Consider the following 140,521-nt stretch of genomic DNA (forward strand, 5'->3'; position numbering starts at 1 on the left):
TTTTAATATATGTTTATTTTTCACATAAGCCTCAATAATTATCCTCAAATTCCTTTAATAATACAAAAAAGATAACTTTTATAAATTTTTTTATCATCTATGAAAATAAGTAAATGTTCTATCAAACCATAATTAAATGTTCAATTACAAAATATTATATGTTCATTTATGTTTGTCTTTCATTTATGAACAAATTCATTATACAGTACGGTACGATGTATCTGGTATCTTTTCCTGAGCTTTAGTCTTCATAATTTTCTCTCTCTTTCTTAATATGTACTCTACAATCCTCTAAGCTTCATTCTTCATCTTTTTCTTCTCCTTCTCTATCACTTTCATATTTGGCATCAACTACAAAGTAAATTAAAAATTGGAACAATAAGTAATCGACAACTTTAGTTGCGTCGTCATCGCCTCCACCACAACAGTAAACTAGCATATATAATTCCATATCTTCATCCCACAAAAAAATTAGGAAATATTGGATCAAATTATTCTTATAATTTTTGTGTTAATTTCTTGATATGGCTTGGCTGTTTGATTAAGCTAGTTATTTGCTTGTTGAACTAATTGATCGTAAGTTACGACAATAAATTTTTGATCAAATCAATACACAATAATCTATGCAATTCATAAATATATTTAAAGCATGCAAATGTAGCGATTCTACCAAAAGTTATTTTGTGATCGACAGAGAAGTAGAAATGGCAGAGTGGTCAACAAAGATGTAAGATGGAGATCAAGTTAGGTTGTCCTGTAGTTTGAAGGTGGAAGAAATTAAAAACAATAGTGATGCGGCGTCGTTTGCAAGGGGGTGCGGGGATTTCAGCCTAGACTAAAGTCTAGGTAAAAATTTGTAAGAATTAGGCGTTTAGAATTTGGAAACCAGTTGGGTTTTTTTGTTGGGTTTGACATGGATTTTGGGCAAAATAACAAGCTAGACTTTGGACCAAAAATTTGGGTTTTTCTATGCAGTCGGCTTGGCCACTTAGGTCCTGTTTGGCAAAAGTAGCGGTAGAGGGTAGCTTTTAGCGGTGGAGTAGCGGGTAGCTTTTAAGGTAGCGAGTAGCGCTCGATTAGTAATGGATAAAGGTTAGCAGTCTAAGTAACGGTTAATAGCATGAGTGTTTGGCAAAAGTAGCGGTTGCAATACCAAAATATATCAAAATTCATATAAATATTTTTTAAAAGTAAAAAAAATTCCAAACGCTACTCGCTAATTCTAAACGCTACTATTTTTAATGTTTGAGAAAAGCTACCTAAACGCTACCTCTATCGCTAACCGCTACTAGAACCGCTACCTTTCCAAACACTCTTAATTTTTTTCTAATAGTGTTTTGAGTGGTCAAAACGCTAACCGCTACCTCAAACGCTAGCACCAAACAGGGCCATAAGTTGGGCTTTCTTATCAAATATCAGACTATGTAATGCATTGAATTATACTTCGTATAACACTTAATGTGGGCGTTGTTTAGATGATCACTTAAGACATTGATTTATCTGTAATAATTTACAACCCGTCTTGTATGTAGCTGGTCACATTATATGACCACTTATAAAACAACAAAGTAATCTCTATACACTGAGTAACCCATATAACAATGATCGAGTAACCTCTTAACACTCATTAAGTAACCCCTATTATACTAACAAAGTAATCTCTATGGTGTATGGCTACACGGTGTGGCCAACCACATATTACAATTTGTGAATAATTTAAATAAATGAGGTAAAAGTTAAAGTAATGATTAATCACAATCTATACTAGTTTAACAATAACTAGTATGACTAATTTCAAGCATTTGATTTGGATCAAAAATCCTACTCCTAGATTAATCATGTTTTTTTCAAACATAATCTTAATACCATGGAAACTACCTAATGGTGATTGGTGATTCAAGCTAAGTTGATGGGCTCTAGCTCTTTCCATATAACTATTGATGATATTTTCGAGTTTATATTCAAAATTTGATAGTGTTGTTTGGTTAATTGTTAAAGCGTAGTGAAAATAAAGTCACACATGCGAGTGATGCGACTCATTTTCAATTGTAAAAAATTGGCCATAAACACATAGTGTAGAATGATGAAATCCTAAAGTGCACTCTAGATGTAGCCATAAATCAAATTTATTAATATAAGCTCCTCTTGATGGGTTTTGTAAAATAAATAAATAGATTATATTTCTATTATATGAGTTAATTCTTTAGATGTTTAAAAACTGTATCTCACAGGTTCACTCGCCCCAAGTTTATAGGTTAGGTTCTTTGGGTGCCGAGGATGGTAAGGAAATCCTTACCCTCAAAGTGTCTCTAATCATCTAATAGGCTTTGAATGCAAATTTTACCACCAACACATGAAATTCTTCGGCTCTATCAAACCAGTATACTCATACATTAATTCCAACAAATGCAAAATGCATTATTGATATTTGGTATCAATAGTATTCTTTATTGGTACATCAAACTATAATTTTATACCAACAAGTGTTTTCAGAGTCATTAACGATTCAAGTTATTAGAGGCTGAGAAATTCTCCCAACTTGTCAACTACTCATATATACACTAATATACTTCATTTTTAAGTCATATGAGTATTTTACACCATATATGCAATATACACCGTATTAAGATCAAATTTTATTTACATCATTATTCTCGCCCAATTTGAACAACAACAACACCAAAAAAAAAAAAAATAAAAAAAAAAAAAAAATTTGGCAAGCCAACAAGTTGCAAAGAAGAGGAACAACACCTCTCTCCCTCTGCACCCAAACACCAAACGATCACCCCCGTCTGTTATTACCAAACACCCTTTTTTTTTTTCTTCTCTCTCCTATTTTTATTATTATTTCCTTCCATTTCTTCTTCTTCTTCCTTCATCACATTCTCTCAATTTTCCACTGCGATCGATCTGCAATCTTCAGCAGTAGCAGCAGTATTCATCAATGGCGAGGGCTAGCACTGGCCCCGCTTACCCTGAACGCTTCTACGCTGCCGCTTCTTACGTCGGTTTCGCCGGATCTCCTGATTCCTCCGCCTCTAATGCCGTCGTTTCTAAGTTCAATAATGAAGCCGCTCTTTTGCTTTACGGTCTTTATCAACAGGTCATACGTCCTCCATTTTTGTTGTTCAATTTTGGTTGTGATTGTTTTTGTTATGATTTGGATTTTTGTGGATTTGTTTGTAATTTGATTGATTTGTGAATTGTCTTGGAATTTTGTGTGATTTGATTGGATTGTACAGTAGTTGGATCTGATTTGTGTTTCTGGAATTCTAGCTTTTTAATTTGTGTTTTTAGGTGTTGAGATCAAATGATATGATTGAATTTTACTACGATCTTGATTTTGTTTAGTGATTTAGGTTTGGCATTGGATTGTTCATGCATCTTAGATCGAAAGCCGCTCTTTTCTATATTGAAATGGCAAATTATACTTGTTTGTACTTCCGATTAATGGTGGACTGTGGAGTAGGAGATGGCTGTTTTGTATTGGATTGAGGGCGAAGTGCAAATATCTACATTGTTATCGCAATAGGTGGAGAGGATGGGGTAATGTATTTCCATTTGAGTGAGATTTTCGATGTGATGATTTCATAATGCCGAGTTGAAGAATTGCACCATTAGGGACTGATAGTGATTTTGAGATGCGTTTACAATGTATTATTAGTGTAAACATAAATGTGTTGGCAAAATTGGAGGTTTTTTGGAGAAATGAATTGTTGAAACAAATGGAAGGAAATTTTTGTCAATCTAATACATTAATATAGCTCAATGTTGACTTAGGACTATGTACTAATGTATTAGGTATCATATAATAGTTTCAACCATTAAAATATGTAGAAAGCAGAGATAGGGTAGCTTGTTAATATTTGGCAAGGTCTATGAGAGCTAGTGTGATTGTGTGATGTGCCTTTTAGGTTGATTTATGCATCTTAGTTGGGTTCGGATGTTTTGTCCTAGAGTTTCTTGTTGTTGATTACCTTGGCTTTTGGCGAGGGTTCAATTTTGTTTATAATTGTAATCTGTTTTGGTTACAGGCTACTGTTGGACCATGTAATGTTCCGAAACCAAGTTCTTGGAGTCCTGTTGAGCTAAGCAAATGGAAAAGGTTTGTTGTAGACATGTCTTATACTGTAGCCTTTTGAATTCATGCAGCATTGACAAAATAACATCTTTAATTAAGGAGGTCATAGGTCTATCCAAGCTGGTCCTGTTTTTATCCTTGAATTGCACATGGTTCTGATAACTTAATAATACCTCGTGTTGATGATGACATATGTTTTTGTTACTTGGAAGACCATATAGATGATTAAGATATGTTCATTCGCTTTACTAATGCTCTCTTATGTTGTTCTTTGTTTTACATGCATCCAGTTGGAGTGGTCTTGGTAATATGGCACCTGCAGAAGCCATGCGCCTATTTGTGAAGATATTAGAGGTTTTAACTTGCCTACTTTTCTATGCCGTATGCTGTAGATTTCAATTTATATCAAGAATTCAATGTGATCGTCTGATGCATTACATTGATTTATAGGAAGAGGACCCAGGCTGGTATTCAAGAGCTGAAGTGTCGGATGCAGTTGTTGACGTGCAAATGAATGTGAGTTCCCTTGGCTTGTATCTTTTCAGATTGTCATATGCCTTATCATTTGCATTCCTTGTCCTCTCTCCATCAAAAAGAATTTCCTGTTTGATGAGCAAAGGTCTAAGTTTGTAAAATTTGACAATTAGTACTACGTATTAAATAAAATATGTAGATGTTAAACTTGCAATTATAGTTTATGGAAAAATCTTGTACGAGATAGTCTCTTGCCATGAGACGGAAAATAACACCTGTTTTCTATAAATATTTTCCCCACAATGTGCTAGTCAAAATTCACCCCTATTATACCTTATGCGACTCGAACTCGGGATATCCATGTGTGGCACAACAAGTGTCCGACTCGCATGTTGTGTGAAAGTTTTCCATTATTTTTAAACTAAAATGATGTGTTTAAGTATCCTATCCACGACTGAGGTATGACATGGGTGAGGTGAAATGAAGAGTCCGAGTAACATAGATTATAGCCTATTAGTCATTAGTCACCCATGTCTTACTTACAATACACTTAGGGCCTGTTCTCATACGTTTATTTTCAGTTGACCTCAGCTCAGCTCCTAGTTTCCTTCTCTTATAAAATATTCATTTCATTTCAGTTCAACTCTGAGGTGAGTTCAGTCAATGAGAACAGGCCCTTAGGCCAGTATTACTCATATTTAATGCTTATTTAATTGTTTAATCAAGTATATTTAAGAAAATAATTCTATATACTCCCTCTATCCCCAAATAAAGGTTCCATTTGTCTTTTACACTTGTTTTTTAAGGTCAATAAAACTTAATAACATAGTGTGGGGTTTTGTTGATTATATTTTTATGTAAAAACAAGACAATGGGTTTTAGTTGTTTAAAAAGTAAATAAAAAAAAATAGATAAAGGTGAAATGAGGCTTTTTTTAGGGACAATATTTTGGAGAAAATGAGACTTTTATTTGGTAACTAAGGAAGTAATTTATTTTAACTATAATAGTAGCTCTCTAATGTAACTATATAAGTTACAATTCATAAATGGACTTAGAAGGCTGCAAAAAAAATCAAAATGTGATGCTCAAGCTCTAACAGGAGTATTAATGTATCTCGATCTCCACTGCTCCACATATGTTACTCATCATTGGGTGCTTGTTTCTGACATGAGCTTGTGTCCGACATGGCTGTTTTGTGAAATTCTTCCATAACGTTGGCACAAATTGAAGTGTTGGAGAACTTGAAGTGTCCTACCAAGTACCAATATCGGTGTGCTAAGAGTCTGACATGGTTATTTGAGGTGAAATGAAGATTCCGAGCAACATAGATCTCCACTCGCCCCTGATTGTGTTTATCAGTACTTTATTTCAATTGCAAATACTGCACAAATTAAAGGTTGGAACTTCCATCCGAGTTTCCCGGGGAATGTTAAAGTCATATATATGAATATAAGTACAAACCATTATTATGGTACTGTAGCCATTCATATATTGACAGTTTGATGTGCCCACATGTAATCATGTATATAACCATGAATTAAACTTCCTAATCAACAACTGCTTTCATATACCCTACATTGAAAGCAAGAAACAAAATATCTTCTTCGGAAATTATGTTATAGCTGCCTTCTCACAGTTTTCAGTGCCTTGCATTATCTTTACTTTTGGGTGCTATGCATTTATTATGGTTTGCCCTTGTATATTATGAAAATTTTATGACCCTCTGTGTTATTGTCCAGTATCTGTTTTTATATTCTCAAATGGTTACTTGGTGTGAACATTTTGAGAGCTGAAGAAAGCATCCTGAAACAATTAATGTGGTGGCACTTTTGTTCAGTATTAAGGCTCCATCTGTAATATGATAATTTATTACTGGTATAATTATTCTTCTGAACCCTTCTAATTATTTCTGTTTCCCCTTGGCTTAGCATGACTCAAAGAGTGAGGAAATCATTGAGAATGGCAGTGCTCATCCGGAGATAAAGACAGTTTCCACTGAAAACGGAAAAGTAGTAGAATCTCAGGATAAGGATGTTGTATCTGAAGGTCTTGGATCAATTAGTGTCTACGACCAATGGGTTGCACCTCCTGTTTCTGGCCAACGACCTAAACCCCGATATGAGGTATTGGCTTATGATAGTGGTCTATTTTACATCTGTTATATTGTGCACTCCTCCTTCTATACAAAGGGTTAGATTTATAAGGGTAGGCGAAAATTCTATTTCTCCTGTTCAATCTAGATCTAAAGATTGGATTCTAAATTTGCAGCATGGAGCAGCTGTTTTAGGGGAGAAGATGTATGTCTATGGAGGAAATTACAATGGCCGGTATCTTAGTGATCTTCAGGTAATTTTATTCACATATCTGCATTGGTGTATCCTGGAGCATCCTGCAAATCATTGAATCTCCTCTTTGTCTTCTCTCACTACTGGGTACTATAAGGTTCAAATCCTTCATTTTGTTCGGCCCACTCCCCATGTGTGTTTTGTTAACTTAATCAATATTTTATAGGTTTTAGATATGAGAGCTTGGACCTGGTCCAGAGTGGAGGTCAAGAAAGGAGCTGAAACTACAGAAGTGGAGTCTTGTATCCCATCTATCCCTTGTGCGGGTCATACGTTGGTCAGTATTGGAGCTATGTCCAAAATATGATGTCAATATGCCATGCTGAACATTTAGTGCAGAAGAAAATTGATGTCAGCTGTTGGTTTTTGCAGATAACATGGGAAAACAAGCTTCTCTCAGTTGCTGGGCATACAAAGGATCCTTTTGAGACAATCCAAGGTTCAAATCATATTGAAATGTTTTTGGATTCAGAACATTACCCATAAATTTCTGCTGCTTTGAATGTTTAATTGCAATCTTTTGAAAAACTGTCATTGTGGATTGGCTTTTTGTAGCATTTTAAATCATGGTATTCAAAGTTTGGAATAGAAAGAGGGTCCCTCCCAGAGTTACTTGTTACGTGAGATCAGATTCAATACGATATGCCGCTACCTAAGGCCAAAAATACCATTTATGTGCTATAATTTGCTTTTGTCAACATGTGGTACACAGGGGGGTGGAGTTAGGTAACACTGGACCTCCCCCCTTCCCGTAACAACTAATGGGCTGTGCGTATAGTCATAGATGGTCAAGCACTGTTTACTTTAAACTTTAGAGGAAGGGTTGTGGCGACCACCTTCATTTTCTGTTGTAATGTTACTGCTAGAAACAAAAACACTTTTACTATAATTCTTGTTTGTAATGTGCTTTGGGTATTTTTGGTGTAGGGTAGAGAGAAGATTATTTTAAAGAATGGCTGTGAAACCATCAAAGGAAAGCTGAGAAGCATATATTCAAATGTTAGGCTTGAAAAAAAAAAACTCATCCCATATTTTATGTCTCATTCCTTTCTAATCACTGCGCCAACAAAAATTACTATGGATGCATTCATCCATACAATCTTGCCCTGTTCTTTTTAAAATATCGTAATTAGAAAATGCTTCAGCATCGTGGCCTAAGTATTCTCTTCTTCTCCATGTACCTCGGTGTTATGAATAGAATGCGATGTGATGATTTGAAAATAGATATTTTCCACCATTTCCTTATGTTTGGACTCCAAATTAGTTTTCTGTTACACCCCCCTCCCTGCTGTCAAAATAATACTTTTTCTTTGGGGAACTTTAGAGTGCCTACTTATAGGTTATAGGTAGGGAAGGATTTAGATATGGTGATTTATCTGGAGACTATCAAAAGACTTGTATGATAAGACAGTGGAACAACCATCCAGAACACATTTGAACCCTTTTTCCTCCTGAATTTTGTCTGGATGTCTTAACTCCCTATTTCTTAAGCTGGTGAGGCTTATAGAAAACTGCGGTTTTGTAGAATGTACGAAGCATTCTTTTTAAATCTCCATCAAAACATTCCCAAGTGCTACTTTGGCCTTAGCAGGGCCCTTGCTCTTCCAAGATTAGGGGTGTTGTATTTTGGGAATTTTCTCTGGCAGAGGAGGAAGATATGCACTTGTCTATATGCTCTGATGTATGCGTTTAACTCTCCGATGTGGTTGTGATCGTGGTAACGGTCATGAAATCACTTTTGCGTGCAATGTAGATGATTTGCAGTAGTTGCGTCCTATATTCTCAGTCACGGAATGCTAAAAACCTTTAAATGCGGTCACGGTGCAGCAATGTGGCCAAGATTTTAAACCATGCTCTGATGATGTTTAAATTTTGAGATTGGAGTTTATTTGGAGATGAGGATCAGAATATACTTTGCAGGTGCATGTATATAACCACTGTGTAGGTTTTATGGCTTGAGTAGTTGAGTGGAATGGTTGTAGTAGGACTGACGAAGCTTTTCTTTGGGATGGGCCGATGGGGGCTCGTCTTAGCTTTACTTCAGGTTCAATCTTTAATGAGAATCAGTGGTGTTGGCACTTACTTTTTTTCACTCATTTCCACTGGCCAACCCCATGTCTGCTGATATATGTAATTATTTTCTCCTGACTAACATTTTTGTTAATATTGAGGAAAGTTAAATATTTTCGGCACATTGGTTTTCTTGTAGTAGTTAAGACAAAGGTTGTAAGCTTTTAACACGTACATGGAATTTTCGTAATTTTCTATCTTGGCTTATTTTGTCAAAATAGACGGACCTTTTAAATCTGCTGCCTGAAATAGTAAAGGAATTGATGTATGCCTGATATGTGTTATAAGAGCAATCAACTAAACATTGGTTTTTCTAAATCTTGACTAGAATCTCTGATGAAATAATATCAAGTCTTAAAACTTTGATGCTTTACATATATTGGATAATGCATAATCTTTTCTTTTTAATTTTTTTTTTCCTGACAGTGAAAGTTTTTGATCCACAAACATCTACTTGGTCAATCCTGAAGACATACGGAAATTCACCGGTAATCAAAATAATTCTGTGATTTTATTTGTTGTGAGTCTTATGGCAGTGAGATATCTTGCTGATCGAATTTGGAGTGATGACATCATAATTAGGGGTTTGATTCCAGTATTTTATTTCATGTTCATAGTCTTAACCTTGGGAACCTTTCTAGCCCCTTTTTTCTCGTGAATGCATTTCAATCTACACCTGGTTATTTGGTGGGCTGGGTCTGGGAGGGACATGAGTGGGTCAGGTCATAAGAGTGTTGAGTTGTAAAGGGTCAAAGTGGTTGGGACCAAAACAGGTCGTCAGTAACAGGTCAATTGTGGACGGGCAAATAAATCAGAAAAAAATGAAGAGGAGAGACAAAAATAAGCACATATGAATTAGCTGTTTTTTTCTTTGAAATACATAAAACTTAACTATTTTCCTGTACAAAATTGTTGGGATATTATTGTGGCCCTATATTGACCCTGTCTAATATGGTCCATGCTTATTATAGTCCTATCCATTAAAAGCCCTCTTTACGTGACCCTAACTCTATACCCATGGGCTACCCTGGTTAATCATACCATCTGACTGAATTTTCGGTTACTATGGGGTTTTATGGTAAAACTTTCAATGTGCTATAATTAGAATGAAAATTTATCATATATTAGCCAATATCCATTTTTTTTAAAAAAAAAATGAGTTTCCCTATGCATCTTTCTTCTTTCTTCCGTCCCAAATGATTTGGTACTTTACTTTCCTTTCCTTTCAAATTGTATATTGGCTGTTTAGGATAAAAGCTTTAGAAGTCATTAAAAAGCAATAGTTGTGTATGTGTCTTCTTTATTTTATGGTGACTATATTAGTGCTTGATTTTTTATTTTTTATTTTTTGGATATATATGCAGTTTGTTTAATTCTGGGACCATGCATTTGTTGCAGGTATCTCGTGGGGGCCATTCTGTTACCCTTGTGGGAAACACCTTAGTTATTTTTGGTGGTCAAAATGCAAGCAGAACTCTCTTAAATGATCTTCACCTTCTTGACTTGGAAACCATGACATGGGATGATTTTGATGCAGTGTAAGTGGTTTGCTTGTTTGATTAAAGCAAACTTATTATCATTAGTTGTCAAATGAATAAGATGTGCAAAATGTCAAAGCCACGGATGACATGGATATGTTAAATATTGATAAAATTTGGACTTTCTATGAATTTTCAAAGGCATAATTAAGTTTCTCATCTCTCATTGTACTGCATGTTCCATCTTTATTGCATGCACACACAGCTCTGTAACATGTTAGATAATAATCTAGAAAATTTTCGCAGTTTTACTAGCCTAACACATTGTTAAATTATTATAGGGGTGTGCCTCCATCTCCAAGATCTGATCATGCTGCTGCAGTACATGCAGAACGTTACCTCCTTATTTTTGGTGGTGGCTCTCATGCTGCTTGCTTCAATGATTTGCATGTTCTTGATTTGCAAGCTGTAAGCCTTCACATCTCTGATTTCCCTGTTTTGTGATTTTGCTTTGCTCCATCTATATATCCTCTTTGATCTTGTAGATGGAATGGTCGAGACCCACCCAGCAAGGTGATATACCTACTCCACGTGCTGGACATGCAGGTGTGACTATTGGAGAAAATTGGTTTATTGTTGGAGGAGGTGATAATAAGAGTGGTATGTATTTGGCAACTTATGTTTTCTGAATTTTAAGGGTGCACTCTTTCTTTGGTATTTGCCCGAATGTCTGATGCTGCTCGGATGAACTTTTTACCATTTCCAAAGCTTAAATATATAAATGGAAAGTCTGATCTCCTGGGATTTCTATAAAATTAACAACATTAATCAAGTATGTCTGTGCGCACGTGCATGGAGGAAATTTTGGGTAAAAAGGCTTTTGTCTGTATAAAATATCTCTTTTAAAAATTCTATTTTTCAAACAGTAATTTATTTGGCTTGCTTGGTGTGTCGTGTTAGTGCATGTAATCTTATTTGTCTATGGTAAAAAAAGGCTTGTCTGTATTAAATATATAGCTCTTTCAGAAGATCCTTTTTAAAAACAGTAATTGTACTTGGCTTGCTTTTCTTTCTTCCTTGATCTGCCTTTTTTATTCAACTTGAGAAGTTGAGAATGACTATTTAACATCTTTTGTAGCACTTATAAGTATTTTGTGCTATATTTGACAGGTGCCTCTGAGACTGTTGTTCTCAATATGTCTACACTTGTTTGGTCTGTTGTTACTTCAGTTGAAGGACGTGTTTCCCTTGCTAGTGAGGTAACCTGCTTACTATATGATTGAAATATGTCTCAAATTACACTGTACGATTCTATTTTCACGATTTACATAAGAACCTACTATATCTTGTCTCAATAAAACAGCTCTTATTCACATGCTTCTTTGAGCAGGACAATGTGTCATACATTTTCTTCTTTTTTCAGGGTGTAAGCTTGGTTGTGGGCTCATACAATGGGGAGGATGTTCTGGTTGCTTTTGGAGGTTATAATGGCCGCTACAGCAATGAGGTCAGTATGCTCTTCACCTGTTGAAGTGTTTGTTTTTGACTTAGAATGAATATGTATTTTTCTTTGTACATCTATCTTGATATTCATCATCTTCTGGCAGGTTCATGTTCTCAAGCCTAGCCACAAATCTACATTGCAATCAAAAATGATAGATACAGCTGGACCTGGCAGTGTCTCTGCTGTGCCTAATGCCACAAATGCCACTAGAGATTTGGAATCCGAACTTGATGCAGGGCAGGATGGGAAAGTAAGGGAAATCGTTGTGGACAATATTGATGGAGAGGTATTATAGGAACTTCAACGTTTTAGTAATTTCCTGAGATTATTCTGATGGGGGATGAATAGACTCAAAAAGTGATTATATGCACCAACTCTTTGTGACTACTTGGCTGACTTTTGTACTTTTTCCATAGCTCTATTTGCAAAGTTATTCTATTTATTAACTCTAATATGCTCTTTGCTGCTTCTGCCTTTTTTGCAGAAAACTAAAAACAAGAATGGTGGAGACCGTTCTATAGCAGTGATTACGAAAGAAAAGGAAGAGCTGGAATCTGAAATAAGTAAGGAAAAGTTGCTGAGTCAACAGTTGAAGCAAGAGTTGACAGAAGCTGAAAATCGAAATGGTGACCTTGTAAAGGTCATTGTCTCTCCATTTTTATTATTACCTATATATGTCTTGTGTTGCTCATTTATATCCTCTCTTTTTTATAGGAAGATTGTGTAGGTTGTTCAGTTGTTATTCTTTGACAGAGATTAGCGTAATGGAAAAATGAAGCTGATTTTTATTTTTTTATTTTTTTTATTTAATGTCAAATTATACAAATGAATAGTGATTATGAAAATCTTTGGGATTGCAATTAAGTTTGAAAACCTGAAGTGTAGTAGTTGCTGTTTCTGGATAGCTGCATAAGTTAGTGTAATGTTGATCCTAGTTGTTTTGGTTGATGGATCTTGCCCCCTCTCTCCCCCAAAATGAAAAGAAAGTAAACGTTTTGAAATTTTACTTCCCTTTTTTTTTTTTTTTTTTTTTTTTGGTGTTTAGAGAGCCACAAGGGCGGGTGATGAGAATCAATCCCAAGATCTCTTGGAACCGATAGGGGAGCTCTAACCACGTGAGCTATCCCTCACTCTCTCCCCTTTGTTCCTTTGAGTTGGCTACTCCTCTTTCCTCCCTTTTTTCGTTTTGAACATACACTTTTAACCTTCTCAAGTCTCTACCCCACAAAATTACTTAATTACCTACATGCATAGTTAAACTAGTATATGAATGTGTATGTTTTTTTATCCTGTCCCTTGCACCCACTTGTTTTTACCAGTCTCCTTCCTTTATATGCGTTTAATCAGGCACTGTAACTTAAGTTGATGGAGGGAGTATAAAGTATATAGAAGTCAATTGAAATTTTATAATTTGCATACATCTTTGTTGAATTAACAAAACAAGAAACTGCAGGGTTTGAGATAGTTTAGTGGTTGGCTAGTATTTTCTTTCTACAGTTCTGTTTCCACCAGCTCCAACTTCTTGTATTGGGAGGTTCCAGTTGTATTTTGGGATTTGGCTTTTCCTTTCGATACTACAAGTTAAGTGTGAAAAACCTTAGATCTTTAGCAATCTTCTTGTCCAAATGAAATGAGTAATGGAAAACCTTAGAGATCTTTAGCTATCTTCTTGTCCATATAACAAGAACACTTGCTTTTATTATATACTCCACTATGTGATGTAAAAAATCCTTTGTTATTGGTTCTTGGTATGAGATTATATGTTCATGTCATGGAATACCATTTTTTTTTAGCTGGGTCAATGGGCATTATTAATTCCGAGAGTAGTGTTTTCTTCAGAAGTGGGTTCTTTCTATGTTTTTGGTTTCAGTATTTAATTTTTAAATCTTGAATTGCAGGAGCTCCAATCTGTACGTGGTCAGCTTGCTGCTGAGCAGTCTAGATGTTTTAAGCTTGAGGTACGTAATGCCAGAATTTTTTGGTTTTATTGTACTTTTTCCCCAAAGTTTGATAGCTCTATTGGTCCAAAGTCCAAATAATATGATTATTATGTTGCTTGTATTAATTTCTGTGCAGTTTTATGTAATAAAAAAAAAAAAAAAAAAGGAGGGACAAAATACCTGGAAAAAAAAAAAAACACTTCAGATATTTGATTTTGTTCACTTTCTCTCAAGGATTTAAATAGCTGATCTTCCCTTATATTTTATGAATTAGTTAAACAAGTTAAAGACAATGGGTAGAAAATTACTGCTACTTTAAAATAGGGATAATGGTGGTTAGTTTTAAGTAGTTGCTTCTTGGTGTTTTGCCAGTTTCCCAATCAGAAAAATCAGGTTTTATACCCTGAGATCATGAAATTTGTGAGACCATATAAAATGGTGTATATGATATCGTGAGCCTTATCTGATGTCCTTGATATGCTTTCCCTGGACTTCCCTGACATAATAAAGCTGATTGCTAATTGTAACTTGGATTGGCAGGTTGACGTTGCTGAGTTACGGCAGAAGCTACAAACAATGGAGCAATTGGAAAAAGAATTAGAGCTCCTGCGCAGACAGAAGGCGGCTTCTGAACAAGCAGCCCTAAGTGCAAAGCAGAGACAGGGTTCTGGTGGAGTATGGGGTTGGCTTGCAGGATCCCCCGGTCAAAAAGAGGATGATGCTTGATGATTCAAAGTACAAAATATTGGTAGTTTTTGTTTGTGATTGATTCATTGCTCTGTGAAATTCAGTTTTGCTTTTTTCTTCCGGTTTTTCTAATTTTTTGGTCCGAGGATAATAATTATTACTTATATTTTTTCCTAGTTTAAAATCGAAGGTTCTGGGGTATACAAATTGGAAAACCCTGTATACAAAAGGCGTTAGTCGCATCTGGGTCAGCATGCCTGTAGACTGTAGTAGTAGTAGTGTGTAATGTAATACAGAAGTAAAGACTACCTGAGAACTAAGAGGGTATACAAGCATTTCTTATTTTTTGGTTTAATTACTGGGACGTTTATTGTGTACCACTGTGTAATCTTTCTCTTCTATAAAATGCAAATGCTATGGATTTCCTGACGACACAATATGTGTTGGGCATGAATCAATTGGTCCATCATAATGTTATTATGTAAAATTCACTTTTAACTTTTTTTATTAAGGTTTCTCAGAAAATAACCTCATGTTTAATCTCTATAACTATTACTTCGTACTTAGTATAAAGGAAGTACAAACTATGGTTTCAAAGAAAAAAAAAATAAAGTACTGTATAAACTACTAGGCATGTATTATCATGCCAAAAAAAAATTTACTCCTAAAGTTTATTGATAATTATATTTAACTTCAATTCAACTACCTGCATCAAGAGGGGAACTTTTAATGCATAGCTTAGTGATTAAATTATGCGGTATGAACATGGAGTTGTACCACTAATCATCCACTCGGCCTCGGCCAATATTTGAAGAGCTAACCTTCCTTGACAATTGACGATGATACTGCCCTTTGAAGAGCCAACAGTATTACGAGCTTGGTAATAACCCCAAAACTGGATACTAAAATCATCCAAATTACCTTGTTGTATGCTTGCCATTGTTGCCAATAAATCATTGGCAATCATGTAATTCACGGTCACATCTTTCAGGTCCATAACTACCTTATTAGTACTACTCTTGCTCCCTAATTCCTTTACACTATGTTGATTAACAATTGTAGATGAAGTAACTAATTTACCGCGATATTTGAGTGATAATCCGTCGATGGTTAAGGGTATTGTGGATTCTATGAAGGAGTACATTGAGAGGGTTATGTTTGCATTGGCTCTTGTAAAGTTGTTACCACTTGAAATTCCCATAGATAATGTGATCAGATCAAAAGACTTGACCGTAACCTCAACCTTGTTCAAGTGTTGTTGATCAATTTCATCCTCATGTTTACCAACTTCATCAAGTTTAATAACCGTTACGACACAGACGACGGTTATGACGAGCACAAAGGCAGCAACAATACATACAGCTCCAACATGTTGCGGAACTCATAGGCGTAGGCATTGTAGGAAAAAAAAAAAAAAAAAAAAAAAAAAAAAAACCACTTTTACTGACTAAATTTAACAACCTATTGTGTTTTAGTACTACTAGTATATATATACAATTAGACGATTAAACTACCAAAAATTTTATAAAATGGAAAAAAGGAATTAAATTTCTTTGTTGTAATGATAATGAAACGAGTGCATCATTTAGGAAAATAAGACTTTTACAAAATCTTTTACAATTGTATATTCTTCCCATCAATTATGGTTATTGAACATACTATAATAGTATAATGTGTAATTTGCTTCCAATTTCGATTAAGCAAGATATTTTTGTTATCAAAGACATATTTGCAGGGTATTTTCTATTTATTAAAGAATATTTGCAGGATATCTAATGTATAATTTAAGAGTCATTTTAACAACTTCTCACCACATCAATCCCTCAATTCTCATTCAATCCCTTTTTTTTTTTTTTTTTTTTTGCCCATACAAATAATTTCCACCTGTCATTTTATAAAAAAATAAATAAAAATACCCTCCTAAAAAAACTTCCACTGTTATTTTTCCTAATAACACACACTACCCCAAAAAAACTACCAACGTAGTATTTTATTATATTACCCAATTTCTTTTTAAAAACACCAATATTACAATAATTGCACATGTTTTTCCAAAATTATGTGTACTTTTTTTTTAGTAGTATCGCTACTATAAGTTCCACTATTTAACTATTTAGAAATTCTACCAATTGGTTATTTATATTTTTTAAAATCAGTTAATTGCCTTATTATTAATTCAATAATCATCGAAACAAAAGATACATACATAATGTTTTTTATGTGACAACATGTTTTTTTTTTCCCGACAAGCAGACTAGCACATTTTTTTTTTTGCGACAAACAGACTGGAGTAACCCTCTATAACACAAAACACATAACCCTTATAACATTGGCGGGATAACAACAATAACACTGAACGGGTAACCCCTATAATATTGACAGAGTAACCCCTATAACATTGATAAAGTAACTCCTATAATATCTAGCTACACGGAGTATCCACACATAAAAGAGTCAGTTGCTATAGCACAAACAACTTCACGTATTTAAAATATATTTTTGTTATTGGATTTTTGTAATGTCTTTCTATAAAATATATATCCCGTGCATTTTGCACGGGTACACTCTAGTCTAATATATAATTTAAGAATTTTTCTTTTCAACTTTCACTCACAATACTCCAATTCTTGAATGGAGACATTCTATGCATTCTCTTTTTTAATTTTTTTTTTTTAATAACTACCTCTTTAACTTCCATTTCTCCATTATTTCAAACAAAAAAAAAAAAAAAAAAATCTACAACTACCAATTAATTTTACCTTTTAAATATACATAAATGCTCCAAACTCCCTGAGTTCTCATGCATTTATTTATTTTTTATATTTTTTTTAAATTTAAAATTAAAAATAAATTTAAAAAAAAAAAAACAACAACAACTACTACCCATTCCACAAAAAAAAAACAACAACAATAACTATCATCCCAATATTTTTTTTAATTTCTTTTTTTTTTGTATTTTTTACAAGGGAATATTACTAATATTACACTTTTTTTAAGTACACTAATAACATTTCACTTTCTGTTATTTTTTTTTTAACGTAGTATAATAGATGACATGCAGTACCACGAGTATATAGTTCATTTATCATCAATTCACCATAACACTCAAAATCCCCAACCATTCGATTATATGTATTTTTTTAGGAAATACATACCCTCCAAACAACTTCGACTTCTCTAATAACCAAAACAAAATATATATATATATATATATATATATATATATATATATATATATATATATATATATATATATATATATATATATACACAACACGTTTTTTGCAAAATTGGTCTCATCGAAAAACTGTTTGCAAAAGAACAGAGTAACTCCTACATCACATAACCAAGTTACCCCGGTAACCTCTATAGCTTTGACAAGGTAAACCCCATAATTACTTGCCACATTGCGTGACCACCGACATATAAGAGTAGACCCTGTTCTTTTAAACTTTTGAGCAGGGCAAAGAACATAAGATTTCAGCATAGCAATTAGCAGGGAAAACCAAGTGTCAACAAATTAATAATATTCAGTAGAGCAGAGGTAAGCAGAGTTCAGCAGAGCAGACCAAAACACAAGTCCACAACAGCTCAAAAGAACAGGGTCTAAGTTACAACATTAAATCAACTTCCCGTATTCTAAGTAAACTTTTTCTTATAGTATATATTTAATATCTTTCTAATATAATATATATCCTGTGCAAAATGCCACTCTTTTATATATCTTTATAATATAATATAATATCTTTATAATTTAATACGGAGTATATATCTTTCTAGAGTGTACCCGTGCAAAATGCACGGGATATATATTATATTAGATCTGATACCAATAACAAAGAAAATAGTTGAAAGGAATAACAAAGGATTTTTTACATCACAATATCTTTCTAATATAATATATATCCCGTGCATTTTGCACGGGTACAACACATTGTTAATACGATTATTAATACTCACTAGAGCAAAGCTAAACAGGGTTCAACAGAGTCGACCTGTCCAAAACCGACCATTGCAACTCAAGTATAAGTTATAACATCAAGATCAACTTTCCATATTTTAAATATATTTTTTCTTATATATCCCGTGCATTTTGCACGGGTACACTCTAAAAAGATTTATATTATATTAGATCTGATACCAATAACAAAGGATTTTTTACATCACAATATCTTTCTAATATAATATATATCTCGTGCATTTTGTACAGGTACACTCTAGTTTTTGCATAATAGAAAGGCATGCAAATCCAACTTTACTTTTACTTGATTGCGGGTTACAAATTTGGATTTTGGAAAATTTTCTCTTTAATAAAAAACAGAGAAATTGGAATATTATCAATTTGGCACGACTTATTGTAATTGTATATTTTGATAGAATTGTACCTAAATTACACTGTAAATATATTACAACAATAATCTAACAAGGGTATGTATAAAACCAAAAGAAAAAGTGGAGAGCAAGTGCAAGTGAAGTAACCATGCAAATAAACAAGCCGAAATGTTTAGTGTTTTGAGGGTGTTTTGTTATCACCTTAGTCTTGTGTATCATTGTTGGAATCAAAACGTCTAACAGATTTGATGAAGATTTTGATAAGAACCATGGGTGCAAGGACCTTGATGTATTCGGCAACAAGTATCACGTCGATAAGTCTCATAAACTTGGGGTTACGTCCATGGTAATCTCTACTATGAGTAATCATTTTACAACCGTCGATTTAAACTTAACCTTGTTTATGGACTCCTTAAAAGTGCTTACAAAATCATTATACGTCGATAAATTCTCTCTTGACTACAATGACAAATCGCTTGTTCCATCTACGAAGATTGATAAACATTCTTATGATACATTGTCAGTTGTCACTAGGGAGACAGAGTACTAATGTTAAGGTAGTCATGCAACTCGGCAATGTAACTGCTAATGACGTGACTGCTAAAGATTTAGTGGCAAAGAAACAAAAAAGTTACGATGAAATTAACATCAAAATTTGGGGTGATTACAACTCTAAAGTCTCTAATCATCATAAAAAGTGCAATATTTTTATCAATTGTAAAGGATGGTTAGATGTTAGAATCGTGGCTGAGGCAGATTAGAGAATACAATAAAATGATTTGACAAATATATATAGAGAATATTTTTTTTTGAAAGAAATCAATCGGTGTATTAATTAGCGAATGGACAAAGCGTCCGAGAATACATAGGGTGAAATTTCCATAAGAACATGATTCACCCAAGTTTGTTCTACACCGAAAGGACGAAGCTTAGCTAGATGGTGAGCAGCTACATTGCCACCTATTTTAACATGAGCCCAAAAGCAAGAATTAAAGAAAGAACTTAAATACAAAACATCTTCTAACACATTATCAAGATCAGAAAAGAAAGTCGTAGCCTTCGACAGACGATCAATAAGTACTTGGCAATCGGACTCGATTATCACATCCTTATATCCGTGACTCTTGGCCAAACGAACAGCCATACAGATGGCTTTGCCCTCTGCTATCTCCGGTGGCCACCACGCCTTTGATCTCCGAGTTGCAGCAAAAGCCACACTTCCAGCACTGTCCCGAGCCACCACGCCTAACCCCACCCAACCATCCTCCGAGAGAGAGGCATCCGCATTGATCTTAATGAATCCATCGGGGGGAGCTGTCCAGGAATTCTTGCTGCGAGTTTTAGACTTTGCAAAGCTCACATGCACCTTCTTGCTATACAAACCATACTCCTCACTTAGCCTGATTGCTCGTGCTAAAAGAACAGGGTTGGGGGTAGTTTTATCACTGAAGACTTTCTGATTTCTCTCGCCCCATATACACCAAGCAAGGAAAGCCGCACGTTGCTGCTTCTTGATGCTTCCTCTTTTCCAGCTAGCAAGAAACTCACATGGATCATTCATCACACTCACATCGAACAGCTCCAAGCAGCCACTGTCCTTCCACAACTCTTGAACTCGAACACAGTAGAAAAAAGCATGGGCACTCGATTCCTCTTCCCTCCCACACCCAAGGGCACACAGCATTATCAATAAGATGGCGATGAAAAAGTAGAGCTTTTGTGGGCAGGGAGTTAGTACAGAATCGCCACAAAAAATGCCTAACCTTTGGTGAGACCTCCAAACTCCATATATACCTCCATACTTGATGAAAGTCATCAAAATTACACCCCTTCCCAAGCATATAAGCAGTTTTGGTGGAGTACAAACCGTCCATCAAAAAAGCCCAAGTAAGAACATCCTTTGGACCCCTCAAACTCAACGGAATGGACAAGATACATTTTTGATCTCTCTCATTAAAGTGACTGGCAATCAATTCGGTGTTCCATTCCATATTGTCAAAATTTATAAGCTCACTAACCTGAGAGAGACCTCCATTTTCGCTCGTTGTCACCAAACTTCCATGCTCATCCGCAAGCCAAGCATCATTCCAAATATTAACTTGCGAACCCGTCCCAATTCTCCAAATCAACCCTTCTTTCACCAAAGCTTTAGCACTCCAAATACTTTGCCAAGTGTAACTTCCCCCATAGCCAAGAGCCGCATCAAGGAAGGAGCAATTTGGATAGTATTTCGCCTTCATAACCTTGCTAAGGAGGGAGTCCTCCTTATGCACTAACCGCCAAGCCTGCCTTCCAAGCAATGCATCATTAAAGACCCGAAGGTCTTTAAAGCCCAAGCCACCCAAGCACTTTGAGGTGCAAATCGAGGCCCAACTTCACCAATGAATCTTGCGTTGAGCACCTTGCTGACCCCAAAAAAATCTAGCCATTGCGCTCGCTATTTTATCAATAACCGAGCAAGGGAATTTATAGACCCCCATCAAGTAAGTCGGGATGGCTTGAATGACCGCTTTGAGAAGAGTTTCCTTCCCGGCCCGGGAAAAAAGCTTCTCCTTCCAACCTTGAAGTTTCTTCCAAATTCTATCCAAAAGAGCCCCGAAAATTGCTTTTTTCGATCTCCCAGCAGCGGTGGGAATGCCAAGATACTTGCCATGTCTGTCAACCTGTCGCATTTTCAAAGCACTCATAATTTCATCTTTTTGCTCCTGTCGAACCCCTTTGCTAAAAGAAACCTCCGATTTTTCATAATTAATTTTCTGCCCGGATGCAACTTCGTATTGGTTGAGAATATCAACAATGGTTTCGCATTCTTGTCGGTTGGCTCTAGCAAAAAGGAGACTGTCATATGCAAAAAGAAGATGAGAAACAGTAGGACCCCTGCGACTAGCTCTGGCTCCATGAAGCTCCCCTCTTTGAACCCTATTCTGCAGCATAAAAGAAAGTGCGTCTGCTACCAGAATAAACAGATAAGGGGAGAGAGGGTCCCCTTGATGTAATCCACGAGAAGGAACCACGTCACCACATACTCTTCCATTAATAACAAAAGAGTATCTCACTGTAGACACACATTGCATAACCAAGTTCACCCATCGACCATCAAATCCCATAGTGAGCAACAACTTTCTCAAAAAGCCCCATTCAACTCTATCATACGCCTTACTCATATCAAGTTGAAGAGCAATCGTACCCCGTTTCCCTTTGCTTCTATTCTTCATCGTGTGAAACATTTCCAGAGCTATAAGAGCATTATCAGTAATAAGACGACCCGGGACAAAAGCACTCTGATTCTCCGAAACCACACCAGGCAAAATCAACTTCAATCTCATGACAAGAACTTTAGAGACAAGTTTATATAGCACATTGCAGAGGCTAATTGGTCTAAATTCGGAAGTTACAGTTGGATCATTGACTTTTGGAATTAAGGCAATATTAGTAGTGTTTACATGTTAGTTCTAAAGAGACGGACCCACTAAGAACCCCACTAACAAAACTAGTCACATCATCTCCAATAATGTGCCAAAATTTTAGATAAAAAACGGCATGCATACCGTCGGGGCCCGGAGCTTTGCAGGGATGCATTTGTTGAAGAGCAGAGAAGATTTCATCCTATGTGTGAGGCTTCATCAAGTCCACATTCTAATCCATCGAAACAGAACTTGTAACATGTTTTAGCACATCATACAACTCTTCGTCAGAAGGCTTGTTAGAAGTAAAAATCCCTCTAAAATAATCAGTCACCACACCTTCAATTTGACGCATATCCACCTGCCACTCCCCTTCCGAATTAAAAAGCCCTTTAATTCGATTTTTCTTTTTTCTTTGTGAAGCTTTGTGGTGAAAGTAACTCGTGTTCCTATCACCGTCACGCACTTCAGCTACTCTCGACCTCATGTACCAGTGTGCTTCATATTTGTCATGTAAATCATCCAACTCTTTTTCTAGCTTCACACATTGATCACAGCTTGCGGGGGAAATAGTTCGATGTTGAGCACATCGAAGGGCCTCCTCTTTTAACTCAATTTGCTTGCCAAGATCATTGAATTTCACCTCACTCCATTCTAGCAGCTTACGCCCCACAGCCTTAAGCTTACCCACCACTGTCTCCCCCATGGGCGGAGCTAGAAGGGGACATGTGGGGACACTTGTCCCCCCATTTTCAAAAAAAAAAATTTAAAAAAAAAAAAAATTTAAAAAAAAAAAAAAAATTTAAAAAAAAAAAAAAAAATTAAAAAAAAAAAATGCAATTACAGATTTACAGTGCTCTGTTGCGACATTTGCCAGCCAAACCCTAAGTTTTTCAATTTTCAATTTCTCTCTCTTCGATTCGCCCTCGCCTGTCGCCTAGCCGGCTCGCCGTGACGCCGTCCACCGTTCGCCGGCAGTTCGCAGCAGTGACGAGGTTCAACAGCCGCCCTTGAGCCTTCGTCCTTCGTGACTTCGTGTCTTCGTGACTTCGTCAATCGCCTAGCCGGCTCGCCGTGACGCCGTCCACCGTTCGCCGGCAGTTCGCAGCAGTGACGAGGTTCAACAGCCGCCCTTGAGCCTTCGTCCTTCGTGACTTCGTGTCTTCGTGACTTCGTCATATGCATAAGCATAACACATTTGCTGTAAATCTGGATTTCAATGGAGGTATGAATCAATGAATGTATGATTAATTGAATAATTGATTACTTGTTTTGTTGTTTAAATGTTTAATTGTTTAAATTTACAGTAAATCTGAAATTCTGAATTTCATATTTTTATTACTTGTTTAAATGTTTAATTGTTTATATTTTTATTGTGAATTTGTCATTTGTGGCCTTGTGGGTATTGATTATTGAATAATTTGAATTGATAAATGATTATTGATTTATATTTGTTTGATTGTTTCCCCTGTTAGAGTTTTTGGTTGTTTTTGTGAAATGTGAATTTAAATTATTAATTATTGTAAATTATTGAAATGTGTAGTTGAATTAGAAATTTAAAATCTTAGCCTCTTAGGTTTTGTTATTATGTAATGATGTGGATTGTGGTCTTGTGGAAATTGATATATAATTTTCAATTTAACTAGGAAATATCAAAAGATTCACCAAATTCAAACAAATCAAAGGCAACTAAACAACCCGATCTTCGACAATTCTTGTTTAAAAGAACGAGACTCAATGAAAATGAGTCCAATAACTCACCTTCAGTTAGCTCCCCTCAAAGTCAAGAAAATAGTATGGAAATGGGTGGTTCAAGTAATAGTAATGTACCATTAGAGGAAGATTTGGTGTATGATGTTGAACTTCTTCCTCATGATCCGGGAAAAAGAATAAACATTATGGATTACCCCGCAAATGAACGAAATGCTGTTAGGAGGGGTTATATTCTTAAAAAACCTTGCCAACCAAAAACTCATGTCTTCCCTACAAGACAAGTGTCTGGTTTGCGTCGCTTTAGTGTTCATTGGTTCAACAAATGGGATTGGCTTGAATATAGTATTGAAAAAGATGCTGCATTTTGTTTTGTATGTTACTTGTTCAAGAATGAAGTTGATATTAAACCGGGGGGTGATGCATTTGTTGATGGAGGGTTTAGGGCATGGAATAAACCGGAAAGATTTGAGAAGCATCTTGGTGGAATTAAAAGTGCTCATAATCTTGCTTATGAGAAATATGTGAATTTAAGAGATGAAAAAAAGAAATCAATCTTGAATGTGATTGACAATGCAAGTGATGTGATTAAAAGTGAATATTTTATCCGCTTGAAAGCATCTTTATCTTGTTTAAGATTTCTTTTGGGGCAAGGTTTGGCATTTCGTGGACATGATGAAAGTGGGGAGTCATATAATAGGGGTAATTTCCTTGAGCTTTTGAAGTGGTTAGGAGAAAAGGTTGAGGAAGTAAGGATACATACTCTTGAAAATGCACCTAAAAATTGTCAAATGACTTCCCCTCCTATTCAAAAGGACATTATTAACTGTTGTGCCAAAGAAACAACTAGGTGCATAATAGAAGAAGTTGGTGATGATTACTTTGCTATATTGGCCGATGAGTCAAGTGATGTGTCCCAAAAAGAACAACTAGCTCTTGTTTTGCGTTTTGTTGATAGAGATAGTGGAAAGGTAATGGAGCGATTTTTAGGCATTGTTCATGTTGCTAATACTACCGCTTTAACTCTTAAAGATGCAATCATGTCTTTACTTGTTGAACATTCATTGAGCCCATCTATGATAAGAGGGCAAGGGTATGATGGAGCTAGCAACATGAAGGGTGAAATAAATGGCCTTAAGACTTTGATTATGAATGATACTCCAAGTGCCTACTATATACATTGTTTTGCTCATCAACTTCAACTAACATTAGTTGCCGTTGCTAAAAAGAATGATAGTTGTGGTTGGCTTTTCGAGATACTTGGAAATTTGTTGAATGTGGTTGGAGTTTCTTGCAAGAGAAGAGAAATGATTCGTCAAGATCAAGCTCAAGAAGTTGCTCGAGCCTTGGATGTTGGGGATATTGTGAGTGGATCGGGTTTAAATCAAGAACTTGGTTTGAGTAGGCCCGGGGATACTCGTTGGAGTTCTCATTACAAGTCACTTTTAAATGCCATCCTCTTATTTCCTACAATTATTAAGGTGCTTGTACAAATTGGGAAGCATGGTGCATCGGAAGATAAGTTCAAAGCTCAAATTGTTTTAGGACAATTAGAGTCATTTGACTTTATTTTTGTTGCTCACTTGATGTTGACTATTTTTGGATACACTAATGATTTGTGTGTTGCTTTGCAAAGAAAGGAGCAAGATATTGTAAATGCCATGGAACTTGTCACTTATACAAAAACGGTGTTGCAAAAAATGAGGGAGCGAGGATGGGATACTCTCTTAAACAAGGTAACTTCATTTTGCACTAAACATGGTGTTGTTATTCCCACTATGGATTCTCTTTATGTTCCTCATGGAAGATCAAGACGTTTTGTTGAAGAAGCAACAAATGAACATCATTTTCGGGTTGGAATTTTCTTAAGACTAATTGATTTGCATCTTCAAGAACTTGATGAACGATTTAATGAGAGGAATATGGAGTTACTATTATGTATGGCTTGTTTAAGTCCTAAAGATAACTTCTCATCCTTTGATAAAGATAAGGTACTTAAACTTGCCTCTTTTTATCCCGAAGAATTTTCAAGCTTTGATTTGATGGCTCTTGAATATCAACTTGATGTATTCATGGAGAATATGCTAAATGATGAAAGATTTCAAGGTTTAAATGACCTTAATTCTCTTTCTATGATGCTTGTTAAAACCAATAAGCATAAGACTTTTCCTCTTATTCATTTGCTTATCAAGTTGATGTTGATTCTTCCCGTTGCCACGGCAAGTGTTGAAAGAGTGTTTTCTGCAATGACATGTGTCAAAAACAAGTTGCGAAATAGCATGGGTGATCAACTTATGAATGATTGTTTGGTCACTTTTATTGAGAAGGATGTCTTCTTACGAGTTTCCGACGAAAAGATTATTGATCGATTTCAAAGTATGAAGACTCGAAGAATGAACTTGTAATTTTAATGTAATGTTTATGTAATTTTTTTCATCATTTTGAATTGTATGACTAAGTATATATTTGTATTTTGAAATTTTAATATTAAGTATTAACCAATTTATGTGTGAGTTTTTTTTTTGTTTTTATTTTTTGTTAAGCTTTTCGTAAGTTAAGCATTTTGTCCCCCCAAGTTGAAAATCCTGGCTCCGCCACTGGTCTCCCCTGTAGCATTATTCCACGCACACCGTACAGTAGCTTCGCAAGTATCATCCAACAACCAAGCCGATTCAAACTTGAAGCTCTTCCTACCCTTTCTCTTATTCTTTTTACTTTGCTCAAAGTGAGTAAGGATCGGTGTGTGATTAGATTGGTACTTTAAGAGATGCTCAACAAACACATCGGGATATAAGAGAAACCATGAAGGAGATGCAATGAATCTGTCCAGTCTTTCCCGAATTTTGGTAGCTTCGGTTTGCCCCCTTTTCCCAGGTCCACCATTGCCCTCTAAATCCAAGATCACGAAGCTCGCAATTGTTCATAACTTCTCTGAAATTTGGCATTTCCCTTCGATCACGATTTGAACCTCCCTCTTTCTCACTCAATGAGAGAATCTCGTTAAAGTCACCTCCGAAGATGATGGGCAATGAAACGCCTTCACACAATGACTGAATGAGCCTCCACGTACAGTGTTTATGAGAGGAATCCGGCCAGCCATACATACCAACGAACCTCCATTTAACCCCTTCTCTCACAACATCACCACCGATATGATGTTGGGAGAAAGAGACAAGTGAAAAATCCACTTTGTCCTCGTTCCAGAATAAGCACAACCCTCCAGCCTTCCCACGACTTGCAACACCAAAAGCATTAGCGTAGCCAATTTTATGTTTAATACCTTCCACATCCAATTTGCTGATCATGGTTTCAGAAATAAAAACCAAATCAGGGGCATAAAGAGAGCTCCATTTACGGAGTCTACGAACTGACTGGGGGTTGCCCATCCCCCGACAGTTCCAGCATAGTAGACTCATTGGATTTGGCGGGGCTGGTTCAAACCAACCTCCGCCATTATATCATCAACATATTCTGAAACAATCAATTTTTGTTTCTTACCCTGTCCATCTATACTGTCAACAGCCAAGTCCTCATACCGAGAGCAAGCATCTCTCTTCACAAGAACTGAAAGAGACCCTCCCTTAGTCTCCCCTCCTCCCTTCTCAATCCTCTTCCACGATTTTGCACCAACTGACTTACTCGGAATTTTTGTAGCTGCAACAAATGTAAAGGTAGTGCCATCAATAATCGCAGCATCCTTAGCCACAGAAGTCTGCTCAATCGTAGCATTCTCTGCCTCTTTATCCCCAGCTTCATGATTTTGAGCAGCAGTCAAATCAGTATTGGAGTCGCTACAAGTGATCAAACCTTGTTCTGCTTCAGTCTCTTTAGAGCTCTGCTTATCCCCTTCTTTAGTTACAAATAATTGGCGCTTCCCCTTAGTAATCTGAGCAAGCTCTTCAACCTCCTTGGCATGACCTTTCCTTGGTGAAGCGCGAAGAAATAAGCCCCATCCCAGACGCTTCTCTTTCTCCTCCTCTGTCATCGCAAGGCAGTCTCTTTCGGAGTGACCAATCACACCACAGGCAAAAAAGAAATAAGGCAATCACTCATACTTGAATTCAACCTTAAATTCATTACCTCCCCTAGACTTAATGCGCTGGTATCGACGCAATGGTCTAGTAACGTCCAACATCAAGCGCACTCTTCTATAACGGTTCAAACCAAGAGTATCCTCTTCAATCTCAAGTAATTCCCCTAATCCCGAAACTAGGGCCTCGATATATTCATTCGATCTACAGTTGAAAGGCAATTTGAAAATACGTAACCAAAAAGGCGAGTGCTTTAGGTTCACCAGATCAGGTTGTTCATCGCCTCCCACTTCATTCAGAACAAGGAGGTGGTTATCCCAGCACCAAGGTCTACCCTTCATAACTTTCTCCTTATCTCGCCAATGGAAAAATTGAAAGCCATACAGATTAGGGCTTAAAACCCTAATAACCATCCCTTCTACAGGCGCCCAGACCTTCAGCATTGTGCGCTTAAAGGCTTCCACATTGTAAGGTCTAGCCATGCATAACCGCCCCACCACGAGCAATTCAAGATTGCCTTCAGCTTTTCCGGATTCCATATTACCTAAGTCAATCACGTTCTCTTCATCATCCTCCAGTTTTAGAGAAGAGCACTTGTCTATCAATTCATCCTCCATCAGGACGGAGGCTAATCGTTCGAGACGGAGGTCGATCCTTTTTCGCAAGGGAGCAAAACCCTATCTTTCGAGGGAGAGTTTTTTGAGTGATATTAGTTGTTTTATATATAAAGAATATTTACTAGTACAATAAAAAGTAAAAAGAAAAAAAAATAAAGAAAATAGTTTTGAAAGGAAAAAATAACATCAGGAAGTAAATAGGATCTTTTACCAAAACGGCTAGTTTGACAAAAGTATTTATCAAAACGGCTAATTATAAATTTTAATTCTCAAACTAGCTAATTTATTAACTTGGAAGGAATTTATCCATTTCTTATTTCCTTTAAACCGGTTTGGTTCACTTTTTTTTTTAATTTTATTTTTTAACTTTGTTTTTTTGGTTTTATTTTTATTTACTTAAAGATTTTTTAAAGTTGGAAAATTTAAGCAATATACAAAACTACGAACAACGTAAACAGTCGCAGACTTGCAGAACCCTAATTTCGATCGAAAAAAAATTAAAAGCACTAATTTTTCATCTATATCAATCACAAAAATTTGGAATTTCATGTAGAATTGTTCTATCAAGACTACCGCGAATTTATACGACGATAAGAGATTTTAAGGTATTGTTCATCTTATTCATGTCTACTAATTGTATACTCTTTGTTAATGTCGACTAGTATGAATATTTTATTTTTTTTTGTTTAATGTGTATGATAAATTAAACTTACATATATTTATTTCTATCTTTATGTGTTAAAAAAAAATAGTTGTATTTTTTTTTATTCTTTTGTTGATTGGAAGTATGGATTTTTTTTTTGAGTGGTTGTTTGTGTTGTGTAATTTTTGTAAAAATTAAGAATTGCTGCATATATATTATGTTGATTGTTCAAATTAATGGGATATTTTAAACTATGGCCTTAGAATTTAAATAAAACCAAAATTTAAAAAAAAATTCTTTTTAAATTAAAAAAAAAACATAAAGTGAATTGAACGGGTTCAAAGGAATATAAAAAATAAATAATATCCTTTCAAATCAATAAATTTAGCTAGTTTGGAAATTAAATTTTATAATTAGCCGTTTTGGTAAATACTTTTGTCAAATTAGTCATTTTGGTAAAAGATCCAAAGTAATACTTGTTATTTCTAATGTCCGTTTTAGTATTATGTTACTGATTGATTGATACAATGAGACAAATTAAACGAAATCCCGCTTAAATATATGGTCAAAATATTAACTTTTGACCCAAATATTTGTGAATACAACTAGATTCAAAATCATGCAATCTTTATTGATCTTAAATTACTGAATTAGCCTAGAATGGGCAACATGCCAACATATAGCTACTGCATTAAAAATATACTCCACTATCAACTACAGAGAAGCACCTAATAGGCTAATAACAGATGGACTATAAAACTTGTGTCGATTAAAGCGTAGCAACTAATTCAAAACGGGTGAGCAATTACTTCATCTATTATAGAAGTATGGTAAAATTGGATCAATTATAACCTATTTTGGATGAACAATTTGTAATTGGGTCTATAATCATCCTCTTAGCCTCGACCATGATTTGAAGAATTAACCTTCCTTCACAATCGATTGTAATACCACACTTTGGAGATCCATTATGACGATTAGTTTGATAAGTACCCCAAATTTTTATGCTAAACTTATCCAAACCTTGTTCTCTTTCCGTGCTTGCCGATAAATTTTTGGCAATTGTATTATTAGCCATAACATTGTGGAATTGCATAACTACCTTAACAACTCTCTAATTTTTTTCGATTATGCATCGTCTCAATCAAATTCGAGATTTGATAAGAATGTTCATTAGTCTTTGTAGATACAATGAGCGATTTGCCACTATACTCGAGAGATAGTCCATCGACAGACAATGATTCTTTGGACACCTTAGAGTACGTAAAGAGGGTTAAGTTTAAATCGGTTGTTGTAAAATTATTACTACTTAAGATTTCCATGGACGTCAACCCTGTTGGGAAAAATAGTATTTCCCTCTTTGTGTATTCAAGATGGGAATCACAAAATAATACTACTAAAAGAAACAAAATAACACAAGAGATTTTTGGTAACGCGGAAAACCCAATAATGGTAAAAACCGCGGGACTAATAGTCCAAAACTTCGGCTATAATATAATAGTAGGATTACAATATGACTTCACCCAAATTGGATGGATAACAATATTTTTGTCACAAAGTACAATTGTGGAACACTCACTAACTTGTAAATGAAGATGATCTCAAGCTTCTCACTTTTCTTTGTGGCTCTCTCTTACTCTCTTAGAGGTTTTCTTCACAATGCTTATTGTGGAATGACTTGCATGCCAGGCTCCTCCAAGGTTCTCCTATTTATAGATGTCCAAAGACATCCTAGAATCTTCCACACAAATGTGGAGAAAAATTAATCTAGTCACATTCTCTTAATCTAGAAAACATGACAAGTTCAAGGTACATACTAAGTTCATGATCATACATGAACTTCCTTGTTCACGAAGTAGTACCATTTGTGAGTTCCAAGGTCTTCACTTCCAACTGACTAAAAATTCATCTCCCCTTTTTTTTTTTTTAATCTTGGGAACCCCATAATTAAGGAGGGAGTCCCAACAAACCCAAGGTAATCATACGACGGATTGACATGTAAATCCAAGTCGAGACGACCTCCATCATCCTCGTGCTTATTCCCGAACATATTATCGGCCTTAACGCCAAGATGCCGATAATGATACATGCGACTAAGACGATAACACAGCAACAACAACATCCACAACAATCCGACATGTTTAAAGTTAATGAAATTTTGCTCTCAACTATTTTATTTACACTCGTCTTTATTGTTGTCCTATATATATATAGAGATTGAGAGTTCGAATAATATTGTGTGTTTCTTAGCAAGATAGGATCATAGGAAAACAACACGTAAAATTGAACGGCAAAAAATGAAAATTTCCCTAATTATATTCATACCATTCTCGGCATTCTGTCATTACTTTATACTCATGGGAAATTTTTCCTTAGGAAAGAATGGTAAGAATACATAAAGGAAGTTTTTCTTAGGAAGAAAAAAAATGGTATGATATAATTAAGGAATCTATATATTTTAGGGAAGCAATATATTTTTCAAAAAAAAACTTGCAAATAATGATGGTTGAGGTCCAAGAATATTTTTTATACTCTATTATCACTCCCCCTCACACGAGTAATTAGTGAACACTAGACCCTAGTGTAGGTAGGACACCCTACACCCCTCTAAACGCATCATTTAGAGTACTACCCACACCCTCCACTAACTTTTATTTTATCTCTCCTCACCCTTTTTTACATTTTCTCTCTCCACACCCATTTCTCTGCAAGTTTCTTTCTCATCAAAAGCTTTAATTGCAAAATTGTTTTTAAATTATCATAAGAAAAAAACTTCAAACACTATGAAATTCAATAAAACAAGACGCAAAATCTGAAAAAGTAAGTTATTTTATTTAAATTTGGAATGAAAAAGAGTATAAACCCTAGGTTTTACTAATTTTTTTGTTGCGATGTATTTCGAAAATGTAATCGAAACATCAACCATGAAAATTGTATATCAATGTAAGTATTTACGATAATCGATCTTAGTAATTTTTAATGAAAAACTAGTAAATTATATCAGTACATTCTTCAGTTTTGTTTGCAGAGCGAAGGAAACCGTTTCAGAGAAGAGAAACAAAGAATATAGTTCGTAGTTTACTATTATTATTATTATTATTATTATTATTATTTCTTTAATTTTTTATTTTTATAAATGTTCATTTTCATTTTGTTAAATGTTCATTTATAGGTTAGTATAACGTCATTCACATTTTAATAAATGATAAATGTTAATTTACGTATTGATAAATGTTCATTTTCATTCTTATTCATTAAAAGTTCATTTTTATACTATTAATTAAAGCACCCAATTATATAATGAGTAGTTATTTTTACAAATTTAATAAGAAATTTCAATAAGAGTGTGTGTTATATTGTAGTTGTCATGGAAATGATTCTTACAATTACAATAAGGAGTGTGTGCTACCTTCAAAAATTTTCAATAAAAAGTACAAAAATTATAAATTTTATACATTTTTCATCTATAATAATGCTCCTTAATCAAATGTTCAATTATAAATAATTGTATGTTCATTTACAACTATTAAATAAATATGTTCAATTTTGAAATATTATATGTTCAATTACAATAATCAAATATGTTCATTTTTGAAATATTATATGTTCAATTATAAATAATTGTATGTTCATTTACAACCATTAAATAAATATGTTCAATTATAAATAATTGTATGTTCATTTACAACCATTAAATAAATATGTTCATTATTTTTGAAATATTATATGTTCAATTATAAATAATTGTATGTTCATTTACAACCATTAAATAAATATGTTCATTATTTTTGAAATATTATATGTTCAATTATAAATAATTGTATGTTCATTTACAACTACTAAATAAATATGTTCATTTTAAAAATATTATATGTTCAATTATAAAATTATACGAGTATACTATTTATAAAAAAATTTAAAAATTATACACTTCTCGTTAAAATCAGAAGCAAGCTTTATCAATGGTGATTTGAGCTTCTTTATATTTTCCCTGCTTCTTAATCGTTTGCACTTTCCCCCTTTAACCCACTCAACTAATTAAGCCACAATAACCACTGTTGCCTCATTGCCTCACGACCACTGTTGTCTCGCTGTCGTCGCCGCTACCACATAACCACCATCATCTCGCCACCACCGCTACCATAACAACTGCAATTTTCTTATTGAGTTGATTGCTTGTGAGTTAGGATCATCAATTGCTTTTTTAGTTTTTTGAAACAAAGGATCATCAATTGTTTTATTATAATTGATACCATGGAAATCTCTTCACACTCTTTATTTTATACGAGTACAATACTTTTTACATGTAATTGAAACTCAAAACATTGAATTAACTTGCAATGGTATATAACAAAAAAAAAAAAAAAGTAAACACAAAAAAGAACCAAATGACGTCACTTGGGGAGGGGGGTGTAGGTAGCAGAAGCTACACTAGGGTGTAGTGTAAAATTTTCATCACATGAGAGCCCGTTTGGGCTAGAAGTGTGGATGCAGCATGGGCCCTCCTCATACCCAGCGCTTAATATTCCACTTGAAAGTGGGGGTGGATGAGATTCGAACCCGTGACCTTTGTGTCACGCTGGCTTTGATACCATGTTAAAGGACCAACTCAACCAAAAGCTTAAATTGATGGTTGAGGCCTAGGAATATGTTTTATACTCTATCATTATTAATATTATAATTATTAAATATTTATTATTTTTATTATAATTCAATATTAATTATTATTTTAATGAATTATTATTACTATTATTAAATATTAATTTTTAATAATATTATTATTAAATATTATTTATTTATTTATTATTATTATTATTATTAAATATTATTTATTTATTGTTTTTATTATTAAATATTAATTTTTAATAATATTTTTATTATTATTAAATATTTATTATTTATTATTATTTAAATATTAATTGTTATAATAATTCAATATTAAGCTCCCTAAAAAAAATTCAATATTAAGAATTATTTTTAAGCATAGCAGATTTTAGCAGAGCAGCTCTAAAGAACGGGGCAATTATGGTCTAATGAAGAATGAAGAGTGGAGGTGATAGTGTCCCCCTAAAATATCCATATTACCCATTATTAAAGGTAATTTTAAAATAAGAAAAAATTGTCAAGAAAAATTCAATATTTGGCAGTTTGGATGATCTTCTAAAAAAAACAAGGCTCTATTCACTTTACCTTAAAAAAAAAATTCTAAAAAAATAATTTTAGTTCAGTAAATTTCAGCTCGGCAAAAACAAGTTCATCAGTAAAAATACGTTCAATTAAGTAAAAATTAGTAACTTTAGAGAAGAAATATAACAAAAAAATCAGTAAAATTAATTTTAATTTAGCAAAAATAATTTTAGTTCAGTAAATTAATTTCAGTTAAGTAGAAATAATTTAATTTTAGTAAAAATAATTTAATTTCAGTAAAAATAATTTAATTTCAGTAAAAATAATTTAAATTCAGCAAAAATAATATCAATTCAGTAAAAATAAGGTGAAGTGAATGGGACTAACCTTTTTATAGAGCCAGATTCAGTTGATATCTGATATCAACAAACTTTTGTTAATCACCAATTTTTCTCTCTCCTCCCCTCACATGACCAATTTTTCTCTCTTCTCTATTTCCATGACCACTGCTTCCTTCTCTCTTTTCCATTCTCATGCCCAAGGTCGACCACATACGCGGATCTACAGCGGTCGGCCGACCAAAAAAACAACACTCTAGTAGCAATTTATGAAAATTGGGGCCATACAAACCCTTTAGGGAAAGGGATTTGCTCAACTAAAGGTGTTGCGCGCGGTCGAATGTCGGTGCAGCGGCCTGTGGTGGTCGGCTGGGGTCGATTCGTAAAGGCTAGTGAAGCTAAAGTTGGTGCTGTGGGTGGTAGCTAGAGGTGTTGCGGCGGTCGAATGTTGGTGTGGCGGCCGTGTGGTGGTCGACTGGGGTCAATTGGTGGTCGACAAGGGTCGATTCGTGAAGGTAAAGGTGGTGTTGTGGGGTGGTAGTAGAGGTTGACGGTGGTGATAGAGGGGAGAGAAATGAGGTGTGGTTGCTAAAATTACAATATAACCCTTGGTGTGGTAGCTAAATTTACAAAATTAGCCTTGATATTAAGAAGTTTTGTTGATATCTGATATCAACTTGTATTTACTTCTTTTTATTATCTTAAAAACATGTTACATTTGTGTAAAAAAAAAAATATGTTACATTTGTGTAAAAAAAAACCATGTTACATGTTACATGTTACATTTAATTATAATTGCTTTTATAATTAACTCTTTTTTACAAAAATGATTTTAATTTTAAATTTAAGTTTTATTTTTTATTTTTATTATTTTTATTTTTTTTATCAAGAATAGTGGGAGCCTTGAAGGAGTTTCCATCGGTTTTTACATGTTTTGATACAATGTCAATCTGTCACGACAAACTGTGCGTAGTTTGACAATTTGTCAGTTTTTCATGTTTTGAGTTTATTACTTTTGATCCCAAACTTAAAATACGTAGTAAAACAAATCATATAATCAATTGGTTGTTGGTGATTGAAACCGTACTTTATAAGAGGACTGCATATTTGATTCTCCTCAACAACAATTGAGAAGGATTAGCATCTAACCATCCAAAATTGATCCTAAAATGTAAATTAGTCCAAAAGGTTGAGTGAAACGCATAACCCAAGATATTATCGGACCCAAAATCTACTAATTTACTATCAATAAAAAACTGAAGAGTGGTGTCGATTTGAAAAATGTGATCGAGTAGAGTGGCATTGCCACTTAGCAACAATACGAAGATATGAAATTACAAAATTACCCTTCACATAATACCAAACCATTACCTGAAACAAGTCTCTCTTTCTCTCAGTAATGTAATCTTGTATACCCTAGAAAATCCCCCATTTTCTCTCTCCTCCCACAATTTCCAAGTTTTATATCACTCAATTTTTTGAACCAAACTCCATTTTTCTTCAAATTTCAGCTTAATTAGATTAGTTTCATTTGCTGTAGAATCTTTATTTTTGTAGTTTCTCAAATTATCGCGTGATGTGTTGGTATTACTGCATTGATTAAAGGTGCGTTTGTTTAGCAATTTCTGTAATTTTTTGTATTGATTTTGGTTGAATAAGAGGTTAGTTGATAGTATTTACATTTATATATATATATTTATATATACTATGGTATCAGTGATGAACAACGATTTCGATTTGGAAAGAAATACAGATGAAGGGGTTAGTGATTCGCATTTGAATACGGAAATTAGGGTTTCTCCTGGGATAGATTTAGGTGCCCGGATTAGTGAAATTGATGAAAAGGGGGTTTTAGAGAGGTCTGAATGGGAAATGGATGAAGTTAGGGTTTTGGGCGGGGACACAGAAATGGATACGGATACGAATACGAATACGGGTTATCGTTTGAATGGCGATTCTGGGAATTTAGTGGGGTATGATGGGGAGGAGGGTGATGGAGAAATTGAGGTTAAGGGTCAGGGAATGGTGTCTAGAGATGGAGAAGACGAGGGCGGGGGGATTACTCTTAGTTTAAATGGTATTGGGAATGTGGGTGTTCATGGAATGAAGCGGGAGGATGTTCGTGGCGAAGAGGATTCAGAGAGGGATAGTAAGGATGATGAGTTTAAGTTAGAGAATCGCGGTGATTTGCAGACTTCGGTGAGTAAAGATGTGAGTGTTAGTGATGGGGATGATGAAATTAGAAGTGGATTGGTTTTGGATTCCGGGTTTGAAATGGGTGATATGGTTTGGGGCAAGGTGAAGTCTCATCCGTGGTGGCCGGGTCATCTGTTTAATGAAGCTTTTGCTACTTCTTCAGTTCGACGGACAAGGAGGCAGGGACATTTGTTGGTTGCATTCTTTGGTGATAGTAGTTATGGGTGGTTTGATACTACGGAACTTGTTCCATATGACCCTCATTTTGCAGAAAAATCGCAGCAGACAGCTTCGAGGAATTTTGTTAGGGCTGTGGAGGAATCTATTGATGAGGCCAGTCGTAGGAGTGCTCTAGGTTTAAGTTGTTATTGTCGGAATCCAAATAACTTCCGTCCAGCAAATGTGCCTGGTTATGTGGCTGTTGATGTTGTAGATTATGAACCTGGTGCTATTTATTCACTGAGTCAAATTCGGAAGGCAAGAGACAGTTTCCAGCCGTTTGATGCTCTTTCGTTCATAAAGCAGTTGGCTGTGGCACCAATGAGTGGAGAAAGTAAAAGCCTTGATTTTATTAAAAACAAAGCTACTACCCTTGCGTATCGCAGATCTATATTTGAAGAGTTTGATGAGACTTATGCTCAAGCTTTTAGTCAGTCTCCAGTACGAAATTCCCAGTTGCCAGCATTGGATAAAGTGCCATCTCGAGGTATTTTTGCCTTCAGCCTTCTTTCTTGTGAAGTAATTTCTGAGTTTTATTTTACCAAATATGAAATGATATCTTTCTGAAGGTGAAGTAGGGATTTTAGTATCATGCATTAGCTTGTAAATCTAACTTTCTGGTAACTGTGTGTAATTTTATAATATGATGCAGACTTTTTCAGTATCTTTTATAGTAAACAATTTAAAGAAGTGATATCAATGTGTTCTTGGTGTTCTCTGAGAATGTTTGCTGGTTGGCTTGACACTTTGGGGTCAGTTTTTTTTGGCGTATTTGTAACTATTTACTGGTGAGTGGTGAACCCCTTCTCCCCCTCAATGCTTGCCAAATGGCGGCTGTTATGACCGGCCTTTAGTAAGTTTGCTCTTGTTATATTACATTGAATACAGAAGAAGCTCCTAAATTGCTTTAGCATGACCTTCAACAATGCTGGGAGATTTAACTGTGTCATAAAGTGCATGCTGGCGTTACTCAAGCATTGTGTGTGGAACCATTTATGGACATATAGCCTTTAATATTTGTGTTTTTGCTAGAAGATGACACCTTTTCATTGTTTTACTCTTGAGAGTAAATTAAGTGCCAATGTCAAATCATTTATTTCCTGTCTGTTATTGGGCTAGTTTGTAGCAGTTGATAGCATTTGAATGCCCTATATGCTGGGACTAGAACCCCTCCAAAGTCGTTCTGTCTCGTTGACCTTTTTGTTACCTACTTTTATCATCTTATGCACAGGCATTTGATTTTTTATTACCTATCAGTGTGCTTTGCAAAAGATTGACACCTTTAATGAATTACGAACTTTACATCTTAGTTTTACCTTTTTGTAATTGTGATTTGACTTGTAGAATGCTGATGCCTTTTGTATTATTATGACAGTCCAATTGGAAGTAATGTAATTGCATATGCTTTTGTGTGTCATTTAGTTCCCTTTCACCCCCTACCCCACAAAAAGGATTTTAGCATTAATTGCTGGGTTTTGAATTTTTGATGTCGCAATCTCCTAAGATTTGTAAACAACTGGTATTTCCTCGCTTTTGAATCACTTCTTTCAGGTAAGCTATACCTCTTCAAAGAAAATTTTGATAATGGTAACTTCCTGATTTTGGGCACACCCAATGTATGAAAGGTTAATAGTATTGCCCTTACCTTTTCCGCGCGAATCATATTTGACTATTTGATAAATGTAGCATTTTCACTTAGTTTAACCTGGCATGTCTACCGAACCTTCTATTGTAAAATCGACACTTAGAAAGAGCAGAGAGCCAGAGATGGAAGTAGGCACTCCTGCCTAGTTATTGATGTACTACCCCTTATTCAACCTAGAATTTTTCTTGCATATAGCATTCTGCATAGCTGAAAGCAATAAGAAAGATAACACTGAGTAGCTGAGAGTTTGGTTGACTCAAGATACAGATTTAACATCTTTTTTGTGGTTAAGTCAGCTCACAATTTGTGGTACTTAAGCTACAGTATTGAAATCGAGTTTTATGTCAACCTATTTTAACATTTGAACAAAACATTTTAGTACCTCACCAAGATGTTGTATTCAGCGAAATATCTCTCCCCACTCCCCCCCCCCCCCCAAAAAAAAAAAAAAAAAAACGGTTTGGCTTTTGCAATGATAATTGTCTGAAAACAACACCCAATTTGGGTTTGGCTTTTGCAATGATAATTGTCTGAAAAACAAGCTCTGGATTTGCTTATTTGTTTTATAACAATGAACACTCTTTACTCTGTTATATTGAAGTACTTTAAAAATAGGTTGGATCTGTTTATGGTGATTTGGTGGATGTTGGGTGTCATTTCCACTCGACACTATTGTGTATTTATACTTTGTGGAAGAGTTGGGGGTTTGTGGATGGTGAATTTTCAGATATCAGTGATTTTTTATTTTATACCTTTATACTAGCTTGGTGCAAGTCTGATATCCTTTGTGGTACAGCTAAGATGATGGAAGGCTAATATTGTGTTTGGTGTAGCTAACTTGATTCAAATCTGAAATCCTTTGTGGTACAACTAAAGTGATGCAAGTGAGGGGAAGAATATTGTGTGGAAGGATTTATAAGAACTGTAATTAGATAAATTCTGAAACTACTCATTAGATTTTGCTGAGGGACCTGATATGAGATTCAACATAGCTTTTAGCTTTAAGAAGTTATAAGTTCAATCTTTCTTGCTTTCAACTTTTCTACTAGGCTACTGGCAATCACTGCTAATTTCTTTCAAGATTATGTCTTACCTGTCCCTGTCGATGTTTATGTGGGATTAATCTTATACTGTCACATGTTCCTGTAAGGAAGTATGTCCATATTTATGACCTAGTATTCTCTGTTTATAGTTGAATCTTTTATCGATCTCTAGAGACATTCTGCTTCTGTTTGTTAGCTGTGTCAATGTCTGTTGAATTGTTGACTTAATCTGTTGGAGCTGATGTTTGGTCTTGTGTTTTGTCCAGCTCCTTTAAGTGGCCCTTTAGTCATGGCGGATACTGTTGGTAGTCGGAAGAGCTCCACTAAAGCTTTAAAAACAAAGGAGCTGTCAAAAAAGGATAGATACCTGTTTAAGCGCAGAGATGAAGCTGGCAATTTGAGGAAAGTTAAGACCACTCAAGGTCATGCAAGCTCCTCTTCATCTTCTGCATATGAGGATGGAGCATCTGATTCAGCTGCTGCTTTTGTGCTCCAGAAAAGGGATTTACCTGTGTCAGATGATGCTTTGGCTCTTGCTGGAACCACAAAAGATGCTTCAACTGCAGGCAATGAACTCATTTTTTAATCTTATCTTACAGGGAAATGGATGATGTTGTTGCTGTGTCATTTTAACATTTAATATTCTGTTCTACAGGTATTGGTGTGATGGTGCCATCTGCATCACAAGAGTTGGAGTCTAGTGGTGTGGTGGTAACTGATTCAGGCAGTCTGCATGTTAAGGTTTCAGACAGTCACATCAGTAGCCCTACTTCTATTGATGTTGGCCAACTTGCTGTGAGAGATGGCATGATAAAGAAGAAAAAAACTGCTAAACGCCCTGCAGGCGAAATGAGCTCTGAGAAATCTGATCGTCCAGAGAAGAAGATGAAGAAAGTGAGGAAAATAGATGGTCAAAGGAGCGTAGGGAAAGTGAAGAAAGATTTAGTTTTGTCTGCTGGGATGCCTACTGAGATTGCTGCCTTATCCAGAGAGGACTCTCAAGTAAGTCAGAGAAGGAAGGACAATGAAGCAATTAATTCTGTTCCGTCACAAGTGGGGTTTGCGTCATCGGAAGAAGCTAGAGGCAATGAGGGTGATCTTGCACAGTTGTTGGCTGATTTGCGAGGTCTTGCCCTGAACCCTGTTCATGGTATGGAAAGAAACGGGCCTGCAATTGCACAACAGTTTTTCCTGAAGTTTCGCTCCTCTGTTTTTCTGAAGAGCTCCAGTGCTTCAGCTGCTGCCGAATCTGAACTCAGGGAGGGTCGGGACATCAAGTCTACCCCTGCATCTGAATCTACTGAGAAACCTTCAGTTGAGAACAGTAAAGCTGCATCTTCTGTAAAACTGCAGAAGCTCTCTGCCAGACATGAGGATCCCAGGAAAGGGTGGAAACGGATGCCATCTGAGCGTCAGGAGGAAAAAGCTTCAAAGAAGGCCAAGAAAATAACTGAAGCAAAATCCTCTATTTCTGAAAAGCGAGCCCTGCTAAAGAACCCAGAGATGCTGCAGCGAGCTGAGGGAAAAGCTAAGGCAGCTGCCACACAAAGCCCGCAAGTAAAATCCATAAAGTCAGAACAGCGTCAAAAGAAATTGGACCGTCCTAAGGTGGTGGAGCCCCATTATCTCATTATGAAATACCCATCTAGCTCCTCACTCCCTTCCCTGGTAGAGTTGAAGGCAAGATTTGCCCGATTCGGCCCAATGGACACATCACTCAGCCGGGTCTTCTACAAAACAAACACCTGTCGCGTTGCTTTCCTCTATGAAGAACACGCACGTATTGCTCAACGCTATGCTACGGGAAGCAAATCTGTGTTTGCAAACGTGACGCTCATAGTGAAGCCTGTTGCAGCAGCTGAACCTCAGCAGCCAAGCAGCGGCAGGGCTGAAGACTTGCAGAATGAGTCTGCAGCAAACCGGGATTCATCAACAATAGAGTCAAAACCTGTGATCACCGCTGCAACCCCACAGCAGCCAGTGCAGCAGCTGAAATCCTGCTTGAAGAAACCTTCTGGAGGCGATGAGACTGGTGTGCCCAACAATGGCGGAAGCAGTGCAAGAACTGCCCGGGTGAGATTTAACATGGAAGAGGTCAAAGGTAGTACTGATAATAGGGGAGGTCTTGAAGGCCAAAAGATGGAGTCTAGGAATTCGATGTTGTCATCTTATGAAGGTTCTTCATCGTCGTCTATTGCTATGGATGTTAGTAACAATCAAAGGTTCACAGTTTCTTCACATCCATTGCAACCCCCTCTCCTTCCCCATCCTCCCCATTTTATTAGGCCTCCGATAAATCACCTACATGATACAGTTGAATTATCTCCGAGAAATAATTTGCATGATAATCCGAGGGTAGTTCCTCTACAAACTTCTGTTGAAAATCAAGTACCACCACAGGGTCCACAGCCCACCAGAGACATCTCACAGCAGATGATGAACCTCTTGACAAGGTGCCATGATGTGGTGACCAACGTTAAGAGCATGTTAGGCTATGTGCCCTACCATCCTCTATGAGAAAATGAAGGTGCATATATGTTGAAAATTACGTTGGACCACCACATCATCAAGGACCCACCTTTCCATTTGGAGGACTGATACTCACCGGAATATGTTGCATTGTAAAGGACAGACATTTCAGCTCCAGTGAGAGGCCAGTGGGTAGGAAATGGGCTGCCTAGGAAACCCTGTTATTAGAGCAAATAGCTGCAATGGCACAATTGGTTGTACAAAATTGTTGCTTGGGTGGTTACTCGTGAGGGGTTTGGTTTCGGGTAGAAGGGGAGGGGCTCTAGAAGGGAATGGGGTCAAGGGGACTGATATCAGCTGAATTGTACTCGAGAGCTTGAATATTTGTGTAGCTCATGGTACGGGAACATATAATGTGTACCTGATTCGAGGCTGTGGATCATTTTCTCTCTCCCTCTCCCTTTTCATCTCATGGCTGCATGTTTGTGCTTTCGGTCTTTAAAAAATTTTCAGTTGATTGAGTTTAAACTTGCATGTTCCGAAAAATATTTTGGTCCAGTTTACACATACTCTGTGCGTGGATTCGTGTAAGCATAGACCCATAACAAAAATTCTATGCTCTTCAGACCTGTTTCATTAGAAGTAAGAACAAGCAACAGAAGTAGGCATAGACCCATCACAAAATTACTTTACTTTGTAGACCCTTTTCGTAAGTAAGAACTGGCAACAGGTTACTCCGTACTAAATATTGTTAATTTTAAGTATCCATGAGCTTGGGTTCGAACAACTCGAATTACTAGTTAATTAGCATTAGAATTGACCTGACGACTTCCATTAATTGGTTTTAGTCTGAAAAGATTACTTATGCGAAATCATTTAGCATTAATATGTGGTGTTTTGCTTTTAAATTTGATCTACAAAGAATATATTCTTGGGCCAAAATTGCAATAACTTTGAACTACACGTTGTCAAGTGGCAAACCATTCAACATTTGTTTGACAAAGTGCATAAAATACTAACTACTAGAGCGCAACACAACAAATTATATGCAACACAAATAAGAAAACATATGATATATATCCAAAATTTCTTATCTAGTTATTGGAGAATATCTTGATCTGTTACTTTTTATTTCTCCTTTCCATATAAATTAGCAATAAGCTAGGAATTTTAAGTATAAAGAAAGTAGCGCGTTTTTCTTATTCCTTAATATGGTAGGATCATTGCCAAATTATTACGAGTGATTTGTAACACATTATTTTTATACTTAAACGCGTGAAATCTTTTTAAGGGAATCACACTAACAATGGCTCCAATTCGTTTGGAACCCTCTAAAGTAGGCTTTCTACTTAAACTTTGTTATTACAAAAATCTCAACCACTTTCCTAGATGTTTAATTGTTTTTCCATCATAAATTGCCATAATTTCCTCTCATCCAACAATTATCTCCTTTATACAATCATCTTACACTTTCAATTTCTCTCTCCTCAAAGTTTATTTGATTTTCCCCCAATAACTCCTCCTCAAACCCCACATTAGGGGGAAGAAAATCTCATTTAGAAGAAAATTACTAATATTCATAATAACAATGGAGCATCGACCAATTGAGGTGAAGTTACTCAATGCAAAGGATTTGAAGGATGTAAATATATTTTCTAAGATGGATGTCTATGTAATCGGTTCCGTTTCCGGGGACCCACGGTCCATACAACGAACTACGGTTGACAAAGATGGTGGGACCAACCCAAAATGGAACCATGAAATGAAATTTACATTTGATGAATCAGCCGCTCGAATGAACCGGCTTGGTTTGGTTTTTCAAATTATGTCGGACCGGACCCTTGGGGATAAGGAAGTGGGTCGGGTATATGTACCTCTAAAGGAGCTATTTGATACATTTGGGTCCGAAGTTAAAGATGAGAGATCGGATAATGAGATGATCGATCAAGAAAAGAATATGTTATACCAAGTCCAAACCCCCACGGGTAAATTTAAGGGTCAATTAGAGTTTTCGTTTAAGTTTGGTAAAAAATATAGTCAAAGTGTCGAACGAAAATTGGATGATCTAGTCATAGCATATCCCGCGGTGGGTCCAAGTCCTGGGGTGATGGGTACAAGTATTGTACAAGGATATGGAACTACCCCAAACCCTGGACCCACATCAAAATCTGAACCTACTTCTATATATCCAAGCCCAAATATAGGTGGGGCCACTTGTCATGGTGCACCTCAACCTGGATACCCGCCACAAGGTTACGGGCATGGGTATGGATATGGATGCGGCTACGGATATCAACACCAATATACCCCCCAACCGTTCCCTAATCCTCATGTGGGATATGGGTACGGGTTTCCGGGAGGGTATGGTTACGCAGGACAAGCACCGACGGGTTATACGCCAAAACCGAAAAAGAATAAATTCGGGCTAGGGGCTGTGGCGGGTATTGGGGCCGGGTTGTTGGGAGGGTTGTTGGTGGGGGAAATGGTTGATGATGTTGCTGATTCACTAGCCTATGATGACTCATTTGATTATTAGCTGTTTTATTCAAATGGAGATTTTATAAAATAGTGATATGGGGGAAGTTAGTTAATGTTGACTATATTTTTATTTTTTTATAGTTGACATGGCAATTATTAATGATTAAAAACAAAAATATGAGTATCTCCCAACAGTCCAAAGTTAAATATATTTCAGAATATTAAGACAAAATCTAACCATACAAGATACATTTTCACTTGCATGACTAAATTATAGATATATGTTGAAAATGGAAATACATTTTGTATTGACATTAATTTTGGTAATTTTATAGCCTCTAGAAAAACATAGCTATAAATTTCAAGGATTTTATTTTTGATTGATATGAGACATGTATTGTTGCTTTTTTTTTCATTGCAATACGCCAATATTTGCAAATCAGCAATTCAGCAGTACAAAACCAGGAAAAAAACAAAAAAGAAAATAAAATAAAGAAAAATAATACCCCCTCCGTTTCAATATGATAGTCCCATATGGAATCTACCACATAAAATAAGAAAAGAATAATATTTGGAATCTAACATTAAAGTCAAAAACAATTCATAAATAGTTTTGCCTTATTTAAACTTTTTTGTTTTTTTAAGGAAACCGTCAAATATAATTGCATAATTTAAGGGAATAATTTCTTTACTTAGACTCATGTCATCAATGCACAATCATTAATTTAACCAATCATAATTTAATAGGTATAAAATAGGAAATAAAAATTAAGTTAAAAGTAGAATACATTCAATATGGGTAGATCTTTTTGAAACGCCAAAAATAGTATATGGGACTAACAAATTGAAACGGAGGGAGTAATTTTCATAACTATTGATTAACAAGCATTGAAACTACATTCTTCCTGTTGTCCAAAAAAAAAAAAAAAAAAAAAAAAAAGAACATTCTTCTTTTCTCCAAGATATAGAGACCATTTAGGTCATGATGACCTGAATTTCGAAACTAAACCAAAATTTTCGGTTTAAGTTCAAAGTTATGTTCGAGATATACTAAATTAGTACTATGTACAGCCTAAATCAATATTGCCTTAAACAACCGAGTTAACCAAGATACATACGTAGTAAACTACAAACTGCTAATGTAGCGCGATTTCACTCATCCCTGCAGGCTACAACAAGAGGGTCATGCAACATATAATTCCAGTATACAGAACAGAAATAGAACATTAGTTTGATTAGAGGAGAATTTCATGAGAATGCTTAAATATCAAGGTTTAAAATCGTCGGTCCACATCCCATTCTAGCCTTAGTCCTGCAATTTATCTTACATAACACTAAAATCTAATTCATATGTCAAGGGTGCATAGCATATGCATAAAGATACTCGATCATTGACCTGTTTTTTAGCCTAAGAAGAACTTGTGGGGTGAACTTGCAGCAATAATATCTCCTTGATCTTTCTCCCTTCACCAACAATAACTTCAAATTCACACTCGTCTCCCTCATCTATGTCGCTGTTGATCTGAAATTCTCTCCATCCATGACTGAGTGCAACACGGTCAACCCTCTTCCAGAACTTCACTTCCTGAGAATACCCTCTCTGATTCCGTAGAAGAATTGTTCCTGAATGATTCAGTTTGGGGGCTACTATGTTATAAGTGTCGAAGATATTAGCAGGAATGAACTGCACACAGGAATAACTTACAAAGTTACATTTCAGATTTTAACAATTAGTCCCTAACAACTATAGTCTAACAACTACTGATAATCTATGTCAGAAATCAGAAGAGCCTGATCTAATGAAAACTTTCGGACAATAATTCTTCTTAGAAGAGTGTTCAGTCAAAAGAAAAAGAAAGCAAAACAAAAATAGGCCAATGCAAAAGTGTTTCTATTTAACACCCTTATAGCATACTTACATGATAAATTTTGTAGCTGGAAAATGAGAAATACTGATGCAAAAATTTCAGACAGAACAGTAATGTAACATGATCAGAAAAAGGCAGTATAATACATTAATACCAGCAAATAGGAGGAAGAAAAGTTACCAAATCATAAAGGCATCCTTTGAAAACTCTTCTGAATTGTATATTGTTCAATGGAATTGTTCTACTCCGAGGAATCATTGTTACTTCACGCGAATAGACTGACATAACAAATCAGGAAAAGTATTATTAGTACAATGAGGTGTTTGAAAAAATGTTAGGCTTCTTCAAAGGGCTAACCTCAAGACTTTGTCACCGTGCCTCTTGCATCCACACGGGTGGCAGTAGCTTCTTCCTTCTTGCATCCATTGGTACAGAATATTTCAACAGTGAACGTGACATTACCATTGTAGCCAAAGGTCAAGAAATCTCCTCGGGTTAATGAGTTATCTACTACAAAGTTTTTCCAACCCTTTTTGATAATCAGTTTGCACCCAGCCTGTGCTAACTCCACTTTCCAAATTTTTCCTTGTAGGTTTCTCAAGCAGCCAAACTTGATAATCTTCCCATTGAAGTTCTTTACGAAATCACCAGGTATCACCTGCAAGAAATGAAAAGGGTCTATATTACATCTTTCATGTAAAATTATATGTATGCAGTAGAAACAAGCTGCAAATAGAGGATTCAGATGCAATCCTAATGATCCTGTTACTTTATTCTCTAGCTACTAGTATCTGAGTGATATTTAACTCGTCGAAGTGTATCAGGCATGGCAAAGTAGCACAAGAACAGTTCCATATTCAGGCACCAATTAAGATCACAAAATCCTAACAGAATGTACTAAGCCAATTATTTTCTACTCAACTTCTAGCAACAAATAACACCTAGATAATGAAAAAAAGTCAAGTCCTTGAAATCATGGTGATATAAAATTTTCTTATAATAATCTGCTACATTTCATACATAAATCCGGCCTAGAAATAGCAAATAGCTACACCGAAGGCAAAGTTTTAGATGTCTTACGTACTTTCTCTAGAACATAAAGTGACAAAATTCGCCTTATAGAACGTAAAATTTGTCTTATGTGAACCTGATTTTAGATCCACAACACACACAATGAAAATGGACAAATTTGTTCTCAGTCTAATCTACTCATACACAGTGGCGGACTTGGGCTTAGACCTGGTGGGTCAAGTGACTCACCAGGCCCAAAAAAAAATTTTAAGTTATTTTTAAAAAAAAAAAAAAAATTAAAATCAGTTTTCCCCAAAAAAACCAAACACCTTCAAGCCCTAGCCTTCTTCAGTTCTTCTCTTCGCCATTGCCAATTCGCCTCTTCCCTTCAATCCTTCATCAATCATCTGCAACTCCAGTTCTTCACTTCTTCATCAAAGAGTAAGTTTGTAATTTTTATTGTTAATTTCTAATCTTCAATTTAATTCATTCTAATTAGTTAATTTTATTAAACTACAATCGCAATCTTCAATTTAATTCAGCCAATTCGCTATTTCGCTGTGCGGGTTGTGCTGCTGGCTGCTCCACTGCTCGCCGACGCCTAGTCGCCTCAATCAGCGCCTGCCGCCTCCGGCTCTGTCTCTGAAACAATTTAATTAACTTACCCCCCTCTGCTAAAATGCGCCCTTGATCCCAATTTTCTTTTCTTTGAAAGTTGAGATCTTTCAATTGAAGAAGAAAGAGAAGAACAAGAACAAGAAGAAGTGAAGAACCCCAGTAAAGCAATGGTTGCAGAGCCTTGGTTACTGAGAACGGGGAATCAGGTAAGTAGCAATCTGAAAAACTCCCTTCTTTTACACCCAACAAGCACAAGTAATAGTAGTAGTAGAAAGAAGAAAAGTAGCAGTAGTAGTAGTTGCTCTAATATTGGTATCTTGTCATTTGAGGTTGCTAATGTTATGTCAAAATTGGTCCATCTTCATAACTCAGTCTCTGATGAAGAGATCTCGAAACTGAAGCATGAATTGATTAAATCAGAGGGTGTTAAGAAATTGGTTTCTTGTGATGATTCTTACCTTTCAGAGCTTGCTTATTCTGAGAGGGTAGATGATTTGAATAGGGTTGCTGAGGTTGTCTCTAGGTTGGGGAAAAGATGTACTGAGCCAGCCTTGCTTGGTTTTGAGCATGTTTATGGGGATATTATTAGTGGTAGGATTAATGTCAAAGATTTGGGGTTTTTGGTTAAGGATATGGATAGTATGATTAGGAAGATGGAGAGGTATGTGGGTGCTACTGCTAATTTGTATGGTGAATTGGAGGTTTTGAATGAATTGGAGCTTGCTACCAACAAGTTCCATTTGAATCATAATCTTGATAGTCGTAGGGCTTTTGACCAGAAATTGAAATGGCAAAGGCAGGATGTTAAGCATTTGAAGGATATTTCACTTTGGAATCAGACTTATGATAAGGTAACTCCGGCACGGCAGTCCGGCAAGGTATGTTCATCAATTGGATGTATTTTTTAGTACTATTATTTGGTTGTTCGGTAATTTTTTTTTTTTTTTACATACTTGATTATCGATTGTGACCCACCAGTCGGAAATTCCTGGGTCCGCCACTGCTCATACATGAATTTAAATTACTTAAGGATGTAAAACAGCCAATACTAAAAATATTATTGCAAAATGTAGTAATTTAAGTTTTAAAAAATATACCAATTGCTTTGAATTGTGTTCTGGCAGATAGATCTTGAAGAATCCCGGTACATAGCGCAGATCATTCATCTTAAAGGGTCTTCCTCTTTTTCGCCGAACAGCATTTACAATTCTCAGCTCAGAACGAGGTTGTGAATCATCCACCATTGCTTCAATCAAGTAATTAGAATAAGAAGACGTTCCTTGTTCTCGTTTCACCATTTTTTTCTAGTCAATTTTGGAGTAGAGTCAAGTTAAGACAATCTTTAAGGAACGGATAGAGTACCATTTAAAATCTTAATCAAAACCCAAAATTCCTACTCAACCTTTATAATTGGAAATAACATAACAACTCTAATATCACACATTATGATCAACTGATAACTTTAAAACAGAACATTAAACTGATTATTTTTCAGAAAAAAGATTCAAACTTGACAAACCCGGCCATTATTATAAAAATTCGGTTTGATCTCATACCCCAAATAACTCAAACAATTCAACATTCACCATTTCTAATTAAATTCAACAATTCTCAATTTGCAAACAATTACAATATCAGTTTCTAGCTAAAACAAAAAAAAAATCAAAATTGCCAAATTAAACAACTTCCCATGAATTTCAAGCAACACCAACACTAATTTGATGAATTAAAACAACAACTAATTTAATCACAAAATCAACCCAACAAAAAATCATGGAGAATAAGAAATTGAAAACATTAATTCAATACATAAATATGAAAATGAGTTACCTGAATAATAAAATTGAAAGGTGAACTTTACTTGTCCAAGAGAGAGAAACAGAGGAAGAGAGAAATGAAATTTATTGTAAACAAAATTAAAGGGTATAGCTGAAAACAGCAGACAAAAGAGCGCCAAAAGTTAACAGTATGACATAATCTTTGGTTTATGAAATTACAGTTATTTTGTCGTTAGCCTGATAAAAGTACACCAAATCGTACGGAGTATCAAAATATAATAAATGGACTGTTATAAACTTATAAATTTATAATAGATAATTCAGTACATTCTTTTTTTTACTAAGATAGGTCACATCAAATGTTTTAACCAATCTTGTTCATTTCTTACTCCTATTGTCCCAACAATACTATTGCTTCTTTCAACTCATACTTGTATTTTTTTCCTTAAAAAAAATAGTCTTATATTTTTACCATCAAGTATTGACTGAAAGTTAAAAAGTTGGTAGTATGAGTAATTGTCTATTTGATTTGTTGCATTATTTACTCATCAATAACTTTGAAATCTACAACTACGATTACAGTATTTTGTATGTATCATGTTCTCATGAAATTATCGTGAAAAAATTGATTTTAGCATCATTATATTTCGCCAAAATTGCTTATGATATACGGAGTATTTATTTATTTATTTTCATTCTTATTTTTTTGTCCTTCTGATCTCAAAGATTGAGAAATTAATTCTTTGAAAAAAATAAAAATGTGAATATCATTCAACCAAAGAAGCATAATCAACTACGGAAGTAATAGTTTATACTCCTTCCGTCTCTTTTTAATCTTTACACTTTGACCATTTTTTTCTAACAAAAAATGGTTCAAATCTATAAACTAAAAGAGAGGGGGTAATAATTTATTGGAAAAAATAGCTTCAATTAAATCATACATCCTCGAGTACTAACCTAGTATTGAGTAATAATACTTTCAGATTTTCTGGGAATGCTATCAGGAAAAATAATCACTGAACTTCATGTCCTGTGCTGATATTTCTATTCCATCAGAAACTAAAGGGTAAATACAAGTTAATCTTTGAGATTCACAAAATTTGTTTATCACATGGCAATTTTGTAAATAAATCAACAACTTTTTCCATAAAAGTGGGTCCTACATTAATGATGACTAGATAAAGTTGTTCATTTATTTACCAAAATATCATGTGATAAACAAATTTTGTTTATCCCAGAGATTAACTGGGGCTTCCTCGAAACTAAAATGCTGAAGTTTTGGTCCATACGTAAACAAAGCGCGGGTTCAATTCCCGTCGTTCGCCCGACTTTGTGTTAAGCTTCTCAAATATACATTCACTCGTTCTTAGGCCTAGGAATCCTCTTAGATCATACGAGTGATTGGTGTCCTACGGCGAATTTGCAACAGCTCAATCTCTTTGATCTTTCTTCCTTCACCAAGACTAACCTCAAAATCACACTCATCTCCCTCAGTCAATTTGTTCTTCAACTGAAATTCTCTCCACCCAGTAGTGATCTGAACACAGTCATGTTCCCGCCATATCTTTACTGTCTGTGAAATCCCTCTCGGGTACTTCAGAAGTACCATTTCTGGTCTATTTGGTTTGGGCCGTTCTATGTTGTACTCTGTGAAGATACCTGCAGGAATGTTCTGCACATACAAATAAATTATAAGTCCGATTTATACAGTCCTCAGACGAGTGATATTAGATATAACCAAAAGCTGTATCACGGTATGCCTGTATACTTTGCAAATATTCGGACTATATACGAGTATTAGATTTGGTAATAGAAGAGCAATCTTTAAGAAAATAGAGGAAATGATGATACAGGTAAACACAAAAGAACATGAATACATGATTTGCCCAATTCATAACTTTGATGAACCTTCTTAACTAATCATTGGGTTGTATCGTGGGGAGATTGTATAGGGGCTACTTCGGGGGTATTAATGATTAATATGACGCCAATTTTGAGGTAACGACATTTAAAACATGGAGTTTCTTCAGACAAAGGGAATCAAACTCGTTTTACTATTCAACCAAACATCAGTAAGACTAGCTAAAAACTACAGCTAGTACTCACCCCTTCATGAATAACAAGAGGTGTTACTTATAAAAGACATACAAAAGAGCAGGGGATAATTTCTCAAGCTTATATGTCGATAATTTCTCGAATGTGAGACACCAAACATGTGCACACATGTAATACAAGGTTCAAAAGGAGGAAATAAAATAGGTTTGCCTGATCATTTCAGTTTTAGTTATTTAATACTTTTTTTAACTTTGTATTATACAGTTCACAACAGAGATTATCACATAGTCCTTCATCTTCTTGGAACATCTAACTCTGAACATGCCTACATAGATGTTTTCATAAATGCCTACATAAAGGATGACACACATAAATCGAGAAATGTGTCATGTAGACATTTGATACTGTGAAAAAATTGGACAGAAAACTGATGGTAAAGAAACAGAAAAAGACAGTATAAACCATAATCCAAATACATGGGAAAATTTACCAATTCATATATCTTTCCCTTGTTAACACTTGTAAATCGTATCCTCTTTAAATCAAGGTTTCCTTCTGAGACACCTCTTGTCATTACTTTGTGCGAATCTGTCAGAATTTTCTTCAAGGTTATAAGCATGATGAGTTGAATGGGCAAAAAAACTAATAAAGGATAGGTTTCTTTAAAAAATAACTAACCTTGAGACATCTGTTCTACTTTCGCGCTTCTTTCTAAATATGTATTCTCAGAGCAGACATCAGTATGATGGCTATAACTTTCATCAAAGTTTGGCTCCTGCTTCAATGTCACATGAGGCTGGTCATTGGTGCCCATAGGTTCATCCTCCTTCAAACATCCACTGATACTGAATATTTTGACAATGAACACGGAATTCCCTTTGTATGTAAAGATCAAAAACTCTCCTCGCGCTACTGAATTGCCTGTCACAAATTCTTCCCAACCCCTTTTCATAAGTAACTTGCTTCCTGCCTTTTCCAGATCCACATTCCAAACTTCCCCTTTTAAGTTTTTCAAGATTACTTTCTTTGGAGTCTTCTCTCTGAAATTCCTTATAAAATCAGGAGGTATTGCCTGTAAGAAAAACCAATTCAAGTTCCAAATCAGTTCTCACAATTCATTCAATTCTTTTCCTTTTACAGATTAATGTGCATCAAGAGGGAAGCCACAACGCCTACACGGCCTACAATCAACATAAGTGCATAGCTATAAGGAGGGAAGCAACATTATTCTGTTTATATGCTATCACTAAGGGTTAGTTTTTGCATATCCACATAAGCCAATATTGGACAACAAGGGATGCCACAAAGCATTTTGGGACAAAAAAGTTTATGATTTTCCTGCTTACATAGTGATGATTAAAACCATGCTTTTGGCAAAATCATACGACAAAATATTTTCTGGGGCATGTATGTGGATCCTGTTATCTATTCTTTGCAACAGAAACATAGTCTTCAGTACTTTAGACAGTACATTTGAAGTTAGAGTTGAGTTGGGCACCACAGGTGAAGATGGACTCCTTCATAACTAACACTAAGTTTAATTTGAAGCTTAAGGGCTGGTTCACATTTACTAAACTGAGCTGAGCTGAACTGAACTGATTGGAGCTGAATTGAATTGAATTGATTGAATTGAGCTTAAATGAATATTTTATGAGAGAGGGAAATTAGGAGCTGAATTGAACTGAACTGATTGGAACTGAACTGAAATTAAGTAAATGTGAACAAGCCCTAACTATGTGAGTGAGATCTGGCCACATAACGCTTTTCTTATACAAAATTACAATGTAGCCTAGAATGATCCTCCTAGTCACTATTAGAATAAAATTCACAATCATAACTATTGAAAATTCACTAATCTATCTCTTCTAAAACCTTGTAAGCATCAAACGCCTGCAGGAAAGGCAAGTTCTGTATTCAACTCTACACTCCCAAACACTACATTTCAATGCATCAATACCGATTACCGAATATGTTAGAGCTACACTATCTTCGTTTGTAACACATGGGTAATCTACACATTAGGTATAATGTCATATATGTATAATTTACACCGTAGTCCTAATCATGCAAGCATAAATCAGTACAAACTGGTATTGTAAAATGAAGCATGCATGAATTAAATGAGTAAAAATCATTGAAAAGCACTGATTAATAAATACAGTATTACTAGTTACTAGTAAAATATAGCAAAAAAAAAAATGGGAATACAAATAAAATTAGAAAAATTTACCAATTGCTTAGAGTTGTGTTCTGGTAGATAAATTTTGAAAAACTCAGGAGGATATTGTGGAACTGGGTATTTACGGGGCCTTCCTCTTTTTCTTTTAGCCGGCCTCGCCATTATTGATAATTTCTTACACAATTCTGAAATTCAATTATTGATAATCAACTTAATAATTTTGAATACATTTCATAAAATTCAATAATAACACTAAACCCCATTTGCAAGACAATAACGAAAATCGCAAATACCCAAATGAAAATTGAAATTGAAATTAAGGATAAATTAACAAATAATTAAGATAAGACAGTACCTTATTAGAGAATTGTAGTAAAGGAAAAACTTATAAATTTGTAATTAGGGAGTAGTAATTGCGTATAATGAGAGGCAAATGGAAGAAATAAGGAACAAAGGAAGTATTGAATGATACTGACAGATTGAGTGTTTGATAATGGTTTGTTTTGAGTGTTTGACGACCAATGAAAAGTCCAAAACAAAAGTCCGACTCATAGAAGAAAGTGGCTAAGCCCATTGACTTCATCTTTGATTCTAACTTGTAAGAGTTGGTTGCTAAAGACGAATAAGATGTTGCGTTTAAAATTCAATCCGAAAATTTGATGATGTAACCCGAAATTTTTTACTGATAATTTCAATAACTCGATCTGAAAATCCGAAGATCTAATCCGTAAATTCAAATATTTGATTTCAAATCGGATTGAATTGGATTTCATATCCGAAATTGAACAAACCCAATAAAGTAATAAGTAGGGATGACAATGAATCTGGACCCGACCCGGATCCGTGGATCCAGATCCGTTTTTCACGGATCTGAGTCTTCAAATTTTGAACCCGACGGATCCGGGTCGGATCCGGATCCTGTTGACAAAAAGGATCTGGATTTGGGTCTGGGCCCTAGACCCGGATCCAGATCCGTGGACCCGTTTTTTTTATTTTTCCTATTAAAAAAAAAACTAAAATTGTTCGTTTTTTTAATTAAAAATGTTGATAATGTTAGTAATGATAAAGATTAACTCTTTCAAGAGAAGAATTTTAATGCTTATATTATATATATTATCGTTGTTTTTTCACTAGCTCATATTTAACATCGTATTTTTTTGTTGTTTATAATTTTAATTCAGAATATGAGTGTATAAGTTGGTTAATTTGGGGTTGAACTTAATAACCAACAACATAAGTTTGAAATATATTTTTTTGACCCGAACATTACATTTATTGCAAAAAATTAGGCAAAATATATTGGACCCGGATCCGGACCTGGATCCGTTGGACCCGACGAATCCGGATCCGGGTCTTTATTTTCTAGACCCGGCGGATCCGGGTCGGATCTAGATCCTATAAAGAAAATTGGATCTGGATCCGGGTCCATCCGGATCCAGTCCAGATCCGACCCGTTGCCATCCCCAGTAATAAGTACAAAGAATGATAGAAGGATAATGAATAGCTAGAACTTAGAATACAAGGCTTCAAATATTATCCCATAACTCTAAGTTCGGTTTGTAAGGGAAATTTTGATGAATTGACCAACGGTGGAGGGTTGACCTTATAAATTCACTATTTTGACTCTTTGGTAGAAATTCGTTTCAATAAACTTGTTATACTCAACAATTATAATTTCTAAAAGATTTGAATTTTCTATGCGACATTTAGATCAAAATTGATGGTTGTGAAGTTTTTGTTAATGACAACTACTATGTCCTAGAATTACTAAAGTGAAAAACTAACAACATTTGCATTTTACTAAAACTTGAACATGAATGGACGAATATTTACTAAAAATGACCAATTTAGCCCTTGATCAAGGTGAGAAACCTGGGTATGGGCCATGCTAGCTTGGGACGGCACTAGCACGACACGCACTTGGCCCGGCATGATCGAATAGTGGCATGCGGACCCTTGAACACAGTTGCAAAATTTTGGCACGAGACTGCGGGCGACACGACAATTTGGCCTGTGACACGGCTTGCTACTAGCACACCGCACGGCTCGACTTAAATTTATATACTACCTCCGATTTTTTTTTTAATTGTAACTTTGAAATATTTTATATCTCACAAAAAATATCCTAAATTTGCAACTAAAAAAAATAGAAGGTAGTTGTCTATGCTCGGCAGTTCGGCAAGACACAACACACTAGGCATGTGAGTCGTATACTCGTATTGTGGGTTGGGATGTGCCAATTGGTGGCCCGACAAAGCACGGCTCGCCAGCATCCAGGCCTAGCACGACACGATACAACCCACCCCAACCCCAGGCACGATGAGGCGCGGCCACGGCAGCCCGGCAGGTACGATGCTCAGCTCGTATAATTTGACTCATACTTGTAATCAAATTCAATCATCTTGGAAAAATAAAAAGAATACGTGCAATCAACAAAAAGTGGGACCCACTACAATAAAATCTCACCTTCACCATCACCAGTTCACCTTCATCTCCAAGTTTCCTCCAATCTAAATTTCCTTCTCATCTCTCTCCTCCTCCTTCAACCGCCATTGTTATCTTCTTCAAGCAACCTCAAAAAACCCAGAAAAAATAGCTTTGTTCATCCTCCTCTACTACCGCTTCACCCACCACATTCTCTCTCTCCTCTCCTCCTTCATCCTCTCTCTCCCCTTCTTCCCAACCATGCCCTCCTCCCCACCTCCACCCCCACCACCCCCTCAACCACCCTCCTCCTCCTCCTCTTCCTCTTCAACCCCACCTCAACTCCTCTCTCTCTCCTTCAACCAAGACTCCACCTGCTTCTCCGCCGCCACCAACTCCGGCTTCCTCATCTTCAACACCCACCCTTTTCGCCCCATCTTCAACCGCACCTTCTCCCACTCTCTCTCCCTCGTTCACATGCTCTTTCGCTGCAACATCCTCGCCTTAGTCGGTGGTGGGCCCCACCCCAACTTCCCACCTCATAAAGTCATGCTTTGGGACGACCATCGTTGCTGCTGCATCGGGGAGCTTTCCTTTCGATCTGATGTTAAGTCTGTTCGTCTTCGTCGTGATCGGATTGTTGTTGTGCTTTTGCATAAGATTTTTGTGTATAATTTTGCTGATTTGAAGCTCTTGCATCAGATTGAAACGGTGGCTAACCCTAAGGGTTTGTGTGAGGTTTCTTGTTTGTCGAATTCGATTGTTCTTGTTTGTCCTGGGTTGCAGAAGGGTCAGATTCGGGTTGAGCATTATGGGTCTAAGAGGACTAAGTTTGTCATGGCTCATGATTCGAGGATTGCTTCCATGGCTTTGACTCAGGATGGGAGGTTGGTTGCTACTGCTAGTAGTAAGGGTACTTTGGTTAGGGTTTTCAATACTTTGGATGGTTCTTTGTTGCAAGAGGTATAATCCCCTCTTTTTTTTAATTTGTTGTCTTTGATTGTTTCAGCTTGATTGTTGTTTGGGTTTTCGTAGATTTGTCATTTGTTGTCTTGATTGATTGATTCGGGTACTCGTGAAGGGCAATGATGTAGGCGGGATTTGATTCATGTGTAGAATTTAACTAGTTTAGCTGGTTGTCATCTATATTTTGCTGTGATTAGTGATAGTCAATGCCTGGTGCTTGTTTAGAAGTAATATCATTTTTTATATACTGTGCACTGTGAATGTGATGATGCATCATGATTTTCAGTTGAGCTGGTAGGTTTTACGCAGTGGTGTAGCTGAATATTGATTTGTCTTGGTTATATACAAAATGTAGCTGTGCTTCATCTCCAGTATATATATCAAATGCCTGTTATATATATCAAATGCCTATTCGTTTGATGATACCTTGTTAGTTGCCTGTGTGGTGTTGTCGTTCAATTGCACCTAGGTAAACTAGTGCGTGTTTGGTGCAGCATGATTCTTGCCTCTTGGCAAAGGTGTTTTTGGCTGTTGGTTTGTATACAATAGCCCATTGGTATGACTTATAGTGTTTTGCTAATCATCAATAACTGATGTTTGATTACTTTGGTATGTTAGGATATCTGTGCGTTTAAGACATTAGCCATTAGGTTTTTGGTATGGGGATATTGGCCTGTTAAGAATTATATTATTCATTCACTTTTCAGACTGACATAGCTAATAGACTAATAGTGGGTTTCTTAATGAGGATAATTGGAGGTGGAGATGGGAGAGGGCATTGGGGATGATAAGGAATTGATAATTGTAGTAAGTTTGAGTTACTTTCAAGCTTATCTGTCTGCATTTTATCGCTTTATATTTCAAGTGTCACATGCATTTCTGTGAATCGTATTAGAGTTAGCTTTTTAATCTCTTTCCATTTATATTAGCATGTGTGACTATTATCACTGAGCCTTTTTTTGCTTACGTATGCAAAAGGGTGTTTATAGACTCTCTAGAATGATTCATTAGTTCTGAAGTGTTTTGTGGGATCTGTTATATAGGTTAGGAGGGGAACTGATAGAGCAGAGATACAGAGCTTAGCATTCTCTTCTAATGCGCGATGGCTAGCAGCATCAAGTGACAGGGGGACCATTCATGTTTTTAACCTGAAGCTTGAACCAGGATCTCCTGGAAATAGTGGTTTGCAGAGTCCACCTGAGCAACCAAGCTCTCCACGTTCCCCTATATCGTCCATTTCCTTTATGAAAGGTACAATCTTCTCCATGGTGCTAATCTTCTTTTAAATGCTTTTAACCTGAAGCTTGAATCAGGATCTCTGGGTACCATCTTCTCTTCTAATCCATGTTCCGCTATATGGTGTTGGGACTTGAGGGCCACTAAGTTGAATATGTTGTTGGCTTGTTACATTGCATGAGTTATCAAGGGATGTATAAAAATATGATCTTACATATTGTTTCCTGAGTGTTTTTGGTTTATCTGTTTTTGCAGGTGTATTGCCTAAATATTTTAGTTCAGAGTGGTCGATGGCCCAGTTTCACTTGCAAGAAGGCACTCAGTACATTGTTTCCTTTGGCCAACAAGAGAACACAGTAGTGATAGTGGGAATGGATGGAAGGTAAATTATTCAATTATTTTTTCTTCATCATCTTTTTATTCTGAATACTTTACTTCACTGCAGAACCTGGCAAGTATGGTTCTGTTTCCCTGTAAAATAACAAGAGAGGTCATTTTGTTCTCCTTTTGTGACATATTACTATCCTGATGTTGTATTTCATAACTTGGCTCCACATCAAGAAGTTAGAACTTTCTGGTAGTCTAATGGTTTAAGTTGTTTTAAAAAGAAAATTCCTTTATATTCTATTCGTAATAGTTAGATATAGAGTATATATTATTGCTTTGACTATTTGAAGCTCCACAAACCATTTTTATTAAGATTTTACTAAATCCCCGCTTGTTCAATGTTGGTAATAGATTTCCTAAATGATAAGAGAAGACAGACACACATCAAAAGTCCAACACTGTGAATATGAGCATACTTCATCTTTCAAGGGGTTGTATGTAGATAAGGATTTTTTCATTTTGGTTATTTGAACGAGGGAGTTAATGTAAAGCAGCCTTTTTGCCCCTTATCTGTTTTATTGCTCTTTTTAATTGTTTACTAAGTCAGAAATGGTAGTTCCAGTCTTATCTTATACTGGTAGTAATAACATACATATGGGTGCTGGAGTTTGCATCAAACTGATTTTGTTTGCTTCAATTTGAAATTTATTCATAACAAAATTGCATTTGCATGTTATAGAGGGAACTAGCTGATATCATTGATGGAATTGCGGAATAGTTTATACAATAGCTGTTATTACTGGGAATGTTAAGATGATTGTGCTTGTACTTGATTTTTCTCTTTGCAATTACTGTATTCTAAGTGGTGGACTTCTTTGAATTCAGCTTTTACCGATGTGAATTTGATCCTGAATCTGGAGGAGAGATGAGGCAGCTGGAATATCGTGACTTTCTGAAGCCAGAACAGACCTCTGAGAGTTGACGTTAGAGATGCTTACTCCAAATAATAGAATCTCACATGTTCATGTTTCTCTTTCTCATCTTCTTCTTCTTCCTTCTCCTGTTCTCGTTCCTACAATCTTACCTTAAATGGTTCGTATAATCGTATTAGATAAAATGTAAATATGTATACAAGTTTGTTGTCACTTGTCAGCGGTTAGTTCATCGCTTTGTACATATTTAAAGTGCAATAACTTAATAATTAGTTGTGACAGAAATATACTTATTTTATGTACTGTGGTCACAATTTGATAAAACTAGCCTTTGTATGATTACAATTTACAAACGCCTCCCAGAATTGGGATCCTTGGTGCTTGCATGGAAGTGATGAACTAATATCTTTTAAAATACATTGAATGAGATGTCAACGAGTATATTTTTATAAATATAAATTTTCATAATTTTTTTCATTACCGGAAAAATAAATTAGCGATAAGTGAACGCTAATTAAAAATATGATGTATTGTTTAACCTAATCAGGTTAAGTTCTATATCAAGCAAATACGAAGTATCTGTTTAAACAAAATTGACCTGAAACAGTCTAACAGCGCTAACCGTCTCTCAATGGGCTAGGCAGCAAGTGCTGTGTTGGGTTCATGTGGAGAAACTAGCAGATTCCTACCCTATTAAGATTCTTCAATTGACCAAAGCAGAAACATGTACTGAAAAACAAAAGGTTTTTTGAATGATCATAAATTTGTAATACCAAAAAAAAAAAAACAATTACAGAAGCTAAGACACGAATTATGTCGTACATGGTAGTAAACTAGTAACAGTTGATTGAAAGTAATCTAGAAAACCTTTACAGAAATATATGCTCTCCTCCCTTCGGAGTATTTCAATTGATACTGTAGTGTAAAGCTGGGATAAACAGTATTTGATTTTGCACTATGTTGGAAATAAACCCGACCACCTCAGTAATTAAATTCACTCTAGAGCTAAAACGCTGAAGAGCATGCACTATTTTCAACAATTCTTTCTTTAAATCCTTTATTTTTCCTGGAAGAAGCTGGTGATTTTGCTCTGTCAGAGTTACATATCAGGATTTGCTTCCTCAGGAGTCACAGTTAAGGTTGCCTCAGCATTGTTTGCCCTCTTCACAACCACCTTTACTGGCTTCCCCACTTTATCGTCCATTAAGTCAATGATCTGTTACAGTGCAAAAAACAATAATCAACTTACTACTCAGCAGCTCTTCAGACTTGTTACTAAAAAACATAACGATATATTACTGCTTCAAGAACAGCTATAAATGCCTGAGAGCAGTACCTCCTTGATGCTTCCAACAGGTTTTCCATCAAATTCAGTGACAACATCTCCTGGCCGGAATCCAGCATGATCTCCAGGAGAGCCTGGAGTAACCTGTCACAGATATGAAGACCACAGATTACAGTTTGAATTTTCAAACATCTAAACACAAGCAAATGAAAACACTGCCTAATATATGAGGCTAATAAATGATATAAAAATCAAACTGCTCAACCAAGATGCTAGCAAAAAAACACATAGCAAGTACACATAGTGACATAGGCACAGAGACTTGAAAACCACCAAGAGTTTTTGCAGCTGTCATAAGCTATCGACTCTGAACCAGGATCCATCCAGAGATATTGTAACACTTCTCCTCGAAATTCACTTTTCCAGATCTACAAACCTTAATGCATCTAATTACCTTTGCCTTTGAACTTGGAAAAGTTCACAAAGACAAAAAAAATCTCTAATTTTAGAGATCAAATGACCAAACGGGGAGAGGAGATGGGTAAAGTAAGAAATTGTCAAATATGCAAGCACAAAAAAGTTCTGTGAATGATGGGAGCACAACTTAACTAAGCTAGACACCCTATTTTGAAACACAGATATAACACAAGATGCACAACTTGACAGCAAAGATTTGCGGAAGATGGGAGCTGAATTCCTCATCATAAATTCAAGAAAGTTACTTCTATACTTATTATGTACTTGAACAATCTGAGACAAGAGTTGGTAATATCTCAAGTCAACAGCATCACTAGACTGCTAAAATTGCTACCAAGCACTTCCTTTTCCCACTGCTCCATCTACTGCCAACCACATACACCTCAGTGAGTCAGTGCAACTTAGAAACATAGCTAATGCATGCAATGCAACCACAAATTCCACCAGGGTCGTTTACTTGTAAATGCTTCCAGCAAAGCGACTGGAACTCAAAACTTCAGGTACTATTCGTTACAATTGTGGACAGAAAAAAAATCAGAAGACGATGCAGGCTGCTCCATGACGTGGACACTAGCAACTGATCTGGTTCAAAAGATTTTCCTTCTACAACAAAACTAATGAATTCACTTCAATGGCATACAATGCAAGACATTTGCACTATGAACTCAGATAGTCAGATGACACAATTGCACAAAGATGGAATTAGCTGGTTTGAGGAGAAAAAATTCACAGGTACTCTCAAATTGTTGAGAGCAGTTGGTGAGTGGTGGGAGAGTCAAGAAGCAACAAAATAACAGCAATCAAAATGGCACTCCAACGAGATGAACATGGAAGTGCAAAGGGTGGAGGGGATTTCCAGGCAATACACCTTTAACATAGCTGAATATGTTTAAAAAAATTAAACCACCCGGTAACTTTTGCCCTCATTTCAAAATTATCCCCCAGAAAAGTGATTCCAATGCTAGAAGCCTAGAATTAACTCTGTGACCATTAGACATAAGAGATAAAAGCGACAATTTTCAGTAAAATAATAATTTTATGATTCTCATTACCCTCAGGCCCTCAACTAAAACTTTAGGTTAGCAGGAATACCTCAGTTACCTAGTCTTCAGTAAGCTTAGTGATACTATTCAACACATCTTTACTAGCAATCTCAACCACAATTTATAGCATTTCTTTTAACCTTGAGTTAGTTGAGTATAGTGACTCTATTCTACATACCTTTACTACCAATTATATGAACATCATGAAGTACAAAATTTTAGTAAATGTATAAAAAATGTGACATTGGAAAATGGATTATTAGTTTATTACCAAGCAGCCATCTGTTCATAGACTCCAATCCTGAACAAGTTGTTCTTCCTCAGATGTAGTATATTAATTCTTAACTACAAGGAGACCTAATACATAATCCTCATTCCTGAGAAGCCTGATCAAGCTTTATGCAATTCTACTTGGTTCCTAATCTTCAAGACAATGACAAATTGACAACCTCTTTTAAACATGCCATAACACTTTTGCCCTCTTTGCTACTTGTAAGGTTATCTATCAAATAAAATATCTAATCAAATTTGCAAATCTTGCATAATGTAACTTTCATTCCAATCAAGACAATGACAAATTGACAGCCTCTTTTAAACATGCCATAACACTTTTGCCCCGATGGCTAATTGTAAGGTCTATCAAATAAAATATCTAATCAAATTTGCAAATCTTGCATAATGTAACTTGAATCCAAACTTTAATGAGTACATTATTTCAAGGGTGCATCGCCGCATGAGCATGAGGTTTAAATACCAACTCTACAACTCTACAAGCATGGTTTTTGTTCCAAAAGAAATCAGATGGGGAAAGAATAAAGCTTCAGGAAAAGGAAACCTGAACCTACCATTGGGACAAGTACGCCTCTATTGACATTAGGAAAAACTGGATCTCTCTTTCTTAGCTGAGATATGATCATGTCATTGAGATCAATCATTTTGAGTCCAAGCCAAGGCCGAACAACTCTCCTGCACCATCAGTAAATTCAGTGGCACATCATCCTGGGATATTAATAGCAACGATAATGCAAGATAAGTATGACAAAAATAAGATAAAAGCTAGCAAATTTTCAATTGGGACGACGGATTGCTTGTAAGATAAGTTGATTATAAGCAATACCCTTTTTTCTTGAATTGGTCTATGATTTTAGAGACAGAGTCAATTGGCACAGCAAAGCTCAATCCATCAGCTACTAGCACTTTCATGTTATTAACCCCAACCAGCTCACCATCCATATTTACAAGAGGGCCTCCTGAATTTCCCTATCATAAAAATCAAGATACAAGAATTTACACATTAATCAAAGGAATAAAACAAATATAACAGCCACCACTGACCATCCAATCAAGACTCCTGAGAAAGTGGGTCTGATGATATGCGTGCAGCAATAACCAAGCACAACAGGCTAGGCTCTTTATAATATTCCCTTAAAGTGATAAAAGATAAACTAAAAATGCTGTGGCAATGATTAGTGAAATCAACTTGGACATGCAACGCCAGTATCTCTTTAATTTGTTGTCAAGTAAAGTCAGGGGTTGTTTATTGGATAAACACTAGCGAGAGATAGTCAATCTTACCACATTAATAGGACAATCCGTCTGCAAGTATTCTCTTCTCATTCCACCAAGACCCAGATCACTGCTTTTTCTGTCAATACAGCTGCATTTTCCCCATGCAGAAAGCAAACAATTAAGACCAAAAATAAGAAAGGCATTAGCAGGATACAAGCTTAAGCAATATAATGCCAATCACATATGACATAAAGTGATAACATCTCCAAACAAGTTAGCTGTGAAGTGGCTGATTATAAAGAAAAATATATATATTAATGACAATACTTTATACTAAGTATGATTTAATACCAGTATTACTAAAAATGTTGGACCACTTACTATTTAGTGACATATTTACAACCATGAATACCACAGCTTTTTATTTTTGTAATCTTTACCTTACAATACCAGCTGTCACGGTATTTTGGAGGGAAAGAGGACAGCCCATTGCTATCACCCAGTCTCCTGGACGAAGTTTATTTGACAAACCAAGTTTTGCAGCTGGTAGTGGTGACTTTGTTTTGACCTTTACAATTGCTATATCAGAATGTAAATCGGCATTCAATACTGTGCCCTCAAATGTTCTACCATCTTGCATGGTAACCTCAATCTACAAAAGTTATCAACTATTGTCAATTAATCAAAAGTAATTCTCACACCATCACAACAAAATGTCACATTAAAACCCAGTCATGAGTCTTCAAAGCAGTGGTTAAACATAAATGTCTAACAGGAAAATTTTGAGAGAAGACACAATCAAAAGCCTATATCTACAGGAAAAATTTGAGAGAAGATACAGGATTTTACAAAGAAAAAAGAAAGAGATTACTCACATTCCCTTTTGATGATGCTTTCACCCCCTGAAAGTCCACCACCACATGAGCACAATAGTACCATCAGAATCAATAATGGTTCCCGAGCCGATACTCCTTCCCAGAGTCAATCCATAGATTCCTGCTACGATCAATATTACAATCAAATTCTCAATAGTGTCGAGGAACTCTATATAGAGCATAGAGAAACCATAAATTTACCCTTTGGTACAGACAGATTGACAACAGCTGGGCTAACCTTGGCAGCTGCATTGGCAATGGTGTCTCTAGTGAAACAGTTTGAACAATGAGAAGAACCATCGGTAGGGGCTTGATTTTTCGTATCTGCTGGAGGATCAGGTGACACTCTAGAAAAATGCGGCGGATAGAGATCATTTCCCACATCTAGACAATAGGAATAGTACAAAGATGAGAAAAGTATTACTATTGAAAAACAATATAGGCTAGACTGCTAGAGTATGATAAACATTCTAAACCTGTAGGTTTATCAGGCATCGAGGGGCCAAGAGAAAACAATGGAACTCGCCATGGCACCGATAATAAGTTACCTCTTGTTGGAATAGATAAAGAAACTTGAAGTCCTGCGTTTCAGAGGCAGTCAACACACTTGCAGGAAATGGAAATTGCTTACTACTTATATAAGTAAAAGGAAAAACAAACCACACGCAATTGCACGGAAGATGCAGAAGACAGAAAAGCTATGCGTCCACAAATTAGCACAAACAATTATTACACTTCGCCGCACACAGATTCTGAAATGGTATACATATAAAGCTTAACGACTACCAATCTAATGATCTATCCATTCTGTGACATTAAATTCGTCAGGCATGGACGAAAGTAGATTAATACAAACTACTTTATATTACGGCCTTCTAAACATAACATAAAATTCCCTTATAACTAACCCACCAATTGTCCAATAACCGGAAAAATCATTCAGAATTCTAGGATACTTATCAAACCATGCAATTAGCTACCAATTTCGTTCGGCTACAACAATGTCCCTCTATAAATTCAGCACTTGGAATTGGATAGAGCATCAAACATCCAAACCCAATCAAAAAACTAAGCTCAGTAACACTTACAGATATCTTACAGAAGCAACCTCACTGACTGGAAATCTAAATATAAACTGATGTTATAATCCAACAAAGGACCAAAAACTTGTAAACCCGTCTAATTCGATAATTTCTGGCAGAATTAAAATTGCATAAGCCACACTCTAATTAACTTTATTCAAACAAATGCAATCAAATGCATTCCTCAATCATACAGACAATAATTCGAGGTCCAACATAAAGGAGTAGCACAATATCATCACAATTGTGTTGTTCCAAATTCCAATACACAAACGAAATTATAATGATCAGAGGAAAAAAAAAATTGTGAATCAAATTATTGAAAAAAATTACACCAAAATTAATGAGAAACTCAACTGGAGTTAGAATCAGGGGCAGCATTTGCATATAAAACCCCAGAACCTAAAGCAGCGGTTGCTGCGGCGCGCAACAGCAATGAATTTTTACAAAGGATTGGCAATTTCCTCTGTATAAACAGCATAAATTCATCACTAAATCACTATAATATACAATTAGTTATAATATCCCAATTAATTTATAATGACCAATAAATAAATAAAAGAATAATAATGTGAGAAATATACCATCAAATTCCTCATTTTCACCAGCTTAAAAGCTTCAATTAAACAAATTCTTCACTTCGTTGCAAATTCTCTCAGCTGCTAAAACTAAACCCCTTTAAAACCCAGAAACTTCTGAATTTTTCAGACGAAGAGAAAGTGTTTTGGTTTGCTTGATGAAAACGAAAACATAGACCCAACTTAGTATAATTTGGGCTGGACTTATGGCCCAATCCATATAATTCAAAGGTCTCAAACCTTAAGTGCTTAAGTTTATTAGGCATGTTTAAGATTAATGTCGTTATTCTTATTGTTTAGTACTCCGTAATTAGTATCTGTATTTAAATTGTTTTGTATTCATACTTTACAACTTGAATATGAGAAACTTCATACCAAAACTTTCTAATAATAAATTCGGACATTCGATATAAGCTTTTCTTTAAAATGTCGTAATTACTCAATCAAATTGAATAAAGCACGATAAATACAAAAATATTAAGTAGTAAATCAGTAATTAAGATAGAAAATGTGCAAAATTAAAACTACCATTTCGAATTTCATAACAATTGTTCAGCAAAATAAGAGGGAGAAATTACACCTATAATTCCTCATAAACTAAGTACCTTACTTCCGATTTACATACCCAAAATCAACCTTAACCTTAAACCTAAGATTAGAAGATTTAGTACCATATTATATAATCCCAAAATGTACATCAATCATCCTCCATACATTAATATTCATAACTAATGTTAATAAAATAAACCTAATTATCATTAATGATAATAATTAGGCCTTCTTAGGAGACTTAGCAGCCTTAGGTGAAGGAGGAGTTTCCTTCTTATCAGCCTTCTTAGGCAACAACAAGGGGTTTATATTAGGAAGAACACCCCCGTGCGCAATCGTCACACCTTGTAGAAGCTTCCCGAGTTCATCATCATTCCTTACTGCCAATAGCACGTGCCGAGGGATGATCCTGCTCTTCTTGTTGTCACGTGCCGCATTCCCTGCTAACTCCAACACCTGAAAACAACAATTTCAAACTCCATTTCAGATTCAACCCCCCAAAAAAATCCAAAAAAAAAAAAATCAAAAAATTTAGAGAGATTGATTGAATGTACCTCAGCAGCAAGGTATTCGAGGACAGCAGCGAGGTAAACGGGGGAGGCGGAGCTAAGACGTTGAGCGTAACGGCCTTTTTTGAGGAAACGACTGATTCGACCGACGGGGAATTGAAGGCCGGCTTTGACGGATTTAGTGACGGATTTCTTACGATCACCGCCGCGACGGCCGCCGCCGGCGCCTTTGGTGGTGGTTTTGGAGGACTCCATTGATGAAGAGTTGAAGCTTTTTTGTTAATGGAGGAGAGAGAAAATGAGGGGGTTGAGAATTTGAAGGTGGTGAGAATGGTGGGAGGGGTGAGTGAGGTGGTATTATATAAGTGGGGAGAAATGAGGTTGATTTTGGGGGGATTTGAGAGTAGGATCGGATGGTTGTGGAGTTGAGTGGGGGTTTGATCTGACGGTTGGACAGATGACAAGCTGGCGATCCGTGTGAGAGAGGTTTTAGCCAATGGGAAATGATGTTGGGATGGGAAGGTTTTGGAGGACGAGTTGTGAGAATTGGAGGGAAGTTTTGCTATTTTGAAGATTGGGTGAAAAAGACCGTCAAAACTAAATATTTACTCATAAGTGCTTTATCAATTGAGATATTATTCACTACTCCTCCGTCTTGTAGTTTTTTTGCTCCGTCTACTCCTCCATTTCACTACTACTCAGTACTCCGTACATTTTAATTTTTGTATTCATAAAAAATACTCCGTATAAAAACTTGATATTAATAAAAATTTATAATATTAAAATTTTTAACAAGATCTCACAAAAATTATGGTCAAAGTTCAAAATAACCTAAATTTTTATCATGGTAAACAATAGTATGGAGGGAGTATTTTTCTCTCCAAAAAATTTACTATGAGTAGATTGATTACTAGGAGAAAATCCAAGTTTATCAATATGATAAACAAAATTTGTTTATTAAATGACAAAATTGTAAATAAACCAACAACTTTTTAGCAAATTTGGGTCCCACTATTATTGATATATTTACGAAAATGTCATGATGACTAGGCATTTATGTTGTTTTATTTACCATATTGTCATTTGATAAACAAATTTTGTTTATCAAATTGATTAACTGGGGCTTCGTCGAGTACTAGTACATTTTTTTTCTTTGGATATTCTATGATTTCTTTCTAGTGTTGTCTTATAAATTTTTTAGGCCGGGGGCAAAAACTTTAAAAAGGATCTCTAAACAAAAAAGACGAATATTATATTTTCATATATTATTCACCAACAACAAACATAGTTTCACCTCATATATTGTTGGATTAATAATTCAAATAAATTGATTATTTTTCTGGACATTGTATCTGAATTTTGTTGAGGAATCATCCTAGCTGAGAAGAGAGAAAAAAAAACAGGCTAACCATAAATTAAAATTATTGGCATTGTTGTTGGTATATTTCGAAATTATGGTGTTTAGTTCTCTCTATGTTAATTTTTTTTATTAAATGCTATATGCATTTTTTTTTCTTTCATTTGTTTCCGGTTAATTACAACACTCACTTGTGAAGTATTACGTCACTTTTTTAGAGGTAAGTATAAGAATGGGGACTAAGTTTTTAGTTTTTTCACCTTTTGGGATCTTAGTTCACTAGTAGAAAAAAGCAAAAAGGCACCCCTCAATGGACCGGTTCTTAAAAACCGGTGGGGAAAAAAAGGGGGAAATGGATGGGATTGTGGGGATATAGTATTGCCACCAGTTCAAACCGAACCGGTGGGGATAATATTATTCCCCGGTGGGTTTGTTATATATATATATATATATATATATATATATATATATATATATATATATATATATATATTTCTCATCTTCCCTTCTCTTTCTCATCTCGATCTCCTTCTCCCTCGTGTCCTTCTCCTTCTCTTTCATTCGAAGACCACCACGAACACATGCAACACCGAATTTTCCACCACCACCAAGACCACGTACCACGAACACATGCATGAGCAAGGTTATGGTTTAATCCAAAACTATTAGAGGTTTGGGTAAAATTTCTTGATTTTTATGGGTTTAATCAATTGATTTTTCTAGTTTTAATTAATCGCTTTTGGTATTTTTTTAGTTTTTTAATCGATCTTAATTTAATTTTTTTAATTTAATCGATTTTAATTCGATTATTTTTATTTTAATCGATTTGAATTTGATTTTAATTCTAGGTTTTTTTCCCAAGCTCTTGAATTCGATTTCAATTTCTGGTTTTTTTTTAGTTCTTGAATTCGATTTGAATTTCTGGTTTTTTTTCCTGGGTTTATAACTAATGTCTGGGTTTTGTGGGTTTTTTTTTGGGTTTTTTTTTCTGTTTTTTTTTAATAATTTTTTCGCAGCTTATTTATTCTAATCGATTTATTTTTTTGTTTTAATTGGTGCAGATATATTGATTTAGATCTTAAATCGAAGAATCAAGATGCAAGAATATTGATTTAGATTTTGTGTGGGGTTTTTTTGATTTGATGTTGTAAATTTTTTTTATTTATTTATATTGTAATTTTTTTTTATATTGTAATTTTTTTTATTTTTTAATATGTTGTAATTGATTTATTTTATTGATCTATGTTGTAATTTTTTTTTATTATATATTGTAAATTTTCGATTATATTGATTGGTATTCGATTTATATTTTGATGTTCTTATTTATTTTAATCGATTTATATTTTATTCTATTTAATTTTTAAGTGAAAAAAGAGAAATTTTTTTTTTGATTTTTTGGGCACTTTTGGCACCGGTTATTTGGTGCCAAAAACAGTGAATTATTTTTTTTGGGCATTTTTGACATCGGTTAACCGGTGTCAATACCAAGTTTTCCCACCGGTTCAAACCGGTGGCTTTTCATGCAATTATTGGCACCCCCCAAATACTCACCGGTTCAAAACCGGTGGCATTGAGGGGTTTTGAACTGGTGCCAATTTCGTGTTTTTCCACCTAGTGGTTTTTTTATTTCAGCTTTTAGGACCTCGATCTAGTTAACAATCCAGCAAACTAACCTAAGTTTAACTCACCGGAGCAAAAATTTATGGCCTTTTCTCATACATTTATTTTCAGTTCAGTTTAGTTCGGTTCAGCTCAATTTAATTAGTTCAGTTCAGCTCCTAATTTTCTTCTCTTATAAAATAATCATTTCAATTCAGTGCAGTTCAGTTCAGCTCAGTTCAGCTGAGTTCAGCCTATGAGAACAGACCCTTAATCTCTTCATTGAATTTTCGTACCTTTTATAAAATTTCTTGCAAAAAAAACTTAGGGCATGTTCACATTTACTTAATTTCAGTTCAGTTCAGTTCAGCTCTAATCAGTTCAGTTTAGCTCCAATCAGTTCAGTTCCAATCAGTTTCTAATTTCTCTCTTTCATAAAATATTCAGTTCAGTTCAGCTCCAATCAGTTCAGTTCAATTCAGCCCAATTCAGTAAATGTGAACAGACCCTTACTCCCTTTATTTAAATATTTTATAATACATGGTAATTCCAAAAACATAGGTTCTTATAGTTTTTTTTATCAGTGCTTGGAATTTATTTTTTCACCATAAGGATTCGTTTCAAGGTTTAACGTGATTTATGTTCCTGGTAACTTCATGTATTTTTTTTTCTTTTGATTTGATTGGCTTTATTTTCTGGATGTGTTGATTATATATGCACATTTTTTTGTATGTTTTTATGCATGTTCTTCAATTTATTATATGATACAAAGATTATTTGATTTGTATGTGTTCAACTTAGAAAATTGAATTTTTTACGGAGTATTTTATACACCGTATATAAAAAGAGTTTATTAGAGCTCTTTTTGTGTAGTTTAAGTTTCCTTAAAAAAAATTTAAAAAAATGAAAAAGTTTATTTTTTGTTCCATGATTAACAATTTGGCATAGGTATGACCGTATGATTAACTTTATAATCACTTTTATTTCATATTCTTATGAACAATATTAAATATTGAAATTGAGTAATGACAATAATGAAAGTGGAAGCATTAATAAAAATATAAACTTAGTCTCCCATATTTTGTGAATTAGGGAAGTAAAAGTAGTAATAATCACAATGCAAGGATTCGTATTTTCCACCTGTATGTGGGTTTGGGAGTGGAAATGCTAATTTACCCTTTGTGATTTTATCGGATATGAAGTCAGTTCATCATACAAGAGATTTCTCACATGGATGTGGTTCAAAAGTCCCTAAAATAATCACTCAGATTGGTGGAGAATTGAGTAATTGGAGGAGTGTTGTTAGGTGTGGAAATGCAAATTTACCCTTTACTTTTTAGGGGACTAAGTTTTTTAATAGAAGACTATGTTTTTAAACTAAGGGACTTTTTTTAAACTAGGGGGCTAGAGCGCGCTACGCGCGCTTATGGTTTGTAAATCACGTTCGTTTGTCGTGTTTAGAAATGGGGCAATGTTGGGAGTTTTACAAAATTGAAATGTATGTATGCTATGATTTCTAGATAAAATACAAAGTGTGCAGTTGTGAATTGTAATGTAAGGGAGTATTGAGGATTAGGGAAAAAAATAGTATAAGTATACTAAATAATATACTTTAGATTTTATGCTTTTTTTCCCCGTGTATCATAAACAAAGTGATGTATATACATCATATATATTGATACGAAGTGTTAGAATATTATTGATGTAAAAATTGCATGTATATGTTATTTTAAAATTATAGATAATCTATATTACATGTATAAGTCAAGTAATCTATTAAAGATTCACTTAAATTTATAAGTTGGAGTTGGAATGCTAGGTATTGAATTAGGTGGCTCAGAGGAAAAGCAAGGCCAAAGAGACAAAGCCAGGAACGCAGGGCAAGAAACCTGAACCCGCAAGCAACTATGAAACTCCAATCAAAGTCGACAGCGATTCTGATGATAACGAAACACCAGTGAGAATGATAAGATATGTTGGTGTGCAGGGTGAGCCGTCTAAATTCAGAGGTCAATGCAGTGGTACTAAGTTGGTGTTTGGTGCTGGGGTCGAAGGAGGGGAGGCTGATATGGATATCAGCGAGGATGAAGGTATAGTGAAGCATGTTATTGACACAACGGTGGGTGCGTTTGCTGAAGCAGAGGAAGAGGAAGAGGAACCTGTTGTTGGGGTTCAGGGTGCTGGTGCAGCGCAACATAGCCCACAACAGCAGCAGCAAAGGGATTCGGAGGAGAAGGATGCAGATGAGGAAGAGGAGGCTGAGGAGCAAAGTGATACTTCCGAGTCAGCTAATGGTTATCCTTACCATTATTATTCTCCGGATATGTCTGAAAGCGATGATGAAGCTTATGGGTTTGATTCTGATTAAGATTCAAAGCTTTCTGTTTTTTTGTTCAGTGAAGTAGCTTTATTTTAGGTCTTTCTTAGTTATTTTAAGACATTATCTATTTTGAACCTAAGTTATGTATTTATGTTAGATGTATTGATACATGATTGTAGGGGTCTTTTGTTCACAAAACATGCTTTGAATTATTGGTGGTGGTGTATTACAGCATGCTTGCTATTGTTGAAGGTGGATATTGCTTGTGAATGAATATGATTATGCTGGAATTACTTATGTCTTTGATTGTTGATTGCGGTTGAATGAAATATGTTAGTTTATTTTGAGCCAGATAGTTACAATGTAATTTTGCATAAAAGCAAAGTGTTCATTGTGGAAGGAGAGTGATTCTTCTTGTTACTAAATGATGTTGAGTTAATATATTGTTAAGTTAATGATGTTCTGCCCAATTTTAGGAATTAAGTAGGGTTTAGTGAATTGATATAATCCATTCTATGCAACACTAATTTATTTATTTTTTCCTTATGCTAACCGTCTTAGATCCAACTTTGTTTTAAATAGACATTTTTCCTTTGGGCTTGAACATTTACCTTAGCCCTGCAGCTGCAATCAGGGTGTTTCCATTGTGCTCTGCTATTGATAAAATTCTTAGAAAAAGATTAAGTCATATATATTTACTGAATGTGAATTTTTTCGATTAGTGTTATATAAGTTGAAAAAAAATTCTTTATAATGATACCTTTTGTTACTAAGCTAAGTGTTCTGGAATTTCGATATAGTTGTTGAGCATTGCAATGTTGTATGCTATATATCAAATACAGGTTTGGGGTTGGTTTTGAATCAGGCTGAAAATAGCAAACACTGACCCTTGTTTGATGGCCAAATGCATACTGCTTTGCTGTGTTTTGATGATAGAACTAAGGACAGATTTTTTGGGATTGGTATTGATAGCATATTCTTAGGTAATTAAGGCTGACATATATTTAGTATAGTATGCCATGGTCTTCTATTGTGATTTATTTTACAAGCCTATTTTGATTTATTCGAGGAGTTTTTGTATAATTACATACATTACTGTTGTATTGATGAAAGCAAGTGAATACTCAAGAGAGCTATTGAGGCACAAGATGGTGTGTTGGTGCTAGAAATAAGGCTTGTGGGGTTTTGGGTGTAGGGTCTGATTGTATAATCAGGAAGGACAGAAGTGAGCAGCATTTTTCGATAGATTGGCCTTTATTTTGTTGGAGAAGAATAAGGGAAGAAATTAAATGAATGTTGGTAAATTTACTGGCATAAGTAAGGTTGATTGTTGAGTTTAGTATAACTGCTGTCAAGTTTTGGTCATTGTGTCTGAGAAAGTATAAACTTGTTGTTGTTTGTCACTCTGTGTGTGCTTCTTAAGTAGTTAGTATTCTGATACAGCATGCACTGGGGTGGCCTTCCAGTAGCCTCACTGGAAGCTTGTGCACTATTTAATTCAGGTGCATTAACAGGAAAGACATGAGGGCCTGTAATCAAAAGACCATGTTATCTAAGTGCAGCAATAATGTAATGCATAATTCAAGACTGTGGTTTATATATAGTTAGGAGTGTTCATTTAGCATGCCCTATGAGTATCAGTCTAAGATCTTTACAGTTCACAGCCATAGTACTTATCCAAGAGACATATAATTGTGCTTACTTTTACTTCTGTTCAGCAATCCGGCAGACAATTGATCACCTCTGGTTAAGCATGCCTCATTAGGTTCTCTGTATGATACAAGTGAATAGGGAATTTAAATGAATGTGAAAAAAAGTGTGAGCAAACACTGTGAGTAAATTAGCAGGGTACATTTGCAACCAGAACAACAAATGACCTTATTGAAACAGGTGTCCCAGACAAAGCTTGTAAGCCCTGTAAACGCTTGCTAGTCCTAGTTTTTGCAGGACCCTTCTTAGCAACTAAGCAGCGATCTGGAATACAATTTAAGATATTCAGATTCACTCCCCAAAAAATTTGTTTCTAGATGTATTGTCTTATTGATGAGTTGGTGTTGGTATATAAATAACAATCAGATTTAGCTAGAGATAGCAGTAGTACTCATGGTAGCAGTAAAAGGTTTGCAGCACAAACAGTTGAAAGCTGGAGTTTAGTTGTGAAACAAACAAACTGTGCTGGAAGGAATGCACCTAATTAAACCTGGGATTGGGAAGAAATGCAAACTGGTCACATTAGCCATCTATTTTGGCCAAAACCAGTGTCTACGTATTATGGTTTAGCAAAAAACCAAAAACATAAAGAGCAAAGTACTAAATACAAATATTCTGGTAACCTTTTAAAATAAGCACTCAAATATTGTAAAGCATGGCAAAACAATTTTATATCATTGATTAACTACAAAAGGTTGCAATACATTATACTAAGCAAAAGCAGTACACTAGTTTTGCCAATTACAGGTACACATAGAGCAGCTTTAACTATAAAACTAAATGGCAAAATGATAGAATACCAGTCTTTGCCAACTACATGTACACACAAGTACAACAAAATGGAATCAGACCATAACTATAAACCTTAACAAAATAAGCGTACTTAAAAACTAAGAATGCAAAGCTATCACTCTATGTGAAATGCAGCAGCACACTATTCAAACTTTCTACGCTTGAAGAAGCTATCTAACTCAGCCGGTGTGGGTGAGAGGTGGCCAGTATAGCGAGCGCTGAAGGATGGCCTTGATCTTGGCTTGTGAGGTGGTGGTGGAGGAAGAGTAGGTGCTGGGATCCTATGGACAGCAGACTTAGGCGTAACAAAACTTTCCTCGACTAAAAAAGGAGCTAACTGAAGAGCACCTTGAATCCCTAGCACACGTTCTTTGGCTGCTAAATAGCTCTCTCTAGCCAGAGAACATTTTATGCCAGCATAAATCCTATTTCCATAGTTCAGATCAACCATGTCAAGATTGTATGTAGTACGTATGAAATCAACAGCCTTCCTAGCTGCATCTTGCTTAGTTGCTTTCAAGTCAGCACGCACAGCACTAAAGAAACACTCCACTCCAGTAGCAACTGAAGATCCATAAATTGTCACCCATGATACAAATTTTCCAGGGCCAACATTAAAGGTGTCAACTTCAGAAATACGCGCTTTGGTTTCGAAAGACAGGGTGTGCAAAACATCCATGTAATCAATGCAAACATATTTCTTTCGGCGCTTGTGATCAGGCACAGCCGGCCACTTCACTGGAACCTGCCCTGTCCCTCTTTCAATTGCTTCTAGCTCAATACGCTTCATCTGATACAAAAACTCAGCGCGTTCGAGTCTTTTGATTTTCCTAGAAGTGAAGTCCTCAACCTGAATACTGAATTCCATCCGAAGAGCACGGACAACATTTTCAGCAGCCTTTTCCCGGGATTCCCTAATTGTTGTAGCAGGACCACCCTCATACATAGAAGGACCCAAACCTGGATCAGTCTCCATGACAATCTTCACAGCATTCTTCCCCACATCCACCAAATAGTAAGCTGGCACAGGAAGTTTCAGGTACGCAACAACCTGATGGAGGAGGTGGGTAAAAGAAATAGAAACTTTCCGAGTTTCATGCCCACCCACCTGTGTGCACACCCATGACATGAGAAAAGTATGTATGCAACTGATTCTAGCGTAGACATCTAATAACCTTAGCTACATTTTTAAAAAGGCAAACGCATTCCACAAGAACATTGTAATTCTATACCCTAGCCATAATAAACTAAGTACATACGCAATTTATAAAAGCATCTAAAAACACGGTATCATGCTCATGTAGCCAAAGGAACTGCATTCTTTTTAAAAAAACAGCTACCTCATATATATTCAGCTAATAAAAAGCAACTAAGACATGCAACATGATACAGCAAAAAAAAAAAAAAAAAACAATAAAGGTAGCATAACACAGAATCAAGCTGCCTAGCTTGGCATCACTTTGCTAACACAATGCATCCCCTCAACAAACCCATGGTAGCCAATCTTGAACCACACAATGCATCAATAGGGACAATAAAAACCACATCCAGACAAGGCATACTGCCAGCTTATTTAACAAGTGAAAAAATGTGAAATGAACATAGCAAATTTAGCATCAGCTAAAAACAACAACTAAACAAACACATGAGCCAAATCAGGTATACATAGAAAGGTTTCAGAAATACTCACGGAAGGAACTTCATCTGCAGCCATTGCAAGGTCATAACTCTGCACAACATTAAGCCAAAACAAAAACAGAAAATTCAGCATTTTATCAAAATAATCTGAAAAGACTATAACTGATTAACTAATAAGCTGGTAAAAAAAAATGCACAATTTGCAAGCACTCCATTACTTTGACAATGGCATGAGGAAGAAACCCAAAGCAAGCAATCTAAACCTAAGCATTAACAATGCAACAACAGTAAACTTGTAATTGTTCCTTAGCAAGGCCATGGTAACCCATCAAGAGTCAAGCACAACCAAGTAACACAATGCATCCCCTCAACAAACACATGGTAGCCAATCTTGAACCCACACAATTATTGTTTTTAGCAAAATAAGACAGAGTTAATTAGCCAGTAAATGGTACAATCTTATAATCACACAGGAAATAGATCTGCAAGTCAGTTTCTGCAAGTCCAGCATTCAATTTTTTGGGTGAATAGTTAATGATCAGTGAATCACCAACCAAGATAGCATAGCAAGTCAAGGTAATTGTTCTCAGTGCACATAATCTAAGATCAATGTTCCAAAGCAAGTTATTAATTGTTCTGTTTTCATAGTCAGCTCTTGAATGTTGTAGTGCTCTTGACCAACACAAGTAAAATCTAGATCTAATTTCTGCATTACCTCTGATGCAACCCCTATGAAATCTGACATGTACAATGCATATGTAGGAAACCAAATAAACCCCCCTGTATTTATTAACCAGCAAAGCAGTAGAAGACAAAATAAAGAGAAAAAGGTTCAGCAAAACACAGCAGGTAATTGAGTTCACCTATTAAAGCCTACAATAAAGTAAGCATGCGTTGATCTAATGACAACCTTACAAGCTCATTATCACTAAACAAGCAGCTAGACCCACTGCCCAAAAACCAAATAAGCTTCTTTAAAAGAGTAATACTCTTACCCATTGTAAACAAAGACAGACCAGTGTGTAATGCAATGCTTCAGCTTCATATTCCAAGTAAAATGAGTATCGAAAACCCACTGGTCCAAAGAATGTTCTGCTGAACAGGCAGAATAAAATGTCAGTGCTACTTATTAAAAATAATTAACTAAACACCCTCATAACTTTATAAGATCTTAAACAATCTAATTATCAATTGGCCATTTTAACCCCTTCCAAAACTAATAACATAGTTAAACAAGTTACAACTAATTAATCAAGCAACACATTAGTAACCCACTTTTGCAGAGTAACACCTAACAAAGCTGTAAAAGAATGGCTTAGTAAGCAATTGTTAACTTACTTATAAACGAACATGCACTAATAAATCTGAACAAATTGAACAACCAATGAAGAAGGCTAGCAAGCAGCAGTAAGTGGACTGAACATGGACTGCATATATCTGTAAATGGTAGAATTGCGCACATAATAAGTTCGCAGTTGTTTGGGTAAATTTCAGCAACTACGCAAGCAAAACTAATCAAGGAATAAACTCCTAATTACTCCACCAATTTCTCACCAAGCATCAACTCCCCGTGTACATGGAAATAGCAATATTGCGCCCAGAATGAGCTTCAAAATTATCCCGGCTATTCCGCACAATAACTAGTTTAAGACTAACCTCCTGCTCTCCCTAGCAATCTCGCCCTCAAAGAAGCAGTTATGAACTCCAAATAACCTCCATTGTCAAGCTGAGGAAGAAGAAAGCCGACGCACCCCGCAACACGTGGTTTCTTTTAAAAATACAACGTGGACAATTTTGAGGGACCACGTAGACCCTCACATGCACAAATACAGAAGGGCAATGTGGGCATGACACTATTGACAAAGAAAGACCTCACACAAAAGCAGGGGCACTTTGGGCAGAAATCTTAAGCAGCACATGACATATTTATGAGGGCAATTCGGGGAGCACACTATTCATAAGGAATTTCAAGAACAAATACAGGGGCAATATGGTCAGAGCACTATTCATAAGGAGGGGAAAAAATGATGCTTGGTGCTTTTTAGGTTTAGGAAAAACTCACCTTATTAGTTACTTTTTGGTCTGAAAGTAGACTTTAGGTTCCAAACGGTGAAAAAAAAAATGAAGTCCCAAAGGGTGAAAAAAATTAAAAACTTAGACCCCAATGTCTTAACTCCACTTTTTTTTTATTGTTTGAAAACAAGCACTCTTTATTATTTTATTATAGGTCTATGTATCTACTCCCACTAACAATTAAAAATATTTCAACTAAGGGTCTGTTCACATTTACTGAAATAAATAGAGCTGAAATGAAAATTTTATGAGAGAAGGAATTATGAGCTGAACTAAACTGATAAGAGTTGAACTGAATTGAAATTAAGCTGAAGTGAATAGGCTCTAACTGTACTTTATATTACTATCTCAAAACTTTATAAAAAACTTATTATTGTGATTAATCCATAATGAAGGGAATAAAATATGAAGTAGGATGAACGATGATTGATGAGAATCGATCCCAAAATCTATCTCCTAAAATCAGACTCGAAAAAATGGTCTAAACAATTGAGCTATCCTTTACTCTCAACATGGAGAAGCCACACTATTTTTTTTTTTGAAGAGCCATACTATTTGGGTGCATGTCATTATGTCAAGTTAGACTGCCTCTGTTGGAACATTTATGGAATAAATGGAGCTTATGTATCATATATGAAGTTTATATTATGCTAGGAGTTGAGGAGGATTAGTATAATGATTATACTTAGAGGTATAGCAAAGCAAGATGTATAAAAGTGACAAAACAAGTCAAAATTGACAAATTTGTGCTTCGCCCTAGCTGCCAGGGCAATCTTGCCTTGTAGGGCGAGCACGAGTAAAAAATGTCAATTATCTCAATTTCATTGAGATGTTGCTCGTGCCCGGTAGGGTTCAATTGCCCGGTCTGCCAGGGCGAAGAGAGTTTGTCAGTTTTTAGATGTTTTACAAAAGTGTTGCTCGCGCCCGATAGGGCTCCATTGCCCGGTCTGACCGGGCAAAGTTCAAAACTTACGGTTTTGACAGTTTTTTGAACGGTTTGCTTTGTGAACGGACATATCCGTTGGAATTAAAACCGCTCTTCATATAAACTCTATAAATAGGAGTTTATATGACATGTATGAGGCAAGAGATTACAATTACAAATCATTCTTGCTTACTTTGAGAGAAAATCTGCAGTAATTTTCTTAGAGTGAAAACAAACACATTTATACTCAAACTTTGTTGAATTAATTTTGTAAGAACAAGCAAAACTAATTGGTTTTTCATTGTATCCCAATAGTTTTATCGTGTAACTCGATTGTTCCAAAGAGAGTCGATAAATAACTATTAGGAAAGCGTTTATCACGTGCCTTGAAGAATTTATCCGGTCTCTTTGAACATCAATTTTCATTGTTTTTTTTAACAATCTAATAGTTATTTACTCGTGGGATAATGGCTTCTTCATTGCGTGATATGGTTACCAATTTCCAGAAATTAGATAAGTTTGAAGGTGTAGGTTATCGTCGTTGACAAAAGAAGATGCATTTCCTCTTGACAACGTTGAATGTGGTGTATGTACTTACTACACCCATGCCGCACGGTCCTCCCGAAGGAGAAGAAGAAACCTTGGAGACACAACGTCGTAGAACCAAGTGAGAAAATGACGATTACATCTGTCGTGGTCACATCTTGAATGCTTTGTCCGATACCTTGTTTGATGTGTATCAAAATATGGAGAGTGCAAAGGAACTTTGGGACACACTTGAATCCAAATACATTTCCAAGGATGCTTCAAGTAAGAAATTTCTTGTTAGCAATTTTAATTCTTTTAAGATGACTAATGATCGGCCTGTTATGGAACAATTTCATGAAGTTCAACATATTTTAAGCCAAATTAGATTACATGGTATGGTAATGGATGAGGCCATTGCGGTGAACAATCATTGATAAATTACCCTTTTCTTGGAAGGATGCTAAAAACTCCTTGAAACATCAAAAGGAGGAAATGACCTTGGAACAATTGGGTACTCATCTCCGTATAGAGGAGAGTATCCGGGTTCAAGAAGGTGTTAAGGACACTAATGTCAATGACAAAAGTGCTCCGGGTTCCTCCATTAATGTGATGGAAGAAGAAAAGTCAAATGGGACTAAAAAATCCCACAAAAGACCCTCTAAATCCAACAACAAAAAGACTCCTAACAAGAAGGGCAAGAAAATAAAATCTGTCAATTGTTGGGAGTGTAATGGTCCTCACTTTAAGAGGGATTGCCCCTCTTGGAAAAAGAAGAAGGCCAACAAGCAAGGTCAACAAGATGTTGACAAAGACCAAGGTATGATTTTTGCACATGATGCTACAAGTTTAGAAATGAATTTTGTGGCTATGATCTCTGAGATCAATGTTGTGCAGGTTGATGATTCTTGGTGGGTGGATTCGGGAGCCTCTAGACATGTGCGCAAAGATCGACATTATTTCAAGACTTTTGAAGTATTGGAAGATGGTCCAATTTTGTACATGGGAAATGATTCTACGGTCAAGGCTAAAGGAACTGGTCAAGTAGAATTGTTGTTAACATCCGGAAAAACATTAACTCTTAAAGATGTTGTTTTTGTACCGGAAGTTAGGAAGAATTTAATGTCAGGAGGTCTCTTGAATAAGTATGGATTTAAGATGGTATTTGAAGCTGATAAATTTGTATTAAGTAAGGGTGGTATTTATGTAGGACAAGGATATTATTGTAATGGAATGTTTAAATTAAGCATTGATAATAAAGTTGTTAATTCTGTTTACATGCTTGATGTTTCTTCTCTATGGCACAATCGTTTATGTCATGTTAATTATCGTCGTTTGTATGACATGTCCAAAATGGGTTTGATTCCTTCTTTTGATTACAATTTAGAGAAGTGTAAAACATGCATGCTAAATAAAATAACAAGGAATCCTTTTCCTAGTGTAGAAAGACAATCAATTTTGCTTGAATTGGTGCATAGTGATTTGTGTGATTTTAAGAGCTCACCTTCGTTAGGAAATAAGAAATATATTGTGACTTTTATTGATGATTTTTCAAGGTTTTGTTACATATATTTATTATTTTCTAAAGATGAAGCCCTTGATAAGTTTAAGGTCTATAAAACCGAAGTTGAATTGCAAACTAATGTAAAAATTAAAAGACTTCGAACGGATAGGGGTGGAGAGTATTATGATCCTAAATATTTTGAATCCATTGGAATAATTCATGAACTGACCGCACCATATTCTCCTCAAAGTAATGGGATTGCGGAAAGAAAAAATAGAATCCTAAAAGAAATGGTTAATTCCATGCTTTCTAATTCGGGTCTAAGTGACGGATTTTGGGGTGGCTATGTTGACAGCTTGTTATATTTTGAATAGAGTTCCAAATAAAAGGAACAAGACTACCCCATATGAACTTTGGCACAAAAGGAAGCCTACTCTCAATTACCTTAAGGTATGGGGATGTAGGGCAATTGTCAAATTGACGGAACCTAAAAGGAAAACATTGGGTGAAAAAGGAATTGATTGCATTTTTTATAGGCTATGCTGAACATAGCAAAGCCTATAGGTTTTATGTCATTGAGCCTAATGACTTTGTTTCTATTCACACTGTGATAGAGTCTAGAGATGCAATATTTGATGAGACTCGTTTCTCATCAATTCCAAGGCCAAAGGATATGTTACCTAGTACTAGCTCCATTGTAGTAGATGATTTTAATGAAGATCATGAAACTACTATGCCGGAGATTAGAAAAAGTAAACCAATTAGAAAAGATAAATCTTTTGGACCCGATTTTCAATTGTATTTAGTTGAAGGGTCAAGAGAGTCAATTATGACTCTATCTCCATATTGTTTCAATGTGGAGGAGGATCCTAAGACTTTTGATGAGGCTATGAAGTCTCATGATGCTGTTTTTTTGGAAAGAAGCAATACATGACGAAATGGATTCAATAATGGGTAATAACACTTGGGTTTTATCGGATTTACCCCCCGGTTGCAAACCTTTAGGTTGTAAATGGATATTTGTAAGGAAAAAGAAGATCGATGGAACCGTGATAAAGCATAAGGCCCGCTTAGTGGTTCAAGGCTTTAGGCAAACCCACGGTATCGACTACTTTGATACTTATGCTCCGGTGGCAAGAATTGCCACTATTAGGTTATTAATTGCTTTAGCAGCGATTCATGACTTAGTAATTCACCAAATGGATGTTAAAATGGCATTTCTTAATGGTGAATTGGAGGAGGAAGTGTACATGAAACAACCGGAAGGCTTCATTGTCAAAGGACAAGAAACCAAAGTTTGCAAGTTAATTAGATCTTTGTATGGGCTAAAGCAAGCACCTAAGCAATGGCATCAAAAATTTGATGAAGTTGTCTTGGCTAATGGGTTTAAAATAAATCAATCCGATAAGTGTGTATATAGCAAATTCGATGACAATGGTAAAGGTGTCATAATTTGTTTATATGTTGATGACATGCTTATTTTTGGGACTGATTTGGAACAAGTTGAAGAAACCAAAGATTTTCTCTCTTCTAGTTTCTCCATAAAAGATATGGGAGAAGCGGATGTTATTCTTGGAATAAGAATAGTGAGAGGTAAAGGAACAATATCTTTATCACAATCTCATTATATTGAGAAAGTGTTGGAGAGGTTTGGAGAAACAAATTGTTCTCTTGTTTCTACTCCTATGGATCCTAGTATTAAGTTGGTTCCAAGTAGTGGTACTCCTATTTCACAATTGGAGTATGCAAGTTTGATCGGGAGCTTGATGTATGCTATGACAAGCACTCGACCTGATTTAGCTTTTGCTGTAGGCAAGCTAAGTAGGTATACTAGTAATCCTAGTATGTTTCATTGGCAAGCGTTAAGACATGTGCTAAAGTATTTGAAGAGAACTATTGATTATAGTTTGACATATACAGGAGATCCTTCGGTGCTAGAAGGATACTCGGATGCTAGTTGGATCACAAACAAGGAAGATTATTCATCTACAAGTGGATGGGTGTTTGTTCTTGGAGGAGGTGCCATTTCTTGGGCTTCTAAGAAGCAAACATGTATAACTGATTCAACTATGGCATCGGAATTCATAACATTGGCTTCTTGTTGTAAAGAAGCGGAGTGGCTAAGGAATTTGTTAAATGAGGTTGACTTATGGGTAAAACCTATGTCTCCTATTGCTATACATTGTGATAGTGCATCAACAATTGCTAAGGCATATAGCCAAGTATATAACGGGAAATCAAGGCACATTGGTGTTAGACACAACTATGTGCGTGAATTGATTAAGGATGGAGTCGTTACCATTGATTTTGTACGGTCTAGCTTTAACTTGGCGGATCCATTTACCAAACCATTGCCAAGAGATTTAGTGTACAAAACATCTATAGGGATGGGTCTTAAGCCTATTGAAATATCTAAAGTGGAGGAAAACTCAATTTAACATCTAATACAACATTAGATCTTAAATTCAATGAGGATACTACTTCACTTGATGATATGAAGCACTTAGATTTGTAAACATCCCAAGGTTAGTGCTTGTGACTGTAATGATTAAGAGGTTGAAATTTTCTTAATAAATCTTTGATAAGTTGCTCAAATTGCAGGAGCATGTTCTCTTAAATATTTACCTATATGAGTAAGAGGTTTGGCCGCTTCACCAAGGTTAAGGCTTAACTTGGATCACTCATGAATGGATATGGACACTAAGGATTCATAGGTGTCAAGGATACAAAATAGTTTGTGTATTGCTTGTATGTATGATATCTTCAATAGTTCAAAGTGGTTGTATGATTCAAAGCTTAGTCTATCATTATGATCGGAACTATTGTTAAGTATATTTATACTAAGTGAAAATTCAATCGTTAGATATTTTCATTATGTATGAGCATGTATATTTGTTTGTTTTAAGCAAGTTATAAGTTCTTTTAACATTTATTATATAAATGAAGGAGGATTGTTGGAACATTTATGGAATAAATGGAGCTTATGTATCATATATGAAGTTTATATTATGCTAGGAGTTGAGGAGGATTAGTATAATGATTATACTTAGAGGTATAGCAAAGCAAGATGTATAAAAGTGACAAAACAAGTCAAATTTGACAAATTTGTGCTTCGCCGTGGCTGCCAGGGCAATCTTGCCCTGTAGGGCGAGCACGAGTAAAAATTGTCAATTATCTCAATTTCATTGAGATGTTGCTCGCGCCCGGTAGGGCTCAATTGCCCGGTCTGCCAGGGCGAAGAGAGTTTGTCAGTTTTTACATGTTTTACAAAAGTGTTGCTCGCGCCCGATAGGGCTCCATTGCCCGGTCTGACCGGGCAAAGTTCAAAACTTACGGTTTTGACAGTTTTTTGAACGGTTTGCTTTGTGAACGGACATATCTGTTGGAATTAAAACTGCTCTTCATAAACTCTATAAATAGGAGTTTATATGACATGTATGAGGCAAGAGATTACAATTACAAATCATTCTTGCTTACTTTGAGAGAAAATCTGCAGTAATTTTCTTAGAGTGAAAACAAACACATTTATACTCAAACTTTGTTGAATTAATTTTGTAAGAACAAGCAAAACTAATTGGTTTTTCATTGTATCCCAATAGTTTTATCGTGTAACTCGATTGTTCCAAAGAGAGTCGATAAATAACTATTAGAAAAGCGTTTATCACGTGCCTTGAAGAATTTATCCGGTCTCTTTGAACATCAATTTTCATTGTTTTTTCTAACAGCCTCTAAATTTGACAAGAATCGAACATTATATAATATTATATGCTGATAATGGATTAATTGGATCACATTAGGTAATATCTACCTTTATGAAGTATATATTTTTTTAAAATTGCATTGGAATGTGGAGTCAATAAAAAACAGCGCAACATTGCTACAAGAATTATATAAGGCAGCAGTCCATCTTAAAAAAGTTATAAACTGTATTCAAATTCAAAGTCAGAGGAATAGAGGATCATTATATTATTGAGAGAGAACGAAAGAAAAGTGAAGAAGATGAGTAGTGAAGGAAGAGGGAAAGATAAGACGGTGTGTGTGACAGGAGCTTCTGGTTATATCGCTTCATGGCTTGTAAAACTATTGCTTCACCGTGGTTACACCGTCCATGCCACTGTTCGCGATCTAAGTATGTACACATACTCTCTTTTTTACATACAATTAGATTTAGTGCGTTTTGTTTTTAAGTTACACTTGGTTGTTCTCTTCGCTTGGTTTTCATCATGTACATATGAATTTATAATTGTATATGCAATGTATTGCACCGTATATATCATACATCCATAGTGGCATGGCACGACATGTACTCGTACATAATATTAGTGTACATTAAATTAAACCGATTAGAGTTTTAGTTAAGAATGGTAGGACTAGGAGTTTGAACTAGTGACTGTATGAGGTCACGGGTCATGGATTATTATAGGATATGACTAACAAAGTAACAATTTCATTCTTCCAAAATTGAAAATTAATTATATTTCAATAGGAGATTTAGGGCCTATTCCGATTGACTGAACTCAGCTGAACTGAACTGAACTGAACTGAACTGAACCGAGCTGAACTGAACTGAACTGAACTGAACTGAACTTATTAATTAGTGATTGTTAACTACGGATTAGTGATCTTTGATTATTTGTTGATTATTTATTGATATTTATTACTATACATATGTGTATATACAAATGTACATATTAAAATATTTACGAAAAATATACTATATAACTATAATTATAAAATGTATGGAAAATATATTATAAAATGTATGGAAAATATATTAAAAACTTAAAACCTCTAAACATTTTAAACACATATACTATTTAATTTAAAAAAATAGAACCATTTGAACAATGAATTGTATCAATATTATTATTGTTATTATTATTGTTATTATTATTATTATTATTAATTATTGATAATTATTATTATTATTTATTGATTATTATTATTATTATTATTATTATTATTATTATTGTTATTATTATTATTATAATTTATTGATGATTATTATTATTATTTATTGATTATTATTATTAGTATTATTATTTCAATTATTATTTTTATTATTATTATTATTGTTAATATTATTATTATTATTATTATTATTATTATTATTATTATTATTATTATTATTATTATTATTATTATTGTTGTTGTCGTTGTAATAAGAGTTTAAAAGAATGAAATTTGGCTTTATATCAATAGCAATATCATTAGACATAAATTAAGAGCTGAGCTGAACTGAACTGAACTGAATTGAATTTCAACGGAACAGAACATGCCCTTAGAGCTTATTAATTATTACTCTATTATTACTTCGTATTAATTCCTAGCTAATATTATTTGTCATTTATGTAGATGATTCAAAAAAGGTGAAGCATTTGATGGAATTAGAGGGAGCAAAAGAGAGGCTTCGCCTATTTAAAGCAGATTTAATTGAAGAGGGTTCCTTTGATTCTGCCTTTTCTGGATGCCAAGGTGTTTTTCATACTGCTTCTCCTGTCAATTTCAGTGTCAAAAATCCTCAGGTTTCATCTCTTCTTCATTTTCTCACCTTTTTTTTTAAAAAATAAAATAATAAAATAACATAAACTTACCAACCACTCTATAGGTATCCACTTTGATTGAGAATTTGGATTTTGATGCAATCATGGATTGAGATCCTTGGCTATCCTACATTATTGAATATTTCATTGACAGAGAAAATATAAAATTAATTGTTTGTTTGTTCACTCAATTTGTCTGATTAGATTTTTGTAATCGGGGAAAAGAATGATAAAATTTAATTTATGAGAGTTAGAGCTTCCCTACCGGTTTCAGGATGTATTATTAATTTTTGGATATTTTTTTAATTTTGATGTAAGAAAATGAACCAATTAAAATATTTTATTTATATAAATCGTGTATCGCACGAGACTAATCTAGTGTACAAATTATTATAACAACCCTAAAGATGCCAAAAGTATGACATAATTTTGTCTTAAAAAAAAGGTATGGCATAATTTTAAATACTTCCTTCATTTTTTTATTATTGCACCATATGGGTTGGGTGCAATCGTACAAATATTTTGATAGTGGAAAAAAGTAAGAGAGAGAAAAGTAAAAATACAAAATTGCACATGTGACATATTGATAAACTAAAACGTAAATGTGAAAAAGCAAGGATATGTTGGATATTTGTAGTGTGCAGGGCGAAACCAGGATTATAAGTCTAAGGGGGCCAAGACGTATATTACCTACTCCATACTTTTTTATAAATCCAAATTTTTTGCTTTTGTACGTACTATCATACATTAGTAATTAGTTTTGACTATATATTTGTTGGCACAAAAAACTTATATTCGTAAATTTAAAATTTGTGTTTTACAATATTATTTTACTGATATAACTAGTGTATAGAAAACAAATGTTATTAAATAACAAGTTGTAGGATTAAATGCAATGTATTAAATTAATCATTTGTTTATTATTAATATTAAGGAAAAAGCTATTAATCGGTAAACTTTTACAATACAATTATGTAAAAATGTTGTGATTGCTATATAAAACAAGAAAAAACTAGATTATATCATAGGTGAAGTAAACAAAAAGAAAAATAAAACGTTGAGATAAAGAAAGAAATACTAGATAATATCAATATAACATAGATAAAGTTATAAAATTAAAAAATAAAATAAAAAATGAAAGGACAAAATTACAAAAACAATATGCTATCTTAAATGGTAGTGCTCTAGTCATATTATGACACTACCCACTCCGCCACCAGTAACATGTTACCATTTAGTTAACATAATTATAATTAGTAATAACTCTAGGGGCTGGCCCACGGGGGTCGGACCTCCACCAGCCCCCCTCGTGACTCCGCCCTTGGTAGTATGAACACAATTTTTTTTTCTTAAAGAGGAAATGGTGCAGTATTTGTGAAACTTCCTAAAAAGGCAAGTAATGCAATAATAAAAGAACGGAGGAAGTAGTGTTTATCAATTATTATTAAATAAGTTTTGATGGTAGGTGTATTCAAATCTACTACTCGTACTATATTATTATAAAAATTAACAAATTTTACTATTATTATAAGGGTAAGTTTATCCTTATTCTTAAGATGAGTCTTTAGACAAGTCTTGAGCAAGATTCTAGCAATAATCTCTATCAAAACTACATATAGTCTTGAGATGAGTTTGGATTCTAAAACCCATCTTGAGACTATACAAATGGACAAAAATAATTATGCTATCCAATAGTGAGTTGCCAACTCACCATATTAAAATAATTAATAAATATAAATAAATTAATGTTATAAATATTAATTGGATAAGTAAATTTGGAGTGAGTGTTGGAATAATATGTGAAATTGGAGAAAACCTTGTATGAGTCTGAATAATAAAAAAGTAATTAAAAGTTAGGGATAAACTTACCCTAATAGCATGCACGAAATTGTTATAATAAATGTTTTTCGAAATGTAAAAGCACGCATCACATGCTGTCATGCATTATTGCAATCTAGCTTTACATCTGTGTACGAGTACTAGTAGTACTGTATGATTTTTGTGTTCCTCATTTAGCTTTAATAATTAGCTCAAATATTGTTTTATTTATTTTATTAAGATGGAAATTTATTGGTAATTGCAAATAACACTCAATTTATTAGTGGTTTAATATCATCTTAGAGGCATGCAATTGAGAATTTTAGATCACGTTTGTTGATTATTAATTAATTATGCTTGGTAGAGTTGGTACTGTAATAAATTAAATTACTTATTACTATAGGTTGAAGTACTTGATCCAGCAGTGAAGGGAACCCTGAATGTTCTTAATGCTTGTACAAGAGTTTCTTCTGTTAGAAGAGTATTTTTCACTTCTTCCCTCGCAACAGTACTATTTACCGGTATACCGCTAGCGCCCGACGTGGTGGTTGATGAAAGTTGGTTCTCTAAACCACAATTAACTAGCATATTCCCTAACATGGTACGTATGTTTATTTGTTTTTTTTTTTTTTGTTTTTTTTTTCTATTACACCCAGGTGCATTGTACGTATACGTAAGGATTTTTTCTAACTAATTCAATCAAATATCAAATGAGCAAAAAAAAAAAAATCCACTTTTGACTTTTTGAGTATGCACCTACTAACCTACCTCTATATGCATCCCGATAGATATAAAAGGTTAAAAGGTGTTGTGATAAATTGATAATAGTACAATGAATACAAATTTTTCTAGCTTACTACTTTAAACATTTAGGTTAATTTTTAAAATATTCGAGCTTTTGCAGATGTGGTATTTGATATCAAAAATTTTGGCCGAAGAGGCTGCGTGGAAGTTTGCCAAAGACCATGATCTTGATTTGGTTACAATTAATCCAGGCATGGTGATAGGTCCTATGTTGCAGCCGACTCTTAATGAAACCGTGGCTCTAATTTTCAATTTGATCAACGGTTTGCATAAATTCTATCATATCTAATGATCCAATTAATGTTTTATTGTGTTATATGTTATACATGAATAGAAGTATGTAACGATTAGCTATTTAAAATCTCTGCTATAAATATTGTAGCTCGAAACGATTGTAACTTAAAACAATTACTCATTGCTAGGGGCACAAACGTATCCAAATGAGGCATTACCATGGGTGCACATCCAAGATGTCGCGGAAGCTCACATTCGTGCATTTGAGCTCCCTTCTGCCAAAGGAAGGTACATTTTAGTCGAAAGTGTGGCTCATTACTCAGAGATCGTCAAGTTGTTACATGATATCTACCCTTCTATTCAACTTCCTGAAAAGTGAGTCTCTTTAATTAGTTGTACTACTTCCATTAATGGTTATTTGCAACTTTAGAATATTTTATATCTCACTAATAATACCCCAAAGTTGCAGAAAACTATTAAAATTGATGCATTCTTTTATCATATTTTACGTCTCTTGTAACCTTTTGTACTACTGGTTTTCAATTAGGTGTGTAGATGATGAACCATTGGCAAAAACATTCCAGGTTTCGAAAGCTAAAGCTGAAAGCCTTGGCATACAATATATTCCTCTTAAAGACAGTGTTAAGGATACTGTTGAAAAGCTCAGGGAGAAGAAGTTGATTGATATTCCTAGTGCTACTTAATTTGGATCTCATTGCTGGAGGAATTGAATGAAAATGTTACATTTTGCATCATAGAAGTTACAGTAATATTACAATTATATTGTTGAATTATTCAAAATTGTTTATTATTCTGTAAAATGAATTACATTAAGAAAATGTTACTTGTGTAGCAAATTAAATGTACGTATGTGGTAAGTTTTTTTTTTTCAAGATAAGATGGAAGACCTTATTGAACCGGCATCTCTCACAAGTTTAGTCAGTCTAGCTCCGCAGGTCACACTTGAAAGTAGAGGAGAGGTAAGAGAATCCCCTACGTACTCCCAAGCATTTTATAGTTGGTGGGGGGTAGGGCTCGGGAATTCCCCACCAACTCCACCAAGTAAAGTTTCATAAGTATGTGGTACTAGCATATAAAGGCATAGATGCATATAAAGGCAAGAGCAATATAAAAACTACTCCATATGCATATAAAGGCAAGAGCAAATTATGATACTAGTATTAAATAGTGTTAGGTTTCACTCATTTCGCCTCCCTAATACTTTCTCTATTTTCCTTTTTTTTAATGTATTAGTTTGATCGGTATATTTGTAGAAACGTAATTTTGATCATTAGTATTATATTATACAATAACATTTATTCATTTTATAGAGGTGAAAAAATTAAGTCAATTATAGTATGTGAATAATACAAAAGTTAAAGTGATGCATTTAAAAAAAAAAAATAGTGAGAGTATTCCGTACTCTGTATTAGTGTATTACAATATTTCTTTTGAGAACTAGCGTATTACGGAGTACAATATAGATGAGCTCTTTCCCTAAATAATGCTGCCAAAAGACTTAATTCTCAAATTACCGTCCCTTTTTCAAAAATTCCCTAAATATTGTCCACATAAGCAGGGAAAAAAAATAACCCTTTTTTTTTTATCGGTTCAAATAGAAACCGCTACTTGAGGTAGTAGTTTATCTTTGTACAAGATGAAATTAGGAAAATATACTTGATGTGGCGGTTTACTTAGATGAAAATCGCTACTTGAAGTAGCGGTTTATCTTTGTACACCGCTACTTGGTTTTCTGTACAAACCGAAAAAATAAAAAACTCGCTTAAACCGAAGACGTGGACGGTAATCTCGGAATTAAATAAAAAGAGACGGTATATATGAAATTGAGTATTTCCTCAGCAATATTTTGGGAAAGAGCTCAATATAGATTAAGTAATTGTGACAATTATGTTTATACAAATGAAGTAAAATAATCATACTCGCGTGTAGAGGAGTATTTTCAATTGAGCCCCCTTCTATTACCATAAAAATAAATTAAAAATAAGAGATTTTTCAGTGCGCCAAGCCACATGGTGCGTCACGGTTACTTGTATTTTAGGGTTACTTGTATTCTGGGGTTACTTGTATGAGTTACTTGTATGGTATTACTTATATTATGAGGTTACTTGTATCGTGGGGTTACTTGTATTCTGAGTAACTCCCGACCAAAATCTCATACCAAACCAATAACACCCTATAAGTAACCCCTGATTAAAACCAATAACAGTCATACAAGTAACCCTAGAATACAAGTAACACCTGACAAAACCAGTAACACCCTACAAGTAACCCCGACCAAAACCAGTAACACCCATACAAGTAACCCTAGAATACAAGTAACACCTGGCAAAACCAGTAACACCCTACAAGTAACCCCGACCAAAACTAGTAACACCCATACAAGTAACCCCAGAATACAAGTAACCCCTGACAAAACCAGTAACACCCTATAAGTAACCCCGACCAAAACCGGTAACACCCATACAAGTAACCCCACAATACAAGTAATACCTACAAGTAACCCCTGACAAAACCAGTAACACCCTACAAGTAACCCTTGTCGCACCATGTGGCCAGCCACATACAAAAATTTGTATTTAAAAATATGATTGAGTAGTGACATCCTCGTATGTTGAGGTTTAGGGATAAACGCACGAGACTCTCGAGGGATTCTATTCTCCTTCAATACTATATTTACCCATGACTAATCATCACTTGTAAGAATTCTATTGGAGAAAAAGAGAGAGATGAGTGGACACGGGCAGGTCGTGTGTGTAACAGGAGCATCTGGCTTCATTGCTTCATGGCTTGTCAAACTCTTGCTTCTCCGTGGTTACACTGTCCATGCCACTGTTCGTGACCCAAGTAATTCATTTTTAATTTTATTTATTTTATGTTTTCATAATATTGGACCAAAATTTTGATGAATTAATCAATTAATTATTGTTTGTTATTCAATTTGATTTTAGGAAACTAGAAGTATTTTAAGAATTCCATTGTTTTGTCAGATGATCAGAAAAAGGTTGAACATTTGTTGGGGTTAGAAGGTGCAAAAGAAAGACTACACCTATTTAAAGCAAATTTAATGGAAGAGGGTTCTTTTGATTCTGCTATTTCTGGCTGTCATGGTGTTTTTCATACTGCTTCTCCTGTTCCTTTTGCTGTCAATGATCCTCAGGTTCTTTTTTGTTTCTTCTGAATTTTCTTCTTGTCTGCTTGCTTAATTCAATTTAATTATTACTTCCTCCGTTCCTTTTTTACAATCCTATTTCTAAAATTACACGGGAATTAAAGAATTTCACAAACAATTGTTGTACGTGGTCCCTACATACAACTCTAATTTGTCATGTTTTAATTGGCTAAAATAATAGGCACAAGTTCTATTAAAATTCAATTTATATTTAACTCCTTATTTTCTCCCATTTTCTGTTGATGTGTCAAATTTAGTACAATGGGAATTACAAATTGATGTCTTTGAATAAAATAAAGATTGACTAATATTTAATGATGCATATGTCATCAATTCTTTGAAAAGAAAAAGGACCAATAACATTTTTTGGTGAAAATAAAAGGACATCATATTCATCTAAAGTAATGCACTTGGATTTTGAATTTTTTAAAGGCATTAATAAGAGTGAGAATGAGAAAATAAGAGTGAGAAAATAGAGAAAGCATTAATTACAAAATAAAAAAAGAGGAATAATTGAAGATATTTGGTAAAAATTTACTTACTAAAAAAGGAAAGTAGAAATGTAATTTTGAAATACCAAAAAAGGAAAGCAGGAATGTAAATAAGGGGCGGAGAGAGTCAAGAGGCAAGAGGATATGTTGCGAACATTCAAAAAAAAATAAAATCGGAGTAAGTATTAACATTAATGATGGAATGTTACAATGTAAGGACTCTTAGAAGACTTAAAACAATGAGCTAGTTAGAAAATACTTGATAGAGGAATTATTTGCTATTTTTGGTAAGTAGGGAACGATGAGACTCGAACTTGAGACCGGGTAGATGGATTAACAAAAGGTTCTCATACAGGGAATGTTTATGATCCATGGATATGTTCATATGGAGGTGACTTTAGAATCTGAACATTTTGTCTTGTGATAATGATAGTAAGTTCCTCTTATGTCCGGGAAGTGCATACCCAATTTCTTGTCAATCTAAATGGTTTGTTATCAATTGTACAGTGATTATGGTAGAAAATTGTAGTTGTTTACCATGTGGACTAGTAGGGTTTATGTATGGAATATCATCGTCATCATTACTTGATAATGGCGCTTTTAAAAGGATGAAGTTGCAATGTTGCATACATTTGAACTGCCGCAAATTATACCAAAGGGTGGTGGTTGTTCTTTGTACAGAGTACCATGCTTATTATGAGGACAGTAAACTACTTTAAAGAGTGACATACATTATCAACTCTAAGGGCCTATTCTAATTTACCAAACTGAACTGAACTAAACTAAAATTATGTTGAAGAGAACAAACCCTAAGTTTGATACTTAACATGATAATAAAAATTTATTCACTTAGGAAATTACATATTTAAAATAAATTTGTTCTTGCTTTCGTGTTTTTAAGGATTATGGTGTGCATGATTTTACATTTTTACTACACCACCCTTTAGTATTGACTATTAAGATTTCATTCATGTGTAAATTGAGACTTGATAATCAAGTTAAGGTTGTTGTCTGTCTAATTCCTGTATCCGATTATTTGTTTTGGGAAAAGATTGATCCTTCCATTATCCTTGTACTTCTTTATTTCAACTTAATATTTCCTCCGTTATTTATTACTTGACCCGCTTTGACTTTTACACTATTCACCACCCCTCCTTTGACTGTCTTTTGTGAATAATATGTAAGGAAAAATATATTCATGTATGATCTTTTGGATTCGTGTCAATAAGTACTATCATAATATATAACTTTTATAATTTTTACTTATGGAGAATTTAAGTTATTGATCGTTAAAGTTTTGCATTGGCAAGCGTGATAAAAGAAACAGGTCAAGTTAAAAAAAACAGAGGAAGTAGAATATGGTGTGACCGATTTATGGTTGTTGTGACTTTCAATATTATAATTTATAAGCTATCTACTCCTCATTTTTCCTAAGTACTTTGTAATTGGCAGGCTGATTTGATTGATCCAGCAATCAAGGGAACAATCAACGTTCTTACCTCTTGTAAAAAGTTTTCTTCCATTAAAAGAGTGGTTTTGACATCTTCAATGGCTGCAGTTTTGTTCACTGGAAAGCCTCAAGCTCCTGAGGTTGTTGTCGATGAAAGTTGGTTTTCTGATCCAGAGTTGTGCAAGGAACCAATTATGGTACGTCTATTATCTGTTGTAAAACATAACACTTATTCCAGGAAAATTATGTGTTACATTATAAAGGGGTAGGATATAGAAGCTAACTAGTATTTTTACGCTGTTTAGACTTTAGAGTGCTCTTGCTTACTATATCTGCTCTCTAAAAGAATTTTTACTCTGGGATTTGTTCATGAGACGATTGACTTCCCTGATCATATCAATCTTTCGAGGCAGTTCAAATCTTTCCTAGAGTATTTTTATGTGTTACTTCCTCTCTTTTGCAGCTACATTAGCATTTGGAGCCCTTTATGTGATGGTCTTTAGTCTTATATATACTTTGTAATTGATTTATGTGATCTCCTTGGCTGGTACAGTCCATATCGATGTGGTATAGGATTTCCAAGACCTTGGCTGAAGATGCTGCCTGGAAATTTTGCAAAGAGAATGGTATCGAAATGATCTCAATGAACCCAGGCATGGTAATAGGTCCTATGTTGCAACCAACACTTAATGGATCTATGGCTTTATTTTTCAGCTGTGTCAATGGTGTGTATCTCTTCATATCATGGTCCGGTATTAATCTCTAAAAGTAAGCATTACTGCATTAACTTACGCATGTTTCTTGTTTTTCTCTGTATATTATACAGGGGCAAAAACATTTCCAAATGCAGCCTTTGGTTTGGTCCATGTTAAGGATGTGGCAACTGCACATATCTTAGCATTTGAGGTCCCTTCAGCTTCTGGGAGGTATGTTTTGGTCGAAACTGTTGCTCATTTTTCTGAGGTCGTGAGGATATTACAAGAACTCTACCCCTCACTCCCACTTCCGGATAAGTGAGTTTCCTTTTCCTTCTGACTTATCATAGAAATTTACCTGTACTTTTAAATAATGTCATCCGCTCTTCTGAATCCTCCGTGAAAATTTTCTTCAGGTGTGCTGACGACAAACCTTTTGCACCAACATACCAGGTTTCCAAAGAGAAAGTTAAAAGTTTGGGCATAAGCTATACTCCCTTTGAAGTAACCCTCAAAGAGACGGTTCAAAACTTGATGGATAAGGGCCTTTTGAGCTTTAAGTGTGACTAGGGGGGTACCGGGGCTTAATAATTATTGATGAATGAACTGTCATAATCTCCGGAGGTGAAAGTCTGTCTTAATTTGAGTTTATATTGAATAACAATGCTAAATCTGATCGTATTGAGTTACCATAGTGAAATAATTGCCAAGCTTGTGCTCTTGTTCTTTCCTTTTTAACTGTCTGGTTGGCGGGGGTGGGTGGGTGTTGGGGTTGAATTTGATATATACGAAAAGATTTTATGGCAACAATTTTCACTTTTAAACGTAGAGACGAGTATGAGCATAGCCTTGGTATTGGCAGCTGAGTTGAAGAACATGACACCAAAAGAGCAAGAGTGATTGCCTTTGTTAAATTGGCTACCTGATGTCAAATTCATCACACCTCCTGTCTTCATGGTGTAGACTCCAGTGCATGTTTTCAAATGTTACCCTCTTTGGCTCTTTGCAATGCTACACCAACTGTATGTGTGTGTTCCCCCAATGCGCTCTTCTAATGGTCAAGAAGCTGTGGCATTGAGGCATTCTATGGAACAAATAAAACAAAGTGAGGTTTAAAAAGTCTCAAGAGTGGTACAACAGAAAGTGATCGGAAGACGATTAGTAAGTACTAGATTAGTGCTCGTGTGATGTAAATCATTTTCCTATAATTAATTGTGATACAATATAAAAATGAGGCAATCATGTGAAATAAAAAAAAATGCAATGCATATGGAAAAATAAAAAAATAAAGCAAAAATTACTAAAACTACAATTGACATCGTCGCTTTTTGTTATTAACTTATTATACAGCTGTATGAATTGATGGCGTCGCTCTTTGTTATTATGTAAAAATGTGTTTGAAGCTATCCAATAATAATTGTAGTTTAATCATTGTTTGTATATTGCCTTAAAAGTTTATTTGTAGATGATACTTATATATCCATAAAAATGATACACAAGAAGATGTCACTTGTCATTATATATGTCCGATGTTTTTTTTTACTATGCATCTTATTTATAAATTATAATACCGATGTAATAAATTTATCATCTCAATCAAATGTTTCAATGGAGTGGGGTAAAGAAATCTCAGTGGAGTTTGACAAAGAGGTTGGTTCCATGTGCTGGGCTTGGGTAATAGTAGTAGGCCCACTTTTTGTATGGCTAAGGTTAGTGGATTTGGAAGTTGAGGCCTCGGTGGAATGGAGGGGAGCTTGAGTAACAAATTGTTTCCCTTTGTTGTTGAGTGAGCACTTTTCTTTTAGGTGGCCTATAATTCCACAATTAAAACATAGTGAGTGTATGTTTTCATAGTCTATTTGTTGCCACCCATTACTAACCCAAATTGAGTTAACTAACGGTAAGGTAAGATCAATGTCAATACAGACTCTGGCATATCTGGCACGAGTGAGATGATCAGTAGCATAATCAACTCGAATTGGGTTTTCTGCTGTTTTAGCAACTTCAAATAGGGCTAGCTTATCGTAGTACTCAACTGGAAGTTTCGGGAATCGAATCCAAACCATCATTCTATTAAATGGATTCATAGATGGTCGGAAATTTGGTTTCCATTTAGTAAGCATCAAATAGTGATCAAGAACAAACCAAGGACCACCAAGACGGGCACGCTCATAATCTTCTGTGACTGAGAAACGAAAAAGATAGACATCTTTTCCTAAGTCGATGACCTCAAGAGAGCCTCTAAGTTTCCACATCACTCTGACCCTTTGGGTGATAAAGGAAGGCCTAACAGAGATGCCCAAACACTTCCCCATTAGGGTTAGTTTCTAAGGGTGACTAAGTTTGTCTAGGGTTTCTTTGGCAAAAGAGAACGTGTTGGTATGGTTTGGGGGGGGGGGTGATATCCTCTTCCTCCCATTGAAGAGATGAAACAACAATTTCACGAGCTTCAACCAGCAAACCATTGAGACGAGCTTTTGACAGCTTCTCTAAATGATAGGGGGGTTAGGTTCGAGGAGGGAGGGTTTGGGGGATAAATGACCGGATTCAGAAGGGCTAGGAGGGGAGTTAGCTTCTATATTTGGAGCTTCTTCCATGTTGGTATATCCAAAATGGGAGAAGGCGCCATAGGGAGGGACTAGAAGAATTTAGCAAACATGAGAAAACTTCAATGCCTGCAAAAGAAAGTAAAGAAAGGAAAACAATTTGAGGAGAAATAGCTAATTCCCCGCACAAGGAGACTCTTAGAGCACCCTCGCCAAGGCGAGAAGGGAAACCTCTGATGATCAACCTAGTTGAGAGAAAAAACTAGAGAGAGAAAGTAGAGAAAACATTTTTTCCTTTTAACTGCAAAAGTGCAATAACCGGGCACAAATATAACGAAACCCTTTCAATGTGGTACCATTTGCTCTTGTATTTTGAATAATAGTTGAATCAAAAGTGGTACTCTTCTGTAAGTAAGTGATACCCTTCTAAGATTTAATGGTACCCTTTTGTATGAAAAAGCTATAATGAGTAATAAAATGATATACTACCTCCTTTTCATATTTTTTGCAACTTTTGCCAAAAATGGATCAACTAAAGTTTTCTTTTCTTTTTAGGTTGTCATTTCTCTCTATCTCTCTTCTCATTACATGTATTCCTATTTTTCTCTCTCTATCTTACACTCACAAACAAATTTTGCCTATGAGTCCGTGCACCCTTTAAAGTTGCAAAAAAAAAAAAAATGTGAAACATAGGTAGGCCCTGTTCTTTTGAGCTTCTAGGAAGAGCATAGCAGGGGTTCTAAGGTTTCATTGAAGCAATGAAGAGTACAACTCTTTATACTGAATAGAAGGGTTCCATTAAATAATTGTAAGGTTTTATTGAAATACTGTAAGGTTCTATTAAAACAGTCAAAGGTACAACTCTTTAGCAATGAAGGGTACAAATCTTTATATTGAATTGGAAGGATTCCATTTAAGATAGGATTTTTTTTTTTTTTTTTTTTTCAGAATGCTGAGATCGCCTATTTAACTTAGTGAGTCTCTTTGGTCTCAAGAAAGTGGAAAAAAAATTAGCTAATTTAATTTGATTTTTGTAAAAATTAAATTAATTAATCTAAACAAAAACACAATTCATCCTTATATTAAATTATTAAATCCAAACAAAAACACTATTCATCCTTATAATTTGATTAACATTTATACATGTAATATGTAATATTTGAAGATCAGATAACATAGATTTATACTTCTAAAATTCATCTCCTTCGGATCCTTCCCCTTTCCAATTTCAGCAACCCCTTTCACCTTGTGCTCATCGACAGCCCCCTCCCAATTTTGGGAGCCCCTTCACCTTATGCTCATCGGCGCCCCCCTTCTAATATATGTGGACCTTAGAGATAGACTGCAAAAAGCATTAAAAAAAAAAAAAAGATGATCATAATGCATTATTCATCGGCTCATTAAAACTGACTCTGGGATGAATCTGTTGTTATTACTTATTAGACGCCCTTTGTGCCAATTAATCTTTCAAACATCTGAGATACATCAAAAGAGATCCCTCTAATATAAAATCAGAAATAAGGATGACAATTTTATATGGATATCCATTAACCCGCTCCACCCGCTTAAATTAAATGGATGAAAACCCGACTTAAATGGATGGAAGGCGGGTGGTGGATGAAACGGGTGACGGATCAGATCGGATTCGGGTGGAGCTTTAAGTCATCCGTCACCCGATCCATCACCCGCTTATCATCCACCCATTTATTTTTATATAAAAAAAAATACAAAACTTTTTTAAAAAACCCTAATCTAATGTACATACTACATACAGCTAGCCGCACATATCCATTCTCAACTCTCAAGTCCTCCTAACAGTCTCTCTCCTTCTTTAGTTCCTCACACTCTCTACTCACCACCAAATATTCCATTTTTACCGGCAACTTCTCACCCGAACGTCTCACACTCCTCTTGGGCGAGGCGGCGACTCCTCTTATGCGATTAAGTTCATTAATTTCATGAATTTTTGAAGGGAAAATGGCATCACAGATCACTTATTTAACTTAATCATATCAATAGTTCATGTATTTCATAGTTGGTGGTACTAGTAATTGATCTTGTAATGCTAAATTGCTAGTGCTATATTTTTTTTTAATTTTTGCAATGCCGATTTAGATGGCACAATAGGAATTACTTAGCATCATTTTTTTTTGTTTAATTTCATAACACAAGTTTAATCTTCACCCGTTTATCATCCGATCCACCCGTTTCACCCGCGGATGATGGGTGGATCGGATGTGGATGATGGGGTTAGCGGGTGGTGGGTGGATCGGGTGGAGTGGATGGAGGTAGCGGATGGATGCGGGTGAAGCTCCACCCGATCCGAATCCGACCCGTTGTCATCCCTAATCAGAAGAAGTCACATTAGTCTTCACATTATTAACAAATATAACATTTTAAACATTATTTTCTGATTTTATCATTAACAACATGTCACAGCTCGGAAGTTTGTGCCCTTTCTAGGGAAAGAGGACCAAGATAACCAATTATGAATCCAGTTATACGAGTACAATTTGATAAAATTTCAAAAGGTATATAAAAATTATTCAGAACCTTAGGAAATTTGATAACTTCAATCAAAGACAAGTAGACAACATGCAGTAATGTGTTTCCATTTTTGTGAGAAAGAGAAAAGAGTGAGATCATTTGATGATCTCTGACTCTCTGCACCTTCCCAATTCATTCACGATATAACTTGCAATACATATTGAAAATGGTTCCATGGTGGGTTAAGCTTTACCAATCTCAAGGCAAGTAATATCATATCATATAGTACCAATCTCACATTGTCTTTGAAGGGTGATTAAGTTTACAAGTCATCAAGTAATAATACTACCTCCGTTACAGGTTATGTGCAACGATTTGACTTAAAGCAGAGAGCGAGGAAAAATGTCTAATCGTTGCACATAACCTGTAACGGAGGTAGTAGTATTGTCAAAGAGTTGGTGATTAAGTTTGTACAAGTCATCAAGCTAGGCAAACATCCATTGTAATAATTTCATCCTCTACAAGCTATGGAATAACTTAACAATTGTATCATGCTAAATTGGAGTATCAACCATGATACCACATTCTCCTATATGACTCGATACATATTCATAAATAATCCTTTAAATTAGCATCTATACTAGTCTTGATCCCATCCAATAGAACCTAAACAAGATTTTCTTAATATTTACCATCAAAATTCAAAAGTCCCACCAACAATCTCTACCATAGTAATTTCTTTAGAGAAATAAAATATCCCCTCAAAGTAATAAGGCCGCGGCTGGGTAGAATCGAAGCCAGCAGCCAGGGACTTCTCTACCTTCTGAAACCTTATACTTTCCAAATCACTAAGAACATATTCTTCTACCCCCTCTCAAGATTGGTTGATCTAAATGGAATTTGCCAAATAGGCCAACTATAGTAGATAAACTATATACTACCTCCGTTTTTTTTTTATGTGCAACTTTTGCCATTTTAGTCCGTTCACTATTATGTGCAACTTTCCTTTTTCATTCCATTTTTGGTAAATAAAAACCCTTGAATTTACTATATTACCCCCACTTAAAAAATTTAATCATCTTACTTTTACCCCTCATTACCCATAACCCTAACTTAATTTAACACACCTAAATTAACCTAACCTAATTACTCCCTCCAATTTACCCCCCAAACGACACAACTCTACATCTTCCCAACCACCTTTTCTAAACTGATCTAGAGAATTCTATAGAACCCTAGATCAGTTTCTTCCTTTTCTTGTTCTTCGTCTTCTTCGTTTCCTTCGCCTCTTTCCAAAAAAATTCAGAGTCCCACAATCATGTCTTCCCCCTTTCCCTCCCCTTTCGAGAGGCATCCAGACGTTACAATTCCGTTACATGACCTAGATCCACTTATTGACGCCTATATTGGCACAGATTCACAGAGTGAGGCTAAGTTTATCAAGTCCCTCATTAACGACATCAACCGGGGCAATGATTTTCCTCGCCGCCTTTACAACTCTGAGGAAGGCCCAAGTTGCTGTTCTCCAACGACTTTCAAAACTTTGGGGGAAGTCCTGAAAAATATCGACGAGGGGGAGAAGACGAACAAAGAGGAGGGTGAAGGTGACTCCCATGCCAAAAAAAAAATTGATTTTGAGGTTAAAGATGTAGATCTGGAGTCCGATTCTGTGGAGGTCAGTGTTGCGCCCTCCCCCCCCCCCAAGCGCGGATCTAAGGTTTCCAGGCCTCCTCCGAAGCTTTGGCGAAAGAGGAAGGCTGCAGTGGTGGCGATGAGGCGTATGCGCGGGTTGGCTGATTTGCCGGAGGCCGGCCTCGTGGTGCTGTCCTCTGATGAGGAGGCTGAGCCCTGAGCCTTGCGTAACGATTCCTATTCCTAATTTTTTTAAATTTTTTAAATTTTAAAAGAGTCCTAATTTTTGTGCCGGTTGATCTATGGCTGAAACTAGGGTTTCACTGTTTATTGCGGGATTGTTTGACTGGTTGTGGTTTCATGATGGGTTGTTTGTTGTGTTGATATACGCTGGATGCTAAGGGTTTGCTGTTATGGGTAACTTTGACTCGTTGTTGTTTATTGGTGGGTTGTTGATTATGTTAAATGTTAGGGTTTATTTGTATTTTTGTGTTGATCTTCTGCATGTTCATTGTTGCCTACTGAGTCCCTTAAAAGGAGTCCCCTGATGTTGCCTTATGTTTGTTGTTTATTAAAGAGCCCCCTACTTTGATATGCTATTTAGCTTACTGCTGTTTTGTGGGAATTTGTGGCCTGTGGCCTGGATCTGATAGCATGTTGGGTTGGTGGTTATGTTATATCTGGGAGATTAATTGCTGGTTGCATGTGTGTGTTGGTACATCTGGCTGCATCTTGGGTTGTTGGTTATGTTAATTGTGTTGTAGTTCCTTGGGGTACACTGTGCTGGCTGTGTGGACTTGATTGGTGAATGATGAGGTTGGTGTCTTGTGCATGTTCATTGTTGCCTAGACAGTCCCCTAACCTAAATCCCCTGATGTTGCCTTATGTTTCTTGTTTATTAAAGAGCCCCCTACTTTGATATGCTATTTAGCTTACTGCTGTTTTGTGGGAATCTGTGGCCTGTGGCCTGGATCTGATAGCATGTTGGGTTGGTGGTTATGTTATATCTGGGAGATTAATTGCTGGTTGCATGTGTGTGTTGGTACATCTCGTTGCATCTTGGGTTGTTGGTTATGTTAATTGTGTTGTAGTTCCTTGGGGTACACTGTGCTGGCTGTGTGGACTTGATTGGTGAATGATGAGGCTGGTGTCTTGTGCATGTTCATTGTTGCCTAGACAGTCCCCTAACCTAAATCTCCTGATGTTGCCTTATTTTCTTGTTTATTAAAGAGCCCCCTACTTTGATGTGCTATTTAGCTTACTGCTGTTTTGTGGGAATCTGTGGCCTGTGGCCTGATAGCATGTTGGGTTGATGGTTATGTTATATCTGGGAGATTAATTACTGGTTGCATGTGTGTGTTGGTACATCTGGTTGCATCTTGGGTTGTTGGTTATGTTAATTGTGTTGTAGTTCCTTTGGGTACACTGTGCTAGCTGTGTGGACTTGATTGATGAATGATGAGGCTGGTGTCTTGTGCATGTTCATTGTTGCCTAGTCAGTCCCTTAAAAGGAATCCCCTGATGTTGCCTTCTGTTTCTTGTTTATTAAAGAATCCCCTACTTTGACATGCTATTTTGCTTACCCATATCCACATGATGAAGGGACTCTAATGAATTTCAATATGCACAAGTGATTTGCTCCATCAACATGCAAGTTGCTGTTGTTGTTGAGGTACCCTTGTGCATATGTGTGGTATTCAACATTATAACCCTCTGATGGATTTAGTGCCCACATATATTGTCTATCTTTGTCATTCATAATCAACTAAAAATGTGGGTACAAAATACAATATGTTTGAGTAATGAACATAAAACTTTACAAAAGACCATATTATAATCTAATGACATTACTTCAGACTGCCTGACTTGTTTGGGTAATTGTAATCAACAAAATACACCTAACCACTTGATTGTTCAAAATGTTTTTGGGAAAAAAAAAACCAATAAAACTTACTAGGAGAAGTGGTTATGTGTGGCAGTCCATGTGTTGCATGGTTGTTGTAAAGAGTCCCCTAATCTGCATCCACCTCCAAATCTTTTGTGAGTTCTTGAGTCCCTTGATTTGCTGGCCTAAACATAGTGTTTAGGTACTCCACAGCCTCCAATACATCCTTCTTCTGAACCTCTACCAAATTTGGAAGATTGCCTAGGTTTTCCAGCTTTTTTTTGTTCATATGTGGTATTTTGTACTTGTTACCACCTTCAGCCTTGAGTATCTTAATCATACATTTTTGCAATGTAACTCAGATGTACTTGTTAACCTGGGGGTTGAATGTGTCATAAGACTCTTTCACCTTTGCAACCAGCTCATCTAAGTCCCTAGGAAAAGACTGATATTGCAAAGACTGTATAGACCTAAATAGCCCTAAGTCAAGGACATTCAAATCAGGGGACTGAGCTGGCTGAAAAACAAATTGAATGTTAAACCCATTAGCTGTTGTTGCTGCCAGAAACTCAGCATCTGTAGGAACTTGGTGAGGCCTTGCATTGTCCCATTGGATGACCACATCCTTGGGCAGACCTTCAGGCCACTTTGACATGATTGCTGGAATGACCTTTGTTAGTAGCATATCTCTGATTGCTTCTCTGTTTATGTTCTGGAGTGCCTTAGTAATTATTGATTGTAATTATTGGTTGACAATGGAGGATGCTTTTATTCCCTCCTTTAATTTTCGGTGGGTTTGTTGGGGGAAATTTTGGCTTTTGTACTTTCTGCCAAAATTTCCCACCAACAAAATAAAGTGTGGTCCACACTTTCTCTCTCCTTCTACTTTAATTAAACCCACTTACTTTTCCTAATTTTTACCATTCAATCTTTTGCCTCGTGAACCGTTTTTAGTCCCAAAGTTGCACATAAAAAAAACGGAGGTAGTACTTAATCTTAATATATCACTTCACAACTCCATCAACTAGTTACTGCTTCGAGCCAAAATCATTAAATCACAATAACGTTTCCTAAAAATTAAAAAGTAATACAATCAACATTATCAATCCTAAGTTTAAGACACAAACCCAGAATGCTAGAACCACATATTTGCAAATTTACTATTGCAATGGCCCCACCCCGTAATTTCCATGCCCCGTTCTGTTGAAGATATCTCAAAACTTCATTTCTACTTCATGCAGCGTTGTACCCATATCAGTCCACTTCACATGACAACTTTGCAATGTACGGACCTGTTCATGTTATTTACGGCTTGAACAACCCGCATTTATCACGAGTATGAATGGGGGCAGTCTCTATCATACATTGGACCAGCAAACCATTTTTATAAAGTAGTTGTTCTTAATTTTTTATACTCTTTGTGCCAAAAAAAAAAAACAATTTCTTACACTCCATTTGTTCATACTAATCAGCATTTGAGAATTCAGAAATCAAAGAGAGAGATGAGTGGACACGGGCAGGTTGTGTGTGTGACAGGAGCATCTGGCTTCATCGCTTCATGGCTTGTCAAACTCTTGCTTCTTCGTCGTTATACTGTCCATGCCACTGTTCGTAACCCAAGTAATTCCCCTCTTTTTTTTTTTTTTTGGAATTTTCATTTGGGGTGTCACTATAATTGATGAAATTGGACCAATCTTTTAATTAATTAATTGATTAATTGTTCTTTCTTGTTCAATTTTGTTTTAGAAATGTAGAATTTTATGTTTCTTAATAATTTCATTGATTCAATTATTTTTTCAGATGATCAAACAAAGGTTGAACATTTGTTGGGGTTAGAAGGTGCAAAAGAAAGACTTCATCTTTTTAAAGCAGATTTAATGGAAGAGGGTTCTTTTGATTCTGCTATTTCTGGTTGTCATGGTGTTTTTCATACTGCTTCTCCTGTTCTTTTCACTGTTAATGATCCCCAGGTTCACTTTTATTTCTTCTGAATTTTCTTATACTGTAGTATGTTTACTTATCTAATCTATTACTAGTAGTAAAAAAATGTAGTATTAACATTTGTTAAAAGACTTTAACATTGAACAAGAATCTGCTAGGCAATTAGTGGTAAGTAGAGGAAGTATTTTCTCTTGTGGATTTGCATAAGAATGAGGTATTTGATCGTAAGGGATGGAGAAGGAAGATTTTTGTGAATGACTATACAGAATAATTACTTTTGGTTCATGTGGCCGACCCCACTTATGGGATTAAAACTTTGATTGATTGATTATGCGGTGGGCCAGTAGGGGGAGGAGACTCGTACTTGCCACCGGGTGGACAAATTGAGATAATGTTACCAACAAACCAAGGGCTCATAGAGGGATTTTTTTGTGTTCTATGGATAAGAAGGTTGACTTTCAAGGCTCAACATTTTTCATTTTTTTTTCTTCTTTTTAATGTAATAACCCATCTTTTGTCCACTTATCATGGTTTGATTTAAAATGTATAATGATTATAGAAGTAACTTGTTAGTTTTTACCATGGGGACTAATAACGTTTGTGTGTTCATCCTTGGCATCATTACTTGAAAATGGAGCTATTAAAAGGATGAGGTTGCATACATTTAAATCGCCTCACATAATACCAAAGGGTGATGGTTGTTCTTTATACCATGCTTAAGGGCTATAGAACACTTTGAAGAGTGACAGACTGAATGAACACTAATTGAGTTTAATACAAAATAGTTATAAGTTAACAGTTCATGATATTACAAAACTATTGCTCAATTTATATGTATGGTTCACATAATTAAGAAATTTCATTATTACAAATTTACAAGTAATTGTCCTTCCTTATGTTTTACAAAGGATCATGGTGTACATGGTTTCCCTACACCATTCCTTCGGTATAGACTACTCCATATTTGCGAAGATTTCATCCATGTGTAATAAAAAATGAAGGTGTGACTAATGGTTGTGACTTTCAATATTTCCATCTATTTACTCTTCATTTTTTCTAAATACTTCCTAATTGGCAGGCTGATGTGCTTGATCCAGCAATCAAGGGGACACTCAACGTTCTTACCTCTTGTAAAAAGTTTTCTACCGTGAGAAGAGTGGTTTTGACATCTTCAATGTCTGCAGTTTTATTTACTGGAAAGCCTCGAGCTCCTGAGGTTGTTGTCGATGAAAGTTGGTTTTCTGATACAGAGTTATGCAAGGAATCAAGTATGGTATGTCTACCCTCTGTACTCATTCAAGGGAATTAACGTGTTATATGAAGGGGTAGGATATTGAAGTTAAACTAATTTCTCATGTTGTTTAGTGCACTAGCTTAAAAATTTACGCAGTTATCTTTCAAAGACATTGGATTCTGGGATTTGTTCATGTGAAGCTTGACTTCCTTGATCATATAGTTCTTTCATGCCTTATGCAGTTTAAATCTCTCCTAGATTGTTTTTATGTTTTTCATCCTCTCTTTTGCAAGAACATACACCAGCTTTTGGAGGCCTTTATGTCAAAGTCCCCCTCCCCCCCATTTATACTCCGTAATAGATTTATATGATCTCTTTGGCTGTTGCAGATGTGGTATACGATATCCAAGACCTTGGCTGAAGATACTGCCTGGAAATTTGCCAAAGAGAATAGTATCGACTTGATCTCAATGAACCCAGGCATGGTAATAGGTCCCATGTTGCAACTAACACTTAATGCAACTGTTGCTCCAATTCTGAACTTAATCAATGGTGTGTATCTCTTAATATTGTGGTTTATTATTAGTCTGAAAGTCTAACTGGCTAATACAAGAGGGGGGGTGAATTGTATTTGAGGTGAAATCTAAAAACTTTTTGCGGAATTTAACTAAATGAAATAATGACGAGAGAAGATATAGGCTTTTCTAAATTTCCACTATGTAATCAAACTCTGTACAAGTGAAGATTCAAACCCGTTAACAAGTTCCCCAAATTAGGAACTAGTTCCCAACTCTCACAGAAGACTTCAGCAACGAAGCTTCCTTAACCTCACCTTACAAACTCACAATCCCAACCCCAAAGTACTTGAATACAATATGTGATTACAAATACCTATTGCACTCAAGAATATATGAAGGAAAATAACTCTCTTTATGTTATTAGATGGCTACTGGAATTTTTATGCTTAAGAGTTATGTTTTTCTGAGATAGTTTGCACGAGTATTTATAGAGAAGGCTTAGTCATTAACCTCCACTATAATCACGTCCACATGCCAACAACCCACTAACAACTTGTGGAGTTATCTTGACAGATGGTAATCATGAAGAGGTTTCCTAGCCTTATCTAATTAGTCCACTATCTTAATCAACTTGATAATTATTAGCCGTATAAAGATTTTCACACAGAAAAACCGCTTGCTATCTTTATCAAATATTTGTTTAAAAAGATTATCAAAAGTTTGTTTAAAAAGATTTTATTTGAAAAGATAAATTTATTATTTATTAAAACAACTAGATAATTATCTTCGATAATTATCTTTATTAAAACTTTTACAAATTATCTTTTCTTTAAGAAATTATCTTTTAAAACTAACTTTTATTCCAGTAGTCTTTTTAACATAAGTCATTGAGTTCCTTTCCGACTTTATAATATTGAGTGCTCACAATTAAAACTAGAACGAGAGATTTGCACGAGGCTTTTTAGAGAATGCTACTCCGCATCCAAGTTCCTACTCCGGAACGAACTTTGCTTGAATCCTTTATTCACCAAAGACTCAAAACATTCATTAGTCGAGTTTGTCAATTTGTCCATCAAAACCAAAAGGCTCAACAAATTCCCCCTTTTTGATGATGACAAACATTGACAAACTTAGGTAAATAAAATCATCCAGGCATGCAACAAAAATTTAAAGTAAGGCATGAAAACAAAAAAACAATTAAAGAACTTAGAAAAATATTAAAAAGTATTTTTTTTTTTTTTTTTTTTTTTTTTTTTTGTTTTTTTTTTTTTATTATTTTTTTTTTTTTTTTTTTTAAAAAAACTGAGCAAAAGAAAAATTAACAAAGACTTTAAAAACTGAACTTAGCAAAAGTTTGTACCTTCGATGTGTGAGTTCCTTGGTAAACACCTTAGCCGCCATGAAGTTTGTCTTTTTCCCCCTTTTGGCATTATCAAAAGATTGAAAAAAACATTTTGCTATACTCCCACTAGACTACGTAGGGAATAGTGAGCTCAAATAATGCAAGGCAAAAATAAGTTAGGTACTAAATCATCAGCAAACACACACAATCATATGAAAAATACGAGCCAAGTTCCCATAGACGAAAATCAAAAGCAGGAAAGAGTAGCAAAAGTTATGAGTTACAAACTGAAATCCGAATGGAACAAGCAAAAACAAAAGAAGTAAAAGTGACAAGTTTGAAATTGCAATTATGGTGAGTAAGTAGGTTCATCAGCTGGGGTTTTGGGGTCATTGGAAGCTTCCTCCACCTCTTCAAAAGCCACCCTGTTAATCGTCTCCAATATCTCCTGAGTGCTGTGCAGTATGTTCTTCTCAGCAGCATCAACTTTGTTCTCCATCCCAGTAAAACTGGTTGCCTGAGCATCTGCCACAGCCTGCACTTGGCGTTGAAGAGAAGCCAGCTGCTTTGCCATGTCCTCCAGCTTTGTGCACACCATCTTTACCAGCTTCTCCATTTCTGCTTTCACCTGTTGAATATCAAAAACAGAAGCATTTGTTCCAGAGAAGGCAGCAAAGCCTGTAGGCTGTGATGTAGGAAAAGCTGGGGAGGGAGAGGGAGAAGTCTGTTTTGGTGAAACAGGAGGGGAAGAGGGTTTAGCTTGGTTTGTGGGAGAGGCAGGAACAGGAGATGGCTCGGAGGCAAAAGGAACTTGTGTAGGGGTGAAATCAGGGTCTGAGTGATCAGAAGAGCTAATGTCTTCAATGATCACAGGCTTTAGAGTAGAAGTAGCAGGTTTGACAATTTTCCTCTTACTCCGCCTTAGTCCTCCTGTATAAGGGAGGTCGAGACTCTCACTTTCTGAGCTAGATTCCCCCTCACTCTGAGTCTCCTCTTCTTCCACAGAAACTGCCTCCTGAGGTTCCCCCTCAGAAATTGCTTCCTCTCCTTTTTCTTCCTCTCCTTTTTCTTTATTTTCCTCTTTTTCAGACTCACTTTCCTCCTCTTCTGACTCACTTGTATCTCCCTCTACAACCTGTGTTTTCCCTTTTCCACGATTTTTCTCCTCACTTCCTCTCGTCAAGAAAGTAAGTGTCCCACTCTCAAGTTTAAGGCTCAGGTGAAGCAAAGATTGCTCCGAGAGAATGTTCTCAGGTTTAATATAAGTGGGTGACTCTCTTTCAACATCAATCTCAAAAGACTTAAACAACACAGTGAGGAGAGATCCATATGGAATAGTAGATTTATTTGCATAGAAAGCCAAATGTTCAATCATCAACTTTGGAAAGTTTATTTTTATTTTCCGAGCAAGACAAAAGATGATGGTTGCATCTAGTAGGGATACTGTGCTACGTTTTTGCAAACGAGGAACAATGCCTCTCCATGTGAAATTGAACAATAATTTGCGAAGAGGGGTGAGTATGTTATGATGCGAAGTCTTGCTTTTCGGGTTTCCACCGATAAATTTAATAACCCTATTCTCATCATAATGCCCAATTTGCACAATTTGCTTGTGTTTTAGGTATGAACTATAGCCAGAGGTGGGGACTTGAAACAAGTTCCCTAAATATGCAATATCAAAATGAATGTGAGTATCTTTGACCGTAGCCGTGCAAACACCATTGTTGTGTTTGAAAGTATTTTTGAATTCAAACAAAAGCTTAGGGTAAATTGGATAGTGAGAACAATTTTGGAACAAATGCACCCATTCTTGATAATCAATTAAGGAGATGAATTCGGAGAACTTACTTGCCGTACACCAGTCATAATTGATGTGATAACCGTGAGTGTATTTCCAAGATGGAGACTTTTGAGAGCTTTGCCTCTTTCTGTCACCTCCTTTCACGGTTGTAGCCTTTCTCTTTGTCGAAGCTTGAGGGTGAACAACGGCAAGTGGGACTGGTTCAGGGGAGCCGCCAACAGAGGAAGGCTTCCGGGTTTTTGGTTGTTTCGGGGTTGAGGTTAGGTTGGTTTTCATGGTTATGAGGATGAATTGAAAGGAAGGAGAAGATGAATAGTGCGAATAGGGAGGAGAGAGAGTGAGGCCGGTTATGGAAGTTTATGGGGAGTTTAATTGATTTGATGGGTGAAGGTGGAGTGTTAAAGAAAAAATTTAATTGGGAAGGGTGAGAAAAAGTGACGGTTTGTATGGTAAGGTAGTAGGGTAGTTTTAGGGGTAGTATGGGTTTAATAGGATGTAATAATTGCATCTTTCAAACGTATCACAATAATAAGATAGATAAAAATACGGAAGTTAAGGAGTAGTGAATATGTTAGCTCCTTATCTTACGTGAAAAAAAATCTTTTTGTATTTTTGAATTTTATGAGGAATAGAAAAATTGATCATGAAAAAATAAGGAAGGAAAAAGATAAGAATAAAAAATAAGACAGAAATAAAAGATAAGAAAGAAAATAACAAGAAGAAAAACAGATAAAAAATGAAAAAGATAAATAAGAGCAAATTGATTGTAAATTATGATGATAATTTACGTGATCATGATACAGAGAGTAAAGAATGATGAAAAGGGAACTTGAAACAACATGGCTCAATATTTTTAACATATTAAGAGTATGTATACGTGACTTTTCAATACTTCACAAATCTTTCCCCTGGGTAATTTCAGCTGTGTTATGCACACAAGATTGAGCATAGCATCGTTAGTTACATCCGATTTTACCTTAGGGGTTCCAAACAAAAGTCACTTGAGCCGTAGCATCCCCAATTCCACACGCATCTTTTCAAACTTGTCTCTGCTTAAAGGCTTAGTTAAAATGTCAGCAATTTGAAATTCAGTAGAAATAAAATCTAGCTTAATTAAGCCCTTTTCAACATTATCTTTCAAAAAGTGATGCCTTACATGTATATGCTTAACTTTAGAGTGTTGTACTGGATCTTTAGAAATGCAAATGGCACTTGTGTTATCACAATGAATAGGAACGCACTCTAAAATAATGCCATAGTCACGCAACTGTTGTTTTATCCATAGCAATTGAGAGCAGCATGCAGCAGCAGCCACATATTCTGCTTCGGCAGTGGATAGAGCAACAGTGTTTTGTTTCTTGGAACTCCAAGAGACCATGCAAGAGCCTAAGAATTGGACCATACCTGACGTGCTTTTACGATTTACCAAATCTCCTGCATAGTCAGCATCAGCATATCCTCTTAGGTCAAACGAGTCACTTTTTGGATAGAACAGACACAAGTCTTCCGTCCCTTTTAAGTATCGTAGAATCCTTTTGACGGCTGTTAGATGCGATTCCTTTGGATCCGATTGAAATCTTGCACAAAGACCTACACTAAACGAAATGTCAGGTCTGCTAGCAGTTAGATATAACAAGGAACCAATCATACCTCTGTATTTTGTTTGATCCACACGAGTTCCCTTGGGGTCTTGGTCCAACCTTGTGGTTGTTCCCATGGGAGTGTGGTTTATCTTTGTGCTTTCCATACTGTATTTTTTTAATAACTCCTTCACATATTTCTGCTGATGGATCATTATTCCTTCGTTAGTTTGCTTAATTTGGAGCCCAAGGAAGAAGTTGAGTTCCCCCATCATGCTCATCTCAAACTCACTGCTCATTAAATCAGCAAAGTACTTGCACAAGGATTCATTAGTTGCACCAAAAATAATATCATCAACATAAATTTGTACAATTAATAAATGAGTTCCTTTTGATTTTAAGAACAAAGTTTTGTCAACTTTTCCTCTTTTAAAATCATTTTGTAAAAGGAATTTTGAAAGTCTTTCATACCATGCTCTTGGAGCTTGTTTTAATCCATACAGTGCTTTATCGAGCTTAAAAACATGGTTAGGAAAGTTTGGATCCTCAAATCCAGGTGGTTGTTCAACATAGACGTCTTCCTTTAAAAAACCATTTAAAAAAGCACATTTGACGTCCATTTGATAAAGTTTAAAACCCATAAATGCAGCAAATGCAATTAAAATACGAATTGCTTCTAATCTAGCTACAGGAGCAAAAGTCTCCTCAAAATCGATACCTTCCTGCTGATTGTAGCCTTTAACAACCAATCTTGCCTTGTTCCTTACAATTGTGCCATGTTCATCTAGCTTATTCCTGTATACCCATTTGAGACCAATAACCTTTTGATTCTTTGGTTTAGGTTCAAGGTGCCACACTTTGTTTCTTTCGAATTCATTTAATTCCTCTTGCATGGCAACAATCCAATCAGCATCTTCCAAAGCTTCTTTGTGATTTCGAGGTTCCAGTGTTGATAGGAAGGCATTGAATGCACAAAAATTTTTCAGTTGGGATCTCGTCTGAGTTCCCTTGCTTAGGTCACTTATAATTTTATCCAGGGGGTGTGACCTTTGATGTTTCCATGGCTTTGGTTGGAATGATTGAGCTGGTATAAAAGTGTTATTTTGAGTTGCTCTTTCTTCCATTTCTTCATGGTGTTCTGCTTCTGCATTTGCTTCGCCTTCTGTATTTTCTGTTTCTTCTGTATTTTGATCAGAGGCTTCAGTATTGTTTGGAACTTCAGTAGGTTCCTTATCAGCATTTTCAGTAATTCGAACAGGCTGCTTTTTGGGAGTTAATTCTTCATCTTGGTCTGTTGAACGAGTGAGACCAATTTCGAAATCTCCATCTTCATATTCCTGTACACATTCATAATTATTAGTTTCATCAAAAATCACATGTATACTTTCTTCTACACACATAGTCCTCTTATTGTAAACTCTATAAGCTTTACTATTAGATGCATATCCTAAAAAGACTGCTTCATCACTCCTTTCATCAAATTTTCCAAGATTTCTTTTATCATTATTGTGAACAAAACACTTGCATCCAAAAGCTCTTAAATGAGCAATATTAGGTTTTCTCCCTTTTAACAATTCATAAGGTGTCTTGTCCAACATTGGTCTGAGCATGGCTCGGTTGACGATATAGCATGCTGTGTTGACGGCTTCTGCCCAAAAATTCCTTGGAAGCCCACTTGCTATTAGCATTGTTCTTGCCATGTCTTCCAATGTTCGGTTCTTCCTCTCAACCACACCATTTTGTTGTGGTGTTCTTGGCGCTGAGAAATTGTGACTTATTCCCTGTTCTCTGCAAAATTCATCAAACTTGGAATTTTCGAATTCCGTACCATGGTCAGTTCTCATATGAATAAGTTGATTACCTATTGATTTTTGTGTCTTTTTCAAGAAAGTCATAAACATATCAAAAGTTTCATCTTTACTATGTAAGAATATGACCCATGTAAATCTAGAATAATCATCCACAAGAACTAAGACATATCTTTTTCCACTTCTACTTTGAATTCTAACGGGGCCACACAAATCCATATGAATGAGTTCCAATGGTTTTGTGGTGCTTACCATTTTCTTTGATTTAAATGATGATCGAACATGCTTTCCTTTGATGCAGGCTTCACAAACTTTGTCATTTAGGAATTTGATAGAAGGTAATCCGATTACCAAGTCCTTTGACCTTAATTTGTCAAGCAATGAAAGACTAGCATGTCCAAAACGTTTATGCCATAGAAGTGGATCATCCTCAATAACACTTAAACAAGATAGATTGTATTTTGGAACTTTGTTAAGGTCCACGGTATATGTGTTCCCTTTACGAGTTCCTTCCAAAACGATTTTACCAGTGTTATTGTTGATGATTTTGCATTTTTCAGAAGAAAAGCTTACAGAGTTTCCTTTATCACAAAACTGAGAAATACTGAGTAGATTATGCTTCAAACCCTTGACTAAAAATACATTGTCAATTGCATGGGAACTTGACCTTCCTACTTTGCCAACAGCAACAATGTTGCCTTTCTTATTGTCTCCAAAGGTCACTGTTCCCCCTGTATAGGCCGTCAGTGAGAGAAATCTGGATTCATCTCCTGTCATGTGCTTAGAACAACCGCTATCGAGGTACCACTGGTTGTTCCCCCTCACTGCGACCTGCAAAAGAAATTAAGGGTTAGTAGCAGGAACCCTTTCATTCATGGGTTCCTGTGTTGACACATTTAAATCAGATTTCTTCTGCCAAACATAGTTCACATTCTTATTGTACAGATTTGCTTTCTTAGTACATTCTTCACTGCGATGTTCCTTTTTACCACAAAAAGAACAAACGGTCTCACTAGGTAAGTTCACATATTTCTTTTTCTTTCCAGTGGACTTCTTCTTATGAACATAGCCTAGACCTTCTGTTCTTTTTGTCTGAGCTTCCTTTACCCACTTGGGAACACCCGTGCTTGCTGTATTTTTACTTTTTCTTGCAATTTCTAGGTCCTTTTCTAGTTTCTCATTTTTATCATTGGTTTCCTTTATCTCTTTCTTAACATGCTCTAGTTCATTATTAAACATGATTAAAGGAACTTCAGTAGACCTGCAAGAATCAATGTTAGTACACAACATTTTATATTGAGTCAATTCAATATTCAGCATGATATTCTCACTCTTGACTCTTTCAAGGGATTCTTTTAGCATAATATTTTTATCTAACAATTCAAAGAATCTGCCTTGAACATCATTTCTTAAGCTATTCAGATACTTAACATGATCTCTACAAATTCCAGTTGCCTTTTCGGCTTGCCTTAGTTTTGCACATAATTCTTTATATTCATCTAAGGTTTCTAACAATAAAGAGATTAATTTATCCTTTGAGAGAGATTTCAAATAACTAGGTTGAATGACTACCTCATCATCATGCTTTGCCATTAGACAGAGATTGGCTACTTCATCGTCTGTGTGTTCCTGTTCCTCTTCTTCGGAACTCGATTCTCCCCACGTTGAAATCATTGCTTTCCTGAAATTTGTTTTAGAAAAGTTAGGCTTGGAATTTCTGCTTTGATCAGTTTCTTTTCCCTTGCCTTTCTCAGATTCCCATAATGGACACTCTTTGATGAAGTGGTTGGTGCTTCCACATTTGTGACAAGAAGACTTGGCTTTGGGTTCCTGATTTCTTTTACTGTATCCTTTCTTCTTGTCTAAAAACTTGTTGTTACGGTAGAATTTTTTCAGCCTTCTCACCAACATTGCAGCTTCTTCTTCATCGATGTCAGACTTCTCTTCGGATTCTTCATTAGCTCTTAATGCTAGCCCTTGACTTTTGACAGTCTCCTGAGTCCGATTGTTCGACTGGATCTCGTGAGTAATGAGGGAACCCGCAAGCTGTTCCAGATTGAACTTGGTGAAGTCTTTTGATTCTTGCACCGCTGCGACCTTTGCTCTCCATCTGTCATTGTCTGGAAGACTTCTTAAGACTTTTCTGACCTGCTCATCTATAGGAATTATCTTGCCAAGACACGTTAGTTCGTTAGTAATACTTTTAAATCGAGTAAACATGTCTTTAATGGATTCTTTGTTTCCCATTTCAAAGCGCTCATACTGAGACAAAAGAATGTCTATTTTGGAACGTTTAACATCTGACGTTCCTTCATGTGTAACTTCCAGAAGATCCCAAATTTCCTTTGCGGACTTGCACCCTTTGACACGAGTATGTTCATCGGGTCCAAGTCCCCAAATTAAAAATTTTTTGGCAGTAGCATTCATTTCAAGTTTTTCAAAATCAGTTTTTTCATACTCATCCATAGGTTTAGGGATTACCTCATTATTAGCATTCGTTTTCGTAATTTCGTAATCTCCTACTTGTATAATCCGCCATACCTGATAATTCTCTGCTTGGATAAAGATTTCCATCTTATCCTTCCAATAAGGATAAAATTTGCCGTTGAAGTATGGAGGCCTTTGAATGGATGTACTCCCGAATTCCTTTTCCTCTGTGTAAGCCATTTTCCAGGAACTTACTCAACAGGGTTGCCTGCGTGTTCTGAGTTCCCGCTCTGATACCAACTGAAAGTCTAACTGGCTAATACAAGAGGGGGGGTGAATTGTATTTGAGGTGAAATCTAAAAACTTTTTGCGGAATTTAACTAAATGAAATAATGACGAGAGAAGATATAGGCTTTTCTAAATTTCCACTATGTAATCAAACTCTGTACAAGTGAAGATTCAAACCCGTTAACAAGTTCCCCAAATTAGGAACTAGTTCCCAACTCTCACAGAAGACTTCAGCAACGAAGCTTCCTTAACCTCACCTTACAAACTCACAATCCCAACCCCAAAGTACTTGAATACAATATGTGATTACAAATACCTATTGCACTCAAGAATATATGAAGGAAAATAACTCTCTTTATGTTATTAGATGGCTACTGGAATTTTTATGCTTAAGAGTTATGTTTTTCTGAGATAGTTTGCACGAGTATTTATAGAGAAGGCTTAGTCATTAACCTCCACTATAATCACGTCCACATGCCAACAACCCACTAACAACTTGTGGAGTTATCTTGACAGATGGTAATCATGAAGAGGTTTCCTAGCCTTATCTAATTAGTCCACTATCTTAATCAACTTGATAATTATTAGCCGTATAAAGATTTTCACACAGAAAAACCGCTTGCTATCTTTATCAAATATTTGTTTAAAAAGATTATCAAAAGTTTGTTTAAAAAGATTTTATTTGAAAAGATAAATTTATTATTTATTAAAACAACTAGATAATTATCTTCGATAATTATCTTTATTAAAACTTTTACAAATTATCTTTTCTTTAAGAAATTATCTTTTAAAACTAACTTTTATTCCAGTAGTCTTTTTAACATAAGTCATTGAGTTCCTTTCCGACTTTATAATATTGAGTGCTCACAATTAAAACTAGAACGAGAGATTTGCACGAGGCTTTTTAGAGAATGCTACTCCGCATCCAAGTTCCTACTCCGGAACGAACTTTGCTTGAATCCTTTATTCACCAAAGACTCAAAACATTCATTAGTCGAGTTTGTCAATTTGTCCATCAAAACCAAAAGGCTCAACATAGTCCTTAAATAAAAGTAAGCATTACTGCATTAACTTACGCATGTTTCTTGTTTTTCTCTGTATATTATACAGGGGCAAAAACATTTCCAAATGCAGCCTTTGGTTTGGTCCATGTTAAGGATGTGGCAACTGCACATATCTTAGCATTTGAGATCCCTTCAGCTTCTGGGAGGTATCTTTTGGTCGAAACTGTTGCTCATTATTCCGAGATCGTGAGGATTTTGCAAGAACTCTACCCCTCACTCTCACTTCCGGATAAGTGAGTTTCTTTCCACTTTTCATAGATATCTACCTACTTTCAAGTTCTAAATTTCATCTGCTATCCTGAACTCTTGGTGGACGTTTTTTCAGGTGTGCAGATGACAAGCCTTTTGCACCAACATACCAGGTTTCCAAAGAGAAAGTAAAAAGTTTGGGCATAGACTATACTCCCTTTAAAGAAACTCTTAAAGGGACGGTTGAAAACTTGAAGGAAAAGGGCTTTGCAAGATTTGATTCTCAGTAGGGGGTTAACTCATTACACTGTACTGAAAACCATTATTTGATCATAATTCTATGGCTCCGTTTGGTTTGAAGTAAAACATTTTCAATGAAAAATGATTTTTCATGAAAACCATATATTCTAGAAAAACCACAATGGCAATTTTTTTTTTTTTTTTCCTTTGTTTGCTTACAAGAAAGGTTATAAAAAAAAATTGAAATATGAGTAAAAAGTTGATGGATGGAAGAAAAGTAAAAAGGAGGTAAGGAGGGAGGAAAATGTGGCTTTCCATCGTTTTTAAAGGAAGTCGTTTTCCACCCTTGGGAAAATTGTTTTCCATCCCTTCAAAAACCTAACAAAGTAAAATAAGGGAAAAATCATTTTTCATGAAAATAGTTTACATCAAACCAAACACACCCTAAGAGGTGAATTTATGTCTTAATCTGAGTGTATAACATTGGTTTGTAGTGTTACATTCTGTTTGTTTCAAAATAAATGTTGTACCCAATTTGACCAGCACATTTACCAGCTAGGAACTTTGAGCCATTATAATTCCATGCATTTTCTTACTTCTTCTTTAATAAAATCCACACAGTCAAACAATGTGCACCTGGATGCACAGTCTTATTTGCAACATATTACATCATCTCTTACTACATACTTCATAGTTCTCATTAAATAAAGTAATAGCAATATGAATAAACTATGTTATGTGTCTAATTTTACTTTTACCAGCAATATCAATTACACTTTGCTTATTATTCTCAATTAGTGTTGTCAATTTTGATTAGTTCAAATAAATTGCTTTTACCTGCTACTTAATTACCTTATAAATATCAGTTCTTGAGAATTCAGAATTCAAATAGCGAATTCAGGATTCAAAGAGCAATATGAGTGGACACGGGCAGGTCGTGTGTGTAACAGGAGCAACTGGCTTCATTGCTTCATGGATTGTTAAACTCTTGCTTCATCGTGGTTACACTGTCCATGCCACTGTTCGTGACCCAAGTAATTCTTTTTTTCACTAGAAATTTTACATGGGGTGCACTTCAATTGTTGAAATTGGATCAATCTTTTAGGGAAACAACCAATGGATATACAGAATAAGGGTTCTATCTCTTTTAGGGATATGATCAGAGGAGAGGCCTCGAATTCTAAGGATCAACAAACTGCTGCAATTGTAGATCTTGATGATGAATTTGAGGATGAGTTAGAGGAGGATTCAGATGATGAAGTAATTCCTGAGGAAATTCTGAATGATGAAAGATGTCCTGTGATAAGCTTATCGAAAGAAGAAAAATCCAGGTTGAGGCAACCATGGAAGACGTCTTTGATCATAAAGCTTTTCAGTGGTAAGATAGGGTATATGGGACTAATGAGACGATTGAAGAAGAAATGGAACATCAAGGGTGAATTGGCACTAACAGACATAGGTTGTAACTACTACATAGCAAGATTCACAAACAAAGCAGACTACAACTATGTTTTGACTCAGGGGCCATGGTTACTTGATGATAATTATCTCACTATAAGGAAATGGGCGCCAAATTTTATTCCTGATGAAGCCCCAATTAAAGTTCTCACGGCTTGGGTCGCATCCCGAATTTACCAAAACTACTGCTCAAGCAGAGCGGGGGCAATTCACAAGGATTAGTGTGGAAATTGATCTGTCAAAGCCATTGTTATCCAAGTTCTGGTTAAAAGGGAGGATCTGGAGAGTTCAATACGAGGGCATTCGAATGATCTGTTTCAAGTGTGGCAAGCTCGGACACGCAGAGGTTGATTGTCCTTCAGCTCAAGGGGAAACTCAAGCTAATGCTATGACGGTCCATGAGAACCCCATGCATAATCATAACTCGAAACCAGAGGAATCAGAGAATTTCGGGTCATGGATGATGGTTCAAAAACCGGGTCGAAAGAGAAACACTAAAGTTGATAAAAATCCTGTTATGGGAGTCAAAGTCAATCAAGGAGGTGCGAAAATCTGGGGGAAAATTCTGAAGCCAATCTGGAAAGAAACAAGTTGAGCGTGAATGCAGCCCTTAATAAGGGCTCGAGTTCAAGGTTTACATTATTGGAAGATCAAGTTGAGGATATAGAGGAGGGTAATAAGGAAAAGAATATGGAAGGAGATGATATGGTTCATGATAACCTGCCAAAGGATGGATTTGTTCCTATCTTTAAGGGGAATAATATCTCTTCTTCCCAAAATCATTCAAAAGCTAAGAAAATCCCCACCAAAATATATCAAGAAAAGAAAATAATAATCTCCCCCTTAGAGAAATTAAAGATAATAATAATATCTTTAACAAAAATAAGCCCTTGTCACACGTAGGAAAGGAGAATTTTCCATTGTCCCTTGAAGCCATCTCAGTAGCCAACACCCAAGCCAATCATCAAGCAAAACCAGTCAGCCAGTGAAGTACACACTCAAGTAGTGTTTGAGCTCGATGAAATCTTGAACAGAGAAGAAACTCTTTGGTACCAGAAGTCTCGAATCACTTGGCTTCAAGACGGGGATAGAAATACGACTTTCTTCCACCTAAGCACGGTTGTTCGTAGGTGGAAAAATAAAGTTGTATCTTTGAAAGATAATGAAGGAAGGTGGGTACATGACAAAGGTGAAGTGCAAAATATCGTGGTAGAATACTTCTCAAAACTCTTTACTGAGGAAGGGGATCGAAACCATGGACAATGGGATATTCCTCAAGACATATTCCCTGAATTGTCCAACTCTGATTGGAGCTTGCTGACAAAGTATTACTCGAAGTTTGAAGTGGATGAAGTGATTAAGGAAATGGCAGCGCAGAAGGTGCCTGGTCCCGACGGTTTTCAGGTTATTTTTTACCAAAAAAACTGGGAGTTGGTAGCCAACAATGTGTATGATATAATTCTACCGATTCTTGAGGGTAAGGCTTCTTCGGAGAATTTAAATAACACATTCATTGCTTTGATCCCGAAGATTGATCAACCGGAGCAAGCTTCTCAATTTCGACCAATAGGACTATGTAATGTTGCCTACAAGATCATTACTAAAGTCCTAGTAAATCGTATCAAGATGGTTCTCCCTCACCTTATTTCGAATACCCAAGCAAGCTTCGTTCCTGGGAGACAAATTTCGGATAATATTGTCATTATGCAAGAAGTGCTTCATACCATGAGGAAAAAACAAGGGTCAACAGGTTACATGGCCATCAAAATAGATTTCGAAAAAGCATACGATAGGCTTCGTTGGACTTTCATACGAGACACTTTGCTCCAAATGAACTTCCCTTTAAACATGATCGAGGTTATCATGGATTGTATCACAACGGCCTCTTTACAAGTTCTATGGAATGGGGAACCTTCGAAGAGCTTTAAACCAAGTCGTGGCATCCGACAAGGAGACCTTTATCGCCATATTTATTTGTGATGTGTATGGAACGCTTCTATCAAATTATTGAGGAAGCAATTATCATGGGGAATTGGAAACCAATTCGTGCAGGTAGAGATGGGCCAACTCTTTCGAATTTATTTTTCGCAGATGATATTGTGCTGTTTGCGGAAGCAAGTGTTGAACAAGCCTCTCTTATTCGAGCATGCCTTGACAGATTTTGCAATGCATCAGGGCAAAAAGCGAGTCTTCCTTACTCCTCTAAGAATGTGGAGATGGATGTGCAAACAGAAATTGGCGAAAGCTTGGGAATGGAAATCACTTCAGACTTGGGCATGTACTTGGGGATGCCCACCCTTACAAGTAGAGTTACAAAGGACACCTTTGGACATCTATGTGAGAAAATAGATTGACGATTATCAGGCTGGAAATCGAAATACCTCTCCCTAGCAGGGCGTATCACTCTTGCAAAATCCACTCTTTCGACTGTGTCATACTATTCGATGCAAACGGCTAAAATCCCACGCTCAATTTGTGATAGTATTGACAAAAAAACAAGACGATTTGTGTGGGATGGCAATGAAGACAAGAAAAGGGTTCATCTGCTTTCTTGGGAGTGCTTACAAAGGCCGAAAGAATTTGGGGGAGTTGGTATATTTTCCGCAAGACAAGCAAACTCTGCTTTTCTGACTAAACTCGGTTGGAGAATGCTAAGTGATCCGAACTCTCTTTGGGCAAGGGTATTACGAGCAAAATATTGCAAAGGTCGTTGCGATTTAGATATGTTTGAGCCTAACGCGGGAAGTTCGAATGTTTGGAGCGGAATAAATGAGAATGCCAAACTTCTTGGTGAAGGGATTAGAATGGCAATTGGTAATGGGAACCGTACTCTTTTTTGGGATCACAAGGGGGCGATGGATAAGCCCTTAAGTGACATGGTTATTCAACCTTTGCCAATAGAGATTGCAGGTGCCACGGTACAAGAAATGTGGGAAGAGGGTCAAGGATGGAGATGGAATATCTTTGCCCCATTCTTGCCGCAAGAGGCACTCAAATTCATCCAAAATCACGAGGTGAGGGCTGACCCTAATGTGAGCAATTTAGTATATTGGAAGGATGGTTCTTCAGGGAAATTTTCAATCAAATCAGTCATGAGCATCATGAGACATGAAACTGATGTCTTAAATGATGAATGTTGGGAACTTATTTGGAAATCCCCTGCACAGCAAAGAGTAAGGGCCTTCCTTTGGCTCGCATGCCATGATAGAATCCTTGGTAATCTGAATATGTTCAAGAGGCAGCTTACGGATGATCCAAAGTGTTTTATTTGTGGAAGTGGCGATGAAGACACTTTGCACATTCTCAGGGACTGCCCTAATGCTAAACTAGTCTGGAAGAAGATCTTGCATCCTCGGTTTCATGGTAATTTCTTTAACCTTTCTTTAAAAGATTGGATATGCTATAATCTGGGAAATTCGAATGATATCAATATTGAAGGCTGGGGTATGATGTTTTGCATTGCCACTTGGTGGATTTGGCGATGGAGAAATTGTAGAGTGTTCAATCGAAGAGATGAAATTCCTATAGAGTTGGGAGCTTTCTTAAGAGTTAGATATGATGAGATGAAAAGAAGCCTCAACTCTAATAAGGAGAAGAAGCAAACTCACAATCAGAAAATGGAAATTAATGTACCTTGGCATTCTCCTTCCCCGGGTTGGTTTGTCCTAAATTGTGATGGAGCTGCTAAAGGGTGCCCTGGTCCAGCAGGAGGTGGTGCGATTATAAGGGACTGTGAAGGGCAGTTCATATCAGGTTTCTCAGCAAACTTTGGTTATTGCTCGGCTTTTCGTGCAGAGGTAATGGCCCTTACCAGGGGTCTTGAGTTAGCACAGAACCTGCAGATTAAGAAACTCGAAGTTCACCTAGATAATCAATCTTGTGTGAAACTGCTACAACAGGGAAATAGAGGCAGTGGTGAATGTGTGCATGACATAGATCATTGTCTAAGGCTACTCAAGGATTCAAGATGGGAGGTTCAAATGATACATATTTACAGGGAAGGAAACCGAGCGGCGGATTTGTTGGCCAACTGCGGCGTCTCTCAAGACTCTCAATTAATCATTATAAATTCTGTTCCGGAAGAGCTTGGGAAGATACTTCAAGAGGATGCTAGAGGGGTAGCAATGCCTCGACTAGTGCCTTCTTAGTGTTTAGTTTGTTTATTTTTTCTGTTCTGTTTCTTTTATTGTCTTTTTCTTTATCTCTTTGGATGTAATTTCCTCTTTTGGATCAAAAAAAAAAAACTCCAAAATTTTAGAAACTTTTTTCTCAAACAAATTAGCACGGCAAAGCTAATTTACTTTCCAAGCTAATCGTATTTTTTTTAGCTCCAATAATCAAGCTAATAGCTAGAGACTTTTGGAAATTGCAAGCAAGTCACAAATAATACCCCTTTGTTGCGAGTAATACGTAATGGGGGAAGTATTACTTATTTGAAAAAAAAAATTGCAAATTGCAGCCATTTAAAGTTTCTATTTTACAAGTTACAGCCTTTTAAAAAAAATTGCAAATTGCAGCCAAAAGTTCGTATAAATTGTAAATTACAGCCCGATTTAACTTTTTTTTTTTATCAATTTACATGTCAAGAAATCTTTGCTTAATGTTTTAGGGGTCATAATAGGTCTTAAGAATCCGAATTGAGCTCAGAATTAGCAAAAAAATATCGCAAGTGCCCAGTTTTCCATAAATCGATACATTTTTGTTACCCAAAACGAGGCACTTGCGATATTTTTTTGCTAATTCTGAGCTCGATTCGGACCCCTAAGAGTAAAATAGCTCGTAAAACCTTAATCAAAGACTTTCGACATATAAACCGATAAAAAAGTTAAATCAGGCTACAATTTATAATTTATACGGAATTTTGGGTTGTAATTTTTTTTAAATGACCAATTTACAAAATACGAAGTTTAAATGATTGTAATTTGTAATTTTTTCCTTGAAAAATATAACTTTACTTGAAAATAGGAATTTCCTTGTCTCTCCCTCCACTCTTAAGTGGCAGTTGAGTCCCAATCAAATTACTGCATTACACTTAAAAAAGCGGGAATAAATGAGAAAAACAAGTACGGAGAATTCATACCTCGCACCTTATTAGAAACCGTTCAAAGTTGACTTCAAAATCTCTGTCTTCCAATCCAGATTTCATTTTGAAGATGGAGAATGATACACAGAAACTAAAATCCCAAACCCTAACTTCTCTTCCAGACGACATAATCTTCCAGCAAATCTTATCAAGACTCCCAGTAAAACCCCTAATTCGCTTCAAATCCGTTTCCAAATCATGGCTTTCTTCAATTTCCACCCCACAATTCGCAAAATCCCATCAAAATTTCCACACTTCTCAATCTTCATCCCCTCAATTTCTTCTCTTTTCAGGCAATCCCGATTCTCACCCTCTATTCTCCTCGGTTACATTCGATCAACACGGCAGTGTCGAAGAAACCCTAAATTTCAATTGCCCCTACAATGGTGGTGATAAAGCTATCAATGTCATGGGTTGTTGCAACGGTTTGGTATGTTTTCATGACCAAAACTATAATTTCTATATCTGCAACCCTGCTACACAACAATGTAGATATATTAATGTTGTTGATTATCCTTTTAATTCCACTGATAATGTGATATCTGCTGGGTTTGGTTACGTTTCTTCGATTGATGATTACAAGATTGTTTGTTTAACCAAGAAATCGAATGGGATCTGTTTACTTCGGTTCAATGATTTGGTTAATACTAATGTTCATATGAGGACTGGTAAATGGGAAAAATCGTTGTCTGTATTAGACATTAATGACGTTATGATTGATCGAGAGGATGTGCCAGCTTTGGTAATGGTGTTCTGTACTGGGGTTCGAGTTCGGATGACGCTAATAGGCATATTATTGGAGTCGATTTAATCACTTGACTCCCGTCGCAATTGAGGATATGGTTAATACACTTGACCCTTATCAAAGGTTGGAATTATTTGGTATAAAAGGGAGTTTGTGCTTGTGTTATGGGCGTAAAGTGTTCAGATATGATTATTCGCCTAAGTTTTATGATCGTAAAGTTTGGAGATTGAACAAAGATGATTTGACTTGGACGAAAATGTATGATCTGAATTGCAATGATATGCGTTTGTTGGGTATTTCTGAGACTGGTAAATGGTTGGTGTTAAATGGTAAATTGCTTGCAATACTTGATCCGAGTAAAAGTTTTTATAGACAATATCAAGGTGGTACTCATTTTGATGGTCATGTTGTTAGCACTTGGGATTACAAGATGAGTTTGGTTTAAACTGTTCTTGAATAAGTATGAATGGACTAGTCTAATCTTTTGTGTACTTTTGTCCTTGGTTCAGGCAGCATTTCATGGCTAGGTGTTCCAACTTCCAATCAAGTGCTCTAATGGTAGTATTTACTCAGTTTTTGGAGTTTCAAAAAGAGGGATCTTTTACCAAAACGGCTAGTTTGACAAAAGTATTTACCAAAACGGCTAATTATAAAATTTAATTCCCAAACTAGCTAATTTATTAACTTGGAAGGAATTTATCCATTTCTTATTTCCTTTGAACCAGTTTGGTTCTTTTTTTAAAAAAAAAAAATTGGTTTATTTTTATTTCCTTAAAGATTTTTTTAAGTTGGAAAATTTAAGCAGTTTACAAAACTAAGAAGAATGTAAACAGTGGCAGACTCGCATATCCCTAATTTCGATCCAAAAAAATAAATAAATTAAAAGCCCTAATTTTTCATCTTGATCATATCAGTCACAAAAATTTGGAATTTCAATTATTATTGTTCTATCAATATTACCACAAATTTATACTACGATAAGGGAATTTAAGCTACTGTTTATCTTTTTCATGTCTATTAAATTAATTGTATACTCTTTGTTTATGTCGGCTAGTATGAATAATTTTTTTGTTTAATGTGTATGATAAATCAAACTTACATATATTTATTTCTATCTTTATGTGTTAAAAAAAAATAGTTGTATTTTTTTTTCATTTGTTGATTAAAAGTTTGGATCATTTTTTTTGAGTGGTTGTTTAAGTTGTGTAACTTTTTTAAAAATTGAGAATTGCTGCATATATATTATGTTGATTGTTATTGTTCAAATTAATGGGATATTTTAAACTATGGCATAAGAATTTAAATAAAACCAAAAAAAAAAAAAACTAATTCTTTTTAAATAAAACAAAAAAAAAATATAAAGTGAAGGATTCAAAGGAATATAAAAAATAAATAATATCCTTTCAAATCAATAAATTTAGCTAGTTTGAGAATTAAATTTTAAATTAGCCGTTTTGGTAAATACTTTTGTCAAAATATCCATTTTGGTAAAAGATCCCAAAAAGAGTATTGTTAATTAGTTAATTACTAGTTGTAATGTCTTTAAAAAATTACTCCATAGAAGATTTAAGGAATTATGGATTAGTGGTTGTTTTTATCTATAGGTAGTATTTTCTATAATATTCGGTTCTATGTATATGTAGAATTAAGATGTTTAGCTTGACAATGTTGAGATTATTTTGCTTTATGTTTTGCATGGTTGCATTGATGATTGATAAAAGATTATCTAAATACAACCGTAAAAGAAAAGTAACTACGAGTACAAAATAGTTATTTAAATACGACGGTAAAAGAAATATGAAGCAACTAATTAAATATGAAGGGAGTAACGGGGCGTTTGGCAAATGGGATTGGGAATTTGGGGAATATAGGGTGGGAATGGGAATTAATAAGTGGGAATTAATGAAATAATCCCAATCCCTTGTTTGACATTATTTGGAAATAAGATTGAGAAATTTTAAATCTTATATTTGGTATGTGGGAATAATAGAGGGATTAAAAGCAAAATTTACAAGATTGCCCTTATTATTATATCTATACTATATATTAAAAGGGGTTCCTAATCAAGGATACACGCCACGTGTCACCCCTCTCTTCCACTAAGAAGATGCCACATCACTAAGGAGAATTGATACATGTCAATTAAAAAATGTTTATATCATGAATAGAACTCGGGTCATTAGAAAATAAATAAGAAGGCATACCATCTTTACTATCTAACACTTTTATTTATTTATTCTTCTTAAATATACTTAATGTATGGCAAGATTTTTTTTTTTTTTTTTTTTTTTGTGCAAATTATTTTCTTCAACTAAATCTATAATAAAAGTATTTAAGATTATATTTTTCAAAAAAAAATAATTTAAGATTAGTATAATACATGAAAACTATAATACAAAGCAGATAATATTTAATGTATAGACCCGGGGCATCGCCCGAGCTATACACTAGTTGCATATTAAAACATATGCCACAAAACAGGGGTAGTATTGTTTTTTTTAACAATTTAGTGAATTCCCTCAAAATATTACCTTCTCCCCCCAAGTAATAAAATGGAAAATTTGCAAATTGCAGCCATTTAAAGTTCGTATTTTGCAAATTGCAGCCATTTATTTATTTTTTTTTTGCAAATTGCAGCCCAAAAGTTTGTATAAATTGTAAATTGCAGCCTGATTCAATTTTTTCATTGGTTTACATGTTGAAAAATCTTCGATTAAGGTTTTAGGGGTCATTTTAGCCCTTAAGACCCGAATTGAGCTCGAAATTAGCAAAAAAATAACGTAAATATATCATATTTACAGTTTCCCACAAATCGATACATTTTTGTTACGCAAAACGAGATACTTGCGTTATTTTTTTGCTAAATCCGAGCTCAATTCGGTTTCATAAGGACTACAATGACCCTTAAAACCTTAATCGAAGATTTTCCAACTTGTAAATCGATTAAAAAGTTGAATCGGGCTGCAATTTACAATTTATATGAACTTTTGGGCTGCAATTTGCAAAAAAAAATTTAAATGGCTGCAATTTGCAAAATACGAACTTTAAATGGCTGCAATTTGCAAATTTTTTTAATAAAATGTAGGGAATACAACCTAAATATTTCCAAGCCCATTCCCATTTTTTTTAAAATTCCCACCAACCAAACATGGGTTTACAAAGATTAGGGATTAATATTCCCATTCCCACCCCTATTCCCATTTACCAAACACCCCCTAATAAGCTAAAAACTTACTTTGACTCAACTAGTAATATAATTTACAATATGACCATCAAAAGTAAACCAAAATAAAACACATTTTACCGAAAACTTGAGCTAGTATACCCATAACATGATCCAATTCTAATTACCCTCTCACATTGATGGAAGGAGCAAGGTGGACCTTTAACCATTACGTCAACCTTGATTCTGATCAAGGTTAGATTATTCCTTACGTAATTAGGTGATTGAACAGATACTCTTCAATCTGATCCGATCCATTTTTTCGGGTTGAACCTGTTTTTGAACACCATAAAAACGGACCATTGTTCATGGTGCGAATCAAGCAATAACGAGTTCAAGCGATCCGTGCGTGGTCAAGTGGGAAACCTAACAAATCGACCCAAATCCAAAATTCTATTTGCGCGGCAAACGACGGCTTCCCTTTCTCATTTCACCGGTCACAAAATTCAAACTTTTAGAGAGAGAATTAGAGAGCTCAATAGAAATATTCACTAGCAAATTTCAGAATTATCACCAACTTTCGCAATTTTTAGGGTTTGTAAGTGTCTAATCTGCAATCTTTCTCTCTTTTACCTTCTTGAATTTCGTCAATACTCTCTATACATTTGCAGTTTTGCTGTCAATTTCCTAACATTCCCAAATGAATTTTTATGTTTTTATTGGGATTTAGCTCAATTAATAATCAATCAAATGCGAATTGAGATTTCCTTTTTTTGACTAGTTATGTTTGTGTATTAATTAATTGGCTAGGGTTTCGCTTAATGTTGATTTTTATGGTTTTTTCGTTTTCAATCATGTAATGTATTACGGGATTTGAATGTACTCAGTATGTAGTGATTTGCGATTTCTATTTCGTTGTTCATATAGTGAAGTAACCTAAATTAGTAAATGTATAGAATATGAAGTATGTTGTCTTTAAATTACGAAGAATCAAGGACAAACAAAGTAGAAATGAAGGAGAATGTGATAAAATGCCTATAATTTATTCGGAATTTGAGAGAGAATAGGTAGGAATTGAGATGAGTATCAATGTTGGCAACAATTCTTTGTAACAATTTACATTTAACACCCAAGCTTAGAGTAACTGGATTTTTTTGAAAATGGAGAAGTTATTGACTATTGCAATGCTTAACAGCTTGCGTCGCTAGCATAAAATGAGACCGCAATCTGCAGACCAGTTGCCAGCTCCTGTTTATTTCTTAGTTGCTGAAACATTCGCTGTAGGGTGTATCTTGATACTCATGAGTTTCTGGGGTTCCTAATGTTGCATTTTGTTAGGGCATTATTGTGTTGTGGATGGAAATGTTGATTTGATTAATCCAATTGTTGCCAAGTTTACTGACATGGGTTCTGAAAGTTCGTGAATTATAAGTTGTGGGTTTATCTTTGAATGATGTAATTGAACACATGTTCACAAATTCTTTTGCAGGAGTGGTGAATCAAGTTGTTTAAACTGCTCTACAATGGGCAAGAATGCCAGACCTCCGCGCAAAAGAGACATCTCTTCACTGCATCCATTTGGTCACTTGAGACAGTCTAGCATACTGGACCATCTTCAACCCATGGGAAAATCGAAAAAGAGGCAAACTGACAATGTTCCCGAGGCAACTACTTCTGGAGCCAGGCATCCTGAAGGACAGCCTGAAGTGCAGAGGCCTCATATTGAAGAGATGTCTGAAAAAAGTCATACACTTGAATTATCTGAACCATCATACTGTTTGCCTCCAGTTCAGAAAAGAGAAGAGGATGCAGAAGTCGGACCTGATTGGGATCAGAAAGCCAATAGCTTGCTGCGAAAACATTGTGGGTACTCCGGGTTGAAAAGTTTTCAAAAGGAAGCTCTTGGTGCTTGGTTTGCCCATCAAGATTGTCTTGTTTTAGCAGCAACAGGGTCTGGTATTAATTTTTCTGCATCTTATGTGTTTCCATTGTGTAGACTTTGTGCATATTGCGTCTAATGTTTATGCTTCTGATATCTATTATGTTTCTGCAGGGAAGTCTCTGTGCTTTCAGATACCTGCACTTTTGACAGGGAAGGTTGTGGTTGTGATTTCTCCATTGATAAGCTTGATGCATGACCAGTGCTTAAAGCTAGCAAAACATGGGATCTCTGCATGTTTCCTTGGATCGGGACAACCAGATAACAGCGTTGAGAAGAAAGCAATGAATGGCATGTATTCCATCATATATGTTTGCCCTGAGACATTGTTAAGGTAAATCAATATACATCATCTGGCGGTGCCTTTCATTTAAGTGTTTCTTAATGCCTTTCTAGTATCACTTGGGAGCATATCATGTCAGCTTATAAGGTCTATACTGCAGATTAATAAGTCCACTTCAGAGGCTTGCAAAGAATCGTGGAATAGCTTTATTTGCCATTGATGAAGTACATTGTGTTTCAAAATGGGGACATGATTTTAGACCTGATTACAGGTTTGATTCTTGCTTACCCTGGATGCGCTTTTATGATTTATGTTCATCAGCTTTCTTTTTCATGATGCATAGTTTTATTACATTGCTATTTTTTACATACACAATTAAAAAAAAAAAAGAAAAGAAAAATAAAAGCTTGTATGTTGAGATTCAAGTTAAAATTTCAATGTTCTGCTGTTAACCCTCCATGCTAGCTAAATCTCATTAGTTGCTGAAGTGCTCCCATATGAATGAGGTCTAAGTCTTAGCTGTATTTGCAAATATAATGGTTTTGAATGTGAATTAAACTGCAAATGGTAGCAACTTAAAATAGTTCCTGCTGAGAGTAGGATCGGGGCATTATGGCCAACATTTTCCTTTTTTACTATGGATAAAGATGTATAGGGTTGTTGGCAAGAAAGAACTATCACCTGTTTTTAACCTAAAAACTTCTCCTGTCTGAAAATCATACTTATATTCCATTTGACATGGGTGGCTTACCTTTACCATAAATTTGTCTATAATAATATTGATTTACGATGTGTATTAGATTTTCATAATCATCTCTATTTCTCAGCTTCTCAAGTAGTTTTCATTTTAACACTTCTACTCTTTGTTCCTTATATTGCTACATGAGTTTTGGGTGCAGTGTTTTATATATTTGGTTGAGTGAAATGAAGAAAAAGGAAAATGGTGGGACCACTTTTCTTTTTGTCAAGAGATTATTGTAATGGACAGGCTAGGAATCACTAGTAATTCAGGTACTTAATTTGTTTTTTTTTTTGGTATAATAAAAAGAGAAATTCTCTCCCTCTAATAATGTCTGCTGGTATTATATTTTGCTTAAATGGTATCATTCTTAATCGTTAATACCAACATAGAATTAAATTGATAATTTGATACCAAAAAAATTGTTGGTATTTTGGGCCAAGGAAGACCATGGTGGTGTCGGTTTTCCAAACGGAGGTCCCGAAGTATGAGTTTGGGCAGTCTGGAAAACGCAAGATGCTTCTAGAATGTTTGGGGCTTCTTTAAAGGTTTCTTTTGATGGAGTATTCCAGGGGGAATGTCTCTAGAATATTCAAGGGTCATCTTGTACACAGTAGAAGTTTCTAGGGTCCTCTATGTGTATACATAAGAGTAGTGTGTTCTAAAATGTTATAGGGTGGTCTTGGACATTCTAGCTAGGGAAGGATGCAGAAACCTCCTTGTATGTATGTTCCTTTGGAGGTGGAAACGTTCTAAAGAGTAGTTGAGTCGAGTAGTCTAGAACCCTCCATTTGAGGAGGTTAGGAATTCTCTAGAAATCTTAGGGAGTAGCTTGGAATCTTAGATGCCTATAAATAGGTCATCCCATTCATTTGTACATTTCAACCAACACTTAGCCAACACATTTGTAATTTCTCTGAAGTAATCAAAGCTTTCCTTTGAAATCTCTTGTGAGCATCTTACTTCTCTTACTTAGCCAATCTCGTTGTACACTTAGCCTAGCAAAACAAGGGGAGTCCTGACTAGGAGATTAACGGGTGATGTCGACTAGTGGACCGCGTGCAAGGGGACTTAGGCAAATAAGTCAGTATGTGAGAAGTGTAAAGAAGTATTTGGTACAAAAGTAATACCATCTAAACAAAGTTTAATACCAATTAACACTATTAGAGTCATAAAAGAGTCAGGCTTTTGGAGGCTGAGAATTTTTTCTCATAAAAGAGTCGGGCTTTTAGAGGCTGAGAATTTTTCTCAAATAAAAAAGAGTAATAAGCAAACAAAATGATTGTTTTGGCGTAATTAGTATAATTAAACTAATTACTCCTCACTTTTGACTTTTTAAGAGGTGTAGATCTTTCCCAATGTTTATATCACTACAAAGTTTTGATACATTTTTACTCTCTTCAACTTGCCTTTTATTGTACACTTCCTACATATCTAAATTTCTCACTGATAAGTTAACACATAACACATTCTCTTTGCATTGATTGTCATCAAAACTAACTGAATAGTTGGATTTCCACTATACCCTTATGCTTCTTCCTCCATATGTGATCAAATTAGGATTATTTATTCGATTCCTTGTATGGGACCACACCATAAATAGCACGACTCATTTTTTTAGGGGATATCTCAAAAAGGAAAATGGATCCATATTACAGGGATAGAGGGAATTTCATAATATAATAGTAGAGTATTTGCAGTTGATAGTATGTAATTAGTGGAAATTAATGTTTGCATTGACTGTGATGAATCACGACAGTCAAATATGGAATATTATATTGAGATGGATTCAGTATCTTCTTAATTTAAAAAATTAAATAATATTTCAATCATGTGAAGCTTCTAGTTTTGATTCTCAAAAAAACAAAAACAACAATGAACAATCCATTGAATAAAGAAATTAAAGTGAACAATTTTATGTTTGACTATTCTCCCAATTGTAAATGACGTTTCTTCCAATAGTTTCTTTTCTTTATCTCCTAATAGTAATATCAACTTGCAAGGTTTCTAAAATAATCCACTTTTGAGGCTCTCATGTGTCAATGGAACTAATGGGGTTGGGCAATTGTCATTTTATTTCAATTTGGCTTAAAAGGAGTAGATGGGAAAAAGAGAGGGATGGGTGAGTTGCATTAAAAAAAAAATTAAATAAAATAAAAAACAAAACTAAAAAAAAAAAACAAAACAATTAAAAAAAAATAATAAAAAAAAGGCGGAGAATTTATGTGGTGGTTGGTGGGAGAAAAATGGAGAAAGTAATTTAAGAAGAGAAGTTTTAGATTATAGGGGAAGGTACCATTAGTTTTTTTATAATACCTTTTGACATCCATGTGCCGAATAGTAAATTAATAAATGTTGGTTGAATATTACACTAAGATATTGGATCATTTTTGGAACGAATCTCTCAAAACAATTTAGGGATTATTGTCTATTAGAACTATTATCAATGGAACTAGCAGATTCGAGGATATATTTAATCTTATTGTTAATTATCCAGTTTGAGATTCAAGTCATTCAACTAAAAACTTGGCTAGCCAAGGCTGTAACAAATAATGCCCAAAGCTTTTCTGTTTTTTTTAATCGTCTTTGGTTTATAAAATCAAATTACCAGTAAGTAGTTTGGTAGAAATCTAGTTGCGGAGCTTACTGCATTCTACTTGGTCAATCAAAAGATTTTTGCTGGACAAAGTTGAGAGCCATATCATTGTCATTTTGCTAATGGAAATTCACTTTTCTCAGCTGTCTGTTTTTGTCTTCATATTGCTTAGTGTTAAATGAGTGTAGAGTAAGGGATATCAATATACTTCCTTTGTTTTTTTTTATTATTGCATTATAGGGGTTGGGTACAAATATTTTTGTAGTGGAAAAAATAAGAGAGAGAAAGGTAAAAATACAAAATTACCCATGTGACCTATCAATTAACCTATACTAAAAACGAACCTAAAGTGACACTTGGCATGATGTCATTGAAAAATTTCCCGCCTTTTTTTTTCTTTCTTTATTTTATTTTTTGCCAAATTTGAATGACTTCCAATTTTTAACCTACAATTATACTTATTTCCATTTTGACAACACATTTAATCCAATCATACTCAATTAATTTTTTTATTATTATTTTTTTAACATATATTTTATATACTAGGAATCTTTTAGTTACAAATATAGTAACATAGATTAAAATTAAGGTATTGAAATACTTCGTATATCATTATCCAAGATTATTATAATATTATTAATTTTTTTCCTCCAACTTAAAATTTATTTTAATTAAAAATAGAAAAAAAATATTTTGGTAGCATACTTTGTATAAATCTTAAAATTATGCATAACGTTTATAAAAACAATCAAAAAAAATTATTTTATTATTTTATACTCCATTTTTTTATATGTTGTAGTTGGATTTGCACATTTGACGAGACACAACTTTAACCATTAATATCTTTAATTAAAGACTATTATTTGTTACAAATATTTTTTTTGGTAAATTAATGTTAAATTAACATCATTCTTTATAATTTTTGTTATAAGTTTAATTATTACCGTGCATGGCACGATACTTAATCTAGTTGATAAACTAAAAGTAAGCGTGAAAAAGCAAGGGTATGTTGGGTATTTGTAGTGTGAAGACTGTCCGACCCTTAGGGTGTGCAGCCTGTGCAACTGGTCAGGGCCCAATACTTTTTGGGGCCTCAAATTAATTTATACTCCTATATATAAATTGTTGTGGAAAAAATTAGAAGAATATCTATTGTGGCTCAGTGGTAATAACTAAGTTTGGATGCCTTTGGCCACGTAGGTACGTGGTTCAATTCCCATTGATACTTTTTTTTTTTTTTTTTTTTTTTTTTTTTTTTTCCTTTTTTTAATAAAAAAAAGTTTAGATACTCCTTCTATTTTAAAATATGTGCTCTATTTTTCATTTTAGAAGATTTAGATACTCCCTCTATCTTTAAATATGTGTTCTATTTTTTATTTTTGGCCTTTTTTTTAATAAGCATGCCTATATTTTGGAAGATTATAACAATAATTTAATACTTTTTTGCCTTGGTGTCGGAATCATTTTTATTTAAAAAAAATATTTTCCATTTTCTCTCTCTTCTCTACAATAACTAATTGTTAATACTTTCATAAAAAAAATTCAACATGTTTCTATCGAATATCAATTTAATACATTTATTTCTTTGTTCTAAACCTTCGGGAAAATCAAGTGGATCAGAGCACTTATTAAAATATACGGGATCGTATTATACATTTTATTAAAAAAAGGGCCTAATTTTATCTCAACCGCACAGGGCCTCCATAATAGTTGGGACGGCCCTGAAGACTGTGAACACAAATAATTTTTTTTCCAAAGAGGAAATGGTGCAATATTTGTAAAACTTCCTAAAAAGGCAAGTGGTGCAATAATAAAAGTAGGAGGAAGTATCTATGTTTCTAAGGTTGATCAGTTTGCTGTAATGGTATATATTCAATTAAATATCTCTGTTTTTGTAGGCGAATGTCTGTTTTACGTGAAAGTTTTAGTGCCAGCAGCTTGGATTTCTTGAAATTTGACATTCCAATAATGGCATTAACTGCTACTGCCACTGATAATGTCAGAGAAGACATTCTTAAATCACTTAAATTGTCAAAGGATGCGAAAGTTGTGCTTACTACATTCTTCCGTCCAAACCTTAAATTCTCAGTATGTCTTCTCTATTCATGTCTTGTAACATCTCTCTTGGTTGTGCTGATTTCCAACTTAGATGCCTGGGCGTGTATTCTTTTTTATTCTCGGTCTTAATGTTTATTGATTTGTTATCATGCAGATATTGCATAGTAGAACATCATCTCCATCATCTTATGTTAAGGATTTCCAAGAATTAGTAAAAGTATACTCTAACAAGAAGACAACAAAAGAAAGCAGTGGTCGTACTGAGAATGTCACGGAAGATCTTGAAGATTCGTTAGAAGACTCTGATAGCATGTCTGATACCAGTGATGTGGATGAACAGGATGATGAGTTGAGTTCACATAGAAAAATGGGTTTCTGTACCTCAAAAGAAAGACAGTTATCAGTTGAGTTCCTGGAAGATGATTTTGATGACATCCAGACTGCAGATGACTTCGATGGTATGTCTGCATTTGGTTTTTCATCTAAACTTTGTTGGCGTTTGCTCTTAAGTCTTTGCCACGTCCATGGTATTTACTCTTTTTAAAAAATTAATCATAATGTCATTGCAGTTTCTTGCGGTGAGTTTTGTGGGACGCCGCTGGTTGATAGTGTACAGCTCAGCGAGTCCACTGAATTACCACATCCTACTCCACAATCAACAGAAAGTTCTCAATCCGTAAGTTGTTCTTTGGAACAAGGGCCGACCATCATATATGTTCCTACCAGAAAACAAACGGTAGCTATAGCAAAATATCTTCGGGCAAAGGGTGTAAAGGCTGAGCCTTATCATGCAGCGGTAATCTTTTTTATTTAAAATGTGTAAGCTAAGGATATGCTTATTACTATATATTGGTGGTGTATTGGGTGCAATTGGTAGTAACAGGTCCAAATTTATCAGGTTCCTAATATATCTTCACCATACTTTCCTTGTGCCTAGTTGTTTGTAATATGGAATTTCCTTTCCTTTTGTGTATTTTGCTTCCTATTGAAACATGTTTATTCATATGGCATATAAGTTTCTAAGATCTAATGGTTTGATTCTTTTTCTCAGTTGCCAAAGTCACATCTTAGACGGGTCCATAAGGAATTTCATGAAGATGCTCTAGAAGTAGTTGTTGCAACTATTGCTTTTGGAATGGGCATTGACAAACTAAACGTACGAAGGATTATTCATTATGGGTGGCCTCAGAGTCTAGAAGCATATTATCAAGAAGCAGGGCGTGCTGGACGAGATGGGAAATTAGCAGCTTGCACTCTGTATGCAAACCTTTCTAAAATTCCAACTCTTCTACCTAATAAAAGAAGTGAAGAACAAAAGAAAAATGCTTACAAGATGCTAGCTGATTGCTACAGATATGGTATGAATACTTCTATTTGCCGAGCAAAAGTATTGGTTGAATACTTTGGGGAGGTGTTCCATCAGGAGAGGTGTATGTCATGTGATGTGTGCAGAAATGGACCTCCTGAATTGCAGAATATGAAAGCCGAAGCTAATATTTTCATGCAAGTTGTTGCTGCCCACTACAAACAGCTAAGTGCAGAATATTCGTATGATGATCTTATAGGTGGTGATACGGGGACAAGCAGATCAAGTGAGAGGCTAACTCTAAGGTTGATTGTGACAAAGATAAGGGAACACTCTCAGCAATTTCTAGCTAGTGATCAGCTATGGGGGCGAGGTCTTGCTCGTCTTATGCATGACAAAGGTTTTATCAGAGAGGGGGGTAACATGATTGGTGTTCAGATAAAATGCCCCGAGCCAACTAATCAGGGACTTAAATATCTTGAATCTGGTCTGGAGCAAGATTTTTATGCTTATCCTGAGGCTGATATGCTGTTATCAGCCACCCGAGAACTACAGCCATTTTCTTCTTTCTCAGAGTGGGGCAAGGGATGGGCAGATCCTGAGATCCGCAAACAGCGGCTAGCTAGGAGGAGACCGTTTAAAAAACCGCGAAAATCTCGTAGTAGAAAGAGTAGAAAGCAGTCAAATTCAATGACAGTCAAAGAACGAATATCTGCTACGCTCTCAAAATGGAAGAGATGATTAATTTAGAACTTATCTCTTTAGATGTTTTAATTGGTTCTTTGATAATTTGATTTGCGCGTCAGTTAGCAGAGCAAGGCTAAGTGATCCCATGTAATTGTACTTGTACATTCTACACTAGTCAGTAATGCAAATTTTGTTATTTAATTTGAACAAACCAATAAATCATTACCTTCTTATAGTTTGCTGTAAAAGATTTATGTTAGCACTCAGCTGAACATGTGAATCTTGATGCTCGCACTGAGCTTGAAAGTAGACTTGTTCATAGAAAGGCATTTATCATATATCTGAACAATACTCCAAAACGGAAAGTATACAAATTTCCTATCTGTACGAAAATAACAAGAAAGACAGGAAGAAAATGCTATCTTCCCCCAAAACTGGTCAGTTCCATTTACCTGAGGATATCCTGATATAAATCTTAGCCTTAACAATTCTGGTCAAATCTCCGCAGCAGGCAGTCAGATATCACAACACCAAAACAGGTAGTCGCTTAGCCTTAACAATTCTGGTCAAATCTCAGCAGTAGGCAGTCAGACGTAACTATACCAAAACAGGGAGTCCTAAACATTTATCAAATACGTGCAAATCAGTTGCAGCGGTTTATTTTACTGCAGTTAGCCCGGT

The 140,521-nt window shown here is 35.4% G+C and overlaps 18 protein-coding genes and 1 pseudogene across 24 annotated transcripts; 11 read left to right on the forward strand and 8 right to left on the reverse strand.

Moving 5' to 3' along the window:
* Positions 1-2,749: 2,749 nt before the first annotated feature.
* Positions 2,750-15,038, forward strand: LOC110708660 (acyl-CoA-binding domain-containing protein 4-like). Of its 3 annotated transcripts, none has more exons than XM_021886848.1 (19): positions 2,750-3,103; positions 4,035-4,105; positions 4,372-4,435; positions 4,532-4,597; positions 6,485-6,679; positions 6,825-6,902; positions 7,068-7,178; positions 7,274-7,340; positions 9,398-9,459; positions 10,370-10,509; positions 10,791-10,917; positions 10,995-11,109; positions 11,620-11,708; positions 11,873-11,956; positions 12,057-12,239; positions 12,438-12,593; positions 13,852-13,911; positions 14,434-14,641; positions 14,758-15,038. In XM_021886848.1, exons 1-18 carry the CDS (start codon positions 2,945-2,947, stop codon positions 14,617-14,619), a joined length of 2,013 nt encoding a protein of 670 aa, XP_021742540.1. In that variant the 5' UTR covers positions 2,750-2,944; the 3' UTR covers positions 14,620-14,641; positions 14,758-15,038. The 3 variants fall into 3 exon arrangements, with proteins under 3 accessions (XP_021742540.1, XP_021742541.1, XP_021742539.1); XM_021886849.1 differs by having other exon boundaries at positions 2,751-3,103; positions 14,434-14,628; XM_021886847.1 differs by having other exon boundaries at positions 2,751-3,103; positions 14,434-15,038.
* A 4,709-nt stretch (positions 15,039-19,747) lies between these two features.
* LOC110708937 lies at positions 19,748-22,238 on the reverse strand. The gene is made up of 3 exons (XM_021887165.1): positions 21,292-22,238; positions 20,707-21,201; positions 19,748-20,570 (listed from the first exon to the last, which is right to left on the reverse strand). The coding sequence occupies exons 1-3, from the start codon at positions 22,236-22,238 to the stop codon at positions 19,748-19,750; spliced, it is 2,265 nt and encodes a 754-aa protein (XP_021742857.1).
* Positions 22,239-24,118: 1,880 nt separating this feature from the next.
* On the forward strand, positions 24,119-26,431 carry LOC110708938 (zinc finger MYM-type protein 1-like). Its single transcript, XM_021887166.1, has one exon. The coding sequence runs from the start codon at positions 24,119-24,121 to the stop codon at positions 26,429-26,431; it is 2,313 nt and encodes a 770-aa protein (XP_021742858.1).
* A 1,640-nt stretch (positions 26,432-28,071) lies between these two features.
* LOC110708939 lies at positions 28,072-28,674 on the reverse strand. Its single transcript, XM_021887167.1, has one exon. It carries the CDS (start codon positions 28,672-28,674, stop codon positions 28,072-28,074), a length of 603 nt encoding a protein of 200 aa, XP_021742859.1.
* A 7,488-nt stretch (positions 28,675-36,162) lies between these two features.
* On the forward strand, positions 36,163-42,806 carry LOC110708661. 2 transcript variants are annotated; one of them, XM_021886851.1, is made up of 4 exons: positions 36,163-36,387; positions 36,500-37,684; positions 40,152-40,451; positions 40,541-42,806. In XM_021886851.1, exons 2-4 carry the CDS (start codon positions 36,502-36,504, stop codon positions 42,400-42,402), a joined length of 3,345 nt encoding a protein of 1,114 aa, XP_021742543.1. In that variant the 5' UTR covers positions 36,163-36,387; positions 36,500-36,501; the 3' UTR covers positions 42,403-42,806. The 2 variants fall into 2 exon arrangements, with proteins under 2 accessions (XP_021742543.1, XP_021742542.1); XM_021886850.1 differs by having other exon boundaries at positions 36,163-37,684.
* A 743-nt stretch (positions 42,807-43,549) lies between these two features.
* Positions 43,550-45,371, forward strand: LOC110709004 (protein SRC2-like). Its single transcript, XM_021887229.1, has one exon. The coding sequence runs from the start codon at positions 43,943-43,945 to the stop codon at positions 44,888-44,890; it is 948 nt and encodes a 315-aa protein (XP_021742921.1). The 5' UTR covers positions 43,550-43,942; the 3' UTR covers positions 44,891-45,371.
* An 869-nt stretch (positions 45,372-46,240) lies between these two features.
* LOC110708940 (putative B3 domain-containing protein Os04g0347400) lies at positions 46,241-47,555 on the reverse strand. The gene is made up of 5 exons (XM_021887168.1): positions 47,508-47,555; positions 47,079-47,358; positions 46,881-46,978; positions 46,752-46,784; positions 46,241-46,516 (listed from the first exon to the last, which is right to left on the reverse strand). The coding sequence occupies exons 1-5, from the start codon at positions 47,553-47,555 to the stop codon at positions 46,241-46,243; spliced, it is 735 nt and encodes a 244-aa protein (XP_021742860.1).
* LOC110708662 lies at positions 47,546-50,218 on the forward strand. Its single transcript, XM_021886852.1, has 2 exons — positions 47,546-48,152; positions 48,254-50,218. The coding sequence occupies exon 2, from the start codon at positions 48,497-48,499 to the stop codon at positions 49,235-49,237; it is 741 nt and encodes a 246-aa protein (XP_021742544.1). The 5' UTR covers positions 47,546-48,152; positions 48,254-48,496; the 3' UTR covers positions 49,238-50,218.
* Positions 50,219-50,877: 659 nt separating this feature from the next.
* On the reverse strand, positions 50,878-54,868 carry LOC110708663 (B3 domain-containing protein REM20-like). Its single transcript, XM_021886853.1, has 5 exons — positions 54,697-54,868; positions 54,393-54,526; positions 52,841-53,234; positions 52,653-52,750; positions 50,878-51,779 (listed from the first exon to the last, which is right to left on the reverse strand). Exons 2-5 carry the CDS (start codon positions 54,501-54,503, stop codon positions 51,492-51,494), a joined length of 891 nt encoding a protein of 296 aa, XP_021742545.1. The 5' UTR covers positions 54,504-54,526; positions 54,697-54,868; the 3' UTR covers positions 50,878-51,491.
* A 1,951-nt stretch (positions 54,869-56,819) lies between these two features.
* Positions 56,820-60,550, forward strand: LOC110708664 (autophagy-related protein 18a-like). The gene is made up of 4 exons (XM_021886854.1): positions 56,820-57,728; positions 58,775-58,982; positions 59,223-59,349; positions 60,180-60,550. Exons 1-4 carry the CDS (start codon positions 57,027-57,029, stop codon positions 60,274-60,276), a joined length of 1,134 nt encoding a protein of 377 aa, XP_021742546.1. The 5' UTR covers positions 56,820-57,026; the 3' UTR covers positions 60,277-60,550.
* A 169-nt stretch (positions 60,551-60,719) lies between these two features.
* Positions 60,720-67,096, reverse strand: LOC110708942 (annotated as a pseudogene).
* Positions 67,097-67,584: 488 nt separating this feature from the next.
* LOC110708665 (probable histone H2A.2) lies at positions 67,585-68,481 on the reverse strand. The gene is made up of 2 exons (XM_021886855.1): positions 68,179-68,481; positions 67,585-68,080 (listed from the first exon to the last, which is right to left on the reverse strand). Exons 1-2 carry the CDS (start codon positions 68,386-68,388, stop codon positions 67,847-67,849), a joined length of 444 nt encoding a protein of 147 aa, XP_021742547.1. The 5' UTR covers positions 68,389-68,481; the 3' UTR covers positions 67,585-67,846.
* Positions 68,482-75,808: 7,327 nt separating this feature from the next.
* LOC110709005 lies at positions 75,809-79,249 on the reverse strand. Of its 4 annotated transcripts, none has more exons than XM_021887232.1 (5): positions 79,104-79,249; positions 78,888-78,986; positions 78,545-78,641; positions 77,602-77,640; positions 75,809-77,019 (listed from the first exon to the last, which is right to left on the reverse strand). In XM_021887232.1, the coding sequence occupies exons 2-5, from the start codon at positions 78,899-78,901 to the stop codon at positions 76,054-76,056; spliced, it is 1,116 nt and encodes a 371-aa protein (XP_021742924.1). In that variant the 5' UTR covers positions 78,902-78,986; positions 79,104-79,249; the 3' UTR covers positions 75,809-76,053. The 4 variants fall into 4 exon arrangements, with proteins under 4 accessions (XP_021742924.1, XP_021742922.1, XP_021742926.1 ...); XM_021887230.1 differs by having other exon boundaries at positions 78,545-78,644; XM_021887234.1 differs by having other exon boundaries at positions 78,888-79,249.
* Positions 79,250-86,533: 7,284 nt separating this feature from the next.
* LOC110708666 (tetraketide alpha-pyrone reductase 1-like) lies at positions 86,534-91,997 on the forward strand. The gene is made up of 6 exons (XM_021886856.1): positions 86,534-86,705; positions 87,932-88,101; positions 90,341-90,538; positions 90,842-91,004; positions 91,164-91,350; positions 91,523-91,997. Exons 1-6 carry the CDS (start codon positions 86,576-86,578, stop codon positions 91,677-91,679), a joined length of 1,005 nt encoding a protein of 334 aa, XP_021742548.1. The 5' UTR covers positions 86,534-86,575; the 3' UTR covers positions 91,680-91,997.
* A 1,688-nt stretch (positions 91,998-93,685) lies between these two features.
* Positions 93,686-97,785, forward strand: LOC110708668 (tetraketide alpha-pyrone reductase 1-like). The gene is made up of 6 exons (XM_021886858.1): positions 93,686-93,840; positions 93,984-94,153; positions 96,109-96,303; positions 96,660-96,831; positions 96,933-97,119; positions 97,218-97,785. Exons 1-6 carry the CDS (start codon positions 93,723-93,725, stop codon positions 97,369-97,371), a joined length of 996 nt encoding a protein of 331 aa, XP_021742550.1. The 5' UTR covers positions 93,686-93,722; the 3' UTR covers positions 97,372-97,785.
* Positions 97,786-98,393: 608 nt separating this feature from the next.
* Positions 98,394-99,116, reverse strand: LOC110708943. Its single transcript, XM_021887169.1, has one exon. The coding sequence runs from the start codon at positions 99,114-99,116 to the stop codon at positions 98,394-98,396; it is 723 nt and encodes a 240-aa protein (XP_021742861.1).
* Positions 99,117-106,724: 7,608 nt separating this feature from the next.
* On the forward strand, positions 106,725-120,412 carry LOC110708667 (cinnamoyl-CoA reductase 1-like). Its single transcript, XM_021886857.1, has 6 exons — positions 106,725-106,971; positions 107,152-107,321; positions 108,371-108,565; positions 108,916-109,078; positions 119,401-119,587; positions 119,680-120,412. The coding sequence occupies exons 1-6, from the start codon at positions 106,854-106,856 to the stop codon at positions 119,831-119,833; spliced, it is 987 nt and encodes a 328-aa protein (XP_021742549.1). The 5' UTR covers positions 106,725-106,853; the 3' UTR covers positions 119,834-120,412.
* A 5,902-nt stretch (positions 120,413-126,314) lies between these two features.
* LOC110709006 (F-box/kelch-repeat protein At3g23880-like) lies at positions 126,315-128,359 on the forward strand. The gene has a single exon (XM_021887235.1). It carries the CDS (start codon positions 126,395-126,397, stop codon positions 127,133-127,135), a length of 741 nt encoding a protein of 246 aa, XP_021742927.1. The 5' UTR covers positions 126,315-126,394; the 3' UTR covers positions 127,136-128,359.
* Positions 128,360-130,614: 2,255 nt separating this feature from the next.
* LOC110708670 (ATP-dependent DNA helicase Q-like SIM) lies at positions 130,615-140,094 on the forward strand. Its single transcript, XM_021886859.1, has 8 exons — positions 130,615-130,830; positions 131,722-132,188; positions 132,286-132,505; positions 132,615-132,725; positions 137,688-137,877; positions 138,002-138,305; positions 138,417-138,643; positions 138,899-140,094. Exons 2-8 carry the CDS (start codon positions 131,756-131,758, stop codon positions 139,892-139,894), a joined length of 2,481 nt encoding a protein of 826 aa, XP_021742551.1. The 5' UTR covers positions 130,615-130,830; positions 131,722-131,755; the 3' UTR covers positions 139,895-140,094.
* Positions 140,095-140,521: the final 427 nt, after the last annotated feature.

Source organism: Chenopodium quinoa, unplaced genomic scaffold (genome assembly GCF_001683475.1).
Source record: "Chenopodium quinoa cultivar QQ74 unplaced genomic scaffold, ASM168347v1, whole genome shotgun sequence".
NCBI lineage: Eukaryota > Viridiplantae > Streptophyta > Magnoliopsida > Caryophyllales > Amaranthaceae > Chenopodium > Chenopodium quinoa.

Bases quoted from the DNA above. Each gene is read 5' to 3' on its own strand.
- LOC110708660 (XM_021886848.1), top strand. From the start codon at position 2,945: ATGGCGAGGGCTAGCACTGGCCCCGCTTACCCTGAACGCTTCTACGCT. The intron at 11,110-11,619 runs GTATGTATTTGG...TATATTTGACAG, and splicing joins AGGAGGTGATAATAAGAGTG to GTGCCTCTGAGACTGTTGTT. The intron at 12,240-12,437 runs GTATTATAGGAA...CCTTTTTTGCAG, and splicing joins TGGACAATATTGATGGAGAG to AAAACTAAAAACAAGAATGG.
- LOC110708937 (XM_021887165.1), bottom strand. From the start codon at position 22,238: ATGAGATTGAAGTTGATTTTGCCTGGTGTGGTTTCGGAGAATCAGAGT. The intron at 21,202-21,291 runs GTGAAGTTGGGC...ATTGCTTGGAAG, and splicing joins GCTCAACGCAAGATTCATTG to GCAGGCTTGGCGGTTAGTGC. The intron at 20,571-20,706 runs GTATATATGGAG...TGGGTGTGGGAG, and splicing joins GACTTTCATCAAGTATGGAG to GGAAGAGGAATCGAGTGCCC.
- LOC110708938 (XM_021887166.1), top strand. From the start codon at position 24,119: ATGGGTGGTTCAAGTAATAGTAATGTACCATTAGAGGAAGATTTGGTG.
- LOC110708939 (XM_021887167.1), bottom strand. From the start codon at position 28,674: ATGGAGGATGAATTGATAGACAAGTGCTCTTCTCTAAAACTGGAGGAT.
- LOC110708661 (XM_021886850.1), top strand. From the start codon at position 36,490: ATGGTATCAGTGATGAACAACGATTTCGATTTGGAAAGAAATACAGAT. The intron at 37,685-40,151 runs GTATTTTTGCCT...TGTTTTGTCCAG, and splicing joins GGATAAAGTGCCATCTCGAG to CTCCTTTAAGTGGCCCTTTA. The intron at 40,452-40,540 runs GCAATGAACTCA...TCTGTTCTACAG, and splicing joins AAAAGATGCTTCAACTGCAG to GTATTGGTGTGATGGTGCCA.
- LOC110709004 (XM_021887229.1), top strand. From the start codon at position 43,943: ATGGAGCATCGACCAATTGAGGTGAAGTTACTCAATGCAAAGGATTTG.
- LOC110708940 (XM_021887168.1), bottom strand. From the start codon at position 47,555: ATGGAACTGTTCTTGTGCTACTTTGCCATGCCTGATACACTTCGACGA. The intron at 46,785-46,880 runs GTAACTTTTCTT...TTTTTGCATCAG, and splicing joins AAGGATGCCTTTATGATTTG to TATTTCTCATTTTCCAGCTA. The intron at 46,517-46,751 runs GTAAGTATGCTA...TCCTGTGTGCAG, and splicing joins CCAGCTACAAAATTTATCAT to TTCATTCCTGCTAATATCTT.
- LOC110708662 (XM_021886852.1), top strand. From the start codon at position 48,497: ATGGTTGCAGAGCCTTGGTTACTGAGAACGGGGAATCAGGTAAGTAGC.
- LOC110708663 (XM_021886853.1), bottom strand. From the start codon at position 54,503: ATGGCGAGGCCGGCTAAAAGAAAAAGAGGAAGGCCCCGTAAATACCCA. The intron at 53,235-54,392 runs GTAAATTTTTCT...TTTTTCTTACAG, and splicing joins AACACAACTCTAAGCAATTG to GCAATACCTCCTGATTTTAT. The intron at 51,780-52,652 runs GTAAATTTTCCC...TTGTATGTGCAG, and splicing joins AGGGAAAGATATATGAATTG to AACATTCCTGCAGGTATCTT.
- LOC110708664 (XM_021886854.1), top strand. From the start codon at position 57,027: ATGCCCTCCTCCCCACCTCCACCCCCACCACCCCCTCAACCACCCTCC. The intron at 57,729-58,774 runs GTATAATCCCCT...TCTGTTATATAG, and splicing joins ATGGTTCTTTGTTGCAAGAG to GTTAGGAGGGGAACTGATAG. The intron at 58,983-59,222 runs GTACAATCTTCT...CTGTTTTTGCAG, and splicing joins GTCCATTTCCTTTATGAAAG to GTGTATTGCCTAAATATTTT.
- LOC110708665 (XM_021886855.1), bottom strand. From the start codon at position 68,388: ATGGAGTCCTCCAAAACCACCACCAAAGGCGCCGGCGGCGGCCGTCGC. The intron at 68,081-68,178 runs GTACATTCAATC...TGTTGTTTTCAG, and splicing joins TCGAATACCTTGCTGCTGAG to GTGTTGGAGTTAGCAGGGAA.
- LOC110709005 (XM_021887230.1), bottom strand. The intron at 77,641-78,544 runs GTAAGAGTATTA...AATGTTGTGCAG, and splicing joins TCTGTCTTTGTTTACAATGG to AGTTATGACCTTGCAATGGC. The intron at 77,020-77,601 runs GTGAGTATTTCT...GTGTGCACACAG, and splicing joins CTGCAGATGAAGTTCCTTCC to GTGGGTGGGCATGAAACTCG.
- LOC110708666 (XM_021886856.1), top strand. From the start codon at position 86,576: ATGAGTAGTGAAGGAAGAGGGAAAGATAAGACGGTGTGTGTGACAGGA. The intron at 88,102-90,340 runs GTTTCATCTCTT...TTATTACTATAG, and splicing joins TCAGTGTCAAAAATCCTCAG to GTTGAAGTACTTGATCCAGC. The intron at 91,351-91,522 runs GTGAGTCTCTTT...GTTTTCAATTAG, and splicing joins TCTATTCAACTTCCTGAAAA to GTGTGTAGATGATGAACCAT.
- LOC110708668 (XM_021886858.1), top strand. From the start codon at position 93,723: ATGAGTGGACACGGGCAGGTCGTGTGTGTAACAGGAGCATCTGGCTTC. The intron at 96,304-96,659 runs GTACGTCTATTA...TGGCTGGTACAG, and splicing joins TGTGCAAGGAACCAATTATG to TCCATATCGATGTGGTATAG. The intron at 96,832-96,932 runs GTGTGTATCTCT...TATATTATACAG, and splicing joins ATTTTTCAGCTGTGTCAATG to GGGCAAAAACATTTCCAAAT.
- LOC110708943 (XM_021887169.1), bottom strand. From the start codon at position 99,116: ATGGGGAAGTGTTTGGGCATCTCTGTTAGGCCTTCCTTTATCACCCAA.
- LOC110708667 (XM_021886857.1), top strand. From the start codon at position 106,854: ATGAGTGGACACGGGCAGGTTGTGTGTGTGACAGGAGCATCTGGCTTC. The intron at 108,566-108,915 runs GTATGTCTACCC...TGGCTGTTGCAG, and splicing joins TATGCAAGGAATCAAGTATG to ATGTGGTATACGATATCCAA. The intron at 109,079-119,400 runs GTGTGTATCTCT...TATATTATACAG, and splicing joins AATTCTGAACTTAATCAATG to GGGCAAAAACATTTCCAAAT.
- LOC110709006 (XM_021887235.1), top strand. From the start codon at position 126,395: ATGGAGAATGATACACAGAAACTAAAATCCCAAACCCTAACTTCTCTT.
- LOC110708670 (XM_021886859.1), top strand. From the start codon at position 131,756: ATGGGCAAGAATGCCAGACCTCCGCGCAAAAGAGACATCTCTTCACTG. The intron at 132,506-132,614 runs GTAAATCAATAT...TCTATACTGCAG, and splicing joins TGCCCTGAGACATTGTTAAG to ATTAATAAGTCCACTTCAGA. The intron at 132,726-137,687 runs GTTTGATTCTTG...CTGTTTTTGTAG, and splicing joins GATTTTAGACCTGATTACAG to GCGAATGTCTGTTTTACGTG.